This window comes from Mus musculus, chromosome 1, assembly GCF_000001635.26.
Source record: "Mus musculus strain C57BL/6J chromosome 1, GRCm38.p6 C57BL/6J".
NCBI lineage: Eukaryota > Metazoa > Chordata > Mammalia > Rodentia > Muridae > Mus > Mus musculus.
The window spans coordinates 150,352,553-150,496,731 of record NC_000067.6 but is presented as its reverse complement, the minus strand read 5'-3'; the positions used below and the strand labels follow the sequence as shown (position 1 = coordinate 150,496,731).

At 39.1% G+C, this 144,179-nt stretch overlaps 3 protein-coding genes and 1 long non-coding RNA gene across 11 annotated transcripts; 2 read left to right on the top strand and 2 right to left on the bottom strand.

The window, feature by feature from the left end:
* Positions 1-22,259: 22,259 nt before the first annotated feature.
* Positions 22,260-24,199, bottom strand: Gm41967. Its single transcript, XR_878600.1, has 3 exons — positions 24,131-24,199; positions 23,289-23,423; positions 22,260-22,359 (listed from the first exon to the last, which is right to left on the bottom strand). It is a non-coding gene; the product is annotated as a predicted gene, 41967 (long non-coding RNA).
* A 6,311-nt stretch (positions 24,200-30,510) lies between these two features.
* Prg4 (proteoglycan 4 (megakaryocyte stimulating factor, articular superficial zone protein)) lies at positions 30,511-47,320 on the top strand. Of its 5 annotated transcripts, NM_021400.3 has the most exons (13): positions 30,567-30,583; positions 31,136-31,234; positions 34,513-34,635; positions 35,961-36,080; positions 38,440-38,583; positions 39,125-39,244; positions 40,395-42,680; positions 43,192-43,269; positions 44,373-44,509; positions 44,722-44,878; positions 45,283-45,483; positions 45,844-45,969; positions 46,651-47,320. In NM_021400.3, exons 2-13 carry the CDS (start codon positions 31,159-31,161, stop codon positions 46,746-46,748), a joined length of 3,666 nt encoding a protein of 1,221 aa, NP_067375.3. In that variant the 5' UTR covers positions 30,567-30,583; positions 31,136-31,158; the 3' UTR covers positions 46,749-47,320. The 5 variants fall into 5 exon arrangements, with proteins under 5 accessions (XP_006530026.1, XP_006530029.1, NP_067375.3 ...); NM_001110146.1 differs by lacking the exons at positions 38,440-38,583; positions 39,125-39,244 and having other exon boundaries at positions 40,395-40,481; positions 42,612-42,680; XM_006529963.1 differs by lacking the exons at positions 38,440-38,583; positions 39,125-39,244 and having other exon boundaries at positions 30,511-30,583; positions 46,651-46,867.
* Positions 46,797-103,930, bottom strand: Tpr (translocated promoter region, nuclear basket protein). 2 transcript variants are annotated; one of them, XM_006529065.3, is made up of 52 exons: positions 103,719-103,930; positions 103,074-103,376; positions 101,429-101,533; positions 98,059-98,132; positions 94,381-94,477; positions 93,031-93,134; positions 92,693-92,857; positions 90,178-90,270; positions 89,323-89,403; positions 89,155-89,242; positions 87,848-87,988; positions 87,438-87,529; positions 86,555-86,752; positions 84,724-84,831; positions 83,615-83,841; positions 82,925-83,088; positions 82,183-82,316; positions 81,918-82,066; positions 80,501-80,663; positions 79,216-79,350; positions 78,644-78,784; positions 76,735-76,894; positions 74,930-75,096; positions 74,052-74,204; positions 73,559-73,675; positions 73,043-73,246; positions 72,751-72,935; positions 71,922-72,069; positions 70,958-71,095; positions 69,738-69,869; positions 68,482-68,612; positions 67,187-67,397; positions 66,028-66,171; positions 65,384-65,570; positions 64,116-64,321; positions 63,852-63,913; positions 62,846-63,054; positions 60,817-61,089; positions 59,866-60,014; positions 59,246-59,329; positions 57,456-57,650; positions 56,534-56,665; positions 56,203-56,293; positions 54,489-54,673; positions 53,480-53,548; positions 53,303-53,397; positions 52,258-52,364; positions 50,769-50,864; positions 50,491-50,647; positions 49,102-49,220; positions 47,494-47,589; positions 46,797-47,000 (listed from the first exon to the last, which is right to left on the bottom strand). In XM_006529065.3, the coding sequence occupies exons 1-52, from the start codon at positions 103,786-103,788 to the stop codon at positions 46,945-46,947; spliced, it is 7,290 nt and encodes a 2,429-aa protein (XP_006529128.1). In that variant the 5' UTR covers positions 103,789-103,930; the 3' UTR covers positions 46,797-46,944. The 2 variants fall into 2 exon arrangements, with proteins under 2 accessions (XP_006529128.1, NP_598541.3); NM_133780.3 differs by having other exon boundaries at positions 76,729-76,894; positions 103,719-103,894.
* Positions 103,652-135,427, top strand: Odr4 (odr4 GPCR localization factor homolog). Of its 3 annotated transcripts, none has more exons than NM_001357579.1 (14): positions 103,652-104,042; positions 106,376-106,496; positions 108,113-108,209; positions 110,279-110,374; positions 112,197-112,303; positions 113,638-113,674; positions 114,324-114,464; positions 115,138-115,233; positions 116,355-116,420; positions 121,108-121,236; positions 121,847-121,937; positions 124,533-124,703; positions 133,134-133,241; positions 133,844-135,427. In NM_001357579.1, the coding sequence occupies exons 4-14, from the start codon at positions 110,288-110,290 to the stop codon at positions 133,909-133,911; spliced, it is 1,101 nt and encodes a 366-aa protein (NP_001344508.1). In that variant the 5' UTR covers positions 103,652-104,042; positions 106,376-106,496; positions 108,113-108,209; positions 110,279-110,287; the 3' UTR covers positions 133,912-135,427. The 3 variants fall into 3 exon arrangements, with proteins under 3 accessions (NP_001344508.1, NP_663486.2, NP_001070705.1); NM_145511.2 differs by having other exon boundaries at positions 103,677-104,042; positions 108,075-108,209; positions 133,844-135,421; NM_001077237.1 differs by lacking the exon at positions 115,138-115,233 and having other exon boundaries at positions 103,677-104,042; positions 108,075-108,209; positions 133,844-135,421.
* The last annotated feature ends 8,752 nt before the right edge of the window (positions 135,428-144,179 follow it).

Sequence of the window (144,179 nt, the reverse complement as noted above, 5' to 3'; positions counted from 1 at the left end):
TTGAGAGGATAGAGGATAGAGGATAGAGGATAGAGGAACAGGTTAGACAGAAGTGTGAGGAAAGGTGATTATAGGTAAGGAAAGGTAAGGCCATCGGTGGTCTTCAAATTTATATACTTTGTGGCTCTTCATAGGACATGTGCTGAAAGAAAGAAAGAAAGAGAGAGAGAGAGAGAGAGAGAGAGAGAGAGAGAGAGGAAGGAAGGAAGGAAGGAAGGAAGGAAGGAAGGAAGGAAGGAAGGAAGAAATAAAGAAAGAAAGAAAGAAAGAAAGAAAGAAAGAAAGAAAGAAAGAAAGAAAGAAAGAAAGAGAAAGGAAGATCAGTGGAAGTAACATTTGATAAAAGCTGTGACTTCACTTAGCCCAACAAACAGAATAAGAGCTTTGCATTTCTGTCTTAAAATTGCATCTGTCTCTTTTATTACTGTAAACTTTAGGCCATATTCCTTGGCCTAGTGAATAATATGTTAATTATTTAAGGACTATAAGACTGGTAGTAAGTTGTTGATTATCCTAAGTGTTGTTTATAATGCAGAATAATGAGCACGGGGCGGGGCTGAGGTATCCCCCTCAACAACCAGGCCATGTGACGGGCCTAGTATAAAGGAAGTTTATTGGGGGGAGAGAAGGGGACCGGGAAGGAGGGGCAGAAAGAGAGAAAGGAGAAGAGGAAAAAAGGAAGAGAGGTGGACAAAGAGAGTGTAAAGAAGGGGAGAGAACAGCAGGTGATGCTGTTAGGTCACGGTTGCTAGGTTCCTAGGAGGAGTCTAGTGGAATTGTTTGTAAGCCAGTACTAAGTGTTCTAATCTTCCTCCTCCCACTTCAGACTAAAGACATCAACGAGAGAGTAAGATGTTTTTAAGACTTACACAAACATTATAACCAGCATCTTTGTGTCTGTCGTGTTACAGAGCAGTGCTGACACCTAGAAGTCCCAATCATTTGTCATTTCCCTAAGTCTGAAGGAGGACACAGTCATTGTTCTGACTCACTTCATTTTACTTTTCTATTCTCCACCTCTGGATCTTTTCCCTGTCAATCAATGGTTTCCACGGCACCAGCAGAACCCTATAGAACAGGACTTGAGATACTGACTAATACAACCTCAGTTTGGTTGATACTGTTTCATTCCACATTATATCTTGCTTCCTTACTTTCGTGCCTCCACGCCACAGCCCTGTGGCTAGGGCTAAAGACATCTCAGAGGCAACTTTTTAAAGGTAGTCACTAGTTCTGCCCTTTGTTGAGTGTAACAGTGCAAATTCAATCCTTTCTGATTCGATGCATATTTTCTCTGATTAGACTATCAAGCTCAGACCGAAATATTATATATTGAGAGCCCCAACCACAACCCCCCATCAGACCTATGACCCCCAAAACATTATTGTGGCGATTTGGTCCTCTGACTTGAAAGGGCTGTCTGTTCTGGTCATGAGAAACAGTTGGAGGCTTCATCCAGTTCGAGCTAGAAAAAGCTGTCTCCAGATTTCTAAGAAAAACAGCTGATCACTGAGCAGATCAAGTGTTGGAGGTGTTTATTGTAAAACAAGCAAGGACCCATTACTTCACTGTTTAGTTAAGTAACTCCTAAGACCAGAGATGAAGGCAGCTAACTAAAAGCAAGCGAGGCTAGGCTTTTCCACTTTCCTCTGATTTTCCAAAGAAAGGCTCTTTGATTTTCATACTTTAAGTGGAAGAGTGGCCCAGACCCCTTAAAAGGGAAATTTATTAATTTTATAATAAAGACTTAGTTACATGTATATATACATAAGTAAATATTTTTCTTTTCTCAATCTATCTTAGGTTCATTTTGTTTATAGCCTCGATGTCTACCCATCCCCCAAAACCCACTAAAAAACCAAAACAAACATCTTTGTAAAGACCTTGAAGGACAGAGGGAAGTAATCTTTCCCCAACTTATGTCAGCAAGCTCGACTCTAGTGTCTTTCCAATTATCTGTAAGTTCTATAAGCAAACCATGACTGCTTAAGGCCAATGGCCTACTAATGGCGTCTCAATAGATTTTCTTAAGTAAAACCAATTGGGTCAGCTTTTAAAATCATATACTTCTAAAGGGCAGAAAATACCCAAACAGGGTAATTAATTATAGTGGAACTTGTAAATTTATAGAATTATAACCTTTATTAAAATTTCATATTGCTTTTACTCTATGCAAAAAACAAACAAACAAACAAAAAAACCCAAGACATTTGTTTTTTGGCTTGTTGTTATAAAAATGAGAAATTGTTTCTTATTATCAAATAAATACATAATAGTACTGATGCTTTTCCTTTTCATGAGGGTAGCATTATAATAAACATATTTCCTACTATCAACACAAAAACATTGGACTTCTGTTTAACTCTTTCCTCCTGGTCAATAGCTCCACTGTAAGCTGAAGAAGTTATATTTTCACTGGATGATTTTGTCATCATCTTTATCCAAATCCTGTGTTCACTGAAAAGTAAGTTAGCTAAAGGCAAGAAATGCCAAGCTAGGCAATGGTGACACATCCTTTTAATCCAAGCACTCAGGAGGCAGAGGCAGGCAGATCTCAGTTTGAGGCCAGCCTGGGCTACAGAGCAAGTTCCAGCACAGTCAAGGCTACACAGAGAAACCCTGTCTTGAAAAGTCAAAAAAAAAAAAAAAAAAAAAAAAGACAAACAATACCATGATTGACTTTCAGAATAAAGCCACAATTCCATAGTTCAAAAAGTATTTGATGCCAGGTGGTGGTGGTGCATGCCTTTAATCCCATCACTTGGGAGGCAGAGGCAGGCAAATTTCTTGAGTTTGAGGCCAGCCTGGTCTACAAAGTGAGTTCCAGGACAGCCAGAGCTACACAGAGAAACCCTGTCTCAAAAAACAAAACAAAACAAAACAAAACAAAACAAAACAAAACAAAAAAAGTATTTGAAAGAAATGAAAGCTTCTAAGCTTCTATAATCTATAAAATCTGCCTTGGAAAGTGTTTCTGTACCAGCAGAGAGACTTGGAAAATCAGATCCGCTATAAAAGTTGTTAAAATACTAGCCAAAACTGTAAAAATAGACTTTTCCAGAACACTGTAGGTTAACTAGAAAGACATTTATGAAAAATGATTATGAACAATAGTAATAAAGGCAGATAACTCAATTTTAATACAGATAAATTTTTGTCTATTAATTTATCCATTCAAGAAGATCACAGAAAAGAACAGGAAAAATGTCAACAAATCATCATTTTCAGGAAAAGAAAAACCAACACCACAATAAACCAACACCATAATAAAACAGCACCCAGGTCTATTTAGTAAGGTGGATGCATATTAACAAGTTGTAGCAGGGTTGGACAGCTGCAGCAACACACACTGCTGGTATAAACTGCTGGTGCAACATAAAATATGCTGACATGCAACTCTGAAGCAGAATATTTGTCCACCATGTGTGAGACCCTGGGTTCAATTATTTACACACACACACAAAAATTGTCTTTGCTGGCTGGAAAGAAGGCTCGGCAGGAAGAAATACTTGTCTCTCTTCCAGAGGACCTGAGTTTTGTTCTTAGTACCCATGCTAGACACACTATCTCTCACTCTAGGGAAGCCAATGCACTCTTCTGGACTCCCTGGGCACCTGTATGTATATCACTCACACACACACACAGAGAGACACGATCATCAACAACAAAAAAACCCAAAAAAACTTGTCTCTGATTTCTCACAGTAGCATGACTCATTCTAGCCAAAACATGGAAGCCAGAATGTTCAACAAAGGCTATATAAACAAACACAACCATAGAATGGGCTCTGCCACCTCAGCAGTGAAAAAAGATAAAAACACCATTATTTTTACCCAACCCAGGTCTGAGCTACTTGTGGCTCAATCTAACAATAGGAAATAACTGTTAGTAGAAGGGAAATCAGATTTATTCAAGGGTATCCTGAAGGAAATGGATGTGGTGATCGATATCAATTGTCTATTTGACAGAATCTATAATTACATAGGAGACAAGCCTTGAAGGCATGCTTGGGAAAAATGGTCTAAATTAGGCTTACCTCTAGTCATGGCTTTGACAAATTAGCTATATTAGATTGACTAAAGCAGGAAGGCTTACCTTGAATGTGGGCAGGATCATTGCATGAGCTGGACCGGATGAAAGGGAGAAAGTAAACTGAATCCTCTGGTTCTGCATCGCAGATACAATGTGACCAGATGCCTTGTCTCCTGCTGCAATATCTTCCCCACCAGGTTAGAATGATTATGTGTTGAAGGTGAACCAAAATAAACTCTCCTTCCCTACATTGCCTTTATCAGGTATTTAGTTACAAGGGACAAGCAAGCAGCCAATGGAAAGAAATGCAGAGTCAAACATTAGATGGAGCTCCGGGTCTTTTGTAGAAGAGTTGGGAGAAGAACTGAGGGACCTAGAGGGGATAGGGACTCCATAAGAAGACCAACAGGGCCAACTAACCTGGACCCATGGTGGCTTCCAGAAACTGATCCACCAACCAAAGGGCAAACATGGGTGGATCTAGCCACCTCACCCCAAGAATGTAGCAGGTGTGCAGCTTGATCTTCATGTGGGTCCCCCAACAACTGGAGCAGGAGCTGTCCCTGAATCTGTTGCCCACCTGTGGACCCTGTCCCTCTAACTAGCCATCACTGGGAGAGGATGAGCTTAGTCCTACAGCGACTTGATGTGCCAGGATGGGGTGATACCCTGGTGGGCCTTCCTAGTCTCAGAGGAGAAGAGGGGGCAGAGTGAGTGAGGAGCTAGTGAGGGAGGAACTAGGAGGAGAGGGGAGCTTTGATTGGGATATAAAATTAATTAATAAAAAAAAGCAGACAAACAAAAACAAAATTCAATGTACTTTATGATAAAAGACCACAAAATCATCACCAACATCATACTGAATGAGAAGACATGAGAGCTTTTTATCTAAAATCACAAATAACACAAAGACATCTGCTCTTGTCACTTTTATCCAACACGTCAGTTGAAACTTTAATTGACGTAATAAGGCAAAGGAAGGAAATGAAAGGGATATAACCTAGCCCAGAAGGAGAAAGTCCTCTACTGTGAAAACTACTGGACACTGAAGACAGAAGTTGAAAGTCAGTGGAGTAGATATCCTTACAACAGTCATGTTACTAGAGGTGATCCTTCAATGAAATACCATCAAAATATCATTGGCAATTACCATAAAACTATAAAATATCTTCAACTAAATCAGAAAAGATCTTCATAACCAAAGAAATCTTAAACAGAATGAGCAGTGCAGGAGGTATCCCAAAACCTTACTTCAAGTTAAAACTACAGAGTCATAGTAACAAAATAGTGTGATATTGGCATAAAACCAGACATAGACCAATGGAATACAATAAAGGTCCCAGAAATAAACTCACACAATTACAACTATGTGATTCTTGTCAAAAGCTCCAAGGGAAACATCAGCTTCTTCAACAAATGGATGGAACTAGAGATTGTCCTTAAGCGAAAAATAATACAGACTCAGAAAATAAGAATCATGTGTTTTCTCTCATATATGAGATTTTGAAAAGTCGTATTGTCCATTAAGTGGGTAGAAAATGCCCATGTGAGCGTGCCACAAAGGACGACAATGAGGATGAAGAAATTCAGAGCATCAGCAGGACATCGCAACACACTCAAGGCAGCTCATTGCATTCCAGGAGATACAACACCCTTGCTGTAGAGTTCAAATGCGATTTTTCTTTAAACAGAGCGTTTAACATCCAAAGGATTATCTGTGTTCTCTTCTTGCTTTGGTAGGATACTATTGGCCTTTATGTAGGCCACATCTGCCTGCACTACCTTTAATAGGATGTGGTAAAATGCTCTGGTCTTTGGAAAAGCCCAGATAGCTTGGCAATCTTTCCCTGTGGAAGGGCTTGATATTAGACTGTTTGTCAAACAGAAAACCAGAAATGAGAGTGCAACCAGAAAGCAGTTGCATGGACTGAGAAGCTGGCACAGGTGCTGGGGACATTAGCAATATTCTAAAAGGGCCAAAGTAAGCCTAGAGTGGAAACTTCTATTTGTCTCAACCCACGCTATTCTTTATTACATATCATTCACCCTTTCCACTCCAAATGCATGCTCAAAATTAAGAAATCGGAGAAGAGCAGAGATTCTGATAATTACAGGGTACTGAAAGAAAGAAAGAAAGAAAGAAAGAAAGAAAGAAAGAAAGAAAGAAAGAAAGGAAGGAAGAAAAAAGAAAGAAAGAAAGAAAGAAAGAAAGAAAGAAAGAAAGAAAGAAAGAAAGAAAGAAAGAAAGAAAGAGAAAGGGAGAAAGAGAAAGAGAGAGAGAAACTTGCTCCTTTGGTCTCAAGCTTGAAACCCATCAGAAGCTGACCCTGAAGAAATGATCAAACCTGGTTCCATTACTGCATCATAATCACCTTCTATTAAACAATTCTACTTTCTGTTCTCAGCAAAAGTGTAGGTAATAAGTTACACCCTTTTACTACTGACATTATTTCTATTACATTGTCTACCTTTGGAGGTTTTGTACCACATTTCACTTTCAGTTTATATTATGGTTTTAATTTTATTGTTTTAAAATAATCTGGAAAGAAAAGTTGGCTCAAAATATCCATGGAAGGAGTTACAGAGACAAGATGTAGAGCAGAAACTGAAGGAAAGACCATCCAGAGACTGCCCCACCTGGGGATCCATCCCATATACAATCACCAAACCCAGACACTATTATGGATGCCAACAAGTGCTTGCTGACAGGAGCCTGATACAGCTGTCTCCTGAGAGGTTCTGCCAGTGCCTGACAAATACAGAAGTGGATGCTCACAGCCATCCACTGGATGAAGCACAAGGTCCCCAATGAAGGAGCTAGAGAAAGGACCCAAGAAACTGAAGGGGTTTGCAGCTCCAAGGAGGAACAATATGCACTAACCAGTACCCCCAGAGCTCCCTAAACCATCAACCAAAGAGTACACGTGGTGGCACTCATGGCTCCAGCTGCATATGTAATAGAGAATGGCCTAGTCGGTCATCAATGGGAGGAGAGGCCCTTGGTCCTGTGAGGGCTCAATGCCCCAGTGTAGGGGAATGCCAGGGCCAGTAAGTGGGAGTGGGTGGGATGGGGAGCAGGGGGAGGGGGAAAGAGATAGGGGATTGTTGGAGGTGAAACTCAGAAAGGGGATAACATTTGAAATGTAAATAAAGAAAATATCTGATAAAAGAAAGGGAAAAGAAAAGAAAATTGACTCATATTCTCTACTTCATTCATGTATTCAGGTAGTCACGGTCCGTGCTTTGCTTGGTTGCTATTGGCCTTTATGTAGGCCACATCTGCCTGCACTACATTTACTAGGATATGGTAAAGTGCTCTGGTGTCTGAAGAAACCAGATGGCTTGGCAATCTTTCCCTGTGGAAGGGCTTGTTTCCTCCCCCCTTGGCATATTTTACAACACAGCAAGTATTTTGTTCAGCTTCTACTATGCCAACCCTGTGGCTCTCACTCTGGATGTACAAAATTAAGATACTGATTTTAGCCTCAAGTCAATGGCAATAAGCATAAACAGTAAGAGATTTTAACCTGTCTATCAAAATATGCCCATACTAATTAGATACATATATAATAGATGGACTACCTCTAGCTGTCCTCTGACCCCCACAAGCTCACTGCAGCACTTTATAAATGCCTACACACGCAAGCACACAAAATATACATTAGTTGAATATAATTAAGCATGTATCACATTTTATTGTGCAACCTAATATAGAAGAAATGTTTTAAATGACTATCAGCAGCAACACTAAAAAACCAAAAAGTCATAAAAATGTAATATTCAGGCTAGAGCAGACTAGGAGGGTGGGGTGGTTTTCAGTATTTATTTTCATGATTGTGGTAGACTCCTTCAGCTACTTGGCAAATTCCTGAGCACTAAGACTTGACAAGTTATAAGATGAACAAGTTTAGGCTCAGTTGTCAGGAATCTCTGAGTATAGTGTGTGTGCATGTGTGTGAGTATATGTGTGTGTTAGTGTGTGTGTTTTAGTGTGTATGTTAGTGTGTGTTTTTTAGTGTGTATATTAGTGTGAATGTTAGTGTGTGCGTTAGTATTCTTGTTTTTTGTGTGGGTATTAGTGTGTGTGAGTGTATGTATGTGTGTGTATGTGAGTGTGTTTTTAGTGTGGATATTAGTGTGTGTTTTAGTGTATGTGTGTGTGAGTGTGTATATATGAGTGTAGGTGTGTGAGAGTGTATGTGTGTGCGAGTGTGTGTGTGTTTTAGTGTATGTGTGTTAGTGTGAGGTGTGGTGTGACCAGAGCTGGAGCTGAACTTGAGGAATAAAGTGTAGTCTCTGGAAGGTGTTGGCATAGGTCTCTGGCAGTGCGTGGATGAATCCACTCAGCAGATGGCTTCCAGGTGGACTGGACATCTAAGTGGCGGCTGCAAAGGTCATATTACTTGAATCCTTTCAAAGCACCATTTCCTTCATCAATCAGCTGCCTCATGGAACCTTTGCTCAACTAACAAGTCATGAGCAAACAGGAAAGAAATCCAGCTGTGAGATGGGAACAGCTACAAAGAGCGGTGCCACTGAGAAAGGGTGTGGAGAACTGGAGAAACCAGGGGTTTTCAGTGCAGAGGGTGTGAAAAGGAGAGAGGGTGCACAAGAGATGAGCCAGAAGGTCTCAATGTTATCCACGATTTGGAAGGCCTTTAGAGGACAAAGGGGACATGCAGGACTCTTTATAGAGAACCTCTTTTTTTTTTTAGAATTTTGAGGAGTTTGCAATTTTTATCTTAGGACTCTGTATGGGAGCTCTTTCTTTCTCAGCACACAATGGTGGCCATCCTCTAAGAGGTAGTGGGGAAAGGCAGCTGCTGCTACAGCAGCCCGTGGCGATTCCTTGCCTTCCCCCACTCTGCCTGGTCCTTGGTTGCCTGGCACAGAAGAATTTCTGGACAAGCTGGCTGAAGCAAAAATAGTGAAGTTACTAAGAGAAACGTGAGTTCAGCTTTAGATTTGAGTGTGTTGAGAGAGAGGAATGCTCTTAGGAGGCTGTCATTAATGCAAACTCCCAGACCTCACCTCGAAGGGAATAATAGTTTATTCTGGAGCCAAATGAGAATGACCATTGTCCAAGAACACAGACTTAGGGTAAGCCAAATGCCACACTTCAATCAGACCAGTGTTTCATGGAAATGGAACAAAGTTGCAAAGCAACACAGTTTCAAGTGTGTTGGTCAGTTCTCCAGGTAGGTAGATTACCACACACTGGGATGTCTCTGCTGCAGGCCTCAGATCTTTCTGAAGACATTCTTAGCCATTGGATTAGGGACGCTAAGGGTCTGTTTGTGTTAACATGTTTCTGTTATGTTTAACTAAAGTCTATTAACTTTAGTTAAAAGTTAAAGCTTAAAAGTTGAGTTTAAAAAAAAATCACAAACTGGTTCATTTTTTTATTGAGGAATTTGTAAATTAAATTGTTAGGTGACTTCATGAGGGGCAGGATGTCATGAGAAGCATATTATTTCCCTCATCTTTGGAATGCCTTCAAGAAGCCCAGCACTGTCTTTATAGGCAATTTCAACTTCTTGCTGTTATGTTAAAGCTATGAGTCAGTCATCTCAACCTAATGCTGCAACCCTTTAATGCTTTAATCCTCATGTCGTGGTGACTCCCCAACCCTAAAACTATTTGATTGCTACTTTATAACTGTGCTTTTGCTACTGTTATGAATCATAAAGTAAATATCTGCTCTGCAAGCCCCATGGGTCTGCAGCCCACAGGTTGAGAACCAATGCTGTACATTCTTAGTCAGAGGAAGGGGCTTCTTTGACCTGCCATGTCCCTTAATTTTCCCTCTCTATCTGCTCTTCTATCCCAACTTGCTGAACCATGAGAGAAGTTCTCATCATTTGACATATTTAAGATGAAGACCAAAGGAGACTGTCCGAAAGACTTCCCACAGAACACTGGTGCTAAGAATCTGTCCAGTCCCTTCTTTCCTCTGTGTTAGAAAGTGGCCTCTGCTTCTGAGCCCACAGACATGATAAGCACAGACCCGATAAGACTTGACTGCACCCCATCCTCAATAAAAAGGGATAATTGCTACTGGAAACAGCAGTGCCTTGTGGCGTGCTAATGGTGCAGACTCTCAGAGTAACACTGAGATTTCCCGAATGTGGAAGTCTTCAGTCAGTTTTGGATGGTGAGGCTGAAGAGACAGCACTACTCAGATTGATTCAAGAAAAAAAAAAATTTCCATTCTTCCTCTTTTTTTCCAGTTACCACAATCACTTCATAAAATTACTCATTGGAGACAGGAATGCTTTTCAATTTTACCTCAAGGGTGCACTCTACTTCACCAGAAAAGAAACAGTTCATGTTCTACCGTTTTTTTGTTTTGTTTTGTTTTGTTTTGTTTTGTTTTGTTTTGTGGTGGTGTGGTAGAGTTTCTTTGTTTTGTTTTTGTTTTTTCATTTCCGTACTAATCAGACTATGGTAATTGTTCTCAAAAATAATTCTTGTAGATTTCTGCAACATAATTAAAGGTTGTGTGTAATTCACGACACGGCTAATGCAGGGACTAATTCCAAATGTCGACTGCCTTCTTGTCATTATGAGACACAATGTGGCTGGTCTGCGGGTAGTGGGTACCTAGCGGGCCCATGCCAAGGCATCCCCTGAGAAATCACACCACGAGACAGACTTGGTATAGGGGAGGTTTGTTTGGGGGAAGGGAAGGGAGTGGGGTCTTGGAAAAGGGATAGAGGCAGACAGATGGGAGCAGAGCCTTCTGTAAAGATGGGTAGTGAAGGGGGTCAGAGGAGGACAGGAAGGACAGAAAGAGAGGCTGACTAGGAACATGTGGGAACAGAGCAAGCAAGCAAGTAAGCAAGCAAGCAAGCAAGCAAGCACGGGCACACAAGAGAAAGAGAGAGACAGAGACAGAGAGAGACAGAGACAGAGAGAGAGAGAGAGATGGGGTGGCAAAGAGTCCTTTTTACATGCCACCCACGCACCAACCACACCTCGTGGGAAATAAAGGCAGTAGGTAATGACATAAGCAAGCCGTTGTTAGGTCCCTGAGAGGATCCTAGCAGGATCACCTATAAGCAAACAGCCGTGGCAGTACGTAGCCTGAAGTGTCCTGGAATTTCTTTCCCGTTGGTAAAGGAACTATTCTCACTCATGAAAGCTCTATCCCTCATGGCCTAAATTACCCACAAAGCCCTTATCTCTGAACACCACTTTATTGGGGGTTAGGGTTTCAAACTAAGGCTATGAGGAGGGAACTAATATTGTCATCATAACACTTGCTCTGACAAAATTGTTCTCTGTCCATCCCGATTAAACACAGAAGGTAGGATAATGAGTGACGCATATTTCACCCACTTGTACATTTCCCATAGGACCTTCTCATTTCAGAACAAAGAGCGTAGTACTGTTTATAGTCGATTTACATGCTACTTAGAGCAAGTGTGTGATTAAAGAGGCTCTTATTCTGATTAACCTAAAATATACCTTAAAGTTTATGGTAGCCAATAGGAATAGTTTCAAATTCTAGGTTGTTTGTTTGTTTAACACGAGACACGGCAAATAAATGGTTAAGCTGAAAAGACATAGGTAACACTAGAGATTATTGAAAGAAAAGCAATCATTATCATAGAATATTTCGGAAGGCTATGGAGAATAAAGAAGAAAAGTAATGATTTGACACAAGGAGCAAAAGAACCTCCTTTTTATTTCCTGAAAAAAATGTCACAACCTTAAAATAAAAAATGCTGCATGTGGGCAAGTAACATGGCTCAGTGGGTAAAGCTGCCTGCCACCAAACCTGACAACTAGAGTTCATACCCTAGGGCCCACATGGTGAAAGGAAAGAGTCACCACCTGCAATATGAAGTGTCATATTCCTGGACAGATCACGCCAAGGCCACACAGTTCTCACGTGAGAGTTTTTGATTGACAGAGGTGCCCCTGAAGAGGGGGTGAGGGAAAGAAGTGAGACAAGAGAGCTATGGGTCGCATCCTTGTCATCTGGTCTCTACCTTCTCACCTTGACACATAAACCCGCACACTTACACTCAAATAAATGAATATATAGATAACTATAGTTATAGAAGGCCATGTGTACAGATTATCATGTTGTTATTGACACTGAAAGAGTTGAGCTTCACATTCAGGTTTGAACCAGGAGTCAGAGATGATGGGGAGAGCTGTGGAGCAAGGATGTTATACACTGTAACAGCCTTCTGATTCCAGACTGTGCCCTCTTCTCCCTTTCAGCCATTTACACGGGAAAATGTCATGCTTTCTGTTAGAGTCAGAACCATCCACTGACAGCCAGAAGCTGTTTAAAGTCAGCTTCTGAACCCAGTGATGACGGTCAGCCCTGAGCGACAACGACCCTCCTGTTGCCATGGCACCTTCTGCGCATGCGTTACTTGCATCACCTGCGAGTCACCTGCATTACTTACCTGCCATCACCTGTGTTACCTACATCACGGCTCAGATAAAAGACACGGACCTGATCCATAGCTCTCTCATCTCACTTCTTTCCCTCACCTCCTCTTCAGGGGCGCCTCTGTCAATGAAAACCTCTCACGTGAGAACTGTTGCAGCCTTGGTGTGATCTGTCCAGGAAAATGACACCGCATCTAACACTTTGCCAGATGACCATCTGTTAAGTCTCTTTGCCTCGAGATTTGTTGTTTCAGTCAATAAATTAGTGTAACGATGGCGATGAAAGCTAACTTGCACTGAGAGATCAATACACAGATACTGTTATGCTAAACTCTGTATGCACTACCTGTATGGATCACTCTCCCATTCTTCTACAGCAGGTATTCCTCCTATAGAGTGGTTAAATAGTCAGCTACGTCCCCACAGCTTGTGATTAGTAAAGCCTTCCATTCTGTTATTCTATTATAAGAATCTTTATATGGTATTCTTGCTGATTATGGAAAGTTACCAAACTAATTCAAAATGATTGTCCACCAATTGAATTATGGATTCTTATCTCCCTCTTATTGCACAATATGTAGCCAAACAGTCCCTTAAGCCTCTATGGGGAAACAAATAAACAAGCAAAAACATCCACTTTATGTATACTACTTTATTTTGTGTCATTTTGCAAATATGGTAAAATCTGAGATATTGCAGAACATTCATAATTAAGTGGTTTATTTTGTTTGGATTTGCCGATAAGCATTATACTACTGTGACTTATTTTGTGATATAAATTGATAGTTCTGTAGTCAGGGACCTCCTTCTGCATCTCATTCTTTGTCTTCTGTTGAATAGAAGAGAGAGGAATCTCTTGTCTCCAGAGCTTAGAGCCATGATGAGAAATCTGGCTTACCAAGTGCCCTCAGGGATGCTGTGATAAAGGCTGCCGACTCAGTTCAACTTACAAAGTCTCATAGTTTTGGAAATGGGTCTCCACATTGTTTGAACATTTACTGTACAAAAATGCAAATGAAGTAAGCAACAAAACAGCAATCAGATTACACAAGGAAAAGAAACAGCTCTGTCTGGAGCCATAAGTTATGGTTTAATATGATTAGCTGCTCCTGCTGGAAAGAAGTGAAAATTCTACTTGATAGAGTTTAATGAGTTTAAGGTCCACCCTTTGCCCATTGGCCATTTGGAGCTACCCAGTAACCTGTATCTTTGATCTTGAAGAGTCTGGTGATGGTATGTTCTTTTCTCTTGTTGCCAAAACCGACTAATAAAAATACGAGGGTTTTTTGGGTTTATTTTTGTTTTTGTTTTTTTGTTGTTTTGTTGGGTTTGTTTTTGTTTTTTAGCAAATCTTTATTATAAAAGAGAATTGTTCAGTTGGTCTTTTCAAATAACTTTCTTTGCAGCAGGCTTGAAATAAAATTTGACTCCATAGAATAATGTAACTGGGGAAACTGTCTAGAGAGGAGTTGGATTTTGTTGATGCTCATATTGGACAGTGGCAGGCAATAATTAACCTTGTGAGCCACATTGCTTGGTTTCCCCATTCCTCTTGGTGGGAATGGCAGACCAGCTGTTGAAAGGACAGTTCTGAGAACAGGTCAGAACCTCTGAAGGTTGATGCCTAAGTGAAAAAAGGAGAAAGCTGTAGATCTAAAACAAACAAACAAATAAAACAAAACATGCCATGGGCACGCGCACAAAATTAGGAAACCTAGAAGTGTATCTAAAAATACCCAAACAAACCCAAACTGTATTTCAGAGTGCAGTAGGGAATGGTCCTTCCTCAGCTCTGTGCTGTTAACACACAGTCAAGGATGAATTGGCACAGTATCTCTCTCCTTCATGGAAGAAGGCCATTTTAACTTAGAATACCCAAGATACAAGATACAATTTGCAAAACACATGAAACTCAAGAAGAATGAAGACCAAAGTGTGGGTACTTTGCCCCTTCTTAGAATTGGGAACAAAACACCTATGGAAGGAGTTACAGAGACAAAGTTTGGAGCTGAGACGAAAGGATGGACCATCTAGAGACTGCCACACCCAAGGATCCATCCCATAATCAGCCTCCAAACGCTGACACCATTGCATATGCCAGCAAGATTTTGCTGAAAGGACCCTGATATAGCTGTCTCTTGTGAGGCTATGCTAGTGCCTGGCAAACACAGAAGTGGATGCTCACAGTCAGCTATTGGATGGAACACAGGGCCCCCAATGGAGGAGCTAGAGAAAGTACCCAAGGAACTAAAGGGGTCTGCAACCCTATAGGTGGAACAACAATATGAACTAACCAGTACTCCCGGAGCTCGTGTCTCTAGATGCATATGTATCAGAAGATGACCTAGTCAGTCATCGCTGGGAAGAGAGGCCCCTTGGTCTTGCAAACTTTATATGCCTTAGTACAGGGGAACACCAGGGCCAAGAAGTGGGAGTGGGTGGGTAGGGGAGTGGGGGGGGGGAGGGTATGGGGAACTTTTGGAATAGCATTTGAAATGTAAATGAAGAAAATACCTAATTTATAAAAAAAGGATTTAGAAAAGAAAAAAAGGCCAATTTAATGTGATTTCACTTTTAAAAAAGTGTGATTTCCCTCTGTATCATCATTTCAGAGCTTCCCATGGATCACATGAAGAGCTGTTAAAAATAAATTGGCTCTACCTGCTTTCTGAAAGACAGGCATAGTATACCTTAACATGAACTATACAACTTATATTTTTGCACATACTTATATTTATCTATTTTAAAAACCATAGGGGTGTTCATTAGCATTACTACCAATTAATCACTAAATTATAACTCTGAGAACTAACTAGCTTTGATTCACAAAAATCTAAAGTAATATAAAGTTTAAAATAACAAAAAAAAATTTAAAAACATTCACCCTCCCTAACTACCTTTTATTCTCCAAACGCACACTCTTCTCTTTTCAAGCTTCAAGGTAGCCTTCCCAGGTGTCTAAGCTGGATTTCCTGGTAGGTTCTGTCCCAACCCTACTCCAAGATCACCACTGTAACTCTTGCATTCCCAAAGGGGCTGGGTGTGCCTTCCTCCAGCCAGCCACCATGGGAGCCATTGCTTTCCTAGATTCAAGCCTAAGAGTGGTGATTCATCCTCCTCTTCCTGAATCCTCACTCCATGATCATTACCTTGTATTATGTTGGGCAATTCCTATTGGAACTCTTTAAAGGTCCCAAGGCTACAGTTGGCTTTTAGGCAAAATACCCATCCATACTGAGATTTCTCTTAGGATGCCCCTCCCATGATGCCCATATTTCCCTGATCTTTGATTTCCGTAGGAGTTGATCAATAACTACATCTATGCTGGTTGGTCAGCCACACTCCTAGGGTGAGCACAACAGGCTGTCCCAGCAAGCTCAGCAACAGCTGGAAGTAATTAGCAGCCACAACTTCTAAAAAGAAATCTGAGGAGTGGAGGGTTGCCAGGGGCTGGAAGCCTAGACTAGCAATTAGGTCACCCGTTGAGTCTTTGATTCATTCGTTTGCTTCCTGTAAGAGACCTTTAAAAGTAAGAATGGAGCCCGACTTCCCTTGATCCAGTAAATCAAGATCAGGATGTCCAGGTGAAATTCTAGAAGCACAGGGAGAAGGCGGGGAGCTATCGCCAGAAGATATAAAGTGACCCATTACCCCAAACTTGCTGTAGCTTGTTGACGAACTTCCCATCATCCCTTCAGTGAGTCACTCTGTCCAGTAGACATGATTCCATTTGTGACAGCGCATCATTTATCAGAATCACTGACAGAAAACAAGTTACTGGACACCTTCCATGAACACACTGTTTTTTGCTTTAAAGCAGTTTTCAAATTTCAACATATATATATTCAAACCTGTTAGGTTTGCTTATAGATTACACTTCAACATTGTTTTCCTTAGTGGCAAGATGATATATAAACAAAAATTCAAATTGCTCTCTTAGGTTCTTAGCTATCTTAACCCACGCTTTACACATGCCTTATAGGATAGAACAAGGCTCTACCCTCCTAAGCCTCTGAACCAGGAGGTGTGGTCCTACTGACCTCCATGCCAGGCTTTGTCAGTCACTTGCGTTACTTCTATTCTCTAATGCATTAAGGCATTAAGCCCCTTAGGCTTTTAGCCTGACCTTTCTTCTAAAAGCAGGGAATCTTCCTCTCCAGTATGTATGGACATGGTAGATGTAATCTCAATGTTCAGTATTTTTAGTGTCTCTTGCCCTTGTTTTTCCCATTGCTAATGAAAAAGTAGAATGTAAAAGCAAAATTCTAGGCCTTTAGGCCCAGGCTTGAGAATGTGACCTCTGTGACTCAATGCTCTAAGGTATGCTAATCATAAAACAGATAGCGACATTCTTCCACCCACCCGTTTCCTGGGTTCAAGGAGTGTTCATTCAAAGAAAATCACCGTGACCCACCGTGACCATTGCTGGAACCCACTATGCAAATGGGCTATTGTTAGGGGCTCTTAGAAACTGTCTTGAGAAATAACCCCCCCTCCCCCTACACACAATTACCAGGTATTCCTTGTGACTCTTGTGACTTTGCACTTCCTTGTGACTCTTAACTGGTATTTTTGGTATTTTCCAACAATGCCCTTCCCACCCCTTGAGTTGTGGTTTCTTCCTTTAAATACCCACCCTACCCAGCTACTCGGGGCGCCACGGTCCTCTACCCCTGCGTGGTGTAAGACCGTGGGCTCGAGAGTGCTCTTGAATTAAAAGTCCTCTTGCAGTTTGCAGCAAGACCTTTTCTTGTGAGTGATTTGGGGTGTCGCCTCTCCTGAGTCAGAACGTGGGGGAGTCCTCACATTGTGGGTCTTTCACTAACTATAACTACAAATAAAACATGTAGCTAAGAATTCGCCTTTTGATGTTCATAATCTCCACACTAAATCTACTGATAACAAAAAGCTTTTGAGAATGTTGACACTTACAAGCTTTATGACGACTAAGACAGGAAACCTTGTACTGCATACCCCGTAGTAGCTTACAGCTCCCATCCACCACTACTGCCTATCTTAATCTATCTAAATCTCTCCTTTAGCTTTTCTAGGTTTTTGCTCCAGGTCTTTGCCAACCACTCACAGCAAAACCTTCCATTCACTTCCCCTATCATCTCCTACCTATCTGTTCTAAAAATAATTTTTGACATGTATCTATCTATATATTTAATTTGTGCACTGGGCAGGGGTCACAGTTGTCGAGGTCAAAGGGCAACTTGCTGGAGTTGGTTCTCTCCTTCCTCTGAGTGCATCCCGAGGACCTAAGTCAGCTTAGGGTTTGTAGCAGACCTTTATTCACCAAAACCTCTCACTAGCCTACACTCCTTTTCTTTAGTGTATACTCAGTCTCTCCCTGTTGACCAGTTGCTACTTTCCCCAGGGCCTATCAAACTATTGCTTTAACAGAATCAGTCTTGCTCTGAAAGGCAACAGAGGGATATAAATGGAGTGGATACTCAGGAAAATAGTTCCAGGTTGTTACATTATATTATGAGCATTTTTTTTTTTGTATTCTTCTGCTATTCCAATTTTCAAGGTGTAAAAACAGCCACAAGTGGTTCACTTGGTTTCCCAGAAGATTCGGACAAAGTCTATTGGACATCTATATAAATTGTTCCACCTGTCTTTCTTGGGAAGTCCTACGTACTTTTGACCAGCTGTGACAAAGGGTTTTTTGCAGGGCTGCACCGTTTACTTCAGGGCTTATCTTCCTTGGCCTTCATTTATTTTCTCCTTAAACAGAGATAAAACTAGAGGAAAGAAATTAGTTTCTGGCTACCTGCCTAAACTTTGACCTTTTGTTTCATCTGCTCAGTTGATTCTGTAACCATACTGTGTAAGAGAACACACGGGAAAGCACAGCAGAGGGCGGTGCCCTGACAAGACTGTGGGATGCTGAGCCTCCAAATTCGCAGCCATAAGCCTGTCAGTCTCCTGCCACTAACTGCTGTTATTAAACAATCAAGTGTGTGTGTGTGTGTGTGTGTGTGTGCCATCCACTTCCATCATTGGAGAGAAAGGTAAAAACAAGTTTGGCAAAGCCTGTCACCCTAAGGTCAGCCTTTTACTTTCACAAGTTCAACATGGTTTATTATCAAATGATGATCATCTATCTGCCAAGACGCCAAGACTCTTGCTACTGGCCTCTGATGGCCTTGCATTCTAAGTAAGAAAATATTTTGAGAGTATTTATGAAGAATTATAAAACTTTACTTCCAACAATTTAAAGGTAATTTTCAATTCTAGTTACATGGAAAATGAGCTCATTACAGCAATAATCATTAACCAAAAAAAATTGAATAGATGTCAATAATGCTAAATAAAAATTGAAATGCCTTGCCATCTTTTAAAGCAATAAATGGCCTTTGGGTGGACAGGTCAATGATAAAGCACACTACTATGTGCAAGCCTTTTAATCAAAAAGAAAGAAAGAAAAAGAAATCAAAACCAACAACAATGAATCATAAAGGTATAATAGAACAAGAATTATTTTTACATTTTCCACTAAGGTACTGTTGGATTAATTTTATTCATTTTAATTATAAAGGCATATTTATTTTTAAGTCTCTTTAAAACAGTACACAGCTCATTTGTTAGAATCATTTAGGATAAATATGCATGATATATAGAGTCATGGAGTTTACAGAAATTAGGCTAAAGGGAACCTGTTTCTTTTCCACAGAATTATATACTAGCAACTTGGAAAGTACATAATGGCTTTTACAAAAAGGTTAAAGGGGCAGCTAATTATAAAATGCATGTTATAAAACTTTGGGGAGACTCAGAGTTGACATTTCTGAATAAAAGGTCAGGTTTTTCTTTTTTTAATGACTCCTGTATCTAGCCTTCAAACATACAGATATAAAAAGTTCCTGTGTATTTTCTACATAAAACCCCTGTTTTCTTTAATATGAAAAAAGTATACATTTTGTTTTGAAATAGCCCAAAATTCTCACAGCAGAGAATTCAATAAAAGTGAATTATTTTATTGTTGTTGTTATTATTATTTATTGTTATTATTATTATTACTATTACTATTTTGAGAGAGTCTTTGGAAGCAAGGGGGCACAGTAAAGAAACTGCTGAACTGTTAACCTAACCACTTCATTATCAAGAGGAAGGTTTTTATTGTTGGTAAGAGAAAGCAACCAGAGGCATCTGGAAGAGTTCAGAACAGAAAAGAAAAACAGACTGGTCATGGTCAGGACTATCATCAAGAGAGCACAGTGGGGCCACACAGTGGGGCAGAAAAGTAGAGCTGATGAGATAGCAAGAGGGAGAGAATAGTGAGGAAAGAGAAGAGGGAAGGGGGAGGGGAGAGGGGAGGGGGAGGGAGAGATGGGAGGGGAGAGGGAAGGGAGAGAGGAGAGGGGAGAGGGGGGAGAAAGAACAAATCATGTTAAGTATAAGGGGGCTGAGTAGCTGGGAGAACGAAGGAAGAGCCTGGATGTTTAGCCTGGACTTGCAAGTGTTTAACAAGACAGGTGATACTGAGGAAGCCTGGAGGCTAGCATGAGCATTGATGTACTGCTAAGTGCCTCTGGTTGGTTCTGCTAGAGCCCCGAGGGGAATTGCCAGTTCTCCCTCAGGGTGGCCAGGCCAGATTTGCCCCCTGCTGGACTGGGGGAGCGAAGCTTGGACAGGCCCCATCGGATGGGAGCAGGACAGGATCTTGGTTGGACGGTGCAAGGGCACAGAACAAATCTGGGAACAGCCTCAGAGAACTGGCTCAGTTCATGGGGGAGAAGGGGGCTTATGCCCCTGGGAAGGTGGCCAGGGTCTCTGGGACAAGGTTTGTGTGGCTGGGGCAAGGGTGTAGGAAGATACTTCATCTGCATACTCAGGAGCTGTAGGGTCTGGGAGATAAAGCCTTATAAGATCAAACAAGGAGTAAGATCTGATAACCAGGCAGGGTAATAAACTCTCGGCAGGGTGGATGGTGGAAGAGAGCCGACTTTATGGCTCCAGGTTGGGAGGGGGAGGGATCCAAACACCTGGCATCCTCATGATGGAGGTATCAGGGTTGAAGATCTCTTGACCCTTCCTCTGTAACCTTGGGTCCTTCTGTCACATGGGAAATGACTCCTTTCAGCAGATGGAAACCTGTTTCCCAAGTTCCTCAAGGATGCTGGCTTTTATCTAACCCCTAACCATCAGAAATCCTTCTGTAGTCCAGCTTGAGCTCATTTCTGGGTATATGAGACCTAACAGTCTCATGCAGCTCAAGATGGCCTTTCTTCGACTACATAGCAAGGATGGCTTTGAACTTCTGATCCCTCTTTCCACCTGCCAAGGGCGGTTAGTACAAGTATGCTCCCCCACACTTGGTGATGTGGTGGATGGATCCAAGGCCTAATGAGTTGTGGCAAACAATCTCTCAAGTGTAGTCCAGGCACAACTATATCATTATTGTTATTTTTGATGTCAGATCTCATTCTATAAGATAGGCTGCCTTGGAACTCACTCTATCGTTCAGGTTTGCCTCAAACTCAAGGCAGTTTTCTTGCCCCAGTTTCCCAAGTGCCGAGATTACAGATGTATGCCACCACACCTGGCTCTATATCATGGTGTTTCAACTACATATGGACATATGATATCATTAACAAGACAGTTATGGGAACCAAAACCTGTTCAGCAATTCAAGAGTAAGAAACTAGAAATTCAAGTAGGCTCAAGGATAAAATTTGGAAGAAAATGATTGAGTATGTAAATAGTCATGGTACTGTCTCAGACTCCAAAAAGCAGTCTAATGAGCTTAGCCTGAACTAGAGGAGGATTTCTGACAGTTAGATAAAATCAGAACTTCTCAGAATCTTAAGAAACTGGCTCCCATCTACCAAAAGGAGTCACATCTTTATCCCTGACTGAAGGAACACATGACCTCCTTGTGGTGTCTATCAGCATATCAAAGCCCGTGCTGGCTTCCTTAGTATCAAAAGTATCTGTTGCATTTTTCAAGGGTTTCTCCAAGTAACTCTGGCTGTCCCAGAACTCAGTCAGTAGACTGGGCTAGCTAGCCTTGAACCCACAGAGATCTGCCTATCTCTGCCTCCCGAGGGCTGGGATTAAAGCCACAATCACCCAGCTCATGATAGTAAGAGATTTTAGATGGATACTTCTCTTTGAGTAGTTTTACAGTTATTTCTGATCTATTGGATCATGATGACACATCAACAAAGGAGATGGATACAGCCTCTTTTTAAACCCAAAAATTAAACTGAAAGAAAAAAAAAAGAGTAAATTACCCCAAACTTCACTAGGTCTGTCTGGTGATTCGGCGTTATCATCTGAAAAATAATAGTAAGAGAGATCTACATCTTTCCAGACAAATGTGCACTAAAATCTTGTTCCTAGACTCTTCACAGAGAAAGTTACTGAAAGTTAATGTGTGAGACCCCGATTTAAAGTGTTTCTCTCTGAAAGGTAAAGCCCCTGGACGTTCCCCAAGCGTGTTCTCCCTGATCTCTAAAGCCAGAAAGAAGCTCTTTGTTCTCTATAGCCAGCAAAAAGCCTTTTTGTTTTTGTGCCTTACAGCCAGAGATGCTAGGAAGACCTAGCCAGGCGCTTGCCTGGCTCCCTGTGCCAAGGACACGGAGATAGACACCGGAGAGGAGCTACAGCTCACTCTCCCCCACCCTCGCCAGAGAGGAGCTGTAGCCAACTCTCCTCCCAACTCCTCCCAGTTCCTCACTTTTCCTTTAAAAGCCCCCTACTGTTACCGCTGGGGGTCGAACTCCCCTGCCCTGCATGGTGAAAGGAGTTCGTCCTCTACTAGCTGATAATAAAACCTCTTGCAGTTTGCATCAGGTGTGGTTTTCTCTCCAGTCATTGGGGTGCTGGCCAGCTCATCCCGGGACTTGAGCTGAGGTCTCCCCAGTTTCGGGGGTCTTACAACTGAAAGGCGTGGGCCTTTACCTGTCAAAAGAGGATAACAGTCAGAACCACCTCAATGCTTTGTCTTATTTTGTTTGAAATTATGCTTACTTTACATCAGTCGGGGTACCTAGCTGATCCTCTATTCATATTGATTTGGGTGGAAATGTTCAAATCTTGGAACAGGATCCCTTTCTTCTACCTCAATACTGGGAATTAGACCAGGCCTTGATAGATGAATACCCTACCTCCAAGAGAACTATATCTTGTCCTCTCTTCTACTCACTTAGTTTTAACTATTTATTTTGGTTGTGAGCCTAAGCTTTAATAGCTAAGCCATCTCTCCAGCATCCAAGGATGAACGGGGCTACCTGAAAGGGAGGATGGAAATTAAAAGGGACTGGGGCGTGAAAGACAGATGAAACCAAGACAAAGTTTCTGATCAAGGCTTAAAGTTTAATTTTCAGCACTGTGTTTATATAGGGAGAGCCCACAGACCCATCCTTTGTTTCAGCTGGATTGAGTTGCAAAGCAAGCTCAGTAGGCGGTCAACTTCTCAAAGCTCCTGTAGGAAACTGCAAATGCAGTGAGAGGTCAGGCAACTCCAGCTAGGTTGTGAAAAAAATACCATGGGTTTGTTTAGCCTACTCAAGGCTTGGGGAAGGGCACAACTATATATGTGTATGTGTATGTGTATGTGTATGTGTATGTGTATGTGTATGTGTATGTGTATGTGTATGTGTATGTGTATGTGTATGTGTATATGTACATGTGTTGTTTTATGTATATGTGAGAGGTCCTGAATGTATGTCTGTGCACCATGTGGGTGCCTGATGCCCACAGTGGCCAGAAGTAGTATCTTCTGGAGCTGGAGCTACAGATGGCTGTGAAATGTGAATGTAGCTATTGGGAACCAAACCCAGATCATCTGAGAGCAATCAGTGCTCTTAACTACTGTGCCCTCTCCCTACCTTTTGCTTTTGAGACAGAATCTCACTGATAGATTTAAGTTGTGATCTTCCTGCCTGCGACTCCTGAGGTTGGGGTTCCAGGCCTGTGTCACAATGGGCTGGCTGAAATAGACTTCTTGAATGTCTGTTTGTGACCTTGAATTTAAGAAGATAGCTTGTCACACACTTCTTCAAGAACATGAGAAAAGAGCATCTGTCCACTACCAGTGGGTGCCCTTTCTGTGAGTGATGTCTTTGCAGAAGATGCAGAGTACAAATGAGAGAACAAATAGCCCACGTGTTTTCTCCATCCCTTCAACCTTGAGAACAAAATGTCACACACAAAGAATCAACTGGCTCACCAATACCAAGGTCCTGACCCTTGGTCCAAGGGAGAGGCAAAGGAAGTCTAACATTGGCAGTAACGTTTATTTACGAACTCGTTTAACTCACATTTATTGAGTGAGATATATCCATCCCACCAAGCCAGTTTCCCAAGAAATCACCGCCTCCCCCGCAAAACAAGGTTAAAGGGAAGGGATTCCTGGATATATATTAAATCTCCACGGAGGAGCTTCATTCCGAATGCCCTGCTTTCCGCAGGAATTACCCATCAGCTCAGAGAAAGTGATGTTAAGGTAGTCATTATGCAATGCCTAGAATCAGCCAGAACTGTGCTGTCCTCAATCATTTTGAAGCGCCTGGTGTTCCAGTCTCAGAATGACTCACTGAGTGCCTCTGGAGAGTCTCTCCTGCTGTCCCACCTAGCTGTGGGCTTTCAACCCCGCCCAGCTTTGTGCCCACTCTGAATTTCCCAGTTCTCAAGTGTGTGTCACTGTGAGTTGCAGGGCACCCAGACTTACTGTCACTCACTCACACGGCTCTGTGGGAATTACTCATGCCGTAGGCTACTGTGAAATCAGTCTGTAATGTTTTCTCTTCTTTTTTTTTTTTTTTTTTTTTTTTTTTTTTGTCTGAGCTGTTACGCATTCTAGTATGTCTCCTTGACATTCTGGAATCCAATAGATGTGGACTTGAACAGCGCTGTAAGGATATAGGATAGAAAATAGAGCCAAAACAGTGGAATGTCTATTAGAAGCAAGTGACCTTAGTTTAACAGGAGAAACCACACAAACTTTGAAAACAAATCTAGAAAATGGACAAAAGACAATCATTTCATCATTGTCCTTGGGCTGGAGAGAAGGCTGAGCAGTTAACAGCCCCCACTGCCTTTCCAGCGGACCAGAGCTAGATTGCATCATTGTATTAAGCAGAAAACAACTTCTGGAAACTCTAACTTCAGGGCATCCAATGCCCTCTTCTGGTTTTCTTAGATTACAATGGGAAAGAAGGAGATTGGGAAATGAGGTACCATTGTAAAGATGCATAACATAGTTGTGTAGGGGCACAAAGAAGTTAGGGGCCCAGTGTTGTAGCATCAGGGCGGTAACTTGATTAAGGTCATGAGCTTTGGAGTCACACAGGTCTGACATTTCATAGCTTTTTGGCTTCAGGATCTTGAACAAGATATTTAACCTTTCTGTACCTCAGCTGGAAATGCAAAATAGATTTAATAGTAGTAATATTCCCTTAAGATCACAAGACTGCTCAGTGAAATTACAAGCATAAGCTGTGAAGCAGTGTAGTTCACTAGAAAAAGCCTATATGACTGTCAGGTTATTTGTTTTTAATTTTTCCAAAGTTGTGTTTCATGAAAGAAGCCAGATTATCATGAAATAAATGGCAACTAGGCCAGAAGGAAGAGAGAAGGGGCTATGCCCTGTCCCTCTTCTCGTGGTGTTTGGCTACGGCGCTTGTTCTTAACCTAGGAGCCTTCAGAGTCCCACTTACATGTCTGTCGTCCGTGAGGAATTCCTCAGGTGGAGTTAGTACTTGTGTTTCCATAGCAGCTGTGTAAAGTTCTAGAATAATACTCACAATCCAACCTCTTTTATGATGGATTCCATTACACAGTCAGGGTAATTCTGTCTTGTCCTTCCATGTGTCTCTATGATGCCAAAAGATAATTGGAATTATTGCGACCCCTTTACACAAAGATCAGGAAACTAAGGTGTAGACAAGTCAAAGATCTGTAGGGAATTAAATTTTGTAACTGAGATTTGGACAATGATTTTATCTATGCCAAAGCCCCAAATTAGCTATTGATCAAGTAGTCTTGTCCAGTCACAATATTTGAACTGTTTATTTCTGACCTGTCCAAGAGATCTTAGAAATCAGAGATTTTCTTTAACACTCAAATGTCTCCAGCAACTAACCCTGGGGCTGATATGTGTAATCACTACTTGAAACTTATTTATCAAAACTGAAGTGAAACCAGATGCCTTTAATGCCAGTGCCTTGAGGCAGCAGGATCACTGCAAGTTAAAGTCCAGTCTGTGTGACCTGGTTGGTCTAGGTCAGTGTGAACTACAGAATGAGATCTGTCCTCACGAAAACAAGACACAGGGGGTGGCGGGAGAGATGGCTCAGTGGTTAGGAGCACTTGCTGCTCTTATAGAGGATCCAGGATACTTTCCAACACCCACTCGGCAGCCCACAGCCTTCTCTAACTCCAGTTCCAGGGGCTCTGATGCCCTCTTCTGGCCTCTCTGTCTACCAGGCATGCTCATGGTGCACAGACAAACGTGCAAGCAAAGCACTCATATGTGTAAAAAGAAAGAAATCATTTCTGAAACATGAATGGAGAAGAGAAAATGAATCAGTCAACTAACTCAATGCATAAACTATTTATTCCTAGAAAGTTCAATCATTTCTACCCATGCACATCTGTTAACTCGTCACTAAGGCCTCAGCACGGGTCTTGTCCTTGTGGTCTGCGCCTTTGCTCAGCATGATCATTAGCTCTTCACAACTTTTCATAGACTCTGAGCATCTCCTACATGCTCAGTAAACAGTTTTTAATCTCCATTCTCTGTGTCAGCACATTACTACCAGCCACTCTTTAACATTGTTGTATAGAATACAATTCTAATTTTTGGGAAATAATTTTTGTAAACACTGGGAATTTATTATTTCTATGTTAGAATGCTGTTTTAGAACAAGCTAGAACCTTCAAATAAGTTTATACAAGTAAAATGAACTTTGCAGAAAATTCGATAGCATGCGAACCTCACAAGGACTACTGGCTGCTGGTTATTTTTGGCATGCTCAGAGCTGGTCTCTAGTGTCTGCCATCCAATGTATAATAAGAAAGGAGAAAAAGAGGAAGCTGGGCAAGCGTTTCTTGTTAGGAAACAGATGGAAAGTGTGCAAATCATTCCTACCAGTATTTCATCAAAGAAAACACAAGTATGAGGTCACAGCTACTGGAATGGGAAGCTGGGATGTGGGCTGAGGCACAGCTAGAAAAGATGGACAGGACTGAGACCATGACCTCCAAAAAAAAGTTAGTAACTCCTTTGCTGAGCTAATGGTTAGACTTCTGATCAAATATCCAGGAAAATACACATATGAGTTATGTACGTATGCACACAAACACACACACATACACACCACACATGCCACCACACACACACCATACTACACACACATACATACACACACACAACACACACGCATATACACAAACACACATACTATACGCCACACACATACATACACATACACAACATACTACACACACATACATACACAAACACATACCACACACACATACCACACACATACACACCACCACACATACACACACCATACTACACATACACAATACATACACATCTACATACCACACCATACATGCATACACACCCTACTATACACACACCATACTACACACACATACATACATACACACACAAATCATATTACACACACACTCCTTTCTAGTGTGTGATGATGCCTTAAACGGAAGAGACAGAAGTAGTCCCCAAATGTGGATGTCTATTCCCTCTGAGAGGGGAGGAGTTTTTTCACCTTAAGGAGACACTGATCTAGCATCACACACAAATGTGGCCATGAAGAACAAGTTTGCATCTGTAGTTTTCCCCCTGGCATGCTTCAGTTTTTCCTGGGCTACTGCTGGAAGAAAGCACATCAAAGATGTGGAAAAGTGGAGGGAAGCCATGAGACACAGACAAGCTGGCTACAGGACAAGGTGACAGCTAACAGCTTGAATGAAGACATAACAGACTGAATAGAAGGGGTGGCATGCTCTGAGATACTCTGACCCACAGAAGCCCCTCCGAGTGTCCTCTGAAGGTGTCACCGCACTCCCTCCTGAGAAGGTAGAAACTGATGCTCAGAAGGGTACTCATGCGGAAAGCAGCCCTTGGAGGAGGGGCCTGATGCTCTGTCATATATGTTCTCTCTATTGCTGTCTGCTTCCCTCTTCCCAGCCCTCCACATCAAAACCAATCCTGAGATAACGTGTGACCCAGTTAAATGAGATTGAAATAAACATTTGCAAGATGCTTTTAATGAGGGATGCCATTTCAAAGGGAAAGCTTATAACACAGTAGGACAATTGCTGTGCAACAAAGACAGCTAAATGCACCGAAGCTCGCAGAATGTAAAAGTCCATAGATAATAAAAGTTTCCCCACTCCGAGGGTAAGCTTAACCCAGATAGCCTTGTTATCCAACAAAATTAGCTGAATTGAAGGCAAATAGAGCATGATAAATCTAATCTTGGCATTTAATAGTTTCTCATTCTTTCTGACACATCTGGAAAATTAAGGTCTCAATAACAGTTCATTAATGGATACTTTTAAAGTGATAGCTTACACTGATTATGCATACCTATGTGTACTTTTTTTTTGTCAGTTCTAGCAGCTTAGAATTTGAACTTAAGAACAAATAGTACATAGTATTCAGTGAAGTTTAAAACATCCTTTGCTGGTGACAGTGTAACGGGTAAGAACATTTGCCGTATAAACCTGAAGATGCAAGTTCAAGCTGCCAATATCCACGTAGAAAGCTGGGCTTGATCATCTATGAGCCTGTAACCTTGGTTCTACAGGTACCAGAAACACAAGAGTCGCTGGGGCTTGCTGACCTACAGTTAAGCTCAGCTTTAATGAGAGACCTGTCCCAAAGGGAGTAAGAGAGATGGAGCAAAACATGTCTTTCTCTAGCCTTCCTGTGAGTGCACAGGCAGGAAGCCCCCGACCCTCTTGATACCTAAAATGTGATTATTCACCGTTGTTGAACTCATATGAAGAAGAAAGATGATGATACAGATAGTTTAAAAGGCATAAGTCAGAGCAAATCTTGACCTCACTCTTGCTCCCTTACCAAATACTCTGGTATTTGTTAAGTTTCAGAACCAAGATATATTTTAGTCTAATTTCATCCATCAGGGCCTTTTATGTACATGATATGAACTTATTAATGATTTTAAAGCAGCAAAAACCTTCCTTAGCCTCAGCTCCAAAGGAAACACTTACCACAAATATACAACAGGGAGTTGAGCTATAGACTAAGATATATTCAGGGTCTACAAGGTTTCTGGAACTCTTTCCCTGTAGCTGCTTCAATCATTCCCATAATTTGTGTCTGAAGAGCTTTCTTTAGAGCATGAGCAGAAATCTACACACCACGGATCTCTATGGGCAGAGGGATTCAGGAGTTTCTGCATCCAAACTCCAAGTCTCCATGAGAAAGAGACCCTGATCCAACAACGTGTGTGTAGTTCACATTCCTCCTCGCAGTCTTATCAGCTGAGACTGATCTGCCCAGAAGCTGAGGGAATTAACTCCGTGGGTTCTGAGGTTGTTGCTAGGGGGATGAGCAGACAGCCTCTATGTTCTCTTTACGCATTCATCTGAGAAGTCCGCATATGTAAATATAAAGGATTAAAATATAATACAGTGGTTACATACTGAAGTGATGGGTTTACTCAAGCGTGGGGTATCATAGAAGGAGGAGGGAACTCAGATGCCAAGTCATGGGTTTGGTTCTTGGTTCTGAAGATGGTCATATTCTTTGCTAGTCATTTTATCTTATTTATGAAATACAGATGATGATATTTCTACTTAAAAGTATTGTGTGATCATTAAATGCAATGTCTACTAAATATATAGTTAGATGGCAAAATTCAGGTTAGAACAGTTTACCTCCCCAATCATGTCTTGTTCACACACCATCTCGGTGAAGCACTAGGCAGTAGGTTAGCAGTAGACTACAGATACATTTTTCAGGAAATCAATATCTGTTAGTGTTCAGAGACAAATGGACAGCTAATACCAGTACAGTACACTACATTTGTTGACTGTAATCTTAAATGTGACTTGGATTGACACTGGGCAAGTATTTGGAAGGTGCTGAGACCTAGATGAGAATTTATGTGAGATAAGAACAATACGAACAAGGATATTTCATGTGCAAACGGAATAAAACTTGCAGCTGAGCTGAAAGGTTGTTGGCATACACTTCCTTAGGCAGGGAAACTACACTAGGAATGTAAAAGATCTTTCTAAACACTGCTGGTTTTAAGATCTTTCTAAACACTGCTGGTTTTAAATAAAAGGACTATGGGAAATACAGTTTTCATTTTGTGGCTGTTTTTGTTGTTGTTGGTGGTGGGTTTTTTGTTTTGTTTTGTTTTGTTTTGTTGAGACAGACTCCAACTGTGATGTTCAGTCTGGTCTCCAATGGCTAGGCTTGTGAGTCTCTTGCCTCAGTCTCCAAAGAGAGTAGATAGGACTACAGGCTGGTGTCAGCGTGAATGAATTTCAATAGTGTTCTAATGCAAGCTTTTTCATGGTAATGAAGCCTCAAACCCCAATATGTGGATATTTTACCTTTAGGTGAATGGAGAGCATTTTTTTTTTTCTGGGCCCCAAAGAAATGAGAATTCAAGGAAGGAAGGAGGAAGAGGAGGAAGCAGCAGCAGCAGCATGATGTTACATTATTGATATAAATTCATGAGCTTTTTCATCCCAAGCTAACATTAGCGCTGTATCAGAAGCACCTCACTGGGTTTAACTGCCAAGAGAGAAAGAAATGGCGCCAGCTTGAGGAGTTTAGAGTTGCTGCTTTGCACACTGCTCAAAAGCTTCCAGAAGGGTTTACCATCTCAGAACAATTTGTTCACTTCACTTAGAAATTAGAAATGTGTTTTGGCCAATAAATCTAACTTTATTTTGTAGTAGTCATTTTTCTTAATGGAAGTGTTTTCCAGATGTTGCCTAAGTCTAGTCGTCTGGGACCTCATCCAACAAATGAGGAAAGCTTGATTTCATAGGTTGTCACTGTTGATTTTGCCTAACCTTTGGACTAATTGGTTCATCCCAGTCCATTTGCACTGCTATATAAGACTTCCAGCACACTGGAGAAATTTATCTCTCCTTTTTACAGGTAAGTGTCGGGGTTAATATGCTTTTTGTAGAATTAAAGTGTGTCTTCATTAAGTGTGTTTGAAAAAAGTGTGTTAGAGAGTTTTGAAAAGAATCATACTTCTGTGAGATACCTTTTGGAAGCCTGTGAATTTATACTGAGTTAAGTTGGAAGGTTGGAAAGACAGCTTGGCTACTTTTGCTAACCTCACTTTCATTGAAGCTGCTCGTTTTTATCTCCAGGACAGGATTTAAGCCCCGCACTGTGAGTACAGACTGCTCTTCCAACATGTTCTAAAATAAGCCTGTTTTCTGCTATTAGTCTGAGGTATTACAGTGGTTGGCAATTTAATTGAGATGGCTTGTTTTGGTTTTTTTTTAAATTATTATTATATTAAACAGAACAGTGACTATCTCAGGAATTCAAGCTGATTGCCCATAGCTTTTGCTCTAAGGACGGAGTGGCTTGTTATTGAATTACATTTCGAATGTTTCTGAATGCTGTGCATGATAGACACGTTATTGAGTGGTGAGATTAAAGAGCGGGTTTCTGATGTTTTTATTTTATCTCAAGCAAGGGCGTTGCATCCGAGAACCATGGGGTGGAAAATACTTCCCGTCTGCTTGTCGCTGCTGCTTCCTGTTGTCTTGATTCAACAGGTTTCATCTCAAGGTAACTTCAGCGTCAAAAGCGCTTCTATTCAGTCACTGCTACTAAGCACCCAGTTGGCTTTTATGGCAACAAAACCAACAATATCTTTCTCAGCATATGCACTTCAATGATTTAACAATGTGCAGCCCTGAACTTGAAAGGCACGCAGGGCATTTGTGTGTTATGGAATTCTCATCTTTCCTTCTGCTTGTGAGAGCGCTGGAGGAGTTCTGAGTTTTGATAAAAAATAATGCTCCTTCTCTGTCCCCTCCGAATTAAAAAATAAAATAGACATTTACATAATAAAATCATGCTGGAGACACATAACACCATCAAAAGAAATGAAAAAAAAGTAATATTTAAGTAACAGGTTATGGTTGTATGTTGACAAATTTGGTTATGTTGACAAATTTAAAAAAATGTTCTATTAGCATTTTAAGTTCACACACAAAGTAATTGGTTTCATTGTGATAGTGTGTTTGTATATATTTTGCCTGTAAAAATATGGATTGGCTCACAAGTTAGCATGTCATCTCTATGGACGGAGCGGGCAGATGAATGCTCTCTGTATCACTCTATAGTGCTTGAGCTACAGAAACACTCACAGGAGATAAGACTTGTCAAGCCACAAGAACTCCTTTGATAGGATAAGGAAATATTTAGATGTTGGCCAAGGAAATTTGTAAAGAAAAAATTCACATTTTATAAACCTATATTACTACCATATATTTACAATAACTAGGTGTGTTGACAAATTTAGCTGAACTTTTGCATCAAATAAATTGCTATAAAGCATTATAAAGTAATAAATTATTACTTTAGCATCATGCTGACATAGATAGCATAGTATAGGGCACATTTACAGTGTTTCAAATGGAATTTTATTAGCCTTCAATGCTCTCTCTTCCTTGTAAGGGACTAGTCACCCTATTATGGGCTTTACAAATCTGAATGCCACTTCTTATTATAATATTGCAAAGTTCAGTCCTTCCGAGTTGGTTCTGGGTCAGCTCCTATTTAGAGAGCCTGCTGTACACTCAGCATAGCCAAGGTGGAGCGAGCAGACAGCATGAGGGTCAAGTTACTTAGTCATAGCAACATGCATCTTTAATATATTGTGTGCTCTCTTTAACATACTCAGCATGAGAGAAGGAAAATAAGGATCTGTAATTACTACCGTGGCATTTTATTTTTAAGAGAGACATTTCTGGTAAAAATTTCTAAAAGTCTCATTGAATTGGAACACAACAGATGACAGCTTGCTGGAGCACGATTTCAGAATCACTCAAATAAGACAAGCTGGAGAACCACAGGAACCAGGTATAAATGCCGAGTTAGGAAATGATGGCCACAGTCCCCTGCCTCAGACCCTTCAGCCTTCTCATGTGGTATTAAGATTCTCAACATGGCTGTTCCTTTATACACTCCCTTCCTTTGTGAAACAATGCTTATTCATTGAAAGTTTGTGAAAATTAATATGACAATCAGTGGGACTGGGAGATGATGGTTTGGGGCTATATGTCTGATGCACAAGCATGAGGACTGGATTTCAGATCCCTGGCACCCACATGCAAAGCTAGATGCAGTGGTGCATGCCTCCAACCTGAGCTCTGGGAGCCAAGCCAGGCTGATCCTGGAGCTTGGTGGCTAAGCAGACTAAGTCCAGCGGCCAGCCCTGGGCTCAGTGAGACATCCTCGCCCAGAAAATAAGGTGGACCGTGACAGAGGAGAGCAGACATGCATGTAACACACTCACATACACACACACACACACACACACACACACACACGCATGCACACACACATGCACACTCATGCACTCTAGTGGTTTAAGAAAACAGCAATAAGCTTAAGACTAAAACAGACCCCCTATGAAAAATAAGTGATGTGTTCTAGATATCTGCAAAGTGTAAAAGCATAACCTTTTGATGTTGTTTTGTCTGCTTCTCCTGCCTTCTCAACCTCTTCTCATTCTTTCCCCTTTATATATAATATATGTATTTACATACATACACTATATATGCGGTTTTTTGTATGTGTTGTGCACATATGTATGTAAGCGGTCATTCTCAGAGCTATCCTGCTCTCTATTGTTTGTGTATTAAGACTTAAACCTTCCTGGATTCTCTTGAGTTTTTTTTTTTTTTTAGTGTGTTTCAACATCTGCCTATGGATTGGGACATTCCAGAGGGTGGATTCCATTGTTATCTTTTGGGGAGGATTTTGCGGTGTTATTTGCCCATTGGTATTTAGAAATACTTGAGGCTACTTATTTCACCCTCTCTTTATTGTTTGCTTGTTCCCAAACACTAGGTTCATGACCCTTATAGGCACACCCAGATCCTATGTCAAGAAGTCTCTCTCCCTCCTCCCAACAGAGAGCAGCACTTAGGAAGTCTGTGCCGGCCCAACTAGCCTGCTTAATTTCATCGAGAGAGGCGATGAAATTAGTGAAGGCTTCTACTTCAAATTCAGATACATGAGTTTGAAGTCAAAATGGGCTATTTGTTTAGGATAATTATATAACTGATTATCCCAAGTCAGGCATTTATGATAGTAAATGGGATGTACAAATAATGCATATTTATTAGCTGATATCTATTAGTTGATATTAGTTGATACACACAGATATATCTATATTTATCTACATGTATACACACATATTTATACACATATACATTCAGTAACTTACTGTGTGTCATTGGAGAAGTTATTAAAATTTCTGTTATCTTTTTTTTTTTTCTAAGACAGGGTTTCTCTGTGTAGCCCTGCTGTTCTGGAGTTTGGTCTGTAGACCAGGCTGGCCTCGAACTCACAGAGATCCTCTGCCTCTGCCTCCCGAGTGCTAGGATTAAAGGCGTGCGCTACCCTGCCTGGCCTGTGTCATCATTTTTACCTTAGATAGGGCTAGTAATACTTTTTTAGAAACATTTTTGTAAGTCTTGGAGAGCACGCATGACTCAGTACTTGGCATAAAATGGCCACTAGTTATCATGATGGCAGCAATCTCTGCAATTATAACTGCCATCCTTCCGTCAGAATTACCACCCTGCATGCAAGCATTACTTAGCTTGATTTTCAAAGGTGCATCTATAATCCCAGTTTAGTGACAATTAAAGCGACATCACTAAGGTTACATAAAGGCTTGCCCAAACATCAGCTATGTCCATTCCTGTGCATTCTTCCCAGCACTGCCCAGTGGGTAAAGCTCCCCTTCTCTGGTGGCTTTGTCCTCCTTCGTAGGTCTCTCCTGTTCCAAATGGTTTGGCCGTGTTTACCCTAGTATTGTATACTTTTAGATTTATCAAGCTGTGCAGGGAGATGTGGGGAAGGGTACTCTAGAGATGCCACCTGCAACTGTGATTATAACTGTCAACACTACATGGAGTGCTGTCCTGATTTCAAGAGAGTCTGCACTACAGGTATGTTCTGAGAGCTGGGCGTGGTCTGTCAAGTCTGCTGTCCTGAGCCTGCTTTTGTACCCCTTTGCAGCTCTGTTCTTCCTCCCTCCCACCTCCTTTGTTTAAGCGTCTTCTTTCCTTTACTTGCATAAGTGTTGAAGTGCACTGTACATATCTGAGGATGGTTTCAAGGCTTCTGATTACTAGGGTAGTGAACGGAAGCCTGGGCGTTTGTCACTTGCACATATGTATTGACTGCTTGCATGTGCAATGTCTTAAGTAAAGCTTAGTACTGTGACTAGGTAGGTATCGAGTAAAAAGGAAGGTGTACTTCTTCGTTGATGGTTGAGTTTTGATTGCTTAGAGATGAGCCTTTCAAAGAGTTTCATCAAAAGGATCAATAGGCATAGAACTTTTACATAGGCTATTTGAAGTTTTGGTAGTAAATGCATTTCTAAATCACCTGAAGAGAATCTTTTAAAGATCAAGAAAATACCAGGCTGAAATGATCAACTGCAAAGCCCCAAAGTTCTGAATTGTGAGTTGTATTTACTATTGAACGAAATTTGAGGCATTTCAAGAAGTACTAGATTCAGACACATATAATATGCAATTTATAAACGCTATAACTAAAATCTGTAAAAGTTATATTTGCACTAAAATTTGCATGTGGAGATGGTAACTATAGTGTTATACAGTCTGCGTGTTGGGTAAAGTATTTCAAGCAGGCTTTGGGAATCATCATACTTTCCATCAAAGTTCCTTCTGTAACAAGCAGGCCTCCTATCACAGTGCACACCACAAGGTTAACTGAAATCTTTCAATCTCATTCTATGCCCAGTTTGTCATTTTAAGAGTCTCTGCATTGCAAGTGATTTTTGACCTGAGCAGTAGCTTGCTCAACTAGTTTATTGGGATATATTGTTTTAAGATATGAAGATTGAATTAGTACTAATTTATTACAAAGAAATGGTGTCAGTGGTGTGAGAAAACAAAGGACCTCATATGTAGGGCAGTTTGCTATTTTCTAGTTTTCTATTGTTTCTATGTGTCACATGTGTAAGACTCAGGGCAGCACTGAGCTGTCTCTTGGCGTGTTACAGGGGAAAGAATGATGGCCCAGCTCATCAGATTTCTTCCCTGACTTAGGCTGCCTCTGTTAGGACATCATGCCTTTAAAGTTAGTTTTTCGTAGTTGATGATGTGAGTGCTCCAAATTCCAAATAGGAGACTCAGAAGTGCACCACCCTTGAGACTCTAGTCAGCTGTCAGATGAGAAATGCTACAAGGTATGTAAGTATTGCTTTGTGACTAATAATCCACGCTATCTGTTTTGCCCCGGGCAGAGCTCTCCTGCAAAGGACGCTGCTTCGAGTCCTTCGCTCGAGGGAGGGAGTGTGACTGTGACTCCCAGTGTAAACAGTATGGCAAGTGCTGTGCAGATTATGACAGCTTCTGTGAAGAAGGTAAGAACCAGGGCCTCAAGGCAGGGCTGCTCAGCCCAGCCAGCCAAGTCCATGCCTTGGCTTCCCTGATGGCTAACACACAGCAGACAGAGTTCTTGATTTTACTAATATACAAGCTACTTCATAATACTTTTGTTTGACAAGGACAAATGAAAGAAAGCGTCCTCACAAAAGCCCTAGAAGCACCAAGATCCCTGGCTCACTAGCAAGGGGGTCATGGGCTGAGTGTACAGCCTTTTACCTTCCAGGGTGCCTCCTTTACAGTTGAAAACTTGTCCCCACATAATGGGTACTGACTTCATAAAATCAGCTATCCTTAGAGCTCTCTGTGCTTTGAGCCGTAATGTGTGGGTATATATGTAGAGGCGGAGTACTTCCAGCTTCTTCGTATAAATTAAGTAGTTACCAACTTGACAAGCAACTCTGCTAAAAAGTTAGTACCTCGATTAATTAGTTCTTATGTTTCTTTCTATCCCTCCTGTCTCTTCAGCAGTCCCTAGACAAAGCTGGTGAATGACAAAGTCGATAAAAGGGACAGGGACAGTCTTATTTGAACCATCTCTGGCCATTACACCTTGAAACAATATTCTCATAGTATAACTAACCCCCCTTTTAAAAAAAATAAAATGATAGAATGCCTTCTTCTCCAATGTTTGTTCTTAACCATTCTTTGCCAAAATATGAGTATCTGTGGAGGCAAAATTGAGATAAGTATTGCTTGCATAATTTGACCATGTTTTTTAGTTAGGTTAGGCCTCCTAGTTTTGTTTTTTTTTAGAATGGTGGAAACTTAATCAGCAGAGTTGAGGGCGGTTTCCTAGCTGGTCAATATTTTTACAGGAAGTATTCTAAAAATACTAGAGACAACGCCCTTATTTCAAAACCCCAGAGCTCAGCACGCCTGCAGCTTTCAGAAAGCACCATGATTGGGAGATATAATTCCTCACTACCTTGATAATTATTTTGGCCATGAGACAAGCCAAAACCAAACCAAACCAAACCAAACCAAACCAAACCAAACCAAACCAAACCAAACAAGACCCTCCCTCCCAAATACTCCAAGAAGTTGTTTTGGCAGAAGATGGGTAGGGAAGAAGATTGGGTGATGATGCACAGAGACCATCATTGTAAATACTCCCAGTGCCCTGTGCTTCCCAAGTATACCTAGCACGTGGAGGAACCGAGGCAGTGCAAGGCAACTCCATTCAGAGATTTCATGAAGATAGTCAAGGTCCCAACTGAAAATGAAAGAATTCTCCAGAGCTTCAGAACTTCATTTAAAACAGCATTGAAATTTACTGCTAAGTTGTCTCAGGGTTGCTGTAAGTACTCATTATTGGGATCTATCTAAAAATCATAACACTCTGAGAACTGGCAGGAGTTATAGCAATCTAACCGATTCCCAGCATGGGTAGAGAGAAGCCTGAAAGGTTATCAGCTTTGGCCACAATCACGAACGAGTACCGGCAGAGCTGTTACTCAACTTGGCATTTTGTTAAGGGGGAGGAGAAAGAGGGCGAGGTACAGTGTCCAGTTCCTGGAAATAGGAAGAGTTCTGAAGGGATGGTGGGAGCACCAGGATGTATGTACCACTTTTCTTACCCATCTCCACTGCTGTTTTCTTCTTCAAATCTCCCTCCTTTCTTCAATTCCCAGGAATACCCCATGTTTTCTCTTTTAGATGCCAAGGAGTGGGGTGAGGAAGGGATAAAAGGCAAAGAAGACACATGTCAAACCATTAACATGTGTTAAGTTGGGAAGGGCAACATGTCTGTGGAAAACCATAACGTCTGGGCTTATGAAGTCTTCAAAATATGCTCACACAACTTTTATAATAATCAAGGCACACTGGCATTATTTGACTTAAATTCACATGAAAACAGGAAAAATATATTTGTAATTCTGAGTGCATGATTTTTCCCATCATCCATATGCAGTATTATGTTTATAATTGTGGAATCATGTCAAGATAGATGAAGCTCATAGAATTACAACTTGTTTTGGGTGGGCATTCCTCTTTAGAAATGTTGGATACACATCTCACTTAAAGCCAGGAAAATGTTCAGTAGTTTGGCCTCTATTCCAAGGTCAAAGAGGTAGACACCCATAAGCCTACAACTAACATTTAGAGGGTTGACCTCTTGGGACTCTTTTCTACCATAATTTTCCAGTTTGAGAATCACTATTTTATAGCAATGTGTTCTCCGAATTATTGGAGTTACTTGAGTTGGGCTACAAGCTGTCCTGTATTGACATTTATCGGTATTACCTCTTGAAGCCCCAGGAATCCACCTTTTTCAGTTAGCACTGCTGATGAACCTAAATTGGATGTTAATCAATCTGTCTTGCTTGGCCTCAGTGCATAATCCCACATCACCATCTCCAAAGACTGCACCTCCGCCTCCAGGAGCATCTCACACCATCAAATCAACTACCAAACGCTCACCCAAATCACCAAAAAAGAAGACTAAGAAAGTTGTAGAATCTGAGGAAATAACAGAAGGTAGGAAGATGACAGCCATCACTACAGGAGATTTCTTAACTGAAATAACCTGTAGGTGGACTATTCACATGAATATCCTCAAAGGGTCATCTTTTGAATCATGAAGCACTCACCATATTTTTTTTTGTTTACTTGATTTAAATTAAAATCTAAGCCAAAATATAAATCCTTGGGATATTTATAGACCTTATTTACCAAACCCAGCATGGGACTTATCAGAAGAGGCAAATCTCCTGGAAAAAATGAAAGCTTATACAGAAGTTTTCTCTATTTTTCACAGAGTTAGACTGTGTAAATTTTAGCAGTGTTGGAGAATCAGGAGAAAGGTCTACTGTTTGTATATGTGATGAACTAAGATGCCTTGCTTTTAGCTGACAGCTTTACAAAGCAAGTAGTTGCATTACCCATAAAGTGACAGCACACTCCAATGCTCGAAGACCAACTATCAGCAATTCTTGTTGCATGTGGACCAGCAGTTCTTTTTGCTTTGCTTTGTTCTAAATCACAGTGAGTGTGATCAAACTTTTTATTTGATTTATAGAACATTCTGTTTCTGAAAATCAAGAGTCCTCCTCCTCCTCCTCTTCTTCCTCTTCAACTATTCGGAAAATCAAGTCTTCCAAAAATTCAGCTAATAGAGAATTACAGAAGAACCCAAAAGGTTTGAGCATTGATAAAGATCAAAGACTCTATCAATGCCATGTTAAAAATAATTTTTCAAAAAGGAATGTGTGTTGATGGAACGGTTTGAGATCTTAATATTTGGGGAGTATGTAACTATGGAAATAGCTTAAAAAGTGACAAATGAATAGACCTTATAGAGAATCAGTGGTAAGCAGCTAAGTAACTCTTCACAGCAAGGGATTCAAAGATGCTGTAACTGTAGAAACAGGACGGTACTGGAGACAGTAGTTTGTGAGTCTGTTGCAATTCTTGTCTATCTGATCACTGTCTTCTTCTCTCCCATCCCTGCTTCCAGCTTTTGTTTTCCCTTCTATGATTTTATTTAGCATAAACTTATATAGTGTTTCCCCCAAAATAATCCTTGACATTCTCTTAAACCTCCAGGGAAAGGCAAGATTATCACTCCTGTTATATTGCTCTTTATTATTTTCCTATTTTTAAAATCACATCTGTCACACTTCTATCTGAAAGTTAAGAATAGGCTGTTTTTTCCTGAAAAGAGATTCCATCTGATCTGTTATTTGTATTTCCTGAAATTCTAAAATATATTCTTTCTCTAGTAAGTACTAGAATTTTGAGGAACATTTCTCTGGGTGATGGTAGTTTCTCTGAAACATTCTTCAGTCTACTAACTAGACAGTCTAACTTCAAGTCACTGCAAGAATCCTGCTCTTGATGGAAGTGGAATACAAATTTGCTAAGCAGAATTCCTATCAGTGAAAGGCTCTTTGGGCTTAGTAGTTCCCCTAAAGGGTAGTTGCTATGGGGAATTTTAAACAGAATCTATTGCCTTGACATCCTAATTGCCTACATTCTGTGAACTATTGACAGCTCATAGCCCTATGTATTGCAACTAGGTTCAGCAGAAGCTAGTCAGTTGCAAAGACTGGAACCAAATCCTCAGTAGAAGCCTGTGTAGGAGTTATTATAAAAAAGGTATTAGAGGTTGGAGCCACGTTTCTAGGAAGGAGGGACAACACTGAATACTATAGAATGGGGGCGGGTAGCATGTGTGGGCCAAGTGAGGGGAAAAGAACATGAACACAGACACGCATTCATACTACTGATCACTTTGATGACTTCAAGTTGCCACTTCAAAATAACAAGATTTTATTTTTTCTCTCTAGTAAAAGATAACAAGAAAAACACTCCTAAAAAGAAACCCAATCCAGAACCGCCGGCTGTGGATGAAGCTGGAAGCGGGCTGGATAATGGTGAGTTCAAGCTCACCCCACCTCCTCCTGACCCTCCTACTACTCCACACAGCAAAGTCACCACATCTCCCAAGACTACAGCAGCAAAACCAGTAACTCCTAAACCCAGTCTTGCACCTAATTCTGAGACATCCAAAGAGGCATCTTTAGCATCCAATAAAGAGACAACAGTTGAAACGAAAGAGACTACTGCAACAAATAAACAATCTTCTGCCAGTAAAAAAAAGACGACTTCAGCTAAAGAGACACGGAGTGCAGAGAAAACATCTGATAAAGATGTTGAGCCCACATCTACAACTCCCAAGAACTCAGCTCCCACTACTACCAAGAAGCCTGTTACTACAACCAAGGAACCAGTTCCTACCACTCCCAAGGAGCCTGAACCCACAACTCCCAAGGAACCACCTCCAACCACCAAGAAGCCTGAACCCACCACCCCCAAGGAGCCTGAACCCACAACTCCCAAGGAGCCTGAACCCACCACCCCCAAGGAGCCTGAACCCACCACTCCCAAGGAGCCTGAACCCACAACTCCCAAGGAACCACCTCCAACCACCAAGAAGCCTGAACCCACCACCCCCAAGGAGCCTGAACCCACAACTCCCAAGGAGCCTGAACCCACCACCACCAAGGAGCCTGAACCCACCACCACCAAGGAGCCTGAATCCACCACCCGCAAGGAGCCTGAACCCACCACTCCCAAGGAGCCTGAACCCACAACTCCCAAGGAGCCTGAACCTACAACCCCCAAGGAGCCTGAACCCACAACTCCCAAGGAGCCTGAACCCACCACTCTCAAGGAGCCTGAACCCACCACGCCCAAGGAGCCTGAACCCACAACTCCCAAGGAGCCTGAACCTACAACCCCCAAGGAGCCTGAACCCACAACTCCCAAGGAGCCTGAACCCACAACTCCCAAGGAGCCTGAACCCACAACTCCCAAGGAGCCTGAACCCACAACTCCCAAGGAGCCTGAACCCACCACGCCCAAGGAGCCTGAACCCACAACCCCCAAGGAGCCTGAACCTACAACCCCCAAGGAGCCTGAACCCACAACTCCCAAGGAGCCTGAACCCACCACTCTCAAGGAGCCTGAACCTACAACCCCCAAGGAGCCTGAACCCACCACTCCCAAGGAGCCTGAACCCACCACTCTCAAGGAGCCTGAACCCACCACGCCCAAGGAGCCTGAACCCACCACTCTCAAGGAGCCTGAACCTACAACCCCCAAGGAGCCTGAACCCACCACCACCAAGGAGCCTGAATCCACCACCCGCAAGGAGCCTGAACCCACCACTCCCAAGGAGCCTGAACCCACAACTCCCAAGGAGCCTGAACCCACAACTCCCAAGGAGCCTGAACCCACCACGCCCAAGGAGCCTGAACCCACAACTCCCAAGGAGCCTGAACCCACCACGCCCAAGGAGCCTGAACCCACAACCCCCAAGGAGCCTGAACCCACAACTCCCAAGAAACCTGAACCCACAACTCCCAAGGAGCCTGAACCTACAACCCCCAAGGAGCCTGAACCCACCACCCCCAAGGAGCCTGAACCCACCACGCCCAAGGAGCCTGAACCCACAACTCGCAAGGAGCCTGAACCTACAACTCCCAAGGAGCCTGAACCTACAACCCCCAAGGAGCCTGAACCCACAACTCCCAAGAAGCCTGAACCCACCACCACATCACCCAAAACCACTACTCTGAAAGCAACAACTCTTGCACCCAAAGTAACTGCTCCAGCAGAAGAGATTCAGAACAAACCTGAAGAAACAACTCCTGCATCAGAAGATTCTGATGATTCTAAAACAACTCTAAAACCACAGAAGCCAACCAAAGCACCCAAGCCTACCAAAAAGCCAACCAAAGCACCCAAGAAGCCCACCTCTACCAAAAAGCCAAAGACACCAAAAACAAGAAAACCAAAAACTACACCATCTCCTCTAAAGACGACTTCAGCAACACCTGAACTGAATACCACCCCTCTAGAAGTCATGCTGCCAACCACCACCATCCCTAAACAAACTCCAAACCCTGAAACAGCTGAAGTAAATCCAGATCATGAAGATGCAGATGGAGGTGAAGGAGAAAAACCTCTGATTCCCGGGCCCCCTGTGCTATTCCCCACAGCTATTCCAGGCACTGATCTTTTGGCCGGGAGACTCAATCAAGGCATTAACATCAATCCCATGCTTTCAGGTAAGAATCAGTTACTTTCCTGTTCTAGTATCTCTCTACTGAGATTCATGATCTCCAACACTAACTTGTGAACTTATCAAACTTGGTTATAGCTTCCTTACAGGTGATCATAGAATATTTATTATCCAGGAGACTGAGTAGTAATTAGCATCAGAAACTTAGTGTTGGCTAACTCCAGACATGTCTGTTGGGAGCAGAAATGGGGTAGAGAATGTCAAAACTGAAATGACTGAAAACGTCAGAGTCTAATACCTCATATACATGAAGATCAAGATAATCTGGCCTCTTACACTTATTTTTATGTAATATTCCTGAATGGTGTTATGTTAGGTAAGCAGAACTATGGAACATGACCACTTCCTTTTCTCCTCACTAGATATTAGAGGGTAAACAGGAAACAGAATCCTGTAAGGATTTGAAAAGGACAAATTGCTTTCCTCCTTCTGTTCTATATTAAGTCTTTTGTTGATTTCTTCCTTCTGTTTTGTATTAATTTCTTTGTTGATTTAAGATGAGACCAATTTATGCAATGGTAAGCCAGTGGATGGACTGACTACGCTGCGCAATGGGACATTAGTTGCATTTCGAGGTAAGTTATGAATATATAAACCTGCTTCTTACTGCTTTGTGTTGGCATTTTCCGAGAACAAAGTCTCACGGTGCCAACTGAACCATATGATTCTACAGTAAATGAGAACACTATTAATCTAGGTACAAAAATGCAACAAAGAACCTGACGTCTTATCTCTTAAGGTTTCTTTGTGTCTCTGCGTGGATAGGATTTCAAAGTTCCAATTTCAAATTAAATGAAGTGATAAGAGATTTGCATTCTCTGAACAATTTTCCTAGAAAATTACTCCTCCACAGTGAGTGAGGTAGTACTTTCCTTGTTCCGGAGTTAGAGAATTAAGTACATTTCCCATGGTCTTTGTTATTTTAGTCTTCTTTAGAGCACAGATTAACGATAAAAAATTATGCACAGTAAAGGTCCAATAGGTTGTACTAGTCATTAAGTTATGACACCAACTCTATATTGCAAAGACACTGACACCCAGAGCGCTCTAAGTCACAAAGGCAAACAATTCTCTTTAGGGAAAGTAGAAAATGAGCTGATGAGCTGACTCAGTGGAAGAAGGTAGACTGTCAAAGCCTCGTGGCTTGTATCGACCTTTGACACCTACACCAAGGCAGGAGAAAACCGACTCCCACTGATGCCTACACTGAGGGAGGAGAGAACCAGCACCCACAAGTTGTCCCATGGCCTCCACATAGACCCTGTAAACCCAGATACATATACATACATACATACATAAATAACCAAATCAAATTAAAATCAAGGTGGATGTGGTAACACACTCCCTTAATCCCCAACATCCAGGCTGTGGAGGTAGGTGGAGCTCTATGAGTTCAAGGCCAGCCCAGTGTACAGATGGTCTCAAAAGAACCTCAAAACTTCAATTAAAAAAATTAAAACTAGAAACTAAATTATTTCAAAATATTTTTTGCCATACTTTGGATCTAAGAAATATCTTAGAAATACACAAATATCCTCTTTTTCACCTGGCTCTAGGTCCAGGCACTTCTTAACACATTGACTCCATTTTTCTTTAGAACCATCACGTTTCTTTTCCTTTTCTGTGAGGACAGTTTAGCATTCAGACTGCAGACTGACAACGTCTCTTTAATTTTTAGGTCATTATTTCTGGATGCTGAATCCATTCAGACCACCATCTCCACCACGCAGAATTACCGAAGTTTGGGGTATTCCCTCTCCTATTGACACAGTTTTTACTAGATGTAACTGTGAAGGAAAAACTTTCTTCTTTAAGGTAACACAAACACTGGGAAAAACTGCAGTTGCACCTTGTCATAACATCATCTTAATCTTCAGCTGGAAAAGGATACATTGTTCTCTTGAAAAATGATCTGCTTATTCAAATTCAACCCATTTATTGTATTCTCCCTACACTTAATTCTGAGGATGAATTCCTGAAACATGCCTACAAAACCTTTGACATCATTTTCTCCTTTAAACAACCAGGATTCTCAGTACTGGCGCTTCACCAATGATGTGGTAGATCCTGGGTATCCTAAACAAATTGTCAAAGGCTTTGGAGGACTAACAGGGAAGATAGTGGCTGCTCTTTCAATAGCCAAGTACAAGGACAGGCCTGAATCTGTGTACTTCTTCAAGAGAGGTATGTATCACACAATTGTCAATGTGACACTATTTTTTTAAGGAGTCTTTTCTTTTTAATTGCTAGATTTACTATCAAAAAGTATTCTTAATGGTAAGAATAAAGTAGCTTTAATGAATAAATATTGCAGGCCATAAGAAGTATTTAGATTTCCTGAAATGTGAACCATCAAACAACTGGACTTTCAGATCACTAATAAAAAGAATGCAATTTGTTGAATTCATTTGTTCAACACATATTTCACGTCTTAGTTATTACTATATTTCAAGAACGGCATTAAAAGTAGCCATTACTAAACATATATTTGTGAAGAACCAAAAAATAAAAAAAAAAGTAGAGGCAACTGTAACCCATTCTTGAGTGGATTACATGGGAGTTTGTTGTGCTTTCCCACTGTGTAACAGGTGGCAACATTCAGCAGTACACTTATAAACAGGAGCCAATGAAGAAGTGCACAGGGAGGCGGCCTGCCATCAACTACTCGGTGTACGGGGAGGCAGCACAGGTCAGGAGGCGCCGCTTTGAGCGTGCTGTTGGACCTTTCCAGACACACACCTTCAGGATCCATTACTCGGTGCCCATGAGAGTTTCTTATCAAGACAAAGGTAATTTTCACCATGTCAAGAGTGCTGATCATTAAGATTAATAATTTCTTATGAAGTCACCCTTATTACATATAAGTATTGGCCATGAAAGTACTAACCATTTAGGCTTATTGATGTAAAACAAATTCATTTGCCTTACTGAGTAATAACTAAGACCAATTCTTTGTTGGTAAAGAAAGTAGTTTATTTAATCCTGTTAATTATAGCAAACAACAAGCACTGTATACAAATCTGTATCCCTCAAGACAGCCCTAAAAGTGAGGTGTAATGTCATGGCAGAGAACAAACTCAAAACCTAGGTTTATGTAGCTCTAAGGTTGTAAACTTTTTCAAACCTTTTATTAAAACTTCTGCCCGCAGGTTTCCTCCACAATGAAGTCAAAGTGAGTACAATGTGGAGAGGGTTTCCAAATGTTGTTACTTCAGCGATAACACTGCCTAACATTAGGAAACCTGATGGCTATGATTACTACGCCTTTTCCAAAGGTAAGTTAATTAACAGTCTTGTGAACTTCAAGTTGATCTCACCCGAGGAAGCGCAAGTGTAATTTAAATGGAAACAGCAAGTGTACAACAATGACTGTAAGTAAGAAACCCAACTTCAGTGCTTACTCAATAAGAAGGGTGAGACTGTTACACTAATTTTATTTAACTGGAAGGAATGCAGACCAGTTCTACTGTATTGTTAGGACATCAGGAGAAAACTGGTATGTAGAAACTGTACTTGCTGCTATGACAAGTGACTCTTTTAAGACAGCATGTATTATTACAGTCTACAAGGTATTCAAGAAATTCATGGGACCCAGTTTTATTAAGTAAAGTTTATTGCCCAGGACACTTAATTTTGAAAGACCAGTTATCTAAATTATTCTGCCTATGATTCTATAGTATGAATTTCTAAGAAATACATTTTTAAAATGGTTAAAGCCAAAATCTTTTAAATTGTCTATTTTAAATATTTATTTAAAAAAGGTAGAGTTGAACCTAATATTACCTGAAGGATGCTGAAAAGTTATTCCTTCCATCATTCTAAATTATTTTTTGTCAGAAAGTTAATGACATCCACTTTTGATATTGAAATGATCCTGACTTTGAATACAACACTCAATACAAACTTAAATGTTTTACTTTCTTTTTAATTAAAAGGATGTTTTCTCTTTTATTTAGATCAATACTATAACATTGATGTGCCTACAAGAACAGCAAGAGCAATTACCACACGTTCAGGGCAGACCCTCTCCAAAATCTGGTACAACTGTCCTTGAACTGATTGACAAAGAAGAGTCATCAAAATGAAATGAAGAAAACAGTGATACTTTTTGACATTGAAATACATTTTATTAATAAAGAATGTTGAAATGAGCATACCTATTTAAATACAAAACAGTTCTCAACTTGACAATCATTATATTAAAACAGATTCGTCAATCTTATTCACATGTGTCACAGTTTAGAGATCACTTAATTAATATTCCCTCTATTTATTCCTCCTCTTCCTCCCATTGCATGGCTTATACCTGTAGAAGGAAACGGCAAAATTCATTTTCAGTAGAAATATCTAAGATATGGATATAAAAAGATATTCTCCATGTTGACTGGTAATTATTATAGCTGGGTTACTAGATTTATGATGTTAATACAGTCTAAATGAGTTATTTTGAAGAATGTGAAAATATTAAAATCTTCTATTTCTTTACTAGCTACTAATAGCCACAAAACTTTCGGTGCAGAAAACAAAACAAAACAAAACTTAACACCATAAGAATACAGATAATGCACAACATGCTAACACTTGATTTTCCAAATCTTTTTTTGGATCTAATGAAATAAAATACACCAATTTTAAAAACACATTCATTTTATAACTATGACAACTTGCCTAAAAGAAGCTTTCTGGCTAAGTGTCACACGATCAACATGTAATTATAAATCAATCCTTAGGTTTACCTTAGAAATTGATACAAATGCTATTATCCCACATATCAAGTAAACAGTATGCCAGAAACTCACCTCTTTGTCGGTTAAACTGACGACCACGAACACCCTGTCTCAAGGTTGTCTGAAGTCTTACTCGTCTGAAAGGCTTCGGTTGACTACTACTGGTATCTACAGAAAGCATCAAGACATGTGGAAAGCAAGTTTAAAAAAAAAACAGGAAAGCAGCATTATATAATCATTAAATCACACAAAAACAGATGTGCCATTTGTTTTCCACATTCAAGTCTACTTTAAGAGCAAAGGAAGCTAAGCAGTTATACAAACACACACAAAAAAAGTTGACCATGAATTTTAGCCTCTTACATACCATGGCCAAAACAACTGCAGTGTCATGCCATTATTCTATGTGAAGAATTTCAATTGTTTTCTAGCTCCATGAGACTCAGAGCAACTACAAAGATCTAGGTGCTTTTTCTTCATTACTCTTTTCATACACTCTTGAATCTTGCTCCCCATTCTGCTCCAGTCACATGACCTCCGTGCTGACTCTGAATGTCTCAAGCACATCCTATTGGCTTATGGGACATTATATAAACCATCTTTTTTTTCCTTTTTCTTTTTTTTAAATCAATGATTAAGCCCCGTGAGGATGAGATACTGGCTGGCTCACTGACGGGATAACAGGTTGGGGCAGCTGGGCACACTGGCCCATCCACATCGGTGCTCAGCATTCCTATGGCAGATCTGGCATGGACAAAGTCCACTTTCTCTCCCACTTTCTCAATTGCTGTCTCGAGGTTCTCTATTTTCCTGGTAAGGTGCTCAATGGTGTCTGAAACTGATGTAACTCGGGTAGTTAATACCGCAAGAGACTTGGTTGAGTTCGTTAGTGCTAATGTCATGGACTCAACATTTGCAGCAAGTTTATATATCCTCACATCTATACTCAAAACGTCAATTTGGAGTTGAAATCTGGCCTTGTAAGTGTTTCCACCAGCTCCTCACTCGACATCACCTCCTTCCCGGTCTCCATTTCTGGGCTGAGGAGGCTCCTTGCACCCAAGAGTCCTCCGACAATCTCCTCCACCGACATCAACAATATTTGTTGCGGAAGTCTCTGATTCGGGGGTTGGGACCTTGCATTCCTCTTTTCTTTGTTGTGGTGGGACTTGGCACCATTTGAGTGGTTCAATGGGTTCATGATTATTAGAGGTTAGTTCCAAGCACAGAGATGTAATCCTTTCCTAAATGTCACTTTCTTGGACATGGGGATTTCCCTGCTAGGTTAGGCATTCAAATTTGCTGAATGAGTACCCAGTCAGAGATAGTGTCACCCATAAGGAAATTAATGTAAAGACATTCTATTTCCTAGGAACAACCAATCACATTTTTCACTCAAGGGATAGTTTGATAACTAGTATTAATTCTAGTACAGAGGACAGACAATTCTCAGAGACTATCAACAGGACTAATAATTACCATACCTATAATTTCTGATTCTTTTGTACATAAAGCTGAGAGTTACAATTTATACATATTATTTATATTATTTATAATTTATATTATTTATAATCCTGACTTTAAGGTGTATGGAATGTGGTTATGTAAAGAAGGTAGCTGTTAAAATATAGGTGTGGGAGCTGAACCTGGAGATGTCAAGCTGCATGGGACAGTACTTACCTACGGAGGAGCTCGAAGGGGGATCTTGGCTGGTTGAGGGAAGATCTGATTCATCAGATGCTTGGACAGGCTCCTCTTCCTGCTGGCTATCAATTTCTAGGCCTGCCTCTGAACTAATACTAAGAAATAAATATTGATTAGAAAATGGAAAACTGATTCTACAATTTATTTTAAATGTTCCTAAGTTCGTTTTGATTTATTTTATAATGACTTTCAGAGTTCTAGTTAACTAAGAATTAGACTCAGTTATAGGTTATTAAGTGTGTTTATTTTTAATCGTAAGGTGGACCAGGAGATGGGATGAGTTGGGTTTTTTTCACACCCTTACTAGGATACTCGACAATTCTACTTTTTACCACTGTTTCAGCAGCCCTTCTTTTTCCATTTGACAAGCATGTTTATAGTCTTGACACTCACAGGAGTGAGTGGACTTTGATAAACTGGAAACATAACTAGTAACAGCAGATCGGTCAGTCACCCTGAGTACTAACCCAGACCTAACAAGCTATGGGCATCAGAGTTCCTAGCTCAGTGGCTGTTCTTTCATCTTGCTCCTTTTAAGAAGCACAGAAGAGTAGACAGTAAAAAACCTGAACCTGGCCTGAACTTTACTTTTTAAAAATCTGCAAATATTAGTGCAGCTACTGGTAACAACTTACCTGAGACCCCCAAGGTTGCAAGACGGGGACATGTAAATAGCATGGGGCTGACGTTAAGACTTTTAATTCTCACTGAGCTGTTACCAGTAGAATAGTCCAAGCACATTATTGTTAACGTGCTCTGAACTTAATTTCTATGATGGGAAGTAATATATTTTAGGAATAGTGTGTGGGTTAGAAGGACAAATATAAAGTGACCTGAAAATATGTATATAATTAGTAACAGCTAGCATTCTCACTGGGACTTGTAACCTCCCCTCAATTAAACACTGATGTTAAAGAATACAAACAGACCTGCCTCTTACCCATTATATCCTAGGAGACCTTGCTTATGAAGCACTGTCAAATCAAGTCCTTGAGCTCTGAGCAGAAAAATCTGTGTTCTATTTCTCAACCACTAAAATGTACAAACTTCTCAGTTTATAAGAATTAAGATCCCAGGTTTGAGACTTAACTCTACAAAACCACTGCCTATGGGCTTCTTCTAGCAAATTATTTCTGTTTCCTTAGAAAACAAAACAAAAAATTTTCAATAATGTTTTTATAAACTGCCTCTCTCATAGTAACCCTAAATTCTGAATGCTGAGTAGCTTTTTAAATATGTGCTTTGGCTTTTCCACGGGGCAGGATAGCACTGAAAACAGATTTTAATGTATTTGCTTGCTAACACAAACAACTATGACAACATAATGAACCTACAGCAAACAAAAACCACACAATAAAATCGTACCCTTCAGACTCCGCCTCTACAAATACTTCATCTCCGTCGTCACCTGCTGCTGTTTCGTTTGTCGTGGATAAAGTGCCCGTAGACGTTGTCACCATGGGAACCGACTGAGAGGCATGTTCTGAAGCATCAGAGGTGGTACTCTCAGTGAACACAGTCACTTAAAAAGAACAACAGATACCTTTACCTTTGTGGTTCATTAGTTCTGAGCCAGAATAGGTTTCAATGTGTTCTATGTCACCAATTAAAAAAAAAAAAGTCCTCATTGACGTGGCACCCACCTGGGGCTGCTACTTGGAGAGGCGTAGTGGGAACGCTGCGGCCACCAGACTCTTCTTCATGAGCCAGAAAAAGGGGTGTTTCATACATTCCCAAACCTAGAGAAAAATTTAAGTATTAGTGAATGATGAAAGAACATAAAAACACCAAAGAAAAGAATTAGTACAAAGTGTATAATTTTCTTGAAGCTCATAATGAGGCTCCTCCATCAAGCAAAAATCAAGTTCCTCAAAATATATTCAACACATCTTTTAAATTCTTTAATACTAATAAAAGCATCCCTAAATTGCTAATTTTACAGAATATCCAAATATAAACAAGTATTATGTCAAAATCTTTTCCTCACTTAACTGCCAAAGTTATTAATCCTTTCTGCTGGTGAAACTTAAACTTCCCCTATGGTTACAAAGCAAGTTAGTAGTGGCTTCTCTATTCACTTGCAAAATGCTAGTTTCCAGAAATCTATCAAATTTCACCCATGGACTAAATGATAATTCCACAAATACCAAAACTCACATACAAGTATCATCTACCACTACTACTTAATTTTATATTTAACATTTTATTGATTGATTGATTGATTGATTGTTTTTCAAGACAGGGTTTCTTTGTATAGCCCTGGCTGTCCTGGAACTCACTTTGTAGACCAGGTTGGCCTCGAACTCAGAAATCCACCTGCCTCTGCCTCCCAAGTGCTGGGGTTAAATAAAGGTGTGTGCCACCACGCCTGGCAATTTTGTTTTGTTTTGTTGCTAGGGAAAGTCTAATTAGTCATATATTTAACTAGGTATGCCACAACTCTCAAATTGTAAGCAAAAAATACACTGTACTCCTAAATTTTAAAGGAGCTGGCACTTCTTAGCAGCATTTACTTGTTCATCATACATTATGTGGAGATTTGAATGAGAATGGATCCAATAGACTCCTATGTTTGAGTGCGTGGCCCGCAGTTAGTTGAACTGTCTGGGAAGGACTAGGAGGTATAGCCTGGTAGGACAAGGTATGACCTTGTGAGCAAGTGTGTGACTAGGGCTAGGCTTTGAGGTTTCAAAAGCACATGCCAAGCCCAGTGTCCCTCGATTCCCTTGAAGAATAGGATGTAAAGCTCTCAGCTACTTTTCCAGTATCATGTCTGTCTGCTACCATGCTCCCTGCCACAATAACAGACTAATTGTCTAAAACTGTAAGCAAGCCAATTAAATGCATTAAAAAAAAAAGTTGCCTTTGTCATGGTGTTTCAATATGGCAATAAAACGGTAATTAAGCAATACAGAAATATATATAAAAAAATATATATATATAAAAGCCAGTCTTTAGGCTAAAGGAACTAGAACCTTCCTGAAGAGGTATTTATTAGAAAAGGCAGTGCCATGTCAGTAACTTTATAAATAAGAACCGGGGTTACACTGATAGCAGCTGAAGAAAAGCAGAGCATACTAACTTCTACTCAGTAGACACACTGAAGAAACCTCTGGCTTTTGCCTATTTTACCTCCTTGAGAAGCAAGTTGGCCAAGATCAGAGTGACTGGAACTTGTCTGTGGCATGTCTTCAGGTGGCCCAAACCGGAATCTAGGAACACCGGCAACCTGTGGGGAACTAAATGAACAAAAATTAATTTGATGAGAAATTTAATGCTACCTGTTTAAACCAAAAGAGGAAAAGGTTGCTTTAAAAAAAAAAAATCAATAAATAGGGAAGGAAACAATGAAAATAATTCGTCAAGGGTTTCTTGCAAAGATATTGGAAATAAATTTAGTAATATAAGTAACATAATTTAACTTTTAGCTTCCCCAAATTATGCTGATTTTTTTCAACTTGTTTGAAACAGATACACTGCAACAGGAAGCACAACAACAAAAGAAGTTTTTTTCTTTTTTTTAAATTTCAGTTTTCACTGTTTAGCAATATAAAATAAGTTACTCTAGTCTATTCTAAGTTCAGAGTTTTGAGGATTAAATAACGCATAGAAATTCTAAGTAATCACTAGGAAGTGTAAGACAGGTGTGCTCACTTATTAGTTGTTAGAACAATTACTTCACTTGGCTCAATGAAGATCATCAGGCACACTGTCGTGCTTCTAGCCTGTTGCATTACACCTGGCTACTGAGACCTGAGCTCCTACAATAAACCACCTATCATGATCACTTTAATAACCAACATCACCCCTAGTACCAATACAGCATTTACTTATATATGTCAGGTCGTATCTAAACATGTAAGCACAAACTGTATTATCAGTAAAATGAGGTTACTCAGAAGGGAGAGCAAGGAGCCTGCTCTTGTGAGGAAGCACTCGAACCGTAGAAACCACCTTCATAAGCACTGTAACACTGTGCTTCAGTTAGAAGAAGGTATACTTTATTCACCCTAGATAGTCTTCCTCAACACGACTTTTTCACGATCCTATTACATATATAGATTCATGGACAAGTAGGGTAGGACTCTACAAATAACACATCCAAAAAAACAATTTAGAAGGTAAAGAGAAAGCAGCTAGGGATCACCAAACATTCATTCTCATTACATCAACTTACTGAATAGCTTCAGCAAACCCATCAGTGCGATGTGGCACCACAAGAGTTGGGGTACTCGGGACTGTTCTGTCTTCATCATCAAAAAAGTGTTGTTGCTGAAACACAGACAGAGCACAGTATTTAATAGGCCTAACCACATACATGTGAATTACATGCACAGGATGGGTGGATACTAACCATGCCACCTATTCCTGGAGTCAACTGAAGACCACGCCCTACAGACTGCCTCCGGGTCATCTGAATTCTCTGTTTGAAAAAGAATTATATTTGCTTTAAGAATTAGGCAATTAAAACAAACACCAAAGATACAGTTTATTACTTTTGTAATGAAATATCAACTAATTTTAGAAGATTTAGAATTAACAGGACATTTCTGAATTGCTAATATCTATCATAAATATAAGTGAGAAAGTTTAAATTTTATTAATAAAGATATTTATAAACTAAAAGGCATATTTATAATTCAAGCATGTACATACATTTAGATTCTATCTCCTTGGCTGAAAATACTAAGTGAGGTTTTCCGTTGTAGTTTATATACCAACTGACTTCTTACTTCACAGCTAAAACAATCTTGAATTGGCAGACTGAATGCTTTGTGATGCCTAGTCATATAGTTCCTTTAGACTCTGTATTTTCAAATATCAAGTAATTTCCACTACTTTTATTTTAATTTGATTTATACATAATGGTTGGTTCTCAATACACTCACCATGTCCAGAATAAGAACCAAGCTAGATGAATTAACTTACTCCATGCTGAATACATAGGGTCACTAATGAACTAAGTAGAAATATTTGATGTGAAAAAATGGTTAGGTAGAATAACAATAAAAAAAAATCTATGAACCTTAAGTAAGAAATGTTCAAAACTGTTACTAAGCCAGCTAAATGCATTTTACATTAAATAAAATTTAAGAAATTTTAAGCCTATAATAACAGCAAGCAGAATTGTATTTGCTATGACTATAATCACTTTAATAACTATACAATTTTTAGCAAGTTGTGTTTTCAAAAGCCAACTCATTCACACTCAGAAACTGGAGATTAGTTTCAATTAAAAGTAGTATCTTACAACATGCCAAAACATTAAAAATTCTACTATTTGGAAGGAATAAAGGAAGGACCATGTGATGGAAAAGAGAATTTACAAGGTGGCTTTTTCAGAAGCTGGGTTCTTTTAATACCTGAACTGGTGGTCCCAGCTCCTGAGGTGGGGCGTGAATGGTCAGGCGTGGGGGGAGAGGATGTGGAGGGCGCCTTGGTGACTGCGGTGCTTGCGGAGTCTGTCTCTCAGACGCTGACGTGGGCTGCTGTTCCCTGGCAACCTCCTGAGAGAAGGAAGACTCTGCTGCACTTGTATTTCCTTCACCTATGGAAGAAAGACTTCAGTTTGGAAACCAAGCCCAGACTATGAAATCACATGGCCTAAACCTCGAAGGGTCTCACAGAGTCCTGGCTCATTTCAAACTTGCTATGTAGTAGGCTAGCCTTGAACTTCAGCTCCTCCTACCTGCCGAATACTGGGATTACCTCTGTCTCACTCTGGATGGTTAACAGACAAACAGGCAAGTAAGCACCCTCCCTTCAAGACTCAAACGACAGATGAAAGCACTTTGCTCAAGATTTGATCAAGCATGTATTTACTACATTTTGACTTATGGTACTATAATTTCTTAATGTTTAAATGTGCTTATGAGTGTCTGTGTGCCTATGGAAGCTGGAAGAGAGTGGGTCCCCTGCAGCATGTGTTATATATGGCTATATACCACCTAATACAGAAACTAAATTCAGGCCGATTAAAGAGCAATATGTGCTCTTAACCACTGAGTTATCTCTCTAGTCCAATACTATTCTTAATCACTGCACAAGCTACTTACCCCTTTCTAGAGAAACAGCATGTCAATCAATCAAGGTGACTAAGAAAAAGCCTCACTGTTAATATTTTTATATTTTGGTTCTCCCAAACTTCAAATTCCAATTACTACTCAGGTATCTAGATCTTGTTGTCTCCACTATGAAATGTAGGATGCCAGAGAATAGTTTCTAAATCTGATCTAGAATCAGAACCCTGTCCTGACAGTTGGTATTTAAAACACTTTACTTTTCTATAATCCAAATTATTAACTTAAATTTAGTTTGAGAATTTGGGACAAATAAAACTAGTCACAAGAGTAGTACCTTAACAAAAAGAAATTATTTTTACTTTATGTGTTTGAGATTTTTGCCTGCATATATGTCTGTGTACTACTATATGCATGCCTGGTGTCCATAGAGGCTGTGAGAGGTTGCCAGATCACCTGGAAGGGGAATTACTGTGGGGCTCCACATGAGTGCTAGGATCTGAATCTGGTGCCTTTCCAAGAGGAGCCAAGTGCTCTTAAAAAATACGGAACCATCTCTCTAACCCTATAAACAATTTGAAAATGGACCAACTCTAACCTTAAGACTACTAGAACTTAATTTTGATTGACACAAAAGTACCCACTCCTCCCAAAAGAAGTCTTACGGAAAGAACATTTATATGTGTTATATTTGGGGGAAAATGGCTAAGAATATCTTTTGCGAAAAAACCTTCAGTGGTAGTATCTAAAGACACATCTACATACAAATCTTAAAACAGGGTTTTGGTGGACCAACCTCTTCTAGCTGTGAGCTGCTACCCATCCCTGCTTTAATTATTCCAAATGGCTTTATGCTACATTAGAGAGTCTAGGACATTTGACCTTCACAATAGTTCAATGAGGTGGACAGATAGTATAATGGCATCTAATGGCCACATCAGGAGGGCAGAGCACTTAGTTACCAATTTACTAGAGTTATACTACATCAGAAGTACAACTCTAGTAAAATATTAAAAAATATTACCAGACTACTCTACTGAAAGACTAATGCTCTTACCACTGTTTTGAGAATCAGCAGCTCTCTGATGACTTTCAGCTCCACCCATACTTTCTTCTGTTTCTGTACCTGGATCAGTCCCATCACCACCCTAAGAACAAAATGTAATGACTGAAGCAGATCAAATGACTAGGTTACAAAAAAAGCCACACCAAATGATTAAAAGCAAACAAACCAGAGGAAAACCAAACCAAGCAAGCCAAACAAACAAAACTTCAAAGGTATGAAGACTTTTATTATCCTGGTAACACAAGATTTTCTATATGACAGGAAAACAGCAAGCTTTCTAAGCACAGTTCTTAAGGAGACAGTTTCAATTCTAACCAGTTACCTCAGCATCATCAGCTTCATATCCATCATTACCATCTGCACTACCAGTTCCTTCATTACTATCTTCACCCTCATCTCCCATCCCCGTGTCATCTTCTTCATCATCATCATCATCTTCGTCTTCTTCATAATCCTAGAAGAAGATGTCCAAGTGTGAATAAAGTGCACGCCACTCCTTTTGCACACTTAGAATAGCATACAGGAGTGTTTCAAGAGTTTTGACGTTTCCACAGTAAGGGAAAAAACAAACAAACAAACAAACAAAAAACTGTAACATTTCAAAGAATGAAAGTGATTGATTTGGAAATGGTACAGGGTGGTAAAGTAGAAACAAACAAATAAAACAACTATGAACTCCTGTTTCTTCTTTGATTTCCAGAAACAAGAGCACAGACCATCAGATTCATATAGCCATTTTTATTAAGACTAAAGATGAAATCTGAAAACAAATCCTAAATGATACAGCAATCATTTACAAACAAGCTAGGCAGGCCATACATTTCTATAATCTCAGCATTCAAAAGACTGAAGCAGAATTTTTGAGACTTCACAGCAAGCTTGGGCTATATGATATACCAAGATCCTACCTCTAATAAATAACAAAATAATGCAGCCAAAACAAGGTAAACAAAATGTTTAAAAATTGATTATCCACCATCAGCTTTTTAATTCTAATACACAATCCTACATTCCTGAACTAATCTGTATAAAAGAACTTGATAATCTAATAAAACTGACTGGGAATGAGAATCCACTACTTGATATATTAGAAACACCAAAGACTTAAAGCACAATGGTTGAAAGCAGCACACAGGTAGAAGGTCAGAAGATCCAGAGCTCAAGGCCAATGTGCACAGTGCACTGGCTTTGAGCCCTAGCTCTGGAAGGGAAGCAGAAGGAAGGCTGATAGATACTAAACTCACTTCATGTTCGCCATCATTTTCTTCATCATCATCTTCATCATCACTGTCAATTACAATTACATCATCTCCTTTGCCTTGACCATCTTGAGAGGAAGTAGTCTGTTGATCTGACTGAAGTGGTCCAAGATCGATTTGTAGAGATTGTGATGTTTCTTCACTGTCTTCCATTGGTGTATAATCTCCCTGGGTAACTCCCTTTAAGAGTTAAAAAGGTCTTTACCAAAACTAGCAATAATCTGGATACATAATGAATAAACTAAAATATTTCTATTGTTTTAAAATAAAACACATAACAAAAAAACTAATGTTACCCCATTACACGGATTATGTTTGAAACACTGCAATACACATATAAACTGACTATCCGTAACCCAAAAACTGGAACCTGAAACGTTCTGAGCACTTGCATAACACTTGAAAGAAGAGGAGGTGCAGTGGGAGGAGGTTAAGGAGCAAGAATATACAGCAATAAATCCATTAAGTAAATAAAAGGATATCTCACAGGGCCACACCTACAGGCAAGTGATGACAGCTGAGAGGTAGAGTTAGTCTATTCCAGGGATGAGCCCATACCTGATTGTCCAATATACACAAAACCTTCAAGTTATGTACATATAAAATGTGAAAATGGGACCCAGTAGGTTTTATTTATGTATATGTACATGTATGCACTTATGCATACATACATAGAACATGTAATAATAATAACAGGGAAAAAGTTACCACTTTGATAGGGAAGGGGGTACATGGAAGAAGCTGGAGTGGCTGAAGAAAGGAAGAGTGATATAATTATGTTTTAATTAAAAATATACAAGAATTAAAAATAAAAAGTAATTTACAGATGGTTAAGCCTTTCCGTCTACATGTGGCAAAGACTGGCATAAACCAAAGCTCTGCACTCTAAAGATCAGGTTCATTCTCAGAGCATCCTCTAAAAACAAGCATATCAAGAACTGGGAGGCTGGGAGGACAGCTCCATAGGTGAGCCATGGCACCCAAAGTGCTCAAGCTTTAACTCCTCAGAACATCAGCCTAAACCGACATTAACAAGTGACAGCAAGCCCAAACAGTGCTTTTTGCTGGCTCTAGACAAATACGCCAAAGTCTGCATGAAATGCTGTTGGTACTGGATAAGGGATACTCAATATTCAGCATATGCTAGATACTAAAATAATTTTTTGCATAATTACTTTCTACATTTTGCTTGCTATTAAAATAAACTATTAACAAAAATTTCTGACACTGATTTAAAAATGAATCATTTGGCTTAAGTATTCAGTAAATCTATTTTTTTTCAAATTATTAAGTAGCATCTATGAGTTAAGAAATTTATGAACGACAACAATCAATACAAAACAATATACAATAACAAACAATAAAATCAGAGAAACAAATTTAAGAACCTGTTTTAAAGCACACAGTGTCAGACATGATAGTATATGCCTGTAATTCCAACACTTAAAAAAAGCAGGGCTGTCTGAATTTAAGGCTAGCCTAGGCTACATGGTAAAAACTTGCCTCAAAAAGCAAAACAAAACAAATTTAAAAATGCAAGTAGTGAGCCGGGCGTGGTGGCGCACGCCTTTAATCCCAGCACTCAGGAGGCAGAGGCAGGCGGATTTCTGAGTTCCGAGGCCAGCCTGGTCTACAAAATGAGTTCCAGGACAGCCAGAGCTACACAGAGAAACCCTGTCTCAAAAAACCAAAAAAAAAAAAAAAAAAAAAAAAAGCAAGTAGTGTTTCAATAGGTCAAAACAATTGATTTTTAATAGTTGTATATGTTTACTCACTTCTCCAATGGAATCTTGAGAGTCCTGATTATAGGCTTGAGTTTCTGCCTCTCCATCAGTACTTTCTTCTGCCATAACTTCTTCCTAAATCATAATAGGTTATTTCTTACTGAGTCAGTGAACTACACGAATCGTCATCAGTGTTTCTCTAAAACGTTAAGTCGACAATTCTATGAAGCTGTGCCACAAATGTTTATATAAACATACTCAAATACTTCTTCAACGAACATTAATGAATACACACGTATAACATTTAGTATTATTACTGTTATACAACCTAACTCATCACAGTCTATGGTTGAAAAGGAACGTAATTTTGGCTAGCCTTAATCTTAAAATCACATGGCAAGTAATGTCAATGTGCAGAATGCCAATGACTAGACTTCCTTACAAAAGCAGAATTTAATTTGCTTCTGCTTTTATTAAATGGGAAGGAATTCATGAAAAGATATGCAAAGACTATAAACCAAGTGATAATGGCAAAATACCTTAGCTATAAGTGAAAACTACAGTTCAGGAATTTTTAGGATAATCTCCCAAAACTTAATTTGACATTGAGTATGACTGACAGCTAGCTCTTAGCTGCTGATGCAATGGTAATACACAGGAGTGTGACAGACCTCGGTTCCAACGGGTGTGACCATCTTCAGCTTCTTCGGGAGAGGCATTTCCACTGTGTCCTCAGAGACTTGGTCTCCTGCTTCCATGGTGCTGTCCTCTTCCTCCTCCCGAGTGCGCTTTGGCAAGGAGGAACTTGGGGTAGCTGAAACTTTCAGATCATACAATTTCAACCTCAAAAGTCAGATCATGGTAACTTCATTTAGACAAAGATAATATTACAACCAGTCTTAAAACTAGAACTTTGTATGACACATCTGATAAATTGCTATTTACAAAGTTTACATAGGACTTTCTATAAAAATAAAGAAAAATCATACTGTATATGCTAAATAATATGAACAGCTTTAATTTTCAGGATTCACATTAAGTTACATATAATATGTTGGCTATTTTTCCCCTTTAAAAACAGCCCAAAATATCTGGGGGTAGGAGGGCTTTTACTTAATGATAAAAACTGAAATTGAACTAATAGTAAATATGAATATTATTTTCTAATAATTTAAATTACAATAAATGTAATTTTTAAGCTACATCAAGCGCACATTTGAACTGTTCTTGTATCTACTGTTAAGTATGATTAAAACTAAATAAAAATATTTTCTTTCTTCATAGTAACACTGGATAGAAAGCAAATTGTTTTAGGCAATAGTCAAGATGTATTGCACCTAAGAAATGTGAAGCATATATGTCTACTGCAGCTTCATTTTAAAAATTAATCTTATTAGTCTAGAAGATGGCTTAGCCATCTTAAGCAACCAGTTAAGAGCACTGATGCTCTTCAAGAGGACCCAGGGTCAGTCCCCAATACCTGTCACTACAGTTTCCGGGGATATGATGCCCTTCTTTGATCTCTGTGGACACTAGGCTCGTACATGACACCCAAATATACAGAGACAGAGCATCCATAGACATAAAATAAAACAATAGAAAATATTAAAATGAAATCTTACCAGTGCCAAATACTGCTGTGGAAGTAGATGGACGCTCCACTGGGGAACTTTGTACTACCTCAACTATGTTTGGGGACAATTCTTGATTTGTAGGCTCAATCTGCGGGTGGCTCTGTTGAGTGGGTTGTACAAAAGCTGTAGCTTGTGTTTGCTGCTGTACAGTTAGGATGGGCTGAGAAATGGAGGGCTGAACATTAGGACTAGTAGAACGAACAGATCCACTTGCGTTTCCAAATACTGGAACATGTTCCACAGGCCCTTCTGACTGCATAGCTGAAAACAATGACAATATTTAGTAAGTATGCCTTCTAATCTACCAAAACTGAGTTATTTTACCTTATTCTTTGACATACATCTTATTAACTGTTTTTTCTATGTCTTACCATTTAATACACAAAAATGTGCACAAAAGTTATATATTGTACTGCCTATGTGTCTAATACAGTAGTATGTAATATTTGGTGGGTAAGTACATGTTTGAAAGTGTTGTACTATTTATTGGTCTAATAAAATTATAACCAGATGTAATTAACATTAAGAAGCTGAACATGGTGAGAAATTTTGTTTTTAACTGGTATCACAATGACACCATGAAAACAGGAAATGGGTTCAGAGCTGAATGGTACAGTGTTTGTACATGCGTAAGGTTTGATCCTTAACCGCACAAAACCAACCAACCAACCAACCAACCAACCAACCAAAGTTTCTCTGTCCTAAAAAAAAAAAGTTTAGTTTGGTAATCTATCTGTTAATCTTTTATTGAATGGAGGATATATATTTATTTTTGGAGTGTTTACATTATACATTGTGTACTGGCTGGTTTTGTGTGTCAACTTGATACAGGCTGAAGTTATCACAAATAAAGGAGCCTCCCTTGAGGAAATGCCTCCATGAGATCTAGTTGTAAGGCATTTTCTCAACGAAGGGTGGAGGGCTCAGCCCATTGTGGGTGGTACAATCCCTGGGCTGGTAGCTCTGGGTTCTTTAAGAAAGCAAGCTGAGCAAGCCAGGGTAAGCAAGCCAGTAAGTAACATCCCTCCATGGCCTCTGCATCAGCTCCTGCTTCCTGACCTGCTTGAGTTCCAGTCCTGACTTCTTTTGGTGATGAACAGCAATGTGGAAGTGTAAGCTGAATAAACCCCGCAGGAGTAGAAACCCTGACTAAGACACATTGTTGGGGACATGGTCTTTCTATAGAACTTTGGTTGGCCTTGAACTAGATACCTACCTGCCTACCTCTCTTTCTGATGAGATAAAAGGTATTTAACACCAACAACTACCTGTACATTTACTCAATTCTAACACATCAAAGCAGTTTAAGATCTTGCAAACCTTTTATTGAACATCTACTTGTTAAGGAAAGAGATTGAACAACGAAGAAAATGAAACTCTGATTCCTAATATAGTAGATTGAAAAGTACACGTGAAATCAAGTGCAATGATCGAATTACTACAATTCAATGGGAAGAGAGTAAGAGAAAGCATCAGGAAGTGCAGGGAGCTCCGGTGAAAGGATGATATTCGATTTGAAAGAGCAATTTTATACTATGGTTTTCCAAAATGGATTTCATAGCATATATCTTAGTCATTAGAAGAGAACATGTGGTTCCAGAAAGCAAAGCGATGGATGTTGGGAATATATTTTCCCTCTTTGTTAGCTTAAGAAAAGAACAGCAGAAGAGAAGGAAGAAATTTACTGTATTTACAATATGTATCTTGGGCAGCCACATGGCACATGCCTATGAGGCAGAAAGATCTTGAGTTGAAGACCAGCCTGGACCCAAAAATAAACAAACAGGGCTGAGAATGTAGGTTAGTCAAAAACCACTTACCTGAGTTTGATGACTATTGGGGAGAAAAAAACCCCAAGCACAAGTGTTCTAGGAATCATATACTTCAAAATATTCACTACTTTTGTCATGCATGATCTGACTTAGACTTTATATGCTACACTTACCCTTACAGCTCTTATCCTCTCAAAAGAAATGCATACAAGCAGTCAGCCAATCAGATGTGTTCTTTCACTCACCTTCCTGTGACTCCACCTGTGTAGTAGGCATTACGGTTGCTGTTGGGGTAGTGGTCGGATTTGTGACCGTTGCAGGTGTAACCATTGGGCGGATACTTGCCCTGGGTGTCGACTTATTCCCAGCCATAGCTGCAGCTGTCACTTTACTTGGAGTAGAAACAACAGGAGTTGGCTTGATATTGGCTGTTGGTGGGTCTGATGTGCTGGCACTTAATGAAAGAAAAATCCAAAATAACCCAGTGAGAATTAAATTGATGAGCCCTTGTAAAATCTATGCACCCTATAAAAAGGAAGGCATGCCCTATTTAAAGTGATATCTTATTCAGCAGGTATTACCTTAACCCAGTTCAAATCTTACTATTTTTTCTGAACTCTATTTTGGATATACTTGGTAGGTTTAAAATAGGTAGTTTTAAAGACAATGAATATAGCCTTTGACTTTCTAGGCATGAAATCCTAAAACTTATTAATAAAGGATTTGAATTTCAGTACTAAAAACTGTAGGGCATGTTCCAGAGTGGTATAATCTGGCAATATAGAAAAAGCACCTAAATGTTGAGTTACTTTCAACCCAGAACTTAAATTTGTAAAATATTTTATGATTTATGTATATGGATGTTTGTCTGCATGAATGTCTAGGCATCATGTGTGTGCCTGGTGCCCAGTGAGACTGGACAGTGTTGGATCCTCTGGAACTGGGAGTTATGGATGGTTGTGAGATACATAGGTGCTGGGAATGAAGCCCAAGTCCTCTGGAAGTGCAGCCAGTGGTGAGCCATCATCTCTCCAACCCCAGCCTAGACTTTTAGAGCTGTTATGAACATGATAAGGCGTGAGTAGGAGCTTATCTTATTTATAAACCAATTATAAACTAAGCCACAAGGTGTTTCTGGTCACTACAGCTTTAGACATAGGAATGAAAGCATACTGATAACAAGATTTGAAAACTACATCACCTGATTCTTTTGGAACTTTAAAGGCAGACTATAAAAGAACTAGAACTCACATTCCTCTTTCACCAGAAGCTGGAGTGGTTTTCAGTGTGATTTGTCTTTGCTGTTCTGGAGCCTATAAAGAAGAGAAGGATTAACTTCTGTGTTTATTACACCCAAACGTCCACTGAACAAAGATGTTAGGCTATTTATTATCAACTGTCTGTATATTTGAAATTTTAGTCCAAATTCTAACAGACTCCTAAAAACCAGGCACTTCCAAATAAAATATACACAAGTCACAAGTGGTTTGTCATGGAAGCGCAAGCGGCAGTCACCTTATTAGTGGGTTCTTGAGGCTCATCCCTCTGCTCAAGGTGTCGCTCTTGATGCTCTCTGAGCTCTCTCTCTAAGCGACTAATCCGACCTTCATACTGGGACTTAAGAGCAGTCATTCGGACATCAAGCTCATCTTTCTGCTGATCTAGAGCTCCGTTCCTTTGTTTAAGTTCTTCAATTTCTTTAGTCAGCTGATCTTTCACACCTAAAATAAGCATATAAATATAACCAGACATCAGAAACATTATGCAATTAAATGGCATGTACAGTTAGCATTACATCCTGCCCTATGCTATATATTAGTTCTGGTACACTCACTATCTATATCTCAGTAAGCAAATCTCTAGACAGATCTATGTTTATTACTTACTCCAGCATAAAAATAGGTAAATTATCCTAAAAAATTTAAGTTAATGTAAATTAACTTTACCAGGAGCTTGTTCATATATGAATATTATTCGTTACTAGGAATTATAAAATATTCACATCACACAATTTATATAGTATATAATAAAAAAGTAGACCAGTGATGCCAGGTGTAGTGGTGCACACCTTTAGTCCTAGTACTCAGGAGGCAGGCACATCTCTTGTGAGCTGGAGACCAGCCTGGTCTACAAAGTAATTTCTAGGATAGCCAAGGCTGTTAATACAGAGAAACAATTGGACTCAAACCATCCCCCCCCCACCACCCCTGCCTGTCCAAAAAAAAAAAAAAAAAAAAAAAAAATCAAAACAGTATTTTTTTGAAGTTGCTGTAAGATAACCTTAGATATCATAAAGAATAATCAGACAGGAAAAGCAGAGTGACCTGCTGTTTAACTGGGAACCTTACGCATGTGATAGACCACTCACTCTCCAGGAAGTCCATGGGAGTACTCCACTAAAAGTAGAGAAACATCCTTAGGCTGGTAAGAAAACATTCTGTGTTGTTTACAAAGCAGGTAGGCAGCAATCTGGACTTAAAGAACGTCACAAGTAGAACTGTTCCATATGGTCACAAGGGGAACAGTACCCCAAGCTAATTACCAGTGCTCTTTGTAAGTACAGCAAACACATCATTTGAAAATTGTATTTTCCAAGGCTAGAGAGATGGATGGTTTAAAGAGTATTAGCTGTTCTTCTAGGAGTCAAGTTTGATTCCCAACACCTATCTAGTGGCTTGCAACTATCCATGACTCAACTTCCAGAATAGGTAACACTCTCTTTTTGTCTGTGTGGGTACCAGGCACACATGTTGTGTGTGTGTGTATAGGATACACGAAATTACCAGATAGATGTGTAATTTTTGATTTGGCTAGTGCAAGTGTCTTCCAAGTCTTTTCATTCATTTGCTGTCGGAGCTGCTCCTCTGTGGTTTTATCCTGGAGGTCCTGACGAAGGCGTGACAGTTCAGACTGAAGCTGCACCGTCTGCTCCTGGAGACTTCTTGCTTCTGTCTCTTTTTCAGATAATGTCTTTTTAAGGAAAAAAAAGTATCACATAACTCAAATCAGTTCAGTTTGTGGGTTTTTTTAAAATTTATTTATTTTTAATTAGGTATTTTCTTCATTTACATTTCAAATGCTATCCCAAAAGTCCCCTATGCCCTCCCCCTGCCCTGCTTCCCTACCCCTCCACTCCCACTTCTTGGCCCTGGTGTTCCCCTGTACTGAGGCATATAAAGTTTGCAAGACCAAGGGGCCTCTCTTCCCAATGATGGCCGACTAGGCCATCTTCTGCTACATATGCAGCTAGAGTCAAGAGCTCTGGGGGCACTGGTTAGTTCATATTGTTGTTCCTCAAAGTTTGTGTTTTATAAACTATTGGAACACTTTTACAAGCTTTAAATGGTAATGGAGTGTCAATGTTTAAACCTATTACCTGAGGCTTACAGAGAGAACTAGGAACCTTCCATAGCCCTCAAAATCCTACCTTCTGCAGATTCTCTACTTGACCCTCAAGTGACTTTGTCTTTGTTTCGGATTGGCTGAGGGTATCTTTGAGCTCCTGCATTTCCTGGACAGAGATGTGCTGTTCCTGATGGTCTCCTGAAGACTGAGTGGAAGTCTCCATGGCCTAAGATGGTGTGTAGTAATAACATGTTTTTATTTAGTAATTCTACTGCTGCAACTTAGAGACAATCCTAAATGTTCAAAATTACTTATAAGAGCACTCAAAAATGAATTTCTATAAAACAATTTCAGTGTTCAGAATCAGGGAATGAGTTATGGTTATCCATACAAGTAGACATTAGAGGTGGCACTTTGTAAATGCACTCTGACATAGAACAACTCCCTAATGATGATTCAGTCGGAAAATAGTGACATGATAGCATATGCAAATGACACACTTGGGAAAGTTCTATGCCAAGAAAAACACACTAAAGTGCTAACAAAAAGAAAAAGGATTAAAAGCATTGATAGTTATCATGCACAACTTATCTAAAATGATATAAAACCTATTAGTTGTAAAATCGCATATCCTTAACTTTAATTAACAATGAGCCAATGTGATGGTTATTTCTGGACTGTCAACTGGATTAAGGTAACAAACACTTGAGTGAGGCACTGATGTGCCCACCTAGGGTGAATCTCTGAGGGTTTCTCAGAAAGAATTAATAACTGAGAGGGGGGGATACAGCCTGTTCTGGAGAGGGAAAATGCAGGAGCATGTTCCCATGTTCCTGCCACAGACCCTCAAAGTCACGCCTTCCTTCTCCCTCCGCAGCGATGGGCCTGTATCCCCTAAACACAATGATACTGGGTCACGAGAAAGTGTAACTATACAGTTCTGAAATCAGCTTTGCAAAGAAACAGTATTAGAAATATAAAAAGGCCAGGCATGATAGTGTACACCTTTAATCCCAGCATCTGAGAGGCAACAGCAGGCTAAGTTTCAGGCCAGCCTTCCCTACTCTATCGCCAAAAGAAAAAAAAAAAAAGAAAAGAAAAAGAAAAAAAAAAAAAAGGAAAAAGGTTAATAGTAACTTAAAACCAAAACCAAATAAACATATCACTGTACTTCTATGAGTTAAGACTAAAAACCATTAACAGTCAAAATTAGGGCTGGGGATTACATTTCCTCAAAATACCTTGTTTTGTTGCGCTTTCAGTTCTTCAAACTGAGTCTTGTACCTGCGTCCAATTTTCTTGACTTGAGTGATTGTTTTGACCTTTTCCTGTATATCAATTATTTTGGCATCTAAATCTTTCTGAATGCCTTCCTTTTCAGTCCGTGCTTTACTTAAGTCTTCCCGCAGACTCTGGATTAAATTCTGGTTGTTAGTCAAGGATGCATTTGATCTTTGAAAAAAAAGAGGAGAGGTTTCTTAAAAGAACCAAATACACAATGTTTGGCAAATTTTCAGCTTAAGTACTGCTTTAATTAATAATAGCTTTCTAATTAAAATTCCCTCCACCTGAAAGACATGTACTTTATGATTTTGGTCTTTTATTAGACCTTATTGCACAGGTCTAATCCAGTTCTGAAGAAACACTGAAGTGCTAAGTGAAGCCCTCAAGTGGCGGCACGCAGTCTCACTAGACCTGCGACCAAGGGTTCTCTGTAGGTCAGAGTCTCCAGGTTTCCCATAAGCGGCAGAGGAACTTTGTCAGCTGGGGCTTAAAGCCTATATACAGTTTCCTCACATATTATTCTTTATGCACAACTGTTAGTATTCTATATAGTTTGTCCTACTGTACATGTCATGAACTGAACTTTCATAGCAAGACAACCTAAAAAGAGCAGCAGCTAATTCCAACTTTGTACAAGTATAAACTCAAGCTTTTTGAATTTTCTTTTTTTCTTTTTCTTTCTTCCTCTCTTTGTTTTTACTTTTTTTAAAGAAATAGTATCTCTCATACTGAGCATGCCAAAATACTGTTTGGAATAAAGAAAAAAACATGTAACAGAGATTTGTAAGCTATAGTTTTCAATAAGAGACAGGATTAGCACAATTAAAAAAAACAACAACAAAAAGCTTTATAGATTTTCATAAAGAGGCTATGAACAGAAAAACAAAAACATAAATTGTACGTACGTTATTGACTATCAATTGTTAGAAAAGAAATTAGCTTTAGAGGTACAACATGTAGCTTTTAAATACTCAAGAAAAAACCTTGATATATGGACACAAAGAATTCAATGTTTTGTTGTCTTACTGAAAAGAAACAAAGGCAAAGAGCCGCAGCGAAGGGCTTTTACCTTCCTACAAAGCAGGATCACAGAGAACATATTGTCATTCAGCACTTGGGAGGGAAACACTGAGTTCAAGGCCACCCTGGGTTACACATGGACTAGACCTAGGGTACTCTGGGCTACAGAGAGACCTCATCTCATGGGGAAAATCGTGCACTACATATAATTTAAAACGTTCATCCCTAATACCTTGCAATTTCAGCCTTAAGCCTTCCAACTTCTTCATTTAGCTGTTGGATTCTCTTAGTGTGAATTTCCTTTTCAGAAAGCAACTTTCGATATTCTTCTGTGTCTGGATCTTTCTGTTGATTTATTAGTTGCTAGAAAAATAGAAGTGCATACTGTCAGGTTATCTAAACACAAAGTGCTATAGTAAAGTGATTAAAAATCTAGCTTATTCACTTTAACTGTCTTGCCTACAGAGTAGTAAGTATCAAAACAGCATGTTTGAAGTTTTAATTAGGAGAGCAAAATCTAGCCAAGATAGACGGGCAAAAAAACATCAAATTTTATTAACTGTTTATCATTTTTCAGAGCTGTGAATGAACTTGAACGAATTTGACTTAAGTTTCTTTTTTTCTTTTAACATTTAGTATGTTATTGTGCATGTAATGTGTGTGTATGTTTATGTGAGTGAGTGTGTATATTTGTTTGTGCACGCGCACATGCCATTAAACACATGTGGAAGTCAACTTGTAAAAGTCAGTTCTCACTGTCTTTATGTTGGCTCTGGAGACTTAAGTTTAGGTCTTCAGGCCAGACTGCAATTAGCCATCTCACTGGACTTTCCTCATTGTGTGTCTACAAAGAGCAAAATGAAGAATAAAAGTGCTCTGAAATTCTGAAATATTTCTTTATCCTTAAATGGTTACCATTCTACAGAATTTCTCGGTATCTGAGAAACTGAGTTTAATTTCTGTCACCAAAAACATTTTTTTTTAAATTAGGTATTTTCTTCATTTACATTTACAATGCTATCCCAAAAGTTCCCCCTCCCCCAAAAAAACCACTGCTTTAAGAGCCATATTCTTTTTGTTTGTTTGTTTGATTTTTTTTTTTTTTTGAGACAGGGTTTCTCTATATAGCCCTGGCTATACTGGAATTCACTTTGTAGACCAGGCTGGCCTCGAACTCAGAAATCCTCCTGCCTCTGCCTCCCGAGTGCTGGGACTAAAGGCGTGCGCCACCACGCCCTGCAAATGAAGAAAACTAGTCTAGCAAAGTTAGAAAACTCGCATGGAGGTCACACGCTACGTAACTAGTATTTTCAAGGTAGACTTCTCACTAAATGCACTATGCTATATGGTCTCATCCCCAATAGACTTATAACTATTAGTCTTCTAATGGTGAATGCAATTTTCACTAGTTTCACAACTATTTTCCATCTCTAATTCTTACACTGCTGAAGCTCATTTCTGTGTCAGTAAATGGCTAACTGTACTCACCTGGTTCCGTGCTTTCCAACGCTTAACATCCTCTTCCAGTAGCTTCTTTTCTGCCTGGAGCATACCGCTTTTCTCACTCAGCTCAGCATTGGCTTCTTGTAAGGGTAAAATGTCTAACTCCAGTTTCCTCACCTGAAAAGAGTCCCAAGTATGTTTATAACAAATGGTAAATTAATCTGTGCCGCGGACTGGCCTCAGTTGGGCCCCTTGCTCCGTGGGAAAATCAGTCCTGTAAAGGTAGTCAGGGATTCAGTGAAAAATGACAAACAAATACAGACACAAAAGGGTGTTGTATCTGAATGTAATTTGTCAAAGTGAGCATGAGACTTTTATATATTACAGAAAACAAAGAAGTTAAGTGATACATTAAGGTCAGACGAGGTACATTGAAATTATCTGACACAAAACAAAAAATGCATACAAAATGACTGGCAGGAACCAGGCAAGGTTTACAATAGAGGTATGATCAGCCCTGTGTAAAATCAGCTATTTACAGGAGCCAGGTGAAAGGTCTGATGCAATGCTAGTCTATTGTTAAACCCACCACCAGGGGTCCCTTAGTACATACCTACTTACGCTAATCCTCCAGACCTAGTGAAAAACATGCACCAGGGGAGTTCTTACGATTAACCCTTTCATGAATAGTACAACACTCCCAGTTCCTCCTAAAACCACAACCTTCCTTCCTCCTAGGCCATTGTAAATTCCTGTGTATGGGAGTGACTCGGCAATTATTGTTCATAAGTATTTACTATGTAGACTGAGATTTCTAGCTCTATTCAAGTAACTGTAAAGCCTAATTTCTTTCACTGTCTCCCTTACAATACTAGAGGTAATTCTGAACGTCACTTAATAGGCAACATTCTTACTGAATTCCAAGCCCAGGATTGGCTCAAGGACTGCCTAGGACATAGGGACATTGGAGGAGGCTAATCTAACTTAGCTATATGTCAAAAAAAATCAATCCTTAGAGGCACTTATAATAAAACAATACTGAAGGAAAGCACACGGATCCGTTCTCTACTAAAGCAAGGACAGATTTGGAGCACTCGTTATACAGGATGCCCTGGTTCCAGGTGACTAAGTTTCTGTGAACTTTTTGCCTCGGGACTGCGGCCAAGCTTCTAGACCTGTCACTCAAGTCACTCCTGGAGTGGGTGTGGCAATCTGTATCTTTATAAATAGTAAGGGCTTCTGCGCTCAGCTGGTAAGGCACAAACCTTGGCTTGCATTTGTTGTAGGTTCTGTTCGAGCCTTTCCTTTTCCTCCCGTAGCATCTTGTTGGTCTCCATAACAACGTTCATTGTTTCAGTTTTCTTCATCAGCTCTTCATGTTGCGCCATTGTTTTTGCAGTTACCTGAAACAGTGACAAACACATAGATCAACAACCAGCACTCAGACTCGTCTTTTTCCTACCAGTTCTAATCTTCCCAATAAAAAAGTATAGAGAATTTAAACTTCAACTTTAACTGAAACTTTGAAAGCTTGCAGGTTATTTTCCTGAGACATGTTAATTTCAAATGAGTTTAAATAAATGTAAGAGACTTAAAGAAAAAAGGACTACAAATGCTGCCAGCACTACAGGTATTTTTGCTTGTACTTTGGTATGAGCTCTAAAGTACTGTTACTTTGACTCCTGGCTTTTCCCCTTCCCACACCTGCTCAGGATTCTGAACATTTAGTTATGTTACTCTAGTAACAGGTACAGTAAGTGAGCTCATGGACTCAGCAGTGAGTTGAGAGCCACCAGTGCTTGGAGTTACCATGGTGTGTTTAGTTTAATTTCTTAGTTTCAATCTATTCTATCTAGAATGACTCTAGACTTTTATTTTAGAATGAATCACAAGGTATTTATATATAGCAGCTGCAAAAGATTAGAAAGCTGGAATTTTATATACTGTATACTACAGTCCAGATGATTCGCATGCACAATCTCAATCCTACCTCTCATCTACAGACAAGGAGACTAAGAGGAGGGAAGCTAAGCAATGTTCAGCATATCGAGCTAATCCTATGGAAGCAGAATTCCAAACCAGACCTCTACAACAGAGCTTCTAATCACCACACAACTCGGCAATACTGGACAGATGCTAAATTTACAACTTTAGGATGAGTGCTCAAATTAGTGTATCGTGGTAGAAACACATGAGCTTTCCTTCTTTAAGCTTGGTGTATGGACATACCTGCACCTTTTCCCTTTCCACATTCAGGCTATCCTGCAGTTCTTGCAACTCCCGTTCTAGAAGTTCAACTCTTTGTCGATACCGCAAACTCTCAACCTGAGCCACCTCAAACCTAGTTTCAGCAATTTCTTTTTCTCGTCGAATAAATCTACAAGAAGGCATGTTAAAATTTTAGAAAACTCTAAGTTTAGTGTTTTAAAACTTGGAGAATTAAGACAACAAAATGCATCACTTTAGTATTCACTTTCATATTTCAACGACAGATTACTTTTGGGCTTAGATAGTAGCATCAGAAACATATTATTCTGGGCCTACAAAATGGCTAAGGAAATAACAGTACTTGTGCATGACATGCACGCACACAAACACTCAGTAATAATACGTGAGTAAACAATTAAAGATAGATTATCTTTAGGCTGTGTCCAATGACACACATCCATAATCCTAACACTCGAGAGGGAGAAGCAGCTGGGGTTAGTGAGGAAAAAAATATCTTTAAAATAATTTGAGACATCTAGTTTCCCTTTCCTTTCGTGAAATGGGATCTTGTTATGTAGCCCAGGCTGTCCTGTAATGGCCAGTTCCCACCTTGGCCTTCTAGGATTACAGATGTGCCCTTCTCACCACGCAGAGCTGGTCTTTATCTTTAGTTTCTCAGAAAAAGCAGCTCAAGTTCTTCCTATGAGATTCAACCTTACAAGCATGGATTTCATCTCAGTATCAATAGTGAGCACTAGGTTCCTTGGCCAACTGAGGCGGAGTGAGCTGTACAGCACTACGTCCGTGCCTTCCTCATTACTGGGCCACTGTAAGAATGTAGCTGACTTACCTAAGAATTTCTAGAATTTGTTCTTGAGATTTCCCTTCTTCATTGAGAGATACATTTAATGGCGCTTGCACAGCATCCTTCATAGAGGTGACCACCTTGTCACTTAATTTTTCGATTTGATCATGAAGTAGTCGGTTTTGTTTCTCTAGATCTTCACAGCGAGACACACTTTTGGAAACTTCATCCTACAAGCCAAGGGTCCATCATAATGTTTTCCCAAATGTACAGGAAAAACAAACATAAGAAACCCTTTCCTTTCTTCAGAACATTCTACTGCGACCTACAACATTACCTTCAACACTCTCTCTCTCTCTTCCCAAGATGCTTTACATTCCAACAACTGGGATTCTGCTTTCTGAGTTGTTTCTTCCAAATGCTGACGGATTGATGTCATTTTTGAAACCTGTTCCTTGGCAGCTTGCAGAGCTTCGACATCAGCAGCATGTAGCATCAATTCTCTCTCATACTTATTCTGGGCTTCCACAGCGATTTTAGCCTGCAATTAACAATTCCCCCATCGATAAAGATTAAGATCCACAAATTAATACTTAGACACACACACACACACACACACACACAATATTTCTGTTATATACGCACATGTGTGAAGGCTAAAGGACTTTGGGTGTCCTGCTCTAGAGCTCTCTGTCTATTATTTTCAGACAGGGTCTCTCACTGCACCCTTCTGGTAGCCAGCAACCCTACAACCTTCCGCCTCCCACAGCACTGGGCTTTCACATGTCTGGAAGCTGGAATCCAACCTGAGGCTTAAAACACACTGCTCAGAAACTATGAGAAGAACACTTACTTGTTCCTGACAGTCACGCCTGGCTTGCTGTTCATTACTTAAAGCTGTGCTTGCTCTCTGAAGAGCTTCTTGTACTTCATTCTGAACAGTAGACAGTGTTTTCTTCAATTCACTTAACTAAACAAGAGTAAGCCACAGTTAATTACAATCTGGGAAAATACTTAAGACATTAAACAATCCACTTAAGTAAACTGAATACAGCTATATAATCTGATATAATCTACAGTTTTTAACTCTGGCTACTATCTGCAAAATCCAAGGCAGAGCTTCTTTCTAAAAAGCAGCACTAAATAATCAATTTTGTTAAGTGATCTAAATTTTTCAAAAGGAAATTTATACAGATGCACAGAATTGAGTGAAAATATAAAATTAAAATTCATAGGTATGCATTCAAGCAATTTCTGATGAGACAAACCAAAGTATAACTTATGAACTAATAAAGTGAACTCAGGTTGCTAAGAAAGCAAGCTCCTGTGAATCCCAGTGAACTCACTTGCTGTTCCATGCTCTCGATGGCTTTCCTCTTATCATCCTGAAGTTCTTGCTTTTCCTTCTCTACTTCCATCAATTTCTTCTCCAACTGTGTCTGAAACTCTGCTGATTCTTTCAAGCGAACTTCAATGTTCTTATGAACCTCCTCAGTCACCTTCATAAGCAGCCAGAAACAAGAGTAATAACATGATATGCAATACTTTTCCCAATTTAAACTGAACTGGAACCAAACTAAAGTTACTATTTGTCTTATACTAGGAGAAGAATCCCTAAGATGATTAGCCAAGCAGATATACCACATAAATCTAGAAGCGTAACTTCTCTTTCAACCTGGGTTTTTCCATATTGAAATCTGAATCTCTTTATTTTCCCTTCCAGCCTCATATCCATTTGCCCAAATCTACTTAGTCTATCAGTAAAAGATATGGATTGATGCCAGTCACAACAGCATTTTTAAAAAGTGGTGGTACTCTCTACAATATATCCTTAATCCACTACACTACCCTTTGAAGAAAATTTTCTAACTATGACACATTAAGAATCAATGGTTCCATATAAGCACACAAAAATAACCTGACATGCTTATCTGAATACTCTCTCGATTGAGGCTTGACAGCTTTCCACTATTTTGATGACCTGCATGGCTCTCTATTCAAAGGTACCCACTTGTCAACCGTGACGCGGAGTCATGCACGAGCAGCAGATAACTCATATTCATTCTCCCCAATGCCTGAGCTTTCTAAATCGTGTGACTTTTGTTTTGACTTATTAGACCCAAAAACTTTCCAAAAGTAAAAGAAACGATGTCAGCCTAACCCATAACACACTGCTTTATAAACAAGCAAGTTCTTAATTAAGGACAGTGTGGCTTCTATGTACCTGTTTCTCCTTGTTCAGGGAATCTTCTAAGCTGGTCACCATGGCTCGATACTGCTCCACATTACTGGTACTTGTCTTGAGTCTCTCCTTCAAGTCATTGACCTGTTCTTCAGCCTGCCTTAGCTGACTTTTAAGATCATCAACGTCATCTCTGTCACCAGGCTGACCTGGAAGAAATAAAACGCTCTAGTAAAATATATACTTTCAATTAATGTTTTAAGAAATAATAAAAATGACTTCTATCAAAAGTACATGAAATCAGGATTAAAGCTAAAATTATCTACAAAGTGTATTTTAATTTATAATCCATGTTGAATATCAGAATAAAAACTAAGTCAGGCATGGTGGCACATGCCTTTAATTCCAGTGCTTGGGGAGCAGTGGTAGACAGATCGCTGACTCAGGTTTGGCATGGTCTACATATAAGTTCTAGGCTGGCCAGAGCCATGGAAGCTAGTGTCTGAGAAAGGAAAGAAGGAAAAAAGAAAGAAGAGAAAGAAGAAAGAAGAAAGGAAGAGGAGAAAGGAAGGAAAATTTAAAAGTCTGCTGTCTCACTGCTTCCGAAAATTTAAGTGTTTAAAATCTCATCACGAAAATTAAGACTATTTGAAAGAATATTGAACCAAATCCAAGCTGCAATTTATCTCAATTTTTGTTTTAGCTAAAGTAAATGGAAAATGAGCAAACTGAAAGTTGAAAGGGATACTTTATCATAAATATCATATCAATAAGAGATTTTAGTAAAACATCTATTAAACATATATCAGACACCTGTATTTAATATATAAATATTATACATACATAACCTTGTTTCTATTATTAGTAAAACTATATAGAAAGATAATATGGAACAAAAGTTTTAAATGTTTAAAAAGTTGAATTTCTTCATCTGTATAAGACACCCTAATCAAATGAAGTATTTAATCCAAGAATACTAATCAAAATAAATGAGTTGAATATCAGAATAAAAACTAAGCCAGGCATAGTGGCACATGCCTTTAATTCCAGCACTTGGGGGTCAGTGGTAGACAGAGCACTGATTCAGGATTAGCATGGTCTACATATAAGTTCTAGGCTGGACTTTATCATAGATTAGTAAAAACCTCCATGGTGGTTTAAATGAGACTGATCACCCACAGGGTCCAACATTTGTATGCTTGGTTTCCAGTTGGTAGACTGTCTGGAAGGGTTAGAGAGTGTGATCTTGTTGGAGTAGGTGTGCCACTGGGCGTAGGCTTTGAGGTTTCAAAAGCCAATACTAGGCCCAGGGCCCCTCTTTCTAGCCAGAGAAAGCAGCTCTCAGCTACTGTTCTAACACCATGTCTGTCTATATGCCACCATGCTCTCTGCCATGACGATAAAGTATTCCTCTAATTAAATTCCTTTCTAAAAGCTGCCTTGGCCATGGTGTGTCTTCACAGCAACAACTCTAAGACAAGTTCTCATTTCAATCAATAAACTAATTTCAAGAATCAATAAATGGTTTTATTGTTGTGGTGAACTTGTCTTACATATGTGATGCTCTGGGTTTGATCGACAGAAAATATACCACTCCATACCCATAGATAGCTTCAAAGATCAGAAAACTCAGAACAGCCAAGTCTGATGTCAGACAATTATTTGAATTCTCAAGTCTTCCAAACTTATTATGTTTCCCAACTGAACTTTCCTATTTGGAAAGTAAAATGTTTTTCCCAGCCTTCATAGCATGCAGGAAGAGGGGATTTAGTTTCACGACAGAGTATAAACTGTAAGACTTGTCTGTTTTACTTAATGCTACACCAAGCTACTCTCTTTACCTTTACCGGTTCTCTGTGTGGACTGTGAAGCGAGCTGGGCTTCCATATTATTAAGGTGCTGTTTCAGTGTAGCAATGTCCTTCTGAGCATTTTTTAACAGTTCTTTTGTGTTAAGATGGAGATTTATTTCTGTATCTAGCTGTCTCTTGGTATCTAATAGTTGAACCTGTAAGAAACAAATGCATTAACACTATAAAGATCACTAGGTTCTTATGTAACTAGATATTTAAAGTGATATCCTAAGGATCTTAGAACACTTGCTAAGCTAGAAATTCTTAACATGACAAAGGACATGTTACAATCATGGTTTCTAGTGTAAGAAAGAGAAGTACAGCCTAGCTTACTGAAATAAGACACTGGAGTATGTCATAAGAAAATGAAGAGATCTTAACAGATTCCCTGAATTGAGAACACAGACCTAGAAAGTTCCTGAAGACCAAAGTATCTCTAGTTCATGCTTGTGTGTGTGTGTGTGTGTGTGTGTGTGTGTGTATACCTCTCTTCAATGTCCGGCACATTTGTGATAAGCATGTTTGTGAAATTATCACATATCACCAAAAGGCTCAACATGAAGACTGCCTAATACTGAAAGTTAAGAGCAGCCAAAAACACCAAATATTCCCTGCACCACACAGCCAGGACTTTACAAAGGTCTTGCATCAGTGCTGAGGAATAAGTAGAGTTAAACCAAGCACCATTCTGGGCCTGCTTAATACTTCATTAAAAGCAACACTCAAACTATTTTTAACTTTACTACCTTCCAGACGTTAACTAGGGAAAATTCTAAACAATACAAAACATCCAGTATCTAAATTCATGGTCAGCAACTCCTGGGACTCCTGCTATTTGTTGCCCTACTAAAGTAGATAGTTAGGATCCTACTGATGGTTAGCACTTTGGCTGCAGAATGGAGAGGTCAACCTTGAAATGAACAGAAGACTTTCCTTGAAGAATAGCTTACACTATACCACATGGTGCTATGTAGGCTGCTGGGAGAGAAAAGACATTGCTTACCCAGTGCTAGACCCTCTGTGGTGTAATACTGATTTCGGCAAGAAGTGCCCACCAGTGCAACAATGGCATGATGGCTATGGGGCAACAAACTGCTTTCTGGTTTCCAAGGCCTGCTCTACAGTAAGAATTTCATACCTAGTACTGTAAACCCAGTCAAAAGCCCAGGACTAGGAAGTTTGTAGACCCCCAGCTGGAAACTTCCTGTTGTTGTTTAGCTCAATGGTCATGCTATCGAACTGCACTCGAAATAATCCGCTTTATACACTGCTTTATGCTGCTCTTGACTTTGGCCAGGGAAGCTTCTTTCTTGCAGTGTGCAGTGGTTAATGAACACCAGAGTGTTCAGCCATGAACAGGTCACCTATATCAACTCCCTACCATCCGAGGCTCTGGGGATTTCTTGGAAATGGAGGCAGAAAGAACAGAAGAGCAGGTGGCTGGGAGGGGAGCTGTGAAATGCAGACTCTAGTCACAACATGGCTATTGCACACATCACCTTCAAGGAGCTGAGATTACCTATCTAGACAATACCTGCCCAAGATCAAGCCAGTTAAATTAGGTGTAGATGAGGAAGAAGCTACTGGCAGCTGCTAGCTGCTAGAGGGAGAATTGCTCTCCTTTGGGGATGTGGCTGCAGGTAGGCTGCTGTAATTGGCTTATGGGATCACTAATTGGACTCAGGGGTAATTAATAAAAGAAAATGAGAACAGAAAGTTGGGAGGCAGGCAAAGCGGGTGCAATAGTGGAAGTTGGAAGGAGGTGGTGAACAGATATGATTACATGTATTATGTAAATGTACAGAGCTGTCAAAGAATAAAAATATTAAGAATGACCAGGCATATTTAAGATTCTGTACAGAACAGTAACTATAAATTACATAGACCCAGATGCTAATACTCACGTCTAGATTCCTCGTAAGCGTATGTCTTTGTTCCACCTCGTTTTCCAATTTCTTCTTCAAGTGAGAGATCTCATGCTCCAGTTTTTCTATCTGGCTATTCAGCCTTTGTTTGGTTTCAGTCTCAGATCGCTCTAGTATGCCCTAATGTAAGAAGAAGTGAAGGATGCTTAACAATAAAGAAATTAAGCAAGACGAAGAATATTAGAAGCTATATAAAATTATGAGATTATAATCCATGATGAGGTTAGAATTGAGAAGATTGTTGTTGGACATATGCAAAGTATTTTGGCCACTTTTCATATTAAAAAATTTATTTCATATTAAATATTTAGTGGTATGGAATGGGGGCAAAAACATTAGAGTAGTTATAATTCTAAGACTCTCACATATTAATTACTTTGTTTCAATCAATTCTCTTTCTGAGTTTCCTTTAAAGTATTTTCTTTTACACACCACCAATTTAAATATAACTATAATGGATGAAAAAGTAACATAAAATTTTTAGTTAGGAAAATTAAGAAGATACAAAAGATAATATCAAATATCACTCCATGCACTTCTTATCTGTTTACCTGGATTGTCTGTAGATTAGTCAGCAACAAGTTCTGCCCCCTCTGTTCAGCTAACAAAGACTCTCTTTGCTGAGAAAGACGGACTTCAGACAATTTAAGCATTTCTTTTTCCTTCTTTAAATTTTCTGCTCTTACCTTAAAATGAATGTAAGTGAAAGAAAAAGTGTTGGGAAATACTGTGTCAAAAGTAATACACAAAATTAAAATAACGTTTTCTTTACTATGTATTTCTTAATATGATGTAGACTACAACTCTTGATCAAGTAAATATAATTCCTTGTTTAATGAACTAAAATGATTGGACTTAACACATACTTATGTTAATTTAGCTCTAGCAAACTGTTCTTTAAAAACAATATAATGGAAGCTGGAGAAAGAGCTCAGTGGTTAAAAGCATTTGGTGTTCTTCCAGATGTCTCAACGCCCACAGTAGGCAGCTCATAAGTGCCTGTAACTCCAGGACAAGGTCCTGGTACCTTTGAACTCCTCAAGCACTGGGACTTATGTGTAGACACAGCTACACACACACACACATGAAAAAAAAGAAAAACCCAGAACAAAATCCAAAACACCACAACAAATATTAGTGTGTAACTATACCATAGTCAAAATCAATACACTATGAATTATGTTAAGTCTTATAAGCCAAAAGTTTCTAAGGACTTCTTTTAAAGCAATAACCAATGTTGTCAATTTTTTTTTTCTTCGTTAAAGACTGCACTCTTATGTCTCAGGAGAAATGCAAGAGTGAGTTAAAATGCAGTATCTTCAAAGTATTCAGATTTAGTTCTGAGTCATACTAATTATCAACACTTAAAACAGTTTGAAAAAAGCTCCTATTTCCCATCATGAAGTATAGCAAGATAAAATGCAATGTAGCAAACAAAAAACCCAGTGTCTTCAAGTCCTAACTAATCTGTTTCTCGTAACTGTCAACAGAGGCAAGCTACTTACTAGCTTTAGAACCTATTTCTCATAAAAGAGATGACATACAGTACCTAACTTTTATAAAAGAGATGACATACAGTACCTAGCTTTTAGGTAAAAGCCAAAAGTGATGGGCGTTAACTTTATCATAATCTAATTTGATATTCAGTTGGGAGCATTCTTTCTCTTTTTATAAATGGTCAACTAAAATTTTATTTGAAATTTTTCCTAGATATATGTAAGCTATTTAAAAAACATGTATCATAGTCTAAACAACACTTTACTATGCTATTTTAACCAATAAAATTTAAGAAATAAGTAGCCATATCAAATGTCAGCCAGGGGGTGTTGGTCTCACTTCTGCAACTGCTAGCTTTTCATTGGCTCCTCTCAAGTCTTGCGTCATTGTGTTGATGATCTGTTCCTGCTTCTGAGTAGTTGCAGTGAGTTTCTGATTTCTCTCTTGTAGAGATGTTATTTCTCGACGATATCCTTCTACATTATCTTGCAGCATTTCATAACTGGTAATAAAGATGACCAGTTCTTAGGTCTTTGAAGAATTTCACAGAAACTTAATTTCACATGATTAAAATTAGAAAGTGGCTTGTGTAATAATGTGCAACTTTCTATACTACCCTTATTTACCAGTTAAAATTGAAATTATAAATAAGTAAATATTTCATTGAATAACTTATTAAAAATTCATATTGAAAATAATGACAATGTAATTTAAGTATCTAAACTAACAAGCACATGAAGGAAAGGCTCCAGAAATGATAGCCATGGCACCACACACTCACAATACTAGCATTGCTGAGGCAGAATTGCCATAAGTTTGAGGCTAGACCTGTCTACTGCTTATCAGGCTACCCGCGGGTATACAGTGAGAGATACAAACCTGTTGCAAGATTTTCCCTGTCCAATTACATTAGGGCAGCAGGAGGCCTGTGATTGGACAGGGCAAAGGTGGATGGAGCTGGAATGACAGAGCATCTCAGGGAGAGAAGGGGAAGGCCAAGATGGAGGCAGACATGAACCAGCATGGCTTTAACCAGCCACAGGTAGTTATGATATCATAAGGTTAGAAAGATTGGGATAAAGCTTTTATCATTATCAACTGGTTCTGAAATTACTGTATTGGCATCTTGTAAGCTGAAAATTTATTGATACATAAATCTGATTGGCCAGCTATAAGCTTTAAGAGATTCTAACAGGTACATGGGTGTGGTGATATGATTGTGGGGTGGATGGTTGTTGCGTAGCAGCGAGAGGAATTTGGGAGCACCGGAGAGTTGGCAGGTAGACAGAGCCGGTGGGCCCACAGAGGGTACAAGAGTTGCAGGCACATGTGTGGGAATGTGCCAGTTCCTTTTTTAATATTTCCCGCAACACAAACCCATTATGGGCACTGGGAGGCTCAGGCAGGGCTGCCACCAGTTTGAGTCTAGCCTAGTCTACTGACTGAGTTCTATGCTACCCAGAGCTATACTGTAAGACCCTGTCTCAAACAATTCCCCCTTCCCACCTCTTCAGAAAGAGCTCCAGAAACAACGTCTCTCAATCCGAGGACAGAGAACCTCGTTATCTTTCACTCCTGGCCCTGAACAGGAGAATTCGCAGCCAATGTTAAGGAATGAAGGTTACAGTCTCTCATCTTAGAACACACTACATAGAAAAAAGCAACACCGGTGTAAATTAGCTCTGGGACCTGACTGGTCAGAACACTGTGAGTGCAACATTTAATGGCATTAATTCCCAAACAAAAGAAAATTTACCGTTTAGAAGCAAAATCTAGCTGAGTAGAAATTTTGGTGTTTTGTGAGCGCAGGTCTGTGACTTGCTCTTGAAGTTTCTCTAGCTGCTCATTTTGAAGTTTCTCACTGTCTATTTTTTCTTTTTTATAGTTCTCAAAGATTTCCTGCAACTAAACATTGAAGATCATTAGACGATACTATTTTCCCCAAAAACTCAACTTGAAACTAACCCATGACTTTAACTAGGTATAACTAACCCATGACTTTAACTAGGTATAGTCTTTACCTGTTTAAGGGCAGCCTTTGCTTCTATAGCCTCTGTGGAGTCAATGACGGGTTCCGGAGCAGGAGTGGAAACAGTCTGTGATGTACTTGAACGTTTTGGAGTTGAGAGAAGAGAAATATCATCTAAACTTGAAGCTTCAGAAAAATAAAAAAGACAAATAAGATGTTTTTGCGTGCTTTCATAAATCAGTTTTAAGGATTATTTGCAAAAGCATCACTACTAAATTAAGAAGTAGAAAGTAAAGTGTTACTAGACCTATCAGAGAATGGAAATATTAAAAACTATTAAAGCTTGATAGCTCAGTGGGAAAAGGTGCCCAGTAAGCCGAGTCTGATCCCTGGGAGCCACACGCTGTCAGGAGAAAACCAACTCCCACTAGTTACCCTGACCTCACACACACAGTAGCCTTTATGCATGCACATACACAAGCACACACAGAAATAAAATGCAAGAAAAAAAAGGGAAAAATTGTTCATTTTTTAAATTAGATGCAATGTATTACAAATTAAAGTACTAAAACAAGAAAAACAAACCATGTAATTCACTAAGTCTAAAAAGTATGGTTTTTAACAATATTTTTTTTCTTAGTAGTGTCAAAATGACACCTAAAAATCAATGTTACAATCAGTCACACACAATAGCTGAAGTCAATTTCCAAATTAGAGTAGCAACTGCTTTTGTCAAAAAACCTATTCACCAGTTCACTTCCAAAATATTGTCCTGTAGTTACATAAAAATCTACCTTGTAAGGGAATGGCCATTCCTGTTGTTTGTGACAATAAAATTCGGTACATGTCACGCTGACGCACTATGGAATCAACAAGCTGCATCTGATGTTGTCGTGACTCACGGAGCTGTTCCAGTTCAGCGAGAGAGTTCTCAAGTTTATGCTGAAGTTCAGCAATCCTGCAGAAAATAAAAGTCTTTGTAGGTCTGTGTTCAGAGGGGAGTACAGTGTCTATTATAAATCATTCAAACACCGTCTACCTTCATGCTGACTATTTTCATGCTCTTTATTCTGTTCCTTCTTAAAACTCCCACCATAGAAGACTTAAGTACTTGTACTCATTAGTAGCATCTGGAAAACTTACTTTCTCAGCATCAAGCCTACTGACACATAATCTTCTTGCAGTCAATGCCACTCTTCCTTCCCTAACACACTGTCTTTATAAAACCTCTGTACTGTGCTTGAGTAATGCTCAGACAGACTCTTTTCCATGAAGACTTCTTTCTTGAAACTTAAATGAAGTCTGCCAAGTTTACCTATTTTAGCACTAGTCATATTAAACGGAAGTTTACCGCCTTATTAAAAATAATTCCATAGAATCGTTGCTCAGTTTCCCTAAGCACCTCCATTACCCAGCATCTCTAAGGACACACTAAGCCCAGTACCCAGTGCTTAGCCATGGTCACTGCCATGGTCACTGCTTACTTAGAGGAAGTTGTCTCTTGCTCTTCTCGTTCCCTGGTTTCCCCAAGTTCTCGAAGAGCGAATAGCAGACGCTGATTCTGCTGCTGAAGCTCTTCGATGTTCCTGTAAGATACTAGGTGCTGCGAAATCACTTCAGACGAACTACTGATGTCAGCAGAGCTGACCTCCTCATCCCGAATTACATGGTTACCCCTGGCTTCTTCAAGTTCCATCAAGAGCACTCTTATCTAGAAACAAAAATTTAATGTTATAAAACCCAACCAACCAAAGCTAATATATAGTATTTTTAAAAACATCAAAATCTATCACTTTAATGCTAAAAAAAAAAAAAATCTAAGAAAAGATTTTAACGAAATAGCTTTAAAAAAAAAAAATTTTTGGTTTTTCCAGACAGGGTTTCTTTCTCTGTATAGCCCTGGCTGTCCTGGAGCTCACTTTGTAGACCAGGCTGGCCTTGAACTCAGAAATCTACTTGCCTCTGCCTCCCAAGTGCTGGGATAAAGGAGCATGCCACCACTGCCCAGCTGAAATAGTTACTTTTAATATAAAGAAAACTTACAGAAAGTAGAAAAATACAATTTCAGAATAATGGCTATTTTTTTAACATGAAACTACAAGTAACTTATTTAGTGCTTGTTTTATATGGCAGGTAGAGGAAGAGCAGACATGGTGGTGTGCACCTAAAATCCCAGCACCCAGAAAGATGAGGAAGGGTTGTTCAAGTCCCCTTCTCAAGAAATAGCAGTAGTGAGTAATGCATAGTGTAACCTAATTTTAACAAAAACACACTTATATATTCAGATATGTACTTACTGATACATGAATGGCATGAAACACATACACGCCAACTTGCTAACACTGGTTACACTCTTAGGACATGGGGAACAACAACAAAAAAACGCTTCCTGTTTCAATTGTTTGTGTACTTATTACAAATGTCACCAACAATGTGAAAATCAATCAAAAATCTCTGGGAAGACAGTGACAAGATGGTATGTAAGTGCTACAGGACGAGAATACATACGCCTTTCCTAGAAGAGACGTCGTGAGACATAAGATGCAGACTCAAGCATCACAAAGAAACTGGAAATCACACAAAATGTCCTAACCTGTTGCGAAAGGTCTTTTATTTGTATTTCCATTCTCTGATTGTCCCTTTCAAGTACCGATGAATGTTTGTTGGCTTTATCAGTGTCCTCCTGCAATCGCTGAATCTCCTTTAAAATATAAACACAAGGGAAAACTCAGTGTCACCCAGGATATAAATAATAATAGAAATATAGTGTATGTGTATATATATATATATATATATATATATATATATATATATATATATATATATATGACAATAAAAAGCATTTTCTACCCTTAACAAGTTGTCAAATACAACTATGCAAAAATAAGTATCAAATTCCCAGTGCATTTCCAAATGACCCCAGAATCATGATCAGAAGGATCAATGGTAATCACAGTTAGACTGAAACACTTGAGATGTCAAAACTAAATATGCTGGGTAAGACACAGAAGACTTCATTAAAAGTCTGTGGCAATTTGCAAAGAAGCAGCAACCAAAACAGTACCCACTTAGTAGGTGAGCTCTGCAGTATCCATAGTTTGAGGTGGAGTTTTGAGAACCCTCCCATTAGCACAAGATCAGATGGATTAAAGGGAAATCTGTGTTCTATTTCCAATTTATGCATATTTAGGTTCGTAGTTATTTTCATATACTTTTAAATATATCTCGTTAGTTCATACACCTTTAAGAAGCTATGTGTAGGTGCAAGAGGAAACGTGAAAATAGAAGTATAGAAATAGTCAGAAAAGACAGCACTCATAAACCTACTAAGTACAAACAAGGTGAATTAAGATGCAAAGTAGATGCAGTGGGATTGCGATTAGAACCCTACAAATTAAGAGCTGAAGATTTACACTAGAAAACACATTATTCATGTTGTGGATAGAAAATGCCAGTTATTAAAAAAAAATGAAGAAATGACCATTAAGCCCTTTTATTATTCTTTGACAGTGAAGGAACAAACTGTTTTATAAGTTGAAAGCTGCTATTCTAATTGATGTCTATCTGCCATTTAACTAACGACATGCACTTCACATACCAAGAAGATCAAGGCAATATCCTATTAACAGAGAAACTTAAAAGATCTAATTGGTCCCAAGAGACCTCTCTGAAAATAGAAATACAAGATTAATTTGTCAGATTGCCAACAGTCCCTTAGGGCACAATGAGTAAAGTTACACTGCTGTAAAACACTTTATTAGCTACTTCTCAATGTCAGCGGCTTCTATATTATAACAGAAGATTTAATTCAGAATTAAGGATACAATTTACTCAAATTCTCCAAGAAAAAAACATATCAGTTAATAGGAGATATAAATGTATTTATCTACATTTCCTCAATAAAATTCTCTTAAATCTTCAAGACTTCTCTGTAAAAAGCTGTACCATAAAGGTAAATTAGAGTATAAACTCTTACATCATTAAGTAAAACATACCCTCTGATAGCAAAAGGGTAGTCACGAACGTGCAACCTTTAACATGGCAAAGGAGCTATTATAAAGTAATGCATACTAAGGCAGGCTAAATTTTGAATTGATGTAAAAATCTGTGACCTAATATCAAGCTATGATTATTCTAGACAGGCTTATCAAACCCTCTAAGAAAAAAAATGGTTATGCTAAATTAGCCAACATTCTAATGCACTATGAGAATATTTGAAGAGTGGTCCAAGAAGATTTCCCTCTCAATCACCTTAACATATGTAAGAGACTCTCACAATTTAGCTGAGTCAAAGTCAGAATTTGTCATCGTGGGAGTGAAAGCCTCAAGCTTTTCTAGTGCAAAGAGTGTTATGAGAAAAGTAGCCAGTACAAGATGATTCAGTAGTAGCTGTGCCTAAAGGTCAAGTTGAGAAATGAACCAACCTTCATAGCTTGCTCAAGCTTTGCAGAAAGACTGGCCACAGCTTTCTGTGCACGCTCATACTCTTCGCGCTGGCGTTTCAAAATCGGTGCTTTGGCTTCCACTTCTTTTACTATCTCATCCAGATACTTATTAATCCTTTTATTTTCTTGTTTTTCCAAAAGCAACTGATCCTGAGTTTCCACATAAGCATTATATAGCTGGGAATGGAAAAGGTGGTCATTTCACTAAGTTGAAGTGTAATGACAGGAGTATGTAGTTTATGGAGGCTCATAATGAACATACCACTTACATAAAAGTATTTGTTATTTGTAAGTAGTTATTTGCCACATATAACTACTTAACAGTTAAAAAGTTCATTTCTTGTTTAGACTTATTTATATGTGTGTGTGTGTGGGGTGGCAGGGGGCACATGACTATGTTCATTTGAGCAAAGGTACATGAGGAGGCCAGAGGGTGGGGAAGGCTGCTATGAACTGCAGGACGTGGGTACTGGGAATTGCACTTGGGACCTCTAAAGAGCAGTAGGTACTTTAACCACTGAGGCACCTCTTCAACCCAGCACCCCTGTCCTTTTATTTTTAAAACATTACTGATGTGTGTGAAAAATGTATCTATGAGTGCAGGTGCGTGCTCCCGTGTGTATGCAGAGTCAGATGATAACGTCTGTGAGCTGCTTCTCTTAACACAGGCTTTGAGGACAGGAATATGTTGATGAGAATGCCAGCTCAAGTGTTTTACTCATGGAAGTGCCTCACTGGCCAAAGAAAGCCTCTTTAAAAAATTGCCTGCTAATTACCAGGTAATTACATAAATTGGGGGAGGGGAAGATAAGACCCCTGAGTACTTCAGTAACAATGAAACATGATCTAGTATCATTCTTACCTCAGTTAATTTCATGCCAGGCTTTACAATTTTAGCTACAGCTGCTGCGGTGGGAGACATGGCTGCAAGCTCTTCTTCAGACAATATAGCTCCTGTGCAAACACAATTTTTTTTTTTGCGTTTTTGCAAAACTGCAAGCCACTAATAAATATTTAAAGTGAAGGAATAGTGACATTAAATGTATTTTTTACTTATTATATTGCAAATATATCACAAATATGGCAACCACACAACAATTACAAATAACTGTTCTAGGAATTAATAATATTGTGGTCAAATGGCATTTATATCTGATGATGCTGTAAAGACTTATAGTATATTATTTTTCAAATAATCAAGTTTTTCTATTGCAGCATAGATATGTTCGAGCAGCTCAAGGAATGAACAGGTAGCAAGTATCTTAGTCACACCTTTACGTTTTGTAGCAGAAAGCAGGTCATTTGCATTCTCTAATTCCTTCTCCAATTTTCCTATTTTCTCAAGCATTTCTTTTTCCATCTGATCTTTAGATTCTTCCACTTGTAGAAGATGATCTTGTATTGTTTTGTTGGCTAAGCATTTTAAAAGACAGAATATTGAAAGCCATCATTAAAATATTGCAGTTTATTAATTAAAACACTAAGAATCTTTCCTTCTGGAGACATTAAATCCTAGAGGCTACGCTTAATGACTATTATCACTCAAAGCCTGGCTCTACTTGTCAGCCTTTAAATGTTCCAGTCTGATGAGTCTAGTCGAGGCTCTTTTTTAATATTTCTCACCAAGAAAACCACAAGAGAGTATGAATAACAGAGAATGACCACTATGTACATCTTCGGAATCAATTTTGTCCTTTAGTTTAAGACAGAAAAAAAAAGAATAGAAAAGATAAAGATAAAGATTCTAGACACTGTTGACCTTCCATTTCCCTGATCCCACCTGTTAGATTCAGCGGTGGCTTGAAAGTAATCAGATAAAAAAGTAGTATCTGTACTGAAAATGCAGGGCCACTTTCACACCATCCCCCAAACCATAAAGCAGGGGCTACTTACACTGCATTAAGTACTGTGACTAGCCTACAGCTGAGGTAAGAGAGACAGGCAGATGTGTACCTTCATAAGCTTTAGGCTAGATCACTTTAAGTAAGAGAACTGAGGATCTTTAAGTATTCTTGATGGATCCTGGTACCAATTCTTTAGATGTTAAGTTTATCTACATATGCTTAAAATGTTATTTCCTTGAGTTTTCTTCAGTTTAACTAGCAAAGCTGTAGTTTCTGCTAGTTCGAAATTTCAACAAGGAAACATTCCTGAATCTATGAGCCTACAACCCACCTAGAAGCCTAAAGCTTATGAAGGTCCAGGTATGTAACTTGAACGAATAGTCACTTGGAATCCCTGAGGCCAGCATCTCTAAGATTACATTCGGATTTGTATTTAACACAGTGTATGGATGACTGACTAAACACGCTCACACACAGACTGACAGTGTAAGAGAGCACCCAGAATATCTAAGACGAAGGAGGAAAACACCACCAACTTAGCATCTCTATTTTCAAATACACTACTTGCTTTAAAATATAATTCCAATCTTCTTAGCCTAGGCTTTTTCTTCTCTCCATGAAATTTTGTCCCAGTTAAAGCCAATCCTTATTTTAAATTAAATCAGTTTTGAAGAAATTTGAAATAAATTTGAAGAAATGTACAACAAAACCACCTCCTCGCACTCTAAGTCCTACCTTCTCCTGCTTCTTTGAGCAGTTTGTGCAGCTCGTCCACTGCCCGGGTTAGCTCATTACTCTTTGCCTCTGAGTCATCAGCAGCGCTCTGAAAGGTAATCACAAAGTCAGCACCAGGCAGTACTCCAACGCCAGGAGACGGACTAACGTGTGTGCCGGAGGACGTACCTTGTAGAGATTAGAGAGCTTTATGTGAGCATTTAACTCATTGTGGAATTTCTCTTCCATACTGGCCTGCTGTTCTTTGGCCTAAAAACAAAGTAAAAGCTCAACTTTATATGTATATACCAGCAAGTACAGCTTGAATATTTAAGATATGTATGAAACATCAAGACAGAAAGTTCCTTTTGTAAAGACTACAAATGGAACTGATTTCTGATAGTAAATTACTTTGAAAATCATATAGTACCTATCAAGCAAAATAACAAAATAAAATGAAATCACACTGGTTTTGTACTTAGTACTTTGTCTAAAACATGTTAACTGCTGTTTATGATTCTATCAGCTTAGAAAATATTTGGAGCCACTCTGGTTGTTTTATGGAGAAAGATGAGAACATGGTCTCAGACAGGTATGGTAGTATAGGCTTACAATCCTATCATTAATGAACTGAGAAGGAGTAAGAATTTGAAGCCAGCTTGAGGGCTAAAGAAGTGGGGCCCATCCATTCTGGAAAACATAGAAAGATATTATCTAAAAATAACAAAAACAAAAATATTTGACAATATTTTGCCAAGTAACACAAATATACATGCTTTCATAATTTTGTAAGTGAAACTTATTTGAGGGACTGGCACATAGCTCCACTAGTAGAATCTTGACTAGTGTGTATAAAAACCAGTGTGATAGGAGTACACCTCTAATCCCAGACCTCTGGAGGTGGAAATAGGAGGTTTAAGAGTTCAAGACTATCCATGGCTATACTGCAAGCCTTAAGGCCAGCCCAGGGAGACCAAACTAAACCAAACCACCACCACAACAAAATCAAAACAACAAAAATATTTTTAAGAGGTCACCATATACCTCTTTTAATTTTGTCAACAAATCCTCTACATGTTTCTGAAGATGTTCATTTGATGTTTTCAAGCCATTCATCTGTTCTTCCAGTCTCAGAACCTATAAACAAATGAGGAAAGACTCATAACACCTGAGATCATTTGATATGAAGTTTATACTGTCAAAAGTAAAATATATCCCCTCCAAAAAATGGAAATTTATAACATATAGGCATGACTAAGAAAATATGTTTATGATTAATAAGACCTTATTCCTCTGTCATCATCATCATGCAATGTGGTGAAATTCCTTTAGCATATATTCCAGCCTCCACAATATTCCTCCTGTCCACTGTGTCTATTGAGTATGTAGTTTAAAAGTCCAGTGGAATCTGAAGTCTACCTACAACGATCTCTGAAAGAGCAGAGAGGGGCCAAAAAAGGCACTTGACTACACCACTGTGCCCTTTACCAATGGAGCTCTAGCTTCATACAGGCAATGCCACGGAGAGTGCTTGGTCCCCAGCAGCAGGAGAAAGACCACCTCTAGTTCAGATAGTAGATATAACTCAAAAATGGTTTACTTTTGAGAAATTCACCAAAAAGATTCTCATAAAAGTACAAGTTTCAGATAATATAAGATCAGACTACTGTTATTTGGTGAAAGAAAGCAGACACAATCCATCACTTCATGATGGCAGCTAGTCCTTTCACAGTGTATGACCTGGACATAGTCTCTTGAAAATCATCTCAGAAGACTCCTGAACCTTGTTGGAGGCCCATACCAAGTTCCTTACCACCTACACTGTGGAAAAACTGCAGGGCTTCTTTTAAGAGAGCGGTTCTAGATGTCTGAGAGCGCTTGTCCACTCTATACGCTCACAGTAAACCTCACTTACTTCCTCAGAAGGAAGTAACATCTTGGGCCTTGGAGATGATGCAACAAGAATTCTCTGCCACAGAACCTTTGTTCTTTTTCCTCTTCTCCATAGGCCATATCTCTATTCATGCATAATAAGATTTTATAATTGACACCATCTTCAGCCAGCTTAGGTGAACACTGGATATGCTATGTCAAATACAAATCCTTGTGTGATCTTAGACATACTCTAGTTTACCACATGACAAACAGATATTCCAAATGATTACTAATTCGTTCAAATTACATTCCTGAACCTTTAGACAAGCTTTAGGTTTTTATATAGGTTTTAGGCTTTTAGATTCACTCATAAAAAAGAAAAAAAAAAAAAACTCCTCGTTAAAAGTTCAAAGTGGCAAAAACTACAGACAACAGTTCAGTTAAATTATGTCCAGAATTGAAGAAAACTCAAATGAAAGATAATTTTAACCATAAACAGATAAACTTTTAATTCTAATTCTACTGTCATTACCAATTAGAGCACTGTGTTGAAACTAAAAATGCTTCCATATTATCATCATGTCATCCTGTAGTGAATGATTCCACAGGGAATTATTTGGTTTGGACCCTTAGGATGCATTTTTATCTAAGAAAGATTTAACAATGATCAACTGTATCCAGGCAACTCAGTATCTCAATGATTGGAAAATAAGGTTAACGTTGAGAAATTTTCATGGTACTGTTGTTCCACTCACAAACCTGACATTGTTACAGTTTTCCAGCAGGAGTACATGCTTTAAATGGTTCCTCTGTAGAATACTTCCCTTGCCATAGTTATAAATTAGGTTACAATCAGAAATCTGTTGAACATTAACTATTGTAACGGACTCTACTGAAAAGATTAGTCCTGATCCAAAAACATTTTTCAAGCTCTTAGTCAAAAGTTATTTTAGGTAAGATGACTACCGTGGACTCTGATCTACACAATGAAGTGTGTTAACAGCAGCTCCTGATACCCCAGGGTAAACATAGGTGGTACTGTAGAAACTACAAGGTTAAAACACGGAGAGACTTCTTACAGGTCAACCTTTACTTGATGCTCATTTCTTTCTTTGATTTTAAATGGCCTTGTTATGAATTACCATAGTAATCATGTATTGCAGTCTCTTAATGTCTGCATGCAACCACTCAGTGCACCAAATGTCTCACTTCCGTAAGAGTAACAAGAAAACAGACCATTCAACTGAACTTACATCTCTCTATAGTAACAGAAAGAGGAGCAAAGGCTCTGGGTTTACTGTTTCTCCAAATTGACAAGACTGACCAAAAAAGGAAACTAAATAAACAGGAGTTCATTAGCCTGATGCTGTCCTTGTACTTTAAGTTTGCATTGTCATACAATGCAAAATTAAGTGTACTCTAAGTCAAAATCAACCGATGGAGAAATGTGTTTGAACATAATTCACAAAAACAGGTCTACTTCTTAAACATATCTTTGGAAAGAAAGGTTTAATATTAGAGTGGGTGGTATTAAAAAGTCATTACAAATTCCTCCAAACATTCCCCTAGGTTAAAGTGGAGCTCTGCTGTCACATGCAACACACGTTTTGTAACTGAGGAGGTGTGTTACTTATTGATGTACAAAGGCCACCTCCACCGTAAGCAAGGCACATTTACTACTCACCTCTTCTTTTTTGTTTTCAAGATTACACTTAAGTTCCAGAATTTCATTTCCTTTTTCTCTTCCTAGAGCCAACAGCTCATCAGTTTTGGTTTTCAACTCTGTGTTCAGCCATGAATTTTGATTGTGTAGCAATTCCTTTTCTTGTTCTAAGCGTTTTTCTCGATACTAAAAAGAAAATTTTAAAATAATATTTAACTATTTTTAAATAAATGTAGCTCAGGGATACATGATCTTTTATTTCAGAGTAGAAATTAGACTGTTAAGGTAACACAAAATACAGTAACAAGTAGATCCTTAGGCATTTCAGTCTGCATTTATTGGGAACCAATATTACTTGCCTTCACAGCAACATCAGAAGCTTGAAGTTCATCCAGCTTTAACTGAAGTTCACCCTTCGTCGTATTGCTTTCTTTAAGTTTTTCATTTAGACGTTTAACATCCTCTAGAAAGGAGGATGAGAGTGAGCATTTGAAAATAATGAGGAGCTAACACTCACAGAAACTAAGTAACAAAATATGTTATTAGAAACAAACCTTTAACACAAAGTAAGTGCTTTTCAACTCCCTGTTTTAGCTTGCTTCTGTCATAATTACAAACTAAATTTCTATTTAAAATCTTTGTATTTTATTATAACCATTTAAGTTAAAAGGTTATAATATAAAAATTGTCCATTAAAAATGTAATCATTTAATATTTTTCTGTTCTCCAATAACCGTGTTTTTATGAAACTAATTCATTTAATCCTAATTACCACCAGCCAGGTAATCAACACAATCAGCAAACATTCCAATGTCACTCTCTTCTAAAAAATCAAATTCCAAGCTGTGTATTACTATACAACATAAACATGTGAACATTTTCCTATTTACAGAAATTAAATTTTTAAAAAAGCCCAAAGACAAGTATCACTAACTATTTAAAACTCATTTTTGACAAATATATCATAGTATGGTGATACATTTTATATTCCTGTCTCCTAAATTCAATATTTTTTCTGTTTAAGACCCTTTTATACCACTGTAATGAACTTTAGTAGTTTTTGTCCAGTGTTCCCCCATATCTCCTTCCTTTTTCTGCAAATAGCCTTCTTCATAGAGAGTCTATGTCTATACTCTGACCTCTGCTAACCTTCTCGTGGCTTCTTTTCACTGTCCAGTGAATTTAACTACACTTGCTCCCACTTATGAACTCACTGCAACATGAACATGTGTTACCTGGGCCACACTTGCAAGACACTGAGCCCGCCAATCCCATCTCGGAAGGGTGTGGGGTCCACAATGCTTACCTATCCCGGAAGTACTGACAGTGGTTGCTGAGGGAGGGTGTTTTTTTCAGTGTGCAGTCAGGTAAGCTTCCCATTCTCTAGTTTGATTTATTCTTTTATTTATTTTTAAGACAGGGTTTCTCTATGTAGCCCAGGCTACCCTAAAGCTATATAAAATAGGCTGGCCTTGAACTCAGATCTGCCTGTCACCGAATCCTGAGTACTGGGATTAAAAGGCAGGTGACGTGATACCTGGCCAACATCTTAATAATGGCTAGCGATATGTATACGGAAGGAACAACAGTATTTTTAAACCGAACTTCCACACTAAAGAAACAGAACAAAGAAATATAACATCAGAAGCAACTCCTAGCACCAACAATAACAAAGAATGCAGTTAAAGGCACAGTTATTTTTTTCATACCTGTTAAATATTCAACTTCCTGAGATAACCTCTCATTGGTTCTGATTAAATCTCTTTTTTCAGCTTCTAACTCTTCCTTTGCTCTTGTAAACTGGCTCTGTCATATCAAGAAACACCAAGTTCAAGAATGTAAGTTAAACAATCAATACAGGTACTTGAATCATCAATTCAACTAACATTAGCAGTTACTTAAAAAATGCTTTCTTTCCTTATAACTTGGGTATCAACAAACTAAAAAATACTTTTAATCGTAACACCTCTATTTCTGAGTTTTAAATTAATTTTCCCTAGGCTTATGAATGCATGTCACTCATTACACCGAAGTGCCCCAATTATTTACATAGCCTTTATATTTGGCTATGTAATAGATAATTTGCATGTCTTCAAAAACCAATTGTGGGAACTATCACACATTTGTGTTTGGGTTCAAATTACTTCTTGAGAGTTTCCTTACGAGGCTTTTAGAGTCATAAGCAACGATACCAACCAGTTAACCAACAACTAAGCATTTAGAACAAGCTGGGTGTAACATGTCAACACATGGAAGTGAAACACAATTATCTTACTATTGCTTTAACCTGCATTTTCCTGTTACTACAAACATTTTATGCTTTCATTACTTATAATATACTTCCTTTGCATGTATTTTTCTTGTAGCAGTTTCCTTATCACCTGAAAGAAGTCATCTATTATAAACAGACTTAATGGCTCATATGCATATTTTTATGTAAAGAATGTTAAACTTCAAATGTGAAGTTTTACATTTTCTATTACAAGCTGAGCAACATTAATGTACCTACCAATCATTTACACATATTTCTTTTGCCTCTATTTCCAACAGTTTTTAAAAAGATTTATTTACTTTTAGAAAGAGACCCTAACTCAAAAAGTTTAAGACCACCCTTAGAACAAAAGGAGAGCCAGAGCCATGGCTCAGGGACCAAAGGCCATGTTGCTAATTCTTGATTGGTCTCTATTCACTGAGGTAATGTTTCAACTGAACCTAGAGCTCACCAAGACAGCGAGTCCATGTTGTCTTTATAGTCTACTACAGGCAATCACTTAGTACTTCTGCCCTGAAATTACAAAATGGCAGCCATACCCACCAAGCACTTGTGAGTTCTAGGATTCAACCTACGGTTCTCAAGCCTGATGCATGTGATTTAGTGCTGAGCCATCTGCACAGACCCACTCTAAGTCCTTAAAATGCTTTCACACTTAGAAACCGCTTTTAAATAAAACTGTTTATATATAAAGTGTATAACATATATAGATAAAACCATACCAAATCATCATTATAGTTAAGTGAATAAATCTCATTTGTTTTATCAGAGTGGCTAAAAAAATCCATTTCACCAAGTTATAACACAATACAGTGTTATTAACTAGAACCCTCTATACATTTGTGAGACTTTTTCATTCTACATATTTGTTCCTTCAACCTGCATTTCCTTCACCCCGCCAATCAGCTTGATCTGTTTCCAAATACCTGACTGATTTCTTTGATGACTTTCGATAAGCCACATCATTTCTCTGTGTATGGCTTATTCAGATGTTCTCTATATTTGCCCATTTTGTGGCACATAACATTTTTTTGAGACCAAATATTATACTGTGTGTAAACATAAGCAGATTTTCTTTATCCAGCTGTCTATGACTAACTACAGGTTGTTTTCAAACTTTTGGCTACTTTGATCCATGCAGCAATGAACATAGATGAGTATGCCTACTTTTACAATGTAAAGATTCCTCTGAATATTATACCCAGAAGAAGGACTGCTAGGTTATTCTATATTTAGTTTATGAGCCTCTATATTGTTTTTCACATTGGTTGTATCAAGCTACACATAAATCAGCAATGTACAATCAGCAAGAAATAAGAACCATTCCCTTTTCTCTGTATTCCCGCAACAACATATCTTTGATAATAACCATGTGTTATCACCAAACTGTGTGTTCATGCATTTTTCTTACTTCTTTTACAATTAACAAATGAGACCTTTTCATATACCTGCTCATTACTGTCTTCTTTGAAAATAAGTCTTTTGTCCATTTTCAAAGAAAATTACTTATTTCTATTACTACTTCTTTATAAAACTTGGGTAATATATATGCCTTTGTCAGAGAAGTGGCTTACAGATATTCCCCTGCCCCCTATTCCTGGTAGCTACTGTTTAGCTTTATTTCCTTTGTAGCACACAGGGTCTTCCGTTTGCTATGGTCATAATTAATTTTGTTCTTATGGCTTAAACATTTGGTGTGATTTCTAAAGAGACCATTGTCAAATTCAAAGGCTGACAGTTTTGGCTCTGTTGTCTTCCAGTTTTATAGTTCCAAGAAAAATAAATAAATAAATAAATAAATAACCAAAACCAAACCTACTACCACCAAACCAATTTCCTGTTATGGTACTCCATATTCATTCTGTTGTATTTTGTGTTTCTAAGCAACATTATCATTCATTAGAACAACAATTTTCATATTTTGTTCTCTAGTGTCCTTGTATATTAACTTCTAAATATACCTAAAACGTTTTCACAAACGTGACTATTTACTTATTTTCAATAGAAACCAGCTGCTTCACAAATGGCCATCTAAGGACCATAGTTTGGGTTCTAGTCTGTGGTATTATTGCTAAATGATATTATTAACATCATAAGGGCTTTTTTAGGTCACCGAGGGTGTGCCTTTAAAGAAAAAAGTGGGTCACCAGACCCTCTGCTACCTATTCTTTGCATCCTATTCTGTGGTGAAGTTTCCTCCACCAATCTCCCTAACATGTTATGTGGCTTGCCATTGGCCCAAAACAACACAGCAAACTGATCTTGGGCAGAAACCTGTAAAATTGTCAATGAAAATAGACCTCTATATTTATATAACTAAGTAAGTATGTTGTATGTTTTATCCCAGTGTCTAACAGAAAGCTGACCTACAGGGCCGTTAAACACCTAGTTCTCCCCCAATTTTGTTTTGTTAAATTGTATCTATTCGTGTGTCCACAGTTCTTCTGGATTAGACTTCACTCTGTTGCTGTTTCATCAAATCTAGAATGTGTATCAGGACCTTGCATTAAAGCCTATATTAATTTGCAAACCCACTTCACCCAAGAACATGCTGTTATTTTTCCATATATAAATACGTATTTTAAGTTTTCTGAAAACAGTTTTCTTTTAATACCGAGGCAAACAAAACAAAACCCAAACAAGAACAAATTAAAATTTTTAAAGGGCTCAAAACACTGTATATTCCTTACAAATTAATTTACTGAAATATTTTGGGTATATTATGCTCCTATAAGGAATCTGAAAGCATGTTTTTCTTACATAGTTTTGAAAAACAAATCTGAGTCTTAAATCAAATGTAATTTTAAAAGTACAGTCCTATATGGTTAAAGACTGGGTATCACTCTTCTATTAAAACAACATAGTAGCAACCCTTTCTATCACATTTAATCTGTTATTCTTATCACGGCTCTAAAGAAACAGGCAGCAATGTAGAGTGACCCAGCTCCCAAGTATATCAAAATACCATGAATGCTGGGTTACTGTTGGAATTCAATAGATAAATAAAAAACAACTCAAAGTGTATGTATGCACACATTTCTATGTATTTGTTGGCAGTTTCATGAGAACGTTTAACCTTCTGTTGACTAGTACTGAGCTACTGGAAAGCCTTTACCTGAATGCCCAGATTACGGTCTTGAGCAGTTTCCAGTTCTTTGGTTTTTTCAGTTAACACTTTTACTTGGTTATCTAGACAAAAGGGATGTAATGGACACAGATATGTTAATTTAAAATTTGTACTTTTACCCAACTACTACCATCACACATTTTTAAAATGAAGAACTGGAGTCCATACTGATTTATGACCATATTCCAAATGTGCAAATACATTCTGATCTTACTATATTACAGACTAAAAGGTTTAAGTATGCTACAATCACATGTAAATAGTTTGTTCCCAATTTGTAGCAAAATTAGCAATGCCAATTTTTAAATTCCATTTTCTAGGTAAATTTATATAAAATAAAGCAAGCAGGCCAGGACCAATAAATATAATGTAATTTGACCTACATAAAATGCATTCAGTATATATTATAATAAATATCTGTAGTTCCATGTTTTTTATCACTAAGAATCATGCCTTTCACATAGAAAAAAAAGTTTGTGCTCTGTCTTATATTCATGATACATTTGTCTTCCCATATATAAGTCTAGTCATTAGAATATATAGTTATATAAAAAAATACACATTTGAAAATTTCTTTCATGAAAGCATCTAAAGCCAGGCATAGATGTTCACACTTATAATCCCAGCACTTGGAAGGCAGGGTAGATACAAGGATAGCTACAGCTAGAAGGAGTTTGGGTTCCTCAGGTCTATCTAGTAAGACCTTTCTTCAAAGAGGAAACAAGCAAACCCTACATCATGTATAGGCAATTTAAAAATTATGTGCAATGTGTGCCTGTGTTAAGTAGAAGCCATTTGCGTACAGGTGCCCAAGGGAATCAGAAGGCTTTAGATGCCTAGGAGCTAGAATTTTAGAAGGGCTTGAGCTTGTCAGTTACTTGATGTAGGAACTGGGAACTGAACTTGGGTCATGTAGAACACCAAGTGCTCTTAATTACTTGAGCCATCTCCCTAGTTCCTACGAACAGGTAATTTAACAGGATTTTAAAAACTGTATCATGCTGGGCAGTGCTGGCGCACACCTTTAATCCCAGCACTTGGGAGGCAGAGGCAGGCGGATTTCTGAGTTTGAGGCCAGCCTGGTCTACAGAGTGAGTTCCAGGACAGCCAGAGCTATACAGAGAAACTCTGTCTCGAAAAAACCAAAAAAACCCAAAAAAACAACCCCGCCCTCCCCCAAAAATAAAAACTGTATCATTATAAAAGGAAAAAAACAAAACAAAAAAACCAACCCATTACTCTATATTTTCTATTTTGTTTTACTTACCATTTTCTATAATTGTGTACACAAATACACATACTTCAAGTACAATTGTCCACCCTAGGAAGGAACTCCTTTTTGTCTACATTCATCTTTATTTTCACAAATACCTCACAAAAGAAGTAATCAGAGACATCCTCGTGATACTCTTTAGCACCATTTCTGGGCAAGCCTTATCATGCTTTGTTGGAGAAGTACAGTTCAGGCTGTGCACCACAGACGCCTGTGTCTACAGAGCTTTCTTTAAATGGTAGTGCATCCAAAGTAGCTGCAGGAATTATACACCAAACAGCTAGAGAAAAGCTCACGTTTATTTATGATCATGAGCTTCTTGTGTTCCTTTTTGATGAAATCAAATCAAACAAAAATTTTAGGTGGGCTGTGGTGGCGCCCGCCTTTAATCCCAGCATTTGGGAGGCAGAGGCAGGTGGATTTCTGAGTTCGAGGCCAGCCTGGTCTACAAAGTGAGTTCCAGGATAGCCAGCCAGGGCTATACAGAGAAACCCTGTCTTAGAAAAAAACAAAACAAAAAACTTAAGCTACATTTAATTGAAAAGCCTTTCAACCCTTAAGTTTTCTTCTGTCCTCCTCTGAAAGTCACAGGCTTCACCTAAACCCTTCCTAAGGAACCAGGCTTCATAGGAGAAACGCTGGACTCACAGAAGCTGTCACAAGGTATCATGAAATCAGTAGGTTTTACATTTTTAATATGAAAACAAATCACTATTTAAACCTTCAAGTACACATTTAAGCTACTTCAATCACTCTCAATAGTACCTTTGATGTGTAAAGCTACGTAAACACACGTGCTTCCAACTACTTTTATCCTTTTTACAAAAGCCATCTACATATGGCACGTGTGGCAAGAACACTTTTATTATTAGTCAGAATTAGAAACCAGGTCTGCAGACTGTGACAGCCTATGTCCTTACCACGCCTTTACTAATGGGAACACAAACTGCAACTGCTCGGACAAGGCCTCTGAGCATTTCCCACACTGTAAGTAGCTGCTCACAGAGAATGACGTGAGGGAGAGGACATTGAGAAGGCACAGGTCTGAATGCCTTTAGTCAGAGGGTAGGGAAGGAAAGCTTAGGCTCTCTCAGAGAGAGCACTGTGTTCTTTTAAGGTTCCGGTGAGGAAGGAGTGAGCAGGAGGTATAGGCCCAAGGTCTGTCGACACCATCAATTAGACTAAAACCACTATGTTTAGACTAAAACCACTATGTTTTTTTCTTCTTTTTTTGTGGTTTGGGTTGAGGAAGGCAAGGTTCCAAAGGCATTTAGTATGAGGAAATCATATGATTTACAAGATGTAACAGATATGTTTTCTATTAACAAAAATCTCAATCTTTTGATTTTATCAATGAAGACTAGGGAGCCAGATGCTGGGGTGAAAGTTTGCAAGCTCACAGAGGCAGAGAAGGCACCCAGCTGAAGTTCCAGAACAAATGCTCCTCTCTCAAGATATCACAAAAAAATCCTCCTTCAAACCTAATGTCCCTCCCTTCTACTTCCTGTATGCCTCTCTATCTGACCTGACTTCCTTTTATTCTGTTTTTTTTCTTTTTTCTTTTTTGTTTTTTTTCAAGATAGGGTTTCTCTGTGTAGCCCTGGCTGTCCTGGAACTCAGTCTGTAAACCAGGCTGGCCTTGAACTCAGAAACTTGCCTGCCTCTGCCTCCCAAGTGCTGGAATTAAAGGCGTGTGCCACTACTGCCTGGCTGTTTCTTTTTTTTCTTAATAATCCTACTTTACTTATAATTTACTTCCTGTCAGCTGGTTGCTTGCTCTGCCTGTTTACAATACTCATGCAGAAAGTTTCCCACATTAAAAGTGCGTGCCATGGCTGAGCCACACTAGAACTAAAAACAGGTTTTTCCAGTAAACAACACAATTTTGGAGTCCATAGTGTGATCAGTCTGCCTCTAGGCCTGAAGGCAGGAGAGCTAGGTGATTCTTACCTTGTTTGTATCCCTGCTTAGGGCTTTGCTACCTGGAAAGTCTGTTTCCAGGAGGGGCAGCTCCCTGCAAGTGTGATTTTCAAAGGTGTAGCTGGGCATCCAAGAACAGTTATAAAGATATAATCAAATACTTACTTAGCTTCTCAAGCTCCAGCCTCAAGTTCTGACACTCCCGGGTTTCAGTGACAAGCCTCTCCTGACTCTGTGAGAGCCTCTTCTCTATCTCAAAGTATTGTTGTTCTACAAAAGACAAGTCCACACACTATGAATAACATCATGCACACGTGCCCTTGAAAGCAGTATTAATACCACTGTTTATTTCTTCTAATACTGACTGCAAAACTTAAGATACACTATTGGAAATTTTAATCTTAATAAACAGATTAAAAACTGAAAAGGACTTTCCTGTTATTCTTAACTGGCATATAAAGACAACATTGACTAAAAGAGGGTTCATAAATTAATTTCATCTAGGCAGGCAAGGTTGTATTTTCTCCAGATCTCAGGAGATTATTAAACATTTAAATATAAGTTACCTAATAAATAAAAATACTTAATTAAAAAGTGCATTGTTTTAAAGGGGTTAATGTAAAAATAATTTAAATGATGCCTAAATTTCTGTAAAAATAAACATGCAGACTTCCCACAAAAAGGGACTGCATTTGTCTACTTCATCCCATTATTGGGACATATAAATTACTCAGTATTGACTGTGTGTAAATTAATTAACAGAATACAGTATATTATACAAACTTCTTAAGAGTCACAAAATAACTGGATATTTTTACTTATCAACGTTGCTTGATAACTACACTTTATTGAAGAAAAAAATTAAATTAGGTGGAAATTTCTAATCAATCTACCATACTATAGACCCCATTCCCTCAATTAATGATAAACCAAAACATGTGACAAAAAATTCTGTTTTTTCTTTCTTTTTTTTTTCGAGACAGGGTTTCTCTGTGTAGCCCTGGCTGTCCTGGAACTCACTCTGTAGACCAGGCTGGCCTTGAACTCAGAAATACGACTGCCTCTGCCTCCCAAGTGCTAGGATTAAAGGCGTGCGCCGCCACCACCGCCCGGCTCTGTTTTTTAAATAACTGTTTTCTTTCTCCCAAGAATATTTAAGCTATGTCTCTAATTTCCTTATACAAAAGCAACGACAAGAACGTACAAGCAGATATTTTTATTATATATTTCCTATCAAGTCTCAACGCTCTGGGAGAACCACCATATATTCATTTATCGCATTTCATTGCTCTTTCTAGTACCGTCCTTTTGTATACAAATTCCTCATCGCGACCATCTACTGCATTATTAGATCACAGGGTGCTATACACACTAAAACAAGGCACTAAAGGGGGGAAATGGGTAAAGGCTTATAAATCCAGTTTAAAAACAAACAAACTGGGGGGGGGGCGCTTAACTGTCATTTAAAGTACAGCAAAACAACATTAGATTAGGATTGCATAGTCCTAAAAATCTGGTGCAAACTGGGCCAAATTCTCCAGTTTCTGTCGGTGGGCCCATTGAGGAGTTTCCACAGAAGACTACGCTTAGTAAAAGGAAACCGAGGTAAACGAAGGTGGATTTAGATCGGGGAGGATCCCCCCGCCCCCCGATCTAAACCACACAGCGGGGAGAAGAGAGAAGGCCTCCGCTGCACATGGAGCCTGAGAAGCTGCTACCTGAACACCTCACCAGGGAGAAGAGGGCAGGCGTGCAAAGGAGGTCGGGCCCCAGCTCCAGACCGGAGCGCGAAGAGCGTCTCCACACTTACCACTCTCCACCTTAAATTTCTCGTGCCGCCCCTTCAGGCAGTCGATCTCGGACTGCTGCTCGGCCAGGAACTTCTCAAGTTTGTTCTGCGTCGACTTCGGCAGTTTGTTCAGTTCCGGGCGCTCCAGCACTTGCTGCAACACCGCCGCCATGTCGGCCGGGATCGCGGCAACAGCCGCAGCGGCTGAAGGAGAAGCCAAGGAGCAAGGAGAAGCGCGGAGCCCAGCCGCCGGAGCCGCCCCGTCCGCCGCCTCGCTCGCGGTCTCTCGCGCGCCTGCCCGCCTGAGACTCCCGCGGCGGGACCCTGGGAAAGAGAGTCCCGCGTTAGGTGCAGCCAGAGCCGCGCCGCCGCGCCCTCTCTGCGCACGCAGCCACCGGGAGCTAGGCACGCTGGGAAAGCGAGTTCACAGCAGCCTCGGCCCCAGTTTTTTGGGGATTTCACCGGTTTCCAGCCCCAGAGACTCTTGGGAAATGTAGTGTATTTCTCACCCGCTTACGCGCGCTCAGGCCGCACCTCTCGCCCCACTTCCTTCTTTCTCCCCGCCCCCGGCTCGCCTCCTATGGCTGTGACGAGTGCCCGCGCGGGGGCGCTACATAAGTACGCAGCCACCCTCGTCCTTATCCCGGAGGAGCAAGACGACCTTACCGTCAAAACCCCGGGATGTCATGGGTACTCCTCTGTGGCCACTTCTAGAAGCCGAGCCACCAGAGGTCATGGGTCACGGCAGGGTGTCTCGACAGGCTCTGGGCTACCGCCACGATCTTAACGGTGCCCCGAGAGGGGCGGGGTGCAGGCCTCCCTCGCTTGGGTAGAAGAGCTGCGGAGATGGGTGCGGGACGGCTTGCGTCATCAGTCTGCACCCGTTGGGGCCGCGACCCGCGTTTGGAGTAGGAAGTGTCTCTGCTGTCGCTTTCTGATGAGATCATTGGCTGTGGACGTGGGGACCTGAGTGGCACCTGGCCTTTGAAGGTAGCTACTTGTACCCTAACTCGAGTTCTCTCGCTGACAGAAAGCTCCAGGGATTTATTTGCCACATGTGCACATTCTGAGATCAAGTTAGTCGGCCAAGGAATATGTGTGCACCCGGGCACCACCAGCTTCCTTTTCGGGGAGAAAAGAAAGGATTTAGGGACCATATGGAACAGTCAGTCACTGGTGCACACTCAAGCCCTGTTCGGAGGAGATTAGCTTAGTGTCAAACCTGGTACCTACATGCTTTTGTGGGTGTGAGGTACCGAATGACTTAGTGCGAAATTAAAGTAGTCTGGTTAATATTTTAAACAGAAAAAAAATCAAATTTTGTTGTTTATGTAGTAAGATGACATTGCAGGCAAATGTCTGATGTTGACGTTTTTAATTTTAACATTTTTAGGACAGTTTTATTGAGACACTTGTCATTTTGCCACAGTAACAGAACTATGTCTGTTTCCCGAACACGACTCAGCAATATCAGCGTGTACTTCGTTTCATGGCTGGGTACTTTTCTGGAAGAATTTGTTGCCTTTTGATTGAAAATAAGGAGAGCACATGCCTGTGGTGTCAGCTACAGGGATTAAGAGGTGGGGGGGTTATCATTCCAGGACAGCCTGTGTTAGGAGTCAGGCTCTGTCTTAATGAAGGGGATGGGAGGGATTAAATTAGTAGGAGATTCATAACTGAATTCACAAGCTGAAGAAGAGGACAGGAGATGAGAACAGGAGATGTTCCTGCAATGATTCAATTGAAGGGCTGAGTATCATTGCCACCGCAAGCAAAACAGATTGAGAGAACTTAAATCCCACCTTTCACACTCACTACTTTAGTCATTTGGAGGAGTTATTTAACATTTCTTTTTGATTTCTTTATGTATAAAACGGAGACGACAATAATAGTACTTACCGTGCAGGAATTTGTATTAAATATCAATACATGTGAAGTCCTTAGAAAAATGTCCCGTGTAGAATTGAAGCAATATAGATAATTGTCATTGCAGACTGGTTACCTAAGTGGCTGTTATTAGGAGTTGTCTCATAGCAGCAATCACACATTTGTGCCTTCCCACCTTGCACAATTTGTAGAAAACAGTCGTTTTACAGTCACTATTGGGTAAACAAATTTGAGTCTCTCTCCTCTTAATGAACTAATCAGAAATTCAGCTTCCATATTTTAGAAACAAGAATATCGAAGTTCACCAATAAATTGTCATAGAGAATGCAGCTAAGGAGTAGATCTAAAATAAGAAATTAGATGTGTTGAATGGTATCCTTATTTCCTTATCCCAAGAGTGAGAAGTAACTTTGCTTTCTCATGGCAATTGGTAATTATATTTGTTATTGTTGTTTTGTTTTCTTCCTGTGTCTTTCCAGGCAGGGTTTCACTCTTTAGATCAGATTGTCCCAGAACTCACTATATAGCTTTGGCTGGCCTCCAGCTCAAAGCGCCAAGTCTGTTTCATCCTCAAGGGTACAGCAATTCCAGGCTTGCACCACCATATCTGGCTGGGACTCTTGTTCCTTCTTTTCTTTTCTCAAAAGATTTTTGGATTTATTATCGTTTGGTGTGTATATTTGTGTGAACAAGCTACATGTGTGCAGACTTGAGAAGTGGGAGTCAGATTTCCTGGAGTTGCAGCTAAAGGCATTTGTGCACCTCTGGACTTGGATGCTGGAAACCGAACCCAAGCTCTGTGGAAAAGCAGCATGGGCTGCTAACCGTTAAGCCACCACTCTGGCCCCAAGGGAGTTCTTTCTTTCTTTCTTTTTTTTTTTGACAGGGTTTCTCTGTGTAGCCCTGGCTGTCCTGGAACTCACTCTGTAGACCAGGCTGGCCTCGAACTCAGAAATCCACCTGCCTCTACCTCCCAAGTGCTAGGATTAAAGGCGTGCGCCACCACTGCCTAGCAGCGGGAGTTTTTTCTTATAGCACTGTACTAAGAATTCCAAAGCTGGGAGCTGGAGAGATGGCTCAGCAGTTAAGACCACTGACTGCTCTTTCAGAGGTCCTAAGTTCAATTCCCATCAACCACATGGTTACTCACAACCATCTGTAATGAGATCTGATGCTCTCTTCTGGTGTGTCTGAAGACAGCGACAGTGTACTCACATAAATAAAATAAATTTAAAAAATTAAAAAAAAAAAAGATTTCCAAAGCTGCATTTTAGTTGTACAGAAAAGAATGCCTTATTTTATAAATGATCACTGCAAGAAATAGGAGAGTTTTGGGAATGGGCCACTCTTTTTGTTCTATTGCCTGTCCACCAATGCTAAAACATCAGAAATCGCTTTTCCCCCCAAAATGCTAACTTTTATTTCTTGCAATTTAGGCTGTTGAATTGGCTGTCTATAATGGGAAGAACCTACATTGTAGAAGAGACTGTTGGCCAGTATCTTTCAAGCATCAACCTCCAGGGAAAACCTTTTGTCTCTGGTCTTTTGATAGGACAGGTATGTATATGTCTGCTACTCTGCAGGTTGATAAAAACAAATTACTCATTAGTTTCAATTATATATACGATTTACTAGTAAATTCAAAGTTGTGATGTGGACGGGACAGAATCTTAAATAGTTAACCTAAAGTGGATCTTTGAGTTAACATTTGAAAGAGTAGGAAATCTGGTTGAAACTTGAATAAGTATGATTATTTTTCCCTTTGGTACTTTGAAAGTAACTTGTAATGTCAGAAGGTCACAGTTTAAGCCTTCCTTGACCACATGATTTACATTTTGCTTTCTTTGTGTTTTGGACCGGATACACAGCTCAGCTGGTACTTGCCCAGCATATGTAAATAGCGCTCTAAGTTTCATCCCCCGTGTTACTGGTGGTTGTCAGAGTGGTCAAAGGCAGGATCAGTTCTTTCCAAGTTCTTGGCCTCTTATCCAAATAATTGGAAATAAGGACTCACATTTGCAAACGTGGCAAGATAACTTTGTAAGGAACAAAGCAGGAATCCAGATGCACTGCAGGCCACATGAGGGAGGTAGTGCCCAAATTATGTTTGTGACTTAGTTTTATGGGGTTCAAAAGATGGGCATTCTCGCCTTTAAGAATGCAGGTTGAGTGGTTGTCCATTTTGGTTGTTAGGTTAGATAAAGTCTGATACTCATTTCCCCAATCTACATGTCCTTCCCCATAATCCACCTGATTAATTTAATGCATAGGTATAAGATTTTTTTTTCTGACATGTTCACTTGATGGACAGTTTATCTAACTGCACGTGCTCTTAAAACTATCTTAGGCTCATTGGACATTTCTATTCTTCTTACCAGATATCTTAGGAATACACTTCAATAGAAACTGACTAATGTGGTTCTTACCAAGGACAAGGAAATCTATATTGTTGCTTAGAGATGGAAGAAATATGTAGCTTGGTACAGATAGGGGTCTGAGAGTGAGGCTGCTAGGAGAGAGGTGTTTGTGCATGGTTCCTGCAGGTTACGGGACTAGGCTATAAAGTATATTATAAAAGGGGACAGGTTTGCAATGACCCAAGTGAAATAGTATCTCAGGTAAGCTACCTCCATGCTTGCCTGCCTCACTCAGTATCTGTCAATCCAGGCGTTTTGAGATGTAGCCCACACTGGCTTTGAACTTACCATTCTTATTATAGTGTGAACTACCTTAACCAGCTCCACACTATCTTTATTTCTTCATTTTCTGCATTCTTTCTCTTTCAGCCTGGGCTATAGTGAAACCCAGTTCAAAAACAAAAGATTGATACCAGGGTCTTGTACATGCTAGGTGATCATTGTACCACCTGAGTTACTTCCACCATTCTAAAGACCACTCTAATTTATATTTAGGATATCCAAGTAAATGGCTGCTGTTACATACATCAAAGATAAGCAGCATACATATGAGAGACATGTCCCAAGGCTGTTCACTAAAATCAGTCCCCAAGAATATAGTTTTCATCATGAGTATTAGCAATTTAAATTACTGTAAATACTATTTAGTTTTTGTGTGCCATATGTAATTCTTTCATCAGATGTAACTGTAATGAGCTTTTGCAATTTGTTTTTAAAGTGTTCTTCACAAAAGGATTATGTGATTCTTGCCACTAGAACACCACCCAAAGAGGAACAAAATGACAAAGTCAAACAGCCGAGAGCTAAGTTGGATAATTTGGATGAAGAATGGGCCACAGAACATGCCAGCCAGGTAATATAATCTCATTATAAACAAAAGAAAAAATGTTTCCTGGGTCACAAATCTAGAATTTTAGGAATATTTTTCCTTAAATGGGTGCCAGTGGTTGTACTTAAACAGTTTTAGAGAAGGCTCTGAATATTGAATGGTTCTTAGGACTTTGTTAATTGAATAAGTCAGAGAACATATTCAATCCATCAAGGGCAATACAATGAGAGTAAGTGACACAGACAACACTAGGAAAAGAGCAAGCAGTTGGGCAGGTGGTAGTTGAAACACAGAGTGTGTAGGAAAATGTAATTAAGTACAAGGCTTGTTTATGGGTGGCTATGGAATGCAGTCCTAAGAACTACACTTGGTAGACAAAAGCCCAGTGGTCGGGGTAGGCAGAGTCATGGTTTTTAGGGATGTAGATTTTAAAAAAAGTATATGGATGTGGCCACACATATGTATCTGTCAGGCTCCATTGTATGACCCCACACCTGTGAGTATATGGACAGTACAAATTAGACTCACTGGATTATTTAAAGCAAAACAAAAAAAAAAAGCAAAGGTTTTTTTTAGGATTTCATTGCTGTGAAGACACACTGTGGCCAAGGCAATTCTTATAAAGGAAAACCTTTCATTGGAACTGGCTTACAGTTTCAGAGGTTTAGTCCATTATCGTCATGGTGGGGAGCACGGTAGGTATGGTGCTGGAGGAGGAACTGAGAGTTCTACATCTCGATCCTCAGGAGTCTCTGTGTCACGCCTGGCAGAGCTTGAGCAGGAGACCTCAACGCCTACCCCCACAGTGACACATTTCCTCCAACAAAGCTATGCCTACTTCAGCAAGACCACACTTCCGAATAGTGCCGCTCCCCATGCCTGAGCCAAGCATTCAAACACATGAGTGTATTGGGGCCGTACCTATTCAGACCACCACAACTGGCATGAAGTAGGAAGAGCATAGCGTGTTGGGGCTGGATCTGGGAAAAGTGGGGCATGAATAAAGATACTGCATATAATTCTCAGAGTATTAATAAAAGTATTATATTAAGAAATCCAATAATAAACTTTTATGTCTACTTATTTTAAAAAGGAATAAAGCAATCAATTTGCCAGTAACTTATAAGATAATGTTGGCATAGTATTAATGAAGAGTAGAGTCTGGAGACAGAAGAGAAACTGTATATCTAAAGCAGTAGTCCAAACCAATGAGAGTATGAGCCTAAACTAGGTTCTGAGCTTTGTGTGGGCAGGAATTCTGTTTCTTGTATTTGTGTCAATAATCCAAGAGCCGAGCCCAGCATTTCCATGGTTTATAATATGACTTGTAAAATACTAGATTAAAAATGTCTATCTATAAAAGCTAGTGTAAGTACTCATTACTGAATGTAGAGAAGAACATGTAGTTTTAAAACTAGTCACAATCATGTAAAGGGAAAAAGTAAATAGAGGGCAGATTACTATATGCATATGTAAGATTGTATGATTCTACAGGGCAGTCCTATGGGAGGTGAATGAACAGAACCAGGGAAGACATCTTTAGGTTGACTTTGAAGTTACCGCATTGACTTGAGATGTGGGAGTGTAAAAGAAGTCAATTTAGGCTGAGGAAAAAGCCTGAGGAAAGCATGGAGTTAGAAAGCCTAGGGCCATATGTGGTGAACAGGGACTCCCTTCGAAGGATGCTTGAGTGTTTCAGAGAAAGTGGATCAGCAGTGTCTCTGGACATCACATTGGCCGGATTCTGGGAAGACTAAAATCTCAGTCTAAGGGAAAAGATTTATTTTGCAGACAGTTGGAAGACCATTGAAAAAAATTTCAGAAGCTAACTTTACAAATCTTAGGAAAATGGGTTGGTGCACCTAAACAAATTATCAAATTGTTTCACTTAAAAAGTGATTTTAAGCTATAGAGTTAAGGGTGCTCAGGGAAGGGTTATGCATATGGTATACTCCATCTTTTCAGCTGCCTCTGCCTGGATTGGTCCTGTATGCATAATTTGTCCTGGATAGGTATTTGCTGATGTAAAGCTTACTGTATCAAATAGAAAAGACTGGCATGTTTATGATAGCTAATATTGTCTTTATTTCTAGGTGTCCAGAATGCTCCCTGGAGGACTTGTGGTTCTTGGAATATTTATTATCACAACTTTAGAACTAGCAGATGATTTTCAAAATGCCCTGCGCAGAGTAAGTACAGTGTAGCAAAAACTCTAATGACATCAAAGTTACATATTTCACTTAATTATACGCATATGTATTGGTCTTAAGCATATGCATGTTGGTGTTCCATAATTCTTTATGCTAGAATTATGCTTAAGTAGCTTATTCTATATATTTTCTTGCAGATCTTGTGTATAATTGATCTAAATTAAATATTTTCTAGTCAAAGCTATATATTTTTAAATATTTTTTATGGTTTATTTATTATGCATGTACATATGGTGGGGGGGAAGGCCATGCATCCACCATGGTGACCTTGTGGAGATCAGAGGATGCCAACTTTTCAGGTTCAGTGCTCTCCCATCTCTTCATGGACCCCAGGGGTTGAACTCAGGCTGTCTGGCTTCCATGGCAAATGCCTGCTTAGCCATCATACTGGCCACAAGACAGTTTTTCAGAAGGTGATATCGTAATGTTATATAACGAGTCAGAATGGTTTAACTGTTTTTCTTGTGCAATAGCTTTTTTTTGTAGACCTTCCACTCACTAGGAAGTCATTGCAGTCATATGAGATTCTGCTAGTCACATCTTAAGTTCTGTGATTAATATATAAACAACAACCACACACTTATTCTTTACTCCTGGACGGGGTGGATATCCTGCATCTCTTATAATTTTTGTCTTGCTACTATATAAGAAAATCAGGTAGTGTAATCCAGGAGTAAAAGTCCCAAGCTGTTTTCTCTTAAACTCAAACCTAAAGCAGTCTTCGGAAGCTTTCATCTCTTTACGTGCTCAAGATCCGCACACGCTTTCCTTGTGAGCAAGAGGGACCTTATACCATTCAGAAGCCCAAAACTGGCCGGGGGCCAATTTACACAATGTGCAGCTAGACGCTCAGGTGCTCTGGACACCTCCATGTTTGTAACCTCCGCTTCAGATATTTCACCCTTGTCTTTGAAAGTTTTTGCCTTGAAAGAAAAGGATGTATTTCCTCCCTGTCATGTTTTCAGCCGTTTGTGCTCCTACATTTTAAGTTGCCTGTTCTGATACTCACCGTATTTGACAGTTTGGAGTCTCTGTGCTTATGCTGCTTAGTTTTCTCTCTCAACCTAAAATCGCCTGGGGAGAGGTCTTACTGAAGCGGCGTCTAGATCAGATTGTCCGTGGGCACGGCTGTGCGAGGGGTCTTGCTTGTTAATTGATGTGCAGTCTCGGCCCGTTGTGAGTGGCACGTTCCCAAGGAGGGTTTTCTGTGTGTGTTCTCTCTCTGCTCTCTTCAGACAGACGGTTTTGCCTGCATAATGAGACTCTTTCAATGAAAAATAGAAATAGAAAAGAAAGTGTATCTTGAGAGACACTGCAATAAATATCTTTATAAGATGTATTGTTTATTTTCCACAATTTTGGACATTATGTAATACTTTGTTTCATGAAGCCCTTCCTTTGATGTCAGGAAAGCTGTGGGTCTCCTGATTGGTTAGATGACGACAGTGTTGTAAGAATGCTTAGAATCAGGGCATTCCTGACCCTCTGGCCTCACTCCAAGGCAGTGTTTATAGTTCACATTTCTGATACAAATTACCTAACTATTCTGATTTTTTTTTCTCCTAATTTTTACTACTTTCATGGTTTGTGAAATTTAAATAAAAAATGCCAACTGGGTAACATCTTCATTTTTGTGGTTAAAATACCGTTTATTCCTCTTATAAAATGATGTTTCTTAAAACTCAATTTTTTTGAATCATGTTGTGAAGGCACAAATGGTTAATATATCATGAAATTATCATTGTCTTTTTCCACAGCTTTCATTTTGCAGTGAATTCATGTGTATTTTTCTGTCTTTCAGCTAATATTTTCTATGGAAAAATCTATGAGTAGAAAAAGACTATGGGATGTCACAGAGGACGAGGTCTCAGAACGAGTGACACTTCACATTTGTTCTTCTACAAAAAAGTATCTTTTATTTAGGTGTTTATGGTTAGTGTGTGTAGTTCTGACTGGCAGTACTAGTGTTGTGGATGAGCCCACACCACCCACAGTGTACCCTGCAATGAACAGCTTTTCCTCGCCTCCCCACAAAATCATGTGCTATGTTGATCACATATCCACAGTTCTTTCCTTTTGATTTATTTTAACCATAAGAAGGATGATTTATTTTAATCATTCCTGTGAAAAAAAAGACTATTAAGTTTATCGTGAAAGAGCACATTGTTGCCAGTCAGTGGTGGCCCATGTCTTTAATCAATACTTGGGAGGCAGAGGCAGGCGGATCTCTGTGAGGTTGAGGCTGGGAATGAATTCCAGGACAGCCATGGCCACACAGTGAAACCCTACTTCCAAAAACCAAAAACAACAACAACTACAACAACAAAAGAACCCAAATCCCACATTGTTATGATTAGGGTTGCTGATCATGATATCAATATTAATAATGGCTATTAATCATATGCTGAGTTAGGTAAAATTTGATAGAGAAAGGATTTAGGATTCTGAATTCTTGGTTTGTTTCTTTTTTGTTTGTTTGTTTTTTGTTTTTTTGAGACAGGGTTTCTCAGTGGAGCCCTGGCTGTCCTAGAACTCACTCTGTAGACCAGGCTGGCCTTGAACTCAGAAATCCGCCTGCCTCTGCCTCCCGAGTGCTGGGATTAAAGGCGTGCGCCACCACTGCCCACCCGGCTAGCGTAGAAATTCTTATGCCTTTGTATGTCAAGTGGCTTCCTTAGACTCTGTCCTCTGTAGGTCCCCAGGATAGACAGTCACTAAAGAAGAGACACAGCCCAAGGACCCTCTACATTAGGACTTGGAGAAGACAGTTCAAAAAGAAAACTTTTACTGCAGAAGATGTGTGTTTAATATATTTGACACTTGCCTGGAAAGTATCATAACCCAGTAAATCAGTAAATGTTCTTTATGCGTATAAGAACGGTTGTTCATGGGCTTGACCCCATCTATATAGCACTCTGTTATGCTACGTAGAGCATGTTGGAGCAAGGACCCACAGGGGCTTTCTTTTTATTTAGTATGGTTAGCAATATTTATAAACAGAAGGAAATTTGTGTTTTCTTTGATTTTTTTTTTAAGCATCATAAGTACTATAGTCAGCAATTAATATACATACACAATATATAAACACTTATTTACATAAATGTGTAGTTATATATCAACATATGCCTTTTAAGTAGTGTAATTTATAGACACTTGGATGTAGGTACCATTTTTAGGTTTTGGGTTATATTTTATAATCAAGGTTATTCTTTTGGAGTCATTTATGACCTTAATTAGTAAAGAATATCTTGTCGAACTTACGATGTCCAAGATCCAAAGGTAAGAAAAAACATTCTTGAAAGATGTTTTTCTGTTTTAAAAGTAAAAATTCATCTTTGTATTGAGTTCTACTAATTTCCAGTGCCATCGCTTCTTTTCAATGTGTATGACCACTTGCAGTTGTTTGTTTTGTTTTGTTGATCTCCTGGTTTATATTTGAGAAGCTGGTGGTAAAGGCAACTGAGGAGTCTGTGTAGCTGCAGTGTGTAGTCAGCCAGATCCCAGGGTGATACAAAAACCAGGCCAGCATTTGCTTAAAAGCAGTGTGAAAATAAATGAGCATGGAGAGCACAGCCATCTGAGGGCGGGCAGCTCAGTGAGCGCTTGCTGCAGGCAGCATCTTTACAGTGGACTGTAGAGGCCAGCAGGGAAGCTGCTCCCTAGAGCACTGGTTAGGATTCTCCACAGCTTTCTGATCCTTTTTCTGCCTACCCACGGAGGTTGCCAGGCTGTCGAGCTTGTATGAAAGTAAGAAAATTAATGCATGATCACTTTTTTACTTCTGTTTCCCTGAAGTCAGGGAATTTGGTCAACAGTTCAGGATTTTAGCTTGTCTGGGTTATTGATTTTATACTTTATATTATTTTCTTAATGCATGTGTTTTATCTAAGCCATATCATGTTTTGTTTTTCCACCTCTCCTGATAAAGAGTTCAGCAAGACCCGCAGATTGGAAGTATCAGAGTAGAGTGTCTGCCTCATGGCTGTCTCTAGACTGTACTGTTCACGTTAACATTCACATCCCACTGTCGGCTACTTCTGTCAGTTACACTCTGGAAAAAAACACAAAGGTATCAACATAAAATATGTTTTCTTCAGTGATGGCTGAGTGGGCCCTCTGCTGTTAATATGGTTGTGACATTTAGAATCCTCAGATCTGTACTCTATTTTAAATGATTGTTGTTATATGCATAAAGAACTTGTTACTCTGGTTGGATTAGGAAAATTTTGAGCATAAATAATGTCATAATACTAGTATATTTAGCATAGCAGGAACTTAATAAGTATTTATTAGCATATGTAGAGTTGAATTATGTCCATAGATCTAATGATGACCTTCTGTTGACCCTGATTCGTTTTGCCTTTCTGATTGCATTCCTTTTTCTTCATTGCTGTTTTGTTTGTATCTAATTTTTCTTTAATACTGCTTGATGATACACAGGCTCATATTTCTATGTGTTAAGAGATCAAACTCACTGTTGGATTTTATTTCTGTGCTTTGTAAAATTCAAAGACTTTTGAATTTGTGGTGTACATTTTGGGAAAAAAATCAGAAAACTTATTAAATATGGATAAAGTGCTAAAAGATTAGGACTGTGTTTTAATTTATGATACTGGATTTAGACATTGTATTATTGACCCTTGGACATTTTGAAGATTTCAGTGTAGTAGGTGGAGAGTAATACAGTCTAGGAGGCTTGCTTAGGATAACTTTACATCTGAAAGATCTGTGTTGTTTTTAAGAGTGGACTTACACGCTGGGCCAAGCAAATAGAAAATGGTGTTTATCTGATTAATGGACAAGTTAAAGGCAACGATTGTGACTTATTAGAAGGACAGGTGAGTTAAGGAAAAAAAAATTGTCTTATTTATGACATAATTTTTTAAGGAAAAATAAATTTATCTTTAGTCCTTGTTTTCATTAAAATTAGTCTCGCTTACTCATTTCTAGGATCCTTTGTTTTTCAATTTATTTACTTTTATGCAGGGTCTCTATTTAGCTCTGGCCTCGGACTCACAAAGGTGTGCTTGCCTCTGCCTCGTGAGTCCTGGGATTACAGACGAGCACCACCATCCTGAGCTCTAGTATCTTTTAAAGTAAAGGGCAAATGTTTTTCTCAGAAAGTGGTAGGAAGAGGCTACTTTTGGTTTACTTAAGATACTGAATCCTGGGATTGGAAATGTCATCAGCACCTAACGTCTATCTAATCTCCAAATTTTAAAAGCTTATTGAAAACTAAATAGCTTGTGTTCTACCATCTGTAGTTCTGTGTGGAAGGCTCTACAAGGGTCTCTCAAATACCTTTGGCCTAAATGAAGGTAATCGTTCCTGTAAAGCAGGGATCTGCAAACTGGAAAGGACGAATGCTAACTGCTTCAGGGCTAGAAGACAGGTTGCTGTTGCGCAGCTGTTCACCTGTGCTGTGGTCCCATTAAGTACCCTTAGGTAAAAGAGAATGGTCTCGGCTGTGCCAGTAAATCTTTATTTACAGAGAAAGGTGGAAATGTGAATTCGACCTGCAGGAAATACTTTACTAATCTCAAATCTAGAAAAATTGAAGTAGGGAATAATTTTTTGTTTGTTTATTTGTTTGGGTTTTTTTTTTGTTTTTGGGGGTTTTTTTTGGTTTTTTTTTTTGAGGGGGGGGCGGTTCGAGACAGTGTTTCTCTGTATAGCCCCTGGAGCTAACTCTGTAGACCAGGCTGGCCTTGAACTCAGAAATCCGCCTGTCTCTGCCTCCCAAGTGCTGGGATTAAAGGTGTATGCCACCACTGGCTGGCAGGGAATAATTTTAAGTCAATAATTGATTGATATAGAATATATAATGCAATGTGTCTGTAAAAAAGCAACATTAAAATTATTAAGACATATTTTCTCCTTGCTATTTAGAAAATATAGAATAGTTCTTTATTTTTTGTATACAACCTTAACAGTCTGGCTTTCACTTATATTTTTTTAGAAAAAAAGCAGAGGAAATACGCAAGCAACTGCTCATTCTTTTGATGTCCGAGTGCTAACACAGTTGGTAAATATTTCTAAAACCACTTATTTAAAATGAATTATTTCATCAAACATAATGAAATAGTAGGGATATGATTATATGAATTAAAAATAGAGAAAGATGTGAAGCTATATAAAACATTCCATCATAAGAAAGTTACTCCCAAGAAGTATTGCTCTGATTAAACCACTTTGAGCCTTTTTGTCGCAGGGCTATTGAAGCAGGTCGGTAACAATTTTAAAAGCACACAGAATCACATGAGTGTGCATGTATGTATTTAAATTTTTGAGCCATTGATTTGATAATTACAGTTAGAATTCTTAGAAACCTAAAAGATGATATATGTTGATGTACTGAGAGTTGTCATATACTTAATTTAAAGTATGTCTTTATCTTATACTATAATTTGATGGAAATCTCCAAAGCAGGGCTGGAACAATGGCTCAGTCTTTCCCCCATTAGATTCTTTTTTTAAAGGAATTATGTATTTATTTTATGTATAAGTACATTGCAGCTGTCTTCAGACACACCAGAAGAGGGCATCAGATCCCATTACAGATGGTTGTGAGCCACCATGTGATTGCTGGGAATTGAACTCAGGATCTCTAGAAGAGCAGTCAGTGCTCTTTACCACTAAGTCATCTCTCCAGCACCTTACTCCCCGCTCCCCCTATTAGATTCTTAAAGGCTGTTTGTAAGACAGTTTGTATTCAAATATAGGTAGCAGTCCTTGACATTTGTAGAACCCAGTAAAGTGTTTTTAACCAAAAAGGCACCATGTCAGTCCTTATAGCCTTTAAAATTCTTTTCTTCATGTGTATGTTTTTTATAGGATAGTCTATTTTAGAAAACAGTACCTAATGCATGTGTATTATAACTATTAAAATATATCTTAAATTATATGTTACATATGTAAAATATATTTTTCCCAAAATAGAGTGTTTTCATCTACATTATACATTTGTGATCTATATAAGGAAATCCCATTATCCTCTACTTTATTAGTTTATCAGTGAACTCTTTGTGTACCATAGGAAATATTGGATCAGCATTTCCATCTTGCTGCTTCATTTGGTGACATTTAAAAAATCTTGTCTTTACTTTGTGTGTGAGGTTTGATGTACGTATGTGTACCACATGTGTGCCAAATACTTGAAGAGGCCATAAGAGGGTGCTGAATTCCTTGGAATTGAAGGTACAAATGGTTATGAGTTGCTGTGTAGGTGCTGGGAACTGAACTTGGTTCCTCTCCAAGAACAGCAAGATCTGTTAACACTAAGTGATCTCTAGCTACAACAGATTTTGTTTTGTTTTGTTTTCTTAATAAGAACTTCAATATTATTAAATATGAATTTTAGGAAATACCTTTGAAGGCTGGAAAGATAGCTCAGCTATTAAATCACTTGTTGCTTTTACAGAGAACCAGGGTTCGTTTCCCAGAACCCATAAGGTAGCTTACAACTATCAATGATCCCAGTGCCAAGGACTCTAACAGGCATACATGTAGTCTATACTTATCTGTATAGGTAAAACATTCGTATACATAAAGTGAAATAAATAACCTAGAAAAAATATTTTAAATTAGCTTTAAAATAGCGTTTGGGGGGGGCATAGTGATGAATTGCATACATTATATCTTGAATACTCCTGCCTTTTAAGGACCATATTAAAAGTTCTTTCTACTTCTTTATTTTTTTTCTTGTCTTCTTGAGAACATAGGTTTATAGGCACATAGCATTTTTCACAAGTTTTATTTGTTTTTAATTTCCAAGAATGGACCTTATTGTTAATTATTTATTCCAGGTATACTTGGGATAAAAATTACATTCTTATGACTCATTTTTGTTGTTGCTGCTGTGTTATTGTTGTTTGTTAGTTTGCTATTTATTCTTTGGGAACTTTATACAATATATTTTAAACATTATTTATTCCCTGCCCTCAGGTCGTTCCAGATCTGCTTCCTGGGCAAATTCCTGATTTCTCTCTCTTTTAAAAGGATAAGCTAGTTGGACATGTAGTGCACACCTTTAGTTATAGAACACAGGAGGCAGAGGCAGGCAGGTCTATGTGAGTTTGAGGCCAACCTTGTCTGCAAAGCAAGTTCTAAGATAGCCAGGGCTCCACAGAGAAACCCTGTCTCAAACAAAACAAAACAAAACAAAACAAAACAAAACGAAAGGAATGAACAAAAAGCCCCTAAAATATAAAATAAAAAACCAAATAACCAAGCAAGCAAAATCCAGTCTGAGACTGGAGAGATGTCTCATCAGTTAGGAGCATTGACTTCTATTAAACATATCAAGCAAGGTTTGATTCCCAGCACCAACATGGAGGGTCGCGACTGTTTGTTAACACCAGTTTTGGGGGATCCAACACCCTCTTGACTACCAGGCTCTTATATGGGGCACAGGAAGACAAGTGAACAAAATACCCATACACATGTAAATTAGATTAAGTGTGCTTTGTGTTGGCCAACTGAGCACAGGGCCTTTCCTGGAGTATGTTTTGATATATCCAGTGTGATTCCATTGAAGAAAACTGATTTTTTTTCCGCTCCCAGCAGCTAGCAATTCTGAATAGTTTTTTTGGCTTGGAGTAGTACTTTATGTTCACTTCCTCTTCTGCTGCTGGGGTTTTGTTTGCCTTGAGCTTGTTTGGGTCTTACACATGCTATCACAGCCTCTTTGAGTTCATAATGTGCTCTTAGGCTGTGTTATACGTGCTACCAGAGGAGAAAAATAATCCTGTCTCACCCTGCCATAAGTCCCAGGAGCTACAATACTGACTTGCCTGCAAGATATGCCCTCTTGTTCAGCCACTTCCTTTTTAAATTGGATTTAAGGCCTCCTTCAAGAGATAGATACTTGTTCCTTCTTAGAATGGGGAACAAAATACACATGGGAGGAGTTACAGAGACAAAGTTCGGAGCTGAGATGGAAGGAAGGTCCATCCAGAGACTGCCCCACCCAGGGATCCATCCCATAAACAACCACCAAACCCAGACACTATTGCATATGCCAGCAAGATTTTGCTGAAAGGATCCTGATATAGTTGTCTCTTGTGAGGCTATGCCAATACCTGGCAAATACAGAAGTGGATGCTCACAGTCATCTATTGGATGGAACACAGGGCCCCCAATGAAGGAGCTAGAGAAAGCACCCAAGGAGCTGAAGGGGTCTGCAACCCTATAGGAGGAACAACAATATGAAGTAACCAATACTCCCAGAGCTCGTGTCTCTAGCTGCATATGTAGCAGAGGATGGCCTAGTTGTCCATCAATGGGAGGAGAGGCCCTTGGTCTTGCAAAGATTATATGCCCAGTACAGGGGAATACCAGGGCCAGGAAGAGGGAGTGGGTGGGTTGGGGAGCAGGGCGGGGGGGAGGGTATAGGGAACTTTTGGGATAGTATTTGAAATGTAAATAAAGAAAATATCTAATAAAAAATTGAAAAAAAAAAAAGAAAAGAGAAAGAACCATACCTGACACCGTTAGTAAGGTCAGGAACCTGAGACTACCATTATTCTGCTAAACCAGCATAGCAATAGCCATTCTGGCAGTAGATGGTAATTAGCTACAGTTGTACAATGCTAAGGGAACGAGAGTCTGTGGAGCACTCTGCCCTAAAGGAGAGTCTTCTCCTCAAGGCTGCGATCTGTGCAGAGGAGGATGTGGAAAGACAGAGCAGAGGTGGGAGATGACTTCCGGGAAGCAGTGGTTTCCAGGCAGCAGGGCTGATCTGAACTCAGAGACTGGGACTGGCACTTGGCTTTGTTTTAATCTTTTTTCCCCTTTCCCTCGTGATGCTAGGCCTTGAGAGGTACTTTCATTGTTACCATGCTGCCTTTGTTTCTGCGCTTAAGACAATCAGATTTTAAGTGTCTGAAATGGGGCTGCGGTGAAGGCACTTGGTGTTCTTGCTAAGGACCCAGGTTTAGTTCCTGGCGTTCACATGGCAGCTAACAGTCATCCACTTGTAACTATGACACCCTCTTCTGGTCTCCTCAGTCCTGCACATGCATCTACATAGGCATATGCTCCAGGCAAAGCATTTGTTTGCATAAAGTAATAATTTGAATGGCCGAAGCATCTGGAAAACAGAAGGTACTGGGTACTGTTTAGACTGAAGACGGTAGGACTTGGAAATGAAAACAGCCATGCCATCCCTCTGAAACCATTAACAGCATCTTCTGCTGACAGCTCTGGCTGGCGTTAAGTCCTTACCTGAGGAAAGCATAGGTTGCTTTTAGCATATAAAAGTTATGTACTGAAAACTCAGAAAGGTGTATTTATTCGTCGGTTAGATTTTTGCCATATTTATGGTGTCCTAATTTGTATAATGTTGTAGTTTTCCTGTATTCCATACCCTGTGTCTCCTACTGCCGCATGTCTTCTTTATGCATCTTCTTATCTTTATAATGCTTACCTGAGGAATCGACAAATAATGTCGATTTTTAGGAGGTATACTAAGTATTAGTATTTTAAATATTCATGTTAATGAGAAAACATTGAGATATTGTTAGTTTTCTAAGACTGCCCAGAAAATAATATGCAACTTATAAAAAGACATATAAAGAACTTTTAATAATATACAGAGAATATTTTCAAGTACTTAGGCAAAAAACCCTTTCCTTTTGCATTAAATGGTTACATGATGGTCAAATGTTTCATATAATTAATAGTGTTAGCACTAAAACAGATTTTACCTTTCAGCTCCTGAATTCGGACCACAGATCCACAGCCACAGTCCAAATCTGCAGTGGTTCTGTAAATCTTCGGGGAAATGTGAAATGCAGAGCTTATATCCATAGCAACAGACCCAAGGTTAAAGATGCTGTGCAGGTACCAAAGAGTGACGTAGAGTTGAGAAAATCAGAAACAACCTAATATTAAAAAAATCCTAGAAGTTTATTTTCTTTCTATTTTAATTTTATGATTATTAATTTTGACCTTAATTAATAATGGTTCTCTCTGTTTTTAGATTTTTATGTGTAGACTGTCTATGTAGGCTTAATAAGTATTCCACCCTTGTAATGTATCGGTACCTTTAAAATACTCCTTTTGAGGGAAGCTCAGATTCTTAACAGAAGTATTCCCAAGAAGAATTGTTAGGTAATGTTTCAGAGTGGAGAAATGTAAAAGATGACCAGCTTTTACCTCATAGTACCTTTCCTGATTGGGAAGATTTGTTTAGATGAAAAATTTAATTCTTTATCTTGCTCTAATTTACTATTTAAATGTGGGTTATATAAATTTAAGCTACAAATGTATTAAAAATAATAATGGGTGTGCTAAGTAGATAATAATAAATAGAATGATGTGTCATTTGCTTAGTGGACATTCTTACTCTGGAAATCAAATTATAGGCTTTCTTCCAATGAAATAATTGCAGTTTAAAGCATTTTCTTTCTTCCTGTGTTTTTGCTTTACCTCCCACCTCCACCCCCACCAGGCAGTGAAGAGAGATATTTTGAACACAGTTGCTGATCGCTGTGAAATACTCTTTGAGGACCTGCTTCTGAATGAAATTCCAGAAAAAAAAAGTATGACTATAAATAAGTATTTTTGTGTTTGTTTGAACAGTTTCATACAGTAAGGGGTCAAGATTTAACAAGCATGTCATATTCTATAGCATGTTCTATAACAATAAGTTGTCTTTTACTTATATTGCTGAATAAATCTTTCAGTTGCTCCCTCCTCCACCACTGTGCCTTGAACATTTTCTGTTAGCAGACGGTCAACATTTGTCAGTTCCTTTCAATGTTCTGTAACCCAAATTTTCTCATTTTAAAATTAGGTATTTGATCATTTTTTTTTCAGTTTTCTCTTACATTCTTTTAAAAATATTTATTTATTCGATGTATGAGTGCTCTATCTTCATGTACATCTGCAGGCCAGAAGAGGGCAGAATTGTTAGGTAATGTTTAGATGACATTATAGATGGTTGTGAGCCACTGTGTGGTTTCTGGGAATTCAACTCAGGACTTGTGGAAGAGCAGCCAGCTCTTAACTCAGCAGTTAACTGAGCCATCTCCCCAGCCCCATGATAATTTCTTACAATGTATTTTGATTATATTCACTCCTTCCATCACCTTTTCCCATATCCTCCTTACTCACCAAAATTTGTTTGTTTTAAAACACAGCTGACATAGTTGTACTGAGCACGTAATTTTGGACATGATGCCTTCCACTGTGGCATGCTTAATTGTATGGCTTGAGTTTGTGCGGATCATATGCATGCTGTCACAGGTGCTCTGTGTTCATCTGTGAAACTGCTCTGCTGTGTCTGGAAAACACTGTTTGTAATAGTTATCCATCACCTATGGCTCTATAGTCTTTCTGCTCCTTTTTTGCAATAATCCCAGAACCTTGAGAAGATGGGCTGTGGTGTAGATGCCCCATTTAGTGCTGAGCATTCTGTAGTCTCTCATTCTCTGCACCATGACCAGTTGTGGATCTCTGCATTAGTTGTTACTTACTGTAAAAGAGACTTCCTTGGTTGAGAGAGTCACTAATCTAAGAGTATAGCAGTCAGTTAAATGTGATGCCCATTTACCAGCATAATAGTGTCTGAGTTAGGGCCTATGGCCTACCAGCCACATGTTCTTGCCCTAACATGATACTAGATATGGCTTTCAAATTGTGGAGCCAGCTCTTAGTCCAGTGAGAAACTGATTGGTTACTCTCATGACATTAGTGCCTAGTTTACTAGTAGACATGACTTGCAGGCCAGTTGTCACTGTGGCTAGCAGGGTTCGCCGCAGTGGGAGACTGATGCCTTTTCTTCCATCTAGTGGCACCTTCTATTCCTGGCTATCAAATTAACATAATTTTATACTCAAAAGTAATATTAAGATTGCGTTTTGAAACTACACCCTGTGTCTCCTTTCCTACTATTATGCTAGTGAGTGAATTTCTGATTTTAAGTAGTTTCCCCTTTCTAATTTAATGAGTCATTAAATGTATTGTAACCAATTCTTTGGCATTCAGTTTTATAACGTTTTTTTCTTCAGGAAAATCTAGAATCCAAATTTGAAGTGCACTTACAATTTTGTACATCAGTTATCCATGTATATTAAAACCATTTTTGAAATTTTAATTTAAGATTTAATTAGTATGTTTGGTTTAATTTAAGATTTAATTAGTATGTTTGGTTCAAAATAATACCATCCTGGTTTTGCATGCTGTGCTACAAATTGCAGTTATATAATCCTAACACTAGGAGGCAGTCTGGTCAAAGAGTAAAATTATTCTTGGGTTCTACACAAATGAGATCATACACTGAAAGTGGAAAAATCATCTAGTTTATGTCACTGTGTTCCCCGTGAACTTAAGGAATGCGCCAGCATCTTCTCTTTGTAACTGTTTCAAGGAGCCCGAGTTTCTTGAGGAGGAAGTGTAGATTGCTAACAGAATAACTCCAATTTTCTTCTTGATCTTTATTTATATTGATAGCTTTTTAATCATATTTGATGCAGACAAAATGGTTATTTTTTACAATGAAGTCTACTTTTGTGTTAGTTTGTCAGAGCTTCATCTTGAGATTAATAGCAGTTATATTTATCTAGTTAGTAAGTATCTTAGGAATTTGGAAACATATAGTCTAATTTGCAAGTATCCAAAGAAAGGTGAAACATGGTGGCTGGGGAGATGGCTCACTGGATAAAAGTGCTTGCACCCAAGCACAAATACCCAGTATAAAGCCAGATGTGGTGGCATAGATTTCTCTTCTTACTGTAAGGGAGGCAGAGACAGGGAAGCCCCTCGTTTGGACTTGGAGCATGCATAAATGAAGGAAAAGTTGGCAATAAAATCCACAATACAAAATTAAAACAAACAAAAAGGTGGCTATTCATTGGGGAGTTATAAAATTGACTGAGCATTCCATCACAGGACATAGTGGGTCCTATAAGAACGTGTGATTAACAATATCTCCTCATTAAAGGCAAGGAAGGGTGTATATTTCATAGGCATATTGCTTAGAGCCCTTTGAAGAAGCCAGGGGAAATGACAAAAGAAAGAACTCAATAAAAGCAATTTATCAATGTCTTACTTTCTAGTAAGACATAATTGTCATTTCAAACTTCTTTTCAACATTTTTATATTTTTGAAATGAATATTATGGTATTTCTTTTCAGATTATGAACTTCCTCAGAGAGTTTTTGTTCCCCTTCCTGGATCTACTGTAATGTTATGTGACTATAAGTTTGGTGATGAATCAGCTGAAGAAATCAGAGACCATTTTTCAGAGATGTTAGATCATGAGATTCAAATAGAAGACTTGGAAATTGCAGAGGAAGTAAACACAGGTAATTAAAATTTGCTTAAACCACACCTAAACTAACCATGCCTTCCTGTTTTTTAAAGCTAATTCTGTTTAATACTTTGAAATATTAACTGAGGTATGTGTAAACACACACACACACACACACACACACACGACAGATCTCTACACATAAACAAACAAACACAAAAAACAAAACTGTGATTGTTTTCTTTGGAAACTTTACCCAAACTTTAAACACATCAAATGTTTTTTTAGTCCAGCAAGTGAATCTTCGTGAGACAAATTCAGCCTTAAATGTGTGGAAATATGTAGCTTCCAAATATTTATTTCAATGGGAGAAAAGTTTTTCTCAAATTGTTTTATAAAATTCTCTCTGTGTAGTTTGTCATTTCATTTATGTCCTCGTTGTATAAGGAGGACGGGAAAGTCAGGTGGGCAGCTCCAGAAGTCAGATGAAGGTGGTTTGGAGAGAGCACTGACCTTTGGATGTGTAGCGCATGGGTGCTGCAAGCTTTGTTTGCACGTCTGACCTTAACCTTCGGAGGGTTTAACTTGATTGGCTTTTTTATTTGTAGTAAGTACAAGATATAAAAATGCATATATAGAGGAATGTGCAAACATATTTCTTAGTGTTATAAGATTAATTATTTGCAAATATTAATAGGTGCTGAGTAAAAACAGCTTATTTTAGAAATTTGTGGTTTGGTAGAAAATTTTTGGATTACTTTTTTTTTTAATTTATTTATTTATTATATGTAAGTATACTGTCGCTGTCCTCAGACACTCCAGAAGAGGGCGCCAGATCTCGTTATGGATGGTTGTGAGCCACCATGTAGTTGCTGGGATTCGAACTCAGGACCTTCGGAAGAGCAGACAGTGCTCTTAACCACTGAGCCATCTCTCCAGCCTGGATTACTTTTGAATATGAATGTTTATTAAATTTGAATGTAGCAATTTTAAAAGGTCCTTTTCTGATTTCTTACTCATTTCTGTTTAATTCCCAATTCCCATCAGGGAATAATACAGTGTTCATTGTTATTACTGTTAGTCGTAGGTAAATATGTAATATGCAGGATTTCATATGTACATTCCCCCCAAAAGGTTCATGGCCCACAGGTTGAGAACCACTGGGTACTAAATGGCTCTAGAAATGTTGGTGTGATCCTTAGAGTTCCTGTAATGCATCTTTTTCTCTTTTAGTATAAAAATCTGTATCCCACAATGAGTATACAGTATTCTTCCTTATTCTGAGTAACAGCCTTCCTGTAACGTATACTCATTCAAGAGTATGGACCAATAAAATGCTTGCACTGCTTCCTGACTGCATTTATGCTTTAAAGTTGAGGCTACCTGTTCTAAATATTTTAGAACCAAATAGTCCCACAGACTCTATTCTCTTTGTTTTGTTTTTTTTTTTTTAACTTTTTTTTAGTACTTTTATTCTCTTTGTTAAAGTTTCCAAATAACAGTTTTTTTTTTTCCTTCCCTCCATTTGCCTGCCTTTGGCTTGGGAATTTCTCTTCTCTTCTCTTCTCTTCTCTTCTCTTCTCTTCTCTTCTCTTCTCTTCTCTTCTCTTCTCTTCTTTTTTAAACTTTATGTTCTTTCTGCTCTTTTTTTCCTTTCTTTTTTTTTCATTTTTATTAGACATTTTCTTTATTTACATTTCAAATTTTATCCCCTTTCCTCATTTCCCCTCTGAAAACCCCTCTATCCACCCCTTCTCCCCCTGCTCACTAACTCACTCACTCCCACTTCCTTTTCTTGGCATTCCCCTACACTGGGGCATCGAGTCTTCACAAGGCCAAGGGCCTCTCCTCTCATTGATGTCCCACAAGGCCATCCTCTGCTACATATGCAGCTAGAGCCATGGGTCCCCCCTTGTGTACTCTTTGGTTGGTGGTTCAGTCCCTGGGAGCTCTGGGGGTACTGGCTGGTTCATATTGTTGTTCCTCCTATGGGGCTGCAAACCCCTTCAGCTCCTTGGATCCTTTCTCTAGCTCAGAAATTCCTTATCTGTGATACCAAAACTGTTAGGGTCTGAACTGGCTTCAGAAGGCCTACAAGCCTCTTGAAGATATTTGTGTATTTGCTAGGAAATGTATCTTTTAATGGGTTAGTGATTTAAAGAAATAAAAGAAAAACTACTTTCTCAAGTATACTCTGATTTGCCATTCTTAAAATAATTCACCAAGTTAATTCTACATTCATGTACTTTTAACAGTGAAATGTTTCAATCAGTTTCATTGTGTTAACATCATAAGGAAACTGTACTTAATGCACACTAATTATAGGTCAGTCATAAAACATGATTAGAATCTTGGTGTGATAAAGAGACAGGCAAACATGAGATGTATGCGACTGACACTGATGGATCATGACATACTTTGTGGAGATGAACTAAGAGCCTCATTCATTTTATGCAAATGCAACTGAGCTGTCATCAGCTCAGGACTTACTGTTAAACAGTAAGATTTAAAAAAAGTTGTAGAGCTTGTACAACCACTCTGGAAATCAGTCTGGCGGCTCCTCAGAAAACTGGACATAGTGCTACCGGTAGATCCAGCAATACCTCTCCTGGGCATATACCCAGAAGATGTCCCAACCGGTAAGAAGGACACATGTTCCACTATGTTCATAGCAGCACTATTTATAATAGCGAGAAGCTGGAAAGAACCCAGATGTCCCTCAACAGAGGAGTGGATACAGAAAATGTGGTACATTTACACAATGGAGTACTACTCAGTAATTAAAACAATGAATTTATGAAATTCTTAGGCAAATGGATGTATCTGGAGGATATCATCCTGAGTGAGGTAACCCAATCACAAAAGAAGTCACTTGATATGCACTCACTGATAAGTGGATATTAGCCCAGAAACCTAGAATACCCAAGATATAAGTACCAAAACACAAGAAAATCAAGAAGGAAGACTCATGGATACTTCATTCCTCCCTAGAATAGAGAATAAAATATCCATGGAAGGAGTTGCAGAGACAAAGTTTGGAGCTAAGACGAAAGGATGGACCATCCAGAGACTGCCCCATCTGGGGGTCCATCCTATAATCAGCCACCAAACGCAGACACTATTGCATATGCCAACAAGATTTTGCTGAAAGAACCCTGATATAGCTGTCTCCTGTGAGGCTTTGCCAGTGCCTGGCAAATACAGAAGTGGATGCTCACAGTCATCTATAGGATGGAACACAGTGCCCCCAATGTAGGAGCTAGAGAAAGTACCCAAGGAGCTGAAGGGGTCTGCAACCCTATAGGTGGAACAATATGAACTAATCAGTACCCCCCAGAACTTGTGTCTCTAGCTGCATATGTAGCAGAAGATGGCCTAGTTGGCCATCATTGGGAAGAGAGGCCCCTTGGTCTAGCAAACTTTATATGCCCAGTACAGGGGAAAGACAGGGCCAAGAAGTGGGAGTGAGTGGGTAGGGGAGCAGGGCAGGGGGAGGGCATAGGGGACTTTTGGGATAGCATTTGAAATGTAAATGAAGAAAATATCTAATAAGAAAAGAAGTGCAAAAAATAAAATAAATAAAAAACGTTGTAGACAGTTTCTCCATTATATAGCCCTGGTTGGCCATGGACTTCCTATGTAGACAAGTCTGGCTTCAAGGATCACCCTGCCTCTCCTAGGTGTGTCCCATCACATCTGGCCTAAACTGTTTTTATAAGTAGGAGTACACTCTAAAATAATTACCGATGGCCTTTCCTTCAGTTTCTGCTCCACTCTTTGTCCCTGTATTTCCTTTTGACAGGAGGAATCCTGGATTAATATTTTCTGAGGGGGGTGGGTGGCCCCATGCCTCAACTGGGGGCCATTCCTATCCACTGGATATTGTCTCTACAGGTTAGTTCTCTCCTTTGTTGGGTATTTTGGCTAATGTCCTCTCTTTTGGGTCCTGGGAACCTCTTGGTTCCCTGGCATCTGGGACTTTCTAGTGCCCCACCTAGGGATCCATCCCATCTGCTGACACTAAACCCAGACACTATTGCTGATGTCAAGGAGTGCTTACTGACAGGAGCCTGGTATAGAGGCTATGCCAGAGCCGGACCAATACAGCCAAACATTGTATTGAGCACGGGGACCCTAATGGAGAAGTTAGGGCAAGGACTGTAGGAGCTGAAGGGGTTTGCAATCTCATAGGAAGAACAAAAATATCAACCACCAGACCCCAAAAGCTCCCAGGGACTAAAACCACCAACCAAAGAGTACACAGGTGTTAACCATGGCTCCAGCTGGATATGTAGCAGAGGATTGCCTTATCTGGCATCACTGGGAGGGGAGTCCCTTGGTCCTGTGGAGGTTTGATGACCCAGGATAGGGGAATGATAGGGCACTGAGGCAGGAGTAGGTGGGTGGGTGGGGAGCACCCTCATAGAGGCAGGGGGAGGGAGAAGGGGATAGGGGGCTTGTGGAGGGGAAACTGGGAAGGGGGATAACATTTGAAATGTAAATAAATAAAATAACCAATAAAAATGAAAAAAAAAAAACCAAGAAAATAATCTAGTCATAAAAACAGAAAAATAAATAAAATAATTACCAAAAGCATACCATCATATAATGTATTCATAAGACAACAGTTATTTATTACTGTTACCAAATACTATATACTAGACCATCCCAAGAATTAATCACCAGAATGGGTAGAATTATATACTCATCCTCACCAATATATCGATGCTTTAACTTCAAGTACTTTATGACTTTATTTGAAGATATTCAAGAGATGTTTTTGTTAAATGATACCATTAGCATAGGCTCTAATCAAACTGTGCTAACATCCTTATAACAAGAGGAATTTTACGCGTATAAATGGACACAGGAAAGATTACACACCAAGGAAAGGCCAGAGAAGACAAATGGAAGTAGTAGATACCTATAAGCCGAGGAGGGTGTACTTGGAAGGAGTCAAATCCTAATACCTTGATCTTCAGCTTCTAATTTCCAGAACTGTGAGGAATAAAAGATTCCTGTTGCCTAAACCAAATGAGTTAAAAATACAATAATATCCTATAATCTGATTTTAAAGATAGACTGATATCAGAGAATATAGTAAGGTACTAGTAGTACAGGAACAAAGGGACAAAAGAAGTAGTTTGTCAGTTAGGTGTGGATATCTAGATGTTTAATATGTTATTATTGAAATCACACTGGTAAGAAACCATAACTTTGTAGGTTGTGCTTATTTTTCTGCTTCTGGGATTGAGTCATGCACTGACAATATTACCTTTCACATTAGTAAAAGACTCTATCCAGCTTTTGAAACTTGAATGAATTATAACCAAGTTGATAAAATTTATTATTATATATTAATTGTCTGTAAAATATTAAACATTAGGACTCTAAAGGTACATATAGTGGCACTTCTCAAGAATCTTGCAACACAGTAGAATGTACAGAGAAATAGATCGCTGTGAACAAGGTAATGAGGTCCGTAATCGAAAAGTGGACAGATTGTCAGATATGCAACAGGGGCACCATCTCTGTATGGGACTCAGGGACACTTCTTGACTTTAAGCTGATAATGAAGGAAGAATTGAGAAAGAATGACCAGGCATTTTTAGGAGCTGGAACTGGTCTCAGATGTAGCCAAGAAGAAAAACTGTCTAGAAGTACGTTAGTTTTGCCTCACAGAGAATTTATAGAATTGGATGGGATGATTTAATAATTATATATAGTTTTAATAGTGACTGTGTTCTTTATTATTATGGGGTAGAATAATAAAACCACATGTTTGATGGATATACTAAGGGTTTTTAGCTAAACTTCCTATTTGTTTGGTATTATATTCATTTGTCCATTCTTTTATTTCATTTACTCAATCACATTAGGTGTGCAGTTTTATTTTTTTATTTTAGATGCATAATGAAAGCCTTGTGATTTGATTTGAGTCTAGGATTGCCACTAATAGCTATATAACCTGTCTAAAACCTTTCTAAGCCCCGGTTTCTTTAGAGTATTTTCAAAAAAGAAATAGATAATGAAGGCTGGTACAGTACTTTATCACATAATTACTTTCTTCTCAAAGAACATCTACACATTAACAAAAATATCAATGGTAAAATATGAACATAAAATTTAGTAATGTACTCAGATTTACATAAGTATATCAGGGTTTCTATATACAATAACCCCCTGAAAATCATTGAGATTCAGAAATGGAAATGTTACACATTTAGGACGAGTAAACTTTCTAAATATGTGTGGTATTATTTCTAAGGCTGTGAAATGATTTTCTTGACTATTACTATTATTTTTGTTCTATAATGTAGTTATAATGTCAAGTAGTTGCTATGTTTGAATATACATATTTTACCATGTAAAGGTAAAGGGCTTTTAAAGGGCTTAAGGGATAAAAATACAATTTGTCTGTCAAACTGGCTCACTAATAGTGAAGGATAAGCATGGCATTAAAACTGGGTGTGTTAGTCACCTCCTAGACATTAACTTAGTAATACAGATGCACTTTGGCTATAGTATCAGATAAAAATAAATTGAAGACACACCTTTAAAACATGCTGAAACTCATGTTTGTTAATTCTGTGTTGGTATTATTTACTCATTTATTATTGTCCACGAGGTGGCTGAATCCATGGCTTTGTGCATGGTAGGCAAGCTTCCTACTCCTGAGCTGTATCCCCATGCCTTAGTATAGCCCTGGCTGTCCTGGAACTCACTTTGTAGACCAGGCTGGCCTCGAACTCAGAAATCTGCCTGCCTCTGCCTCCCAAGTGCTGGGATTAAAGGCGTGCGCCACCTCTCCCGACCCATGCCTTAGTCTTTTGAGACTTGTCTTGTTATGTGATCCAGGAAGGCCTTGAACTCCTTTTTACTGATTCCATGCATACTCACATGCATTAGTAATTTAAAGGAAACATAGATAATACTGTTTGATTATTGAGGTGCTAAGAATGAAGGTTGGCCTCGTGCATGGCAGAAAGGCACGCTCCCACTCAGTTATATCTCAAGTCACTGGCCCTCCCTTTTTAAAGCATGATTGGCTTCTGTAGCCCAGGTTTTCTTCAAATATGCTATCTTTAAGCCTCAGACTCCTGAGTATGTAAATTGCAGGTGTGTGACACCACTATGCCCAGTTAATGGTGTATACTTATGAATAAATGGTTGACTATAGTTCTACAGGGATAGGGAACTCCTCTATTTAAAGAATTCAAGTCCTAGGTGGTTGGTAAGATGGCACTTGTGTCAATGCTGATGACTTCAGTCATAGATACCTATCTCAATAGTTTAATGTGTCATCCTTATGTGCCTATACTAGTGTAATGGGATGCAAACATGGTGGCATTTTAAATTGAAACAGTAATTAAATTTAAGCAAACACTTTCTAATTCCTATTCTAATGTGCTCTCTCTCTCTCTCTTACACACACACACACACACACACGTGTGCACAGCTATACTATTTGTTGTTTTTAATAAGAGATCAAACTGAAATACTTATTTTAAAGCATAGTTCAATAGAATTCTGTAACAGTTACTGCAATTTTGGGATATCAAGTGAGTCTTTGGGACTCTGTTAATTTAAGTAAATTCACAAAGGCAGATATATAAAAATTATTGTCATTATAATGAAGTAAAAACTTACATTTTGGCTGGGGGGATAGCTCAGTAAAAGTCTAACGACTGGAGTTCCATCTCAGGTACCCTTGGTTAAGGGAGAGAACAAACTCCTAAAAATTGTCCTCAGACCCCACTGCCTACCTTGGAACCTTCACATCCACACATATCATTCGCATACTTGTGTTCATTTAGTTCTGCTTAGGGCAGTAATAAAAGTACATCACATGTTCTGAGGACTATGTCACTTTGAAATGTATTCCATGGAATTTAGTTCCCCTGTATTAAGTAATGAACAAATTCATGTTATATAAAAGATGATCAGGAAAGATGACTAAGTGGATAGGAGCACTTGGCTACTCTAGACGAGGACCCAGGTTCAGTTCCCAGCACTCCTGTGGCTGTTCACAACTGTCTTTAAGTCCAGCTAAAGGGGATTTGATGCCCTCTTTTAATCTCTATAGGCACCAGGCACACAGCACAGACATCCATGAAGACAAACACAAAGATACATACACACATGTACATACACACACATGCATGTAAAATAAACAAATTTTAAAATAAAAATAAAGGGATCGTTTAAAATAGGTGAGTGAAAGGAAAATGCTGTTTATTGTGTATATTCTTTGTTGTTGTTGTTTTGTTTTTTTGAGACAGGGTTTCTCTGTGTAGCCCTGGCTGTCCTGGAACTCACTTTGTAGACCAGGCTGGCCTCGAACTCAGAAATCCACCTGCCTCTGCCTCCCGAGTGCTGGGATTAAAGGCATACACCACCATGCCCGACTTTATTGTGTATATTCTTTATTATGTTATTTTACAATGGCAGTTTTCAATTTAGAGTTTGTCCTGATTTCTTGCAGCTTGCATGACTTCCTCTGTGAATAGTGAGGCTTCACTGACCAACACAAGTGAAGAACAACCAGAACAACCAAAAAAAACCATAGGAGTGAAAATTCAGCAAAACATAGGTATTTGCTTTTTTTATGACTTTGAAATTGAACTGATTTTGAGTTTTCTTTTTATCTTAAAATTAATTTCAATGAACCACAATGTTAGATTAAGACAGTATTTACTGAGAATGATCCAAGATGATGATCGCTACACAAATAAATTTGCATTACAATGAGAAGCACTACACAGTGGAGCTATCTTTCTGTGTAATCTACGTATGAGACAGCTGGCATGTTGGGTTATGTGTGTATGTGTTTATATATATGTCCCTGTCTGTGTACCTATATGTATGTATGTGTCCATACATACACACATATATTTACAGAAGATTTTAAAAATATTTCTTCTACTTTCTCTTAGTGTGCATTTGAGTAAGAGAGACACTTTATCCATCCTTTGTAACTTAATTTTCAACTCACTACCATATTTTTCTCTAAGCCACCACTGAATTTTAGTCTGTACATATCCATATCTGTCCATTTTGTAGTGTGTGCATACATGTGTACGTCTCTGTGTGTAGTTGTCTAGGCCATGTTAGCTCGTCTCAGAGCCTAAGGGTCAGTGGCGCCTTCTTTCTTTTGCTCATCCCACTGTTATGTATTGCTTGCTTCCCTCTTAGGTGTGATCGCAGCACTAGCTGTTGCAGTGCTTGCTGCGGGCATCTCCTTCCATTACTTCAGTGATTAGAGCTCCCTGATCATCCAGAAATCACGGATCAACAGCTACAGAAAATAACGACATCAATGTCCACCTGCACTGAAGCTAGCAAGCAGCTCTGCTACGTTAACATCTGTTAGATGTGTTTCTGACTTACATGAAACCACCAGCTGCCTTGTTTAGCCCTGCTTTGATTATCTGGCCCAGGTTTCCAAAAGTAAACTGTGCATCTAAATGGAGTTGCATGTAACAAATCACTATTATGTATTTTCAGAAGGGTCAAAATGTGAGCTATTTAAGAGTTTAGTGCTTTCAAAAAAAAAAAAAAAAAAGTTTAGTGCTATTGAACCGGATCACACATTGATTAGAATATTGAAAGTTTAAGCAGACAGTAGTAACTATAGCAGATGTATCACTAGGCATTATCTTCATCCTAAAGGACTTTTCTAATATGCACCCAGTTGCCGTAGTTTATAGACACTGTTTAAATTGGAGGCCATGAATATTATTTTAAGCATACACATGGACTGTGGTTTCTTGGATGGCAGATCCAGTAGTAGCACTGCAGAATGCTGTTTGCCTCAATCCAGAAAAGAGAGAAATGTAAATCTGAGATGCTATCCTAGTTAGGGAAGTTAATATTCAGCAGCTCCCCCTTGTAGTTCTGTGTAGCTAGCTCCTGGCAGAAATAAACTAGAAACACTCCTAACTTAGGCCCAAGACTCCCATAAGTTATGATCAAGCAATATTTCTTCCTGATTCTATATCATGAGGTACAAGATGCAGTGAGACTGGGAGAAATAAACTATAGGAAAAACACATTGAAGTCATTTCCCAAGGTTCACGTCAACAATGTAGAGAGTAACAGGTGGGTAGAGCCACAGTGTGGGTGAAAGCCAAGTAGTGCTCCTCAGAATGAGGAGGAGAGGAAACTGTGGGCTGTTTAGTGGGAGTGGACTTGGCTGAAGAGACCAGAGAATGGAAGGTAGAGCAGCAGGAAGGCTGGGAGGAGTGAGGAGGGACAAGGTCTAGGAGGACCAGGAGGCGGGAATGGGAGAGAGGCAGCACTTAGACAACAGGTTTCTGCACACTCGTTACCAAACAGGCTTATAATTGAAGAAACAAACAAACAAACAAATAATTCACAAGTGAATCAAGTATGAAACAAGGTTCCTAAAAAGCCAAAGAGGTGATAAAGATGCCCAGCTAAGGCAACTCAGTCACATGCATAGTAGACCGGAAGCAACAGTTTACCCAAGAAGGTGGTAAAATCTCTTCATAGTTGTGAGGGCAACTGAAAATCAGTGCAAAGTGAAACTCAGAAACAAACCGTTATTACAGAACTGAAAAAGGATGGTCCTTGATAAGAAGAATTCCTCAAGAAGCAAGCTTTGAAAGTGAAGTGTTAATGAGCAGACAAAACGATCAATATTGTAAATCTAAAGTGTTATTTGTATACAAAAATCATAATGAAGTATTTAAAGAAATTGTAATAGAAATTGTAAACAAATGTAACACCGAATAAATATTGTTAATGCAACATTAATGTGGAATTTTAAAATAGGATATAACTGGGAAAATCTGGGTTAAGAGAGGAGGAGACTGGTTTGAATCAAAGTCCTTCAAGGGGCTTCTGCTGGGATTCAGGAGCCAAGCCAAGGTAAGGCTTAAATGTGGTCATTCCACATGAATTACTTTCAAGGCCACCTTATCAAAGAATATGTAGGTGATGAAACATCCCCGAGAAAAGGAGTGTAGTGACACAATACAAATAAAGAGGGCATTACAGGGCAACAAGAAGGTTGAGTAATAGCTGCACACCTCACAGCTACAAGGCCCTGGGCTGCTTCCTCACCACAGAACAAAGACAAGCAAAGCCCTGAAAGTGAACAAAGTGGATCAAACAGACTAAATTCTCCAAAGTTAAATTTTAGTTGAACTGCAGAAGCTAAGTAGACCTATTCAGGAGTGTTGAATACTGAACAAATTAAGTTTTGGTTTTGGGTTTTTTGTTTGTTTTTGTTTTTGGGTCAACACTGGCCTCAGCCTTTTACCCCTCTTTTAAAGACAACATCACTATTCAAAATCATATTCAAACTTTCAAAGCATTTGTGCTGAGGGAAGATTCCCGGGGTTGTTGTATGAGGCTCATATAACTTGTCAACATCAGGGATAGCCAGAGAAAAGGAACTATTGACTAATAACACGTCTTACCATGTGTGAAAGTCAGATGCACTGCTTAGTTAACTCAGCACTATATTAAAAAGATATATGCATTAAATACCGAGAGCATGAGCTTATTCTGTTTGTGATCCTTTAGAAATGTGATAAAAGATTAAAAAAAAAAAAAAAAAAAACGAGACAACTGGCCACCTTCCTGGTGAGAGCACAGGGGTCCGCCCGGCCCAAGAGGTTTGTGCCTCAGGCCCCAGCAGGAGCCTCCTTGGCTCCGGGACTCCGTGGAGGGCAGGCTGCATGGGTGAGGGTGTGGAATACAGAGGCCAGCCGTTTCTGGGACAGGCGAGAGCCACAGAGCTTCTGAGGCGGCGCCATCTTCGGCTCCAGACAACCGGCCACCTTCCTGGCCAAATCAACACAGCTTCTGGGAAAGATCCTGTTTTGGGCCTACATCTTCAGCCAGGAGGAGGTCCAAACACCAGATAACTGTGCACCTTCCCTGAAAGAGGAGAGCTTGCCTTCAGAGACTGCTCTGACCACTGAAACTCAGAGGAGAGAGCTAGTCTCCCACGTCTGCTGATAGAGGGTAACAAAATCAACAGAGGAACAATCTCTAAACAAAGACAACTATAACAACTAACTCCAGAGATTGCCAGAGGGCGCAAGGTAAATGTAAGAATCCTACTAACAGAAACCAGGACCACTCACCATCATCAGAACCCAGAACGCCCACTTCGCCCAGTCCAGGGCACCCTAACACACCTGAAAAGGTAGACCTGGATTTAAAAGCATATCTCATGATGATGGTAGAGGACATAAAGAAGGAATTTAATAACTCATTTAAAGAAATACAGGAGAACACTGCTAAAGAGTTACAAGTCCTTAAAGAAAAACAGGAAAACACAACCAAACAGGTAGAAGTCCTTATAGAAAAACAGGAAAACACATCCAAACAGGTGATGGAAATGAACAAAACCATACTAGACCTAAAAAGGGAAGTAGACACAATAAAGAAAACCCAAAGTGAGGCAACGCTGGAGATAGAAACCCTAGGAAAGAAATCTGGAACCATAGATGCCAGCATCAGCAACAGAATACAAGAGATGGAAGAGAGAATCTCAGGTGCAGAAGATTCCATAGAGAACATTGGCACAACAATCAAAGAAAATGGAAAATGCAAAAAGATCCTAACTCAAAACATCCAGGAAATCCAGGACACAATGAGAAGACCAAACCTACGGATAATAGGAGTGGAGAGAATGAAGATTTTCAACTCAAAGGACCAGCAAACATCTTCAACAAAATTATTGAAGAAAACTTCCCAAATCTAAAGAAAGAGATGCCCATGAACATACAAGAAGCCTACAGAACTCCAAATAGACTGGACCAGAAAAGAAATTCCTCCCGACACATAATAATCAGAACATCAAATGCACTAAATAAAGATAGAATACTAAAAGCAGTAAGGGAAAAAGGTCAAGTAACATATAAAGGCAAGCCTATCAGAATTACACCAGATTTTTCACCAGAGACTATGAAAGCCAGAAGAGCCTGGACAGATGTTATACAGACACTAAGAGAACACAAATTCCAGCTCAGGCTACTATACCCAGCCAAACTCTCAATTACCATAGATGGAGAAACCTAAGTATTCCACGACAAAACTAAATTCACCCATTATCTCTCCACGAATCCAGCCCTTCAAAGGATAATAACAGAAAAAAACAAATACAAGGACGGGAACCATGCCCTAGAAAAACAAGAAGATAATCCCTGAACAAACCAAAAAGAAGACAGCCACAAGAACAGAATGCCAACTTTAACAACAAAAATAACAGGAAGCAACAATTACTTTTCCTTAATATCTCTTAATATCAATGGTCTCAACTCCCCAATAAAAAGACATAGACTAACAAACTGGCTACAAAACAAGACCCAACATTTTGCTGCTTACAGGAAACTCATCTCAGAGAAAAAGATAGCCACTACCTCAGAATGAAAGGCTGGAAAACAACTTTCCAAGCAAATGGTATGAAGAAACAAGCTGGAGTAGCCATCCTAATATCTGATAAGATTGACTTCCAACCCAAAGTCATCAAAAAAGACAAGGAGGGGCACTTCATACTCATCAAAGGTAAAATCCTCCAAGAGGAACTCTCAATTCTGAATATCTATGCTCCAAATACAAGGGCAGCCACATTTATTAAAGAAACTTTAGTAAAGCTCAAAGCACACATTGCACCTCACACAATAATAGTGGGAGACTTCAACACACCACTTTCACCAATGGACAGATCATGGAAACAGAAACTAAACAGGGACACAGTGAAACTAACAGAAGTGATGAAACAAATGGACTTAACAGATATCTACAGAACATTTTATCCTAAAACAAAAGGATATACCTTCTCCTCAGCACCTCATGGTACCTTCTCTAAAATTGACCACATAATTGGTCACAAAACAAGCCTCAACATATACAAAAATATTGAAATTGTCCCATGCATCCTATCAGATCACCATGGACTACGGCTGATCTTCAATAACAAAATAAATAATAGAAAGCCTACATTCACGTGGAAACTGAACAACACTCTTCTCAATGATACCTTGGTCAAGGAAGGAATAAAGAAAGAAATTAAGGACTTTTTGGAGTTTAATGAAAACGAAGCCACAACATACCCAAATTTATGGGACACAATGAAAGCATTCCTAAGAGGAAAACTCATAGCTCTGAGTGCCTCCAAAAAGAAACTAGAGAGAGCACACATTAGCAGCTTGACAACACACCTAAAAGGTCTAGAAGAAAAGGAAGCAAATTCACCCAAGAGGAGTAGAAGGCAGGAAATAATCAAACTCAGGGGTGAAATCAACCAAGTGGAAACAAGAAGAACTATTCAAAAAATTAACCAAACGAGGAGTTGGTTCTTTGAGAAAATCAACAAGATAGATAAACCCTTAGCTAGACTCACTAGAGGGCACAGGGACAGCATCCTAATTAACAAAATCAGAAATGAAAAGGGAGACATACAACAGATCCTGAAGAAATCCAAAACACCATCAGATCCTTGTACAAAAGGCTATACTCAACAAAACTGGAAAACCTGGATGAAATGGACAAGTTTCTAGATAGATACCAGGTACCAAAGCTAAATTAAGATCAGGTTAATGATCTCAACAGTACTATATCCCCTAAAGAAAAGAAGCAGTTATTAATAGTCTCCCAGCCAAAAAAAGCCCAGGACCAGATGGGTTTAGTGCAGAGTTCTATCCGACCTTCAAAGAAGACCTAATTCCAGTTCTTCACAAACTATTCCACAAAATAGAAACGGAAGGTACTCTACCCAACTCATTCTACGAAGCCACAATTACTCTGATACCTAAACCACAAAAAGACCCAACAAAGATAGAGAACTTCAGACCAATTTCCCTTATGAATATCGATGCAAAAATCCTCAATAAAGTTCTTGCTAACCGAATCCAAGAACACATCAAAACAATCATCCATCCTGACCAAGTAGGTTTCATCCCAGGGATGCAGGGATGGTTTAATATACGGAAATCCATCAATGTAATCCAGTATATAAACCAACTCAAAGACAAAACCCACATGATCATCTCATTAGATGCTGAGAAAGCATTTGACAAAATCCAACACCCATTCATGATAAAAGTCTTGGAAAGATCAGGAATTCAAGGCCCATACCTAAACATGATAAAAGCAATCTACAGCAAACCAATAGCCAACATCAAAGTAAATGGTGAGAAGCTGGAAGCAATCCCACTAAAATCAGGGACTAGACAAGTCTTTCCACTCTCACCCTACCCATTCAACATTGTACTTGAAGTCCTAGCCAGAGCAATTAGACAACAAAAGGAGATCAAGGGGATACAAATTGGAAAGGAAGAAGTCAAAATATCACTTTTTGCAGATGATATGATAGTATATATAAGTGACCCTAAAAATTCCACCAGAGAACTCCTAAGCCTGATAAACAGCTTCAATGAAGTAGCTGGATATAAAATTAACTCACACAAGTCAATGGCCTTTCTGTATACAAAGGATAAACAGGCTGAGAAAGAAATTAGGGAAACAACACCCTTCTCAATAGTCACAAATAATATAAAATACCTTGGCGTGACTCTAACTAAGGAAGTGAAAGATCTTTATGATAAGAACTTCAAGTCTCTGAAGAAAGAAATTAAAGAAGATCTCAGAAGATGGAAAGATCTCCCATGCTCATGGATTGGCAGGATCAACATTGTAAAAATGGCTATCTTGCCAAAAGCAATCTACAGATTCAATGCAATCCCCATCAAAATTCCAACTCAATTCTTCAACGAATTAGAAAGGGCAATTGGCAGATTCATCTGGAATAACAAAAAACCGAGGATAGCAAAAACTCTTCTCAAGGATAAAAGAACCTCTGGTGGAATCACCATGCCGGACCTAAAACTGTACTACAGAGCAATTGTGATCAAAACTGCATGGTACTGGTATAGTGACAGACAAGTAGACCAATGGAACAGAATTGAAGACCCAGAGATGAATCCACACACCTATGGTCACTTGATCTTTGACAAGGGAGCTAAAACCATCCAGTGGAAAAAAAGACAGCATTTTCAACAAATGGTGCTGGCACAACTGACGGTTATCATGTAGAAGAATGCGAATTGATCCATTCCTATCTCCTTGTACTAAGGTCAAATCTAAGTGGATTAAGGAACTTCACATAAAACCAGAGACACTGAAACTTATAGAGGAGAAAGTAGGGAAAAGCCTCAAAGATATGGGTACAGGGGAAAAATTTCCTGAATAGAACAGCAATGGCTTGTGCTGTAAGATCAAGAATCGATAAATGGGACCTCATAAAATTGCAAAGCTTCTGCAAAGCAAAAGACACCGTCAATAAGACAAAAAGGCCACCAACAGATTGGGAAAGGATCTTTACCTATCCCAAATCTGATAGGGGACTAATATCCAATATATATAGAGAACTCAAGAAGGTGGACTCCAGAAAAATCAAATAACCCCATTAAAAAATGGGGCTCAGAGCTGAACAAAGAATTCTCACCTGAGGAATACCAAATGGCAGAGAAGCACCTGAAAAAATGTTCAACATCCTTAATCATCAGGGAAATGCAAATCAAAACAACACTGAGATTCCACTTCACTCCAGTCAGAATGGCTAAGATCAAAAACTCAGTTGACAGCAGATGCTGGCGAGGATGTGGAGAAAGAGGAACACTCCTCCATTGTTGGTGGGATTGCAAGCTTGTACAACCACTCTGGAAATCAGTCTGGCGGTTCCTCAGAAAATTGGACATAGTACTACCGGAGGATCCCGCAACACCTCTCCTGGGCATATATCCAGAAGATGTCCCAACCGGTAAGAAGAACACATGCTCCACTATGTTCATAGCAGCCTTGTTTATAATAGCCAGAAGCTGGAAAGAACCCAGATGCCCCTCAACAGAGGAATGGATACAGAAAATGTGGTACATTTACACAATGGAATACTACTCAGCTATTTAAAAAAATGAATTTATGAAATTCCTAGGCAAATGGATGGACCTGGAGGGTATCATCCTGTGTGTAGTAACCCAATCACAAAGGAACTCGCACAATATGTACTCATTGATAAGTGGATAATAGCCCAGAAACTTAGGATACCCAAGATATAAGATACAACTTGCCAAACGCATGAAATTCAAGAAGAACGAAGACCAAAGTGTGGACACTTTACCCTTTTTTAGAAATGGGAACAAAACACCCATAGAAGGAGTTACAGAGACAAAATTTGGAAGTGTGACGAAAGGATGGACCATCTAGTGACTGCCATATGCAGGGATCCATCCCATAATCAGCTTCCAAATACTGACACCATTGCATACACTAGCAAGATTTCGCTGAAACGACCCAGTTATAGCTCTCTCTTGTGAGACTATGCCTGTGCCTAGCAAACACAGAAGTGGATGATCACAGTCAGCTATTGGATGGGTCACACGGCCCCTAATGGAGGAGCTAGAGAAATTACCCAAGGAGCTATAGGGAACTGCAACCCTATAGGTGAAACAACAATATGAACTAACCAGTACCCGGGAGCTCTTGTCTTTAGCTGCATATGTATCAAAAGATGGCCTAGTTGGCCATCACTGCAAAGAGAGGCCCATTGGACTTGCAAACTTTATATTCCCCAGTACAGGGGAACGCCAGGGCCAAAAAGGGGGAGTGGGTGGGTAGGGGTTTGGGGGGGTGGGTATGGGGGACATTTGGGATAGCATTGAAAATGTAAATGAGGAAAATACCTAATTAAAAAAAAACAAGGCATTTTAAAAACATGTAATTACACATATGAAAATATTTACCTGCATAAGAGATTGATCAAGGCCATAACCAATACCGTTTAACCCTCTCTTGGTTGAAAAGCTAATCCATGGACATGCCAATAAAGATGGTGTGATAAAACACACTTCACACTGTGGGTGCTCAGAAAGCCATCTGTCCTTGTAGAGTTAAATAACTGTATTCCCCACATGCATATGCCTCAGGTAAATGCTTGCATAGATACAACTATAAGAGAATGTAACTATGTTTATGGCTATAATCCATATATTTATTAATTAAAAATAAGAGAATTTTAGGGGATGTAATTTTATTTAGCAGGGAGAATGGCATATAGCCGAACACAGGTAAAATTTAACTCAGGCTTCATGGTTCAAACCTGTAATTTCAGCTCCAGCACTTGAAGCAGGAAGGAAGATTTCAAGTTCAATGACAGTATGGGCTGCATACTGTCTTAAATAAATAAATAAATAAATAAATAAATAAATAAATAAATAAATAAATAAATCTTTTATTTAGAAATGATTAGGTAAATGCCAGCTCTACCCATGGTATAATACTGTTTTGTAAAGTTAAGCAATAAGCTGTATTACAGGTTTTTGTAGTGATTTTTTTTTTTTTGGTGGGACCAAGCCTAGGTTCTGCTGAGATGGCTTTCCAGGCTGTGTGCACTCTCCCTCTGTCTGTCTCTTTCTGTCTGCCTGCCTGTCTCTCCTTCCGTCCCTCTCCCTCTCTCCTCCCCTCCCTCCCTCTCTCCCTCCCTCTTTCTCTCTGTTCTGCTCTGCTCTAGACAGTTTGTTCTTGCTATTCTAAAAACTCTCTGGTTCAATCAGCTCTTTCTGCTAGTAAAAAGTCTAAAAGCTGTCTGGATAGCTCATGTGTTTTCTGGCCAAAGTCAGAAAAACTGCTATAAAAATTTATTAGATCTTCCGACCAAGTCAATTCTCAAGGAGCTGTTTTCACTCTCCAGAGAGCTCAGCTCTCACTAGAAATAGCTCCTCTCATGCAGATCAAAAGCCCAGCTTTTTATTTACATATTTATTCCATGTTCCCTTTTGATTATCCTAAGAATCAGTATCTGGTGATCGCCAGCCCCTTAACTCTTAGAAATCAGCAAGCATGTTTATTTTTTTGTTTTTGTTTTTTAATATTGCAAAAGAATTCAGAGATCTGCCTGCCTCTGTTAAGCACAGATGATAAGCTAGTTGGCTGGGACTTGGTCCTGAAATTACCATTTCTATCACACCTGGACTTGGACCCTCTGTGTCCCAGGCTGACCTGGAACTCAGACCAGCTACTTCACAGTGTAGCTACCTCTATTCCTTCAGATTCGTGAAGCCCTCCTTTTTTAATTTGGTGAAATTCTTTTTATGGTACAAAAGTTAAGGATGATAGCAGAAGAGAGAAACTATGTGTAACAAATACATTGAAAACCGTATTTCTAAGTAACGGATACACAGGGTCTTATTTCCTTTATGGCAGCCATACATAACTTTTGTTTCCTATTGCTAACAGAGCATCCTCACTTACATCAGTAATGCTTTTTCTTACAGTTCTCTGAATGGACAGAGTCACTAGTTCTTTATGTGGCAGTTGCTGGAATTTCCAATATTTTAGGGCCAGATTGGGTTTAAACAGATAGTTCTTTCACCTGGTTGACAGTTGGTGGTAGCTCTCAACTGGGAACCCAGCTGTCACATCTCAGTTCTGTGTGAGGCTTGCATCTGGCTTGGAGTTCTTCCATTCTAATGACTGAGTTTCTTCATATTTTGTG

Coding starts and splice junctions, on each gene's coding strand:
- Prg4 (NM_021400.3), top strand. CDS start 31,159: ATGGGGTGGAAAATACTTCCCGTCTGCTTGTCGCTGCTGCTTCCTGTT. Junction 34,636..35,960: donor CAAGAGAGTCTGCACTACAG/GTATGTTCTGAG, acceptor TGCCCCGGGCAG/AGCTCTCCTGCAAAGGACGC. Junction 42,681..43,191: donor CATCAATCCCATGCTTTCAG/GTAAGAATCAGT, acceptor TGTTGATTTAAG/ATGAGACCAATTTATGCAAT.
- Odr4 (NM_145511.2), top strand. CDS start 106,398: ATGGGAAGAACCTACATTGTAGAAGAGACTGTTGGCCAGTATCTTTCA. Junction 112,304..113,637: donor ATTTGTTCTTCTACAAAAAA/GTATCTTTTATT, acceptor TAATTAGTAAAG/AATATCTTGTCGAACTTACG. Junction 124,704..133,133: donor TGCAGAGGAAGTAAACACAG/GTAATTAAAATT, acceptor GATTTCTTGCAG/CTTGCATGACTTCCTCTGTG.
- Tpr (NM_133780.3), bottom strand. CDS start 103,788: ATGACCTCTGGTGGCTCGGCTTCTAGAAGTGGCCACAGAGGAGTACCC. Junction 89,404..90,177: donor TGTTGACAAAATTAAAAGAG/GTATATGGTGAC, acceptor CTTTGTTTTTAG/GCCAAAGAACAGCAGGCCAG. Junction 87,530..87,847: donor TTCTGCTACAAAACGTAAAG/GTGTGACTAAGA, acceptor GTGTTTGCACAG/GAGCTATATTGTCTGAAGAA.